Here is a 136,769-nt window from a genome sequence, read left to right on the forward strand (position 1 = left end):
CTCATGGTGTTTAACTTCTATTCACACTCTCGTCATATTGTTACTCAGGCGTGCGTCTATATTTTTGAGCATTTAAATACATATTTGTAGTTATTGCACGAATGATACGGGCTACAAATGTCATTAATGCTAACGCTGGGCCAATCCCCTTCACCTGAGAACATTATGGGCTTTAACTGGAGCTTTACATTTTGCCAAATTGGCCTGATTGCTGTGAGCACAATTAGATCAAATTTCTTGCTTGTAAGTAAATTATCTGACCGCAAATCCCAAATTTTTTCTCTCAAATCAAAAATCTTTGCTCTAAAAGAAATGCTCTCAAAAAAAAATTGCTCTAAAAAAAGAAATCCCCTAAAAAAAAATTTGCTGTAAAAAAAATTGGTTTTAAAAAAAAAAATCAAAAAAAATTTGATGTTAAAAAAAATTGCTCTAAAAAAAAATCTCTCAAAAAAATTTGCTGTAAAAAAAATTGGTTTTAAAAAAAAAAATCAAAAAAAATTTGATGTTAAAAAAAATTGCTCTAAAAAAAAATCTCTCAAAAAAATTTGCTGTAAAAAAAAATTCTACAAAAAAAATTTAAAACAAATTGCTCTAAAAAAAAATGCTCTAAAAAAAATTCCTCTCAAAAATAATTTGCTCTAAAAACAACAACTGTGCTCTTAATCCCAAAAGTTACAAGATGAGCTTTGAGCGTTGTGGGCGGGGCATGCGCTGCTGAATGAGACAAGAGTTTCTATTGGTGGACTCCATTCGGCTTTTTTTTGAGAGCACAGATTTGGGGTCTACCTTCATATTTAGCTGTTCCTGTTGTCCAGAAAACTAAACTTAAACAAAGGTACTCTCCCATCTAAGAGGACATTAGGGGACATTTTCGTCTTTAATAAAATGTCCTCCACGATTTCCTTTGAGCTGGATGAAAAACTTGAGATGTGCTTCAGGAAAGGGACCTTTTTTTTTGGCTGCAGATTTCATTTGCCAGACAGAATATTGTGCTTTTAGACTAGTTAGTTGTATGAAACAACACATCAGCCACACACACACACACACACACACACACACACACACACACACACACACACACACACACACACACACACACACCTCCAGGAAGAAGCGAGGGCTCTCGGGCATAAAAGTGAGCGCCACCACCGCAGAGACACACGGCAGCGCACACACCACCACGAACACCCTCCAGCTGTGGAACTGGTAGGCCGAACCCATGCTGAAACTCCAGCCTGCACAGAGAAGCACAACACACACACACGCACACACACACACACACACACGGTTCACTGGGTGAAAGTCCTGTGTTTGTTTGATCGTTCCACAACATGTTGATTTCTTTCACACAGCCGAGTCGGTTTCAGGGAATCAACAGGAAAGTATGTTAGCATGGATATTGTGTGTGTGTGTGTGTGTGTTTGTGTGTGTGTGTGTGTGTGTGTGTGTGTGTGTGTGTGTGTGTGTGTGTGTGTGTGTGTGTGTGTGTACTCCGGCCTGTACAAGTACAAACCTCATTAGGGGGATTATAGCTTTAATGGACTGGAGGAGATGGCTGACTGATTCAGATACTCAGCAAGATTTATGTTCCTATTCTACAGTAAGTGAGTACGCACACACACACACACACACACACACACACACACACACACACACACACACTGTCCTTGGCCACTGCATGGTTATATTTTTAACCGTCCTTTCACTGTATCACATTCTTAACGCCTTAAAGACAGAATGACACACACACACATGAACACACACAGACAGACACACACACACACACACACATCGATCAATGCACGGAGCACTGCGGCGGAACCTGTCGCCCACACACCGCTGCATGTCGGAGAGAGGAAACGTGTTAAAACACTGGCGTCTAATCAATCGGCCTCAGTGAAGAGACGACAGCGTGAATGAAGTGAGAAACAGACAGAGAGCCTTTGTGCTTGAAACGTAAATATCTTTAGCTACTTCAGAGATGCAAACACTCGTCAAGATGAGCACGTTGTTTGTATTACTTATTAATAAAAATGACTATTTGCAGTCGCAGATAATGCTGTTGTCTCTTGACCTCCTTTCTCCTGTGTTTGAGTTGTGGCAGGAACCTCAAATTTATTCAAATACTTGTGTTTATTGTATGTATTTGTTCAGCAAAGTCTTGGAAAAAAATGTATATCTGCAACAAAAAAAAATCACTTTTAACATCCAGCATGATGTGAGCCAGATTCGCCCAAAATGCCTCCTGGAGCGTCGATAAGACACCTTTTTGGAAAGATTAGGACCTAAATAATCAGAATCTGCAACAAACATCACAATAAAACAAAGTCTTGGTCTGTTAAGAAGGAGTTTCAGTCAAAAAACCGTGTCGTTCGGTTCAAAAATGGAAAAATATTACGTATTTTATGCCAAAAGATTGTCTGACTGGGGCATGCTGGGACTTAAAATGCAGTTTCCAACAGTTTAATCAGCTAACAATGTAGAGTTTTTATTGTGTACAACAAAACACAATGTTTTTGTTTTGCACAACCTTTCAAGAAGAAGAAGAAGAAGAAGAAGAAGAAGGGTCTTGACTCTTGCTTTTCTCTACATTTATATTGATCTCATGACTTTGCTCTCGATAAGAACACAACTTTGTTAATCAACTGGTCTTATAGAGGAGACACACTGTCCTGATGATGAACACAGCCCTGAAAGAAAAAAGGCAAAAAAAGAAAGCCGTCCTCCTCGCTCATCCTCTCCTCCTCCGTCCTCCCTCCCTCTGTGTCCTCTCACCTTTCCATTATCCCGACACCGGCCACATAAATCACCCCGCCTTCCCCTTCCCGCTTGTCCTCCTAATCTCTTCCCCTGCTCCTCTTTCTCCGACACACCGGATTGATTTCATTTCACTCATTTTCTTCTCCTCCTCTGACACGCGTCTCCTCCCTTCTCTGCTTATCCTCCCTCGCTGCGACCTTTTATGTTTTCCCTCCTCGTGAATCTGGTTTTTACCTCCGACTTTTTCACATAAAAATACGGCGAAAGCGAACGCCGATCGTGGAGCTCTTGTGACGCTCGACAGCTTTCCTGCCGCACCCTCTGCATACAAAAGGCCTTCATGTGTGCCGTGCAGGCGACATATGCTTTGCTGCTGCCTCCACCTACACCGCCACCTGCTCCGTGTTGCTGTTCACCCTGCAGGGACTGTTTTTTCTTTCTAAATTAAGCCCCACGATTCTGTAAATGTGTCTGCGATGCAACATGCAGCCATGGCGTCGTGACGGCGTCGGCGGGGAGTCCAACTTTACCGCCGTCTCTTATCGCGCTAATGTTTGCAGCAGCGATGCAGGGGGAGAGGAAGGCTGCGTTTGGACTCTTTTGTGGTGTCTTTTTGTGTGTCACTTGTGGGTCAAATCTCACTCCAAACTCATCGAGTGCCAACGTTTTGGTCACCGTCTCTGTGACGTTCTAGTTTCTCTAGTTTTAAACCTGCAGAATTTTCAAAATAAAAGACGTCTCAGGTTGCTCCATGCGTGCAGTCTGGGCTCCCGCGTGGTTAGCTGCCACGTCGTACATCTTCATTCGCTCGTTTAAACTGAAAATAAAATGCTGGTGTGAATGCGAGGTTGTAACTATGAGATCCAAGGGACCCCCGAGGGCCCACGTGCACAACATTCATTAACATTTAACTGTAGGTTCAAAATGGAGGATGAGGATTCATGTCCGATGTATGTTTGTGTTTTCTGTCCGATTGTTCGTATGTGGTCGTTGTGCCGTCATGTTTTATTTTATTGTTTGTTGTTGTCTCGTTTAATTGAATGAAATAAAACCAGATTGTTTCATGCTCGCAGTCTCGGGGTGAACGGATCCAACTCTATTTTTAATCCCGACATCTTTGAGTATCTACTACCGAGGACCAGCGTGACAAGTATGTATTAAACATCACTTTTACCACTTTACAGACGGATATACATCTTCTGATTTGATATAGTCTGCGTGTGTTTGACCCCATCGTTCCACCTCGGCCTCTTCCTGACGCAGACCTTGTCTTCATCCCACGTCGTCGCTCCGAGCGTCTAGTGATGACATGGGCGTGTTTGTAATGGAGTAAGTTGAAAGCCTTGTTCTTGTCAGCGCCACACAAGTAAATTCTCTCCGAGTCTCCGAACTTTAAGAGCCATTTGTTGTGCCTCGTCACTCACCGTAGTGTGGGATGATGGCCCAGGCCATGGCGGAGGCGTAAATCCCTCCGATCATCCAGAACATGCACAGCCAGCTCAGATGCTCGCCTCTCTTCTCCCGAGCCAACACCTCGGCGAAGTAGGAGAACACGATCGGCACGGCGCCGCCGATCCTGCGGAGGGGAAGACAAACGGTAATGAGCTGCGGACGTTTTTTTGAATCTAAAAACAAAAACGCTCAAAAAAATTGCTTAAAAAAGAAATTTGCTATAAAACAAAGATTTCAAGAAACATTTGCTGTGAATTTTTTTAATCTAAAAACAAAAACGCTCAAAAAAATGCTCAAAAAAGAAATTTCCTCTAAAAAAAAGATTTCAAGAAACATTTGCTGTGATTTTTTTTTAATCTAAAAACAAAAACGCTCCAAAAAATTGCTTAAAAAAGAAATTTGCTATAAAAAAAAGATTTCAAGAGAAATTTGCTGTGAATTTTTTTAAATCTAAAAACAAAAACGCTCAAAAAAATGCTCAAAAAAGAAATTTGCTCTAAAAAAAGATTTCAAGAAAAATTTGCTGTGAATTTTTTTTAAATCTAAAAAAAAACGCGCCAAAAAATTGCTTAAAAAAGAAATTTGCTATAAAAAAAAGATTTCAAGAAAAATTTGCTGTGAATTTTTTTTAATCTAAAAACAAAAACGCTCAAAAAAATGCTTAAAAAAGAAATTTCCTCTAAAAAAAAAATTTCAAGAAAAATTTGCTGTGAATTTTTTTTTAATCTAAAAACAAAAACGCAAAAAATGCTCCAAAAAAAAACAACTCAAAAAAAAGTTCTCAAAAAAATTTGCTCTCAAAAAAATTACTTAAAAAAAAAGCGCATTGAAAAAAAAACGCTCTCTCAAAAAAAAGCTTTAAAAAAAATTGCTCTAAAAACAACAGCTGCGCTCTCAAAGAGAAAACCTTTGCTCTCAATCCAAAAAGTTCCAAGTTGAGTTTTGGACGCAGTGGGCGGGGCATGCGCTGCTGAATGAGGCCGGAGTTTCTATTGGTGGGCTTTGGTCAGCTGACGAATATCAACAGAGGAAATGACATCACCACGTCACAGGACACGCCCCTAAAGGACAAGTCCCTAAAGGACAAGTCCCTAAAGGACAAAGCGCGACAGTGTAGTTTAAAAATACAAAATAAAATGGACTCTTCTGTCCAGCTGCTTCGTTTCGCAGCTTCAGGGTTTCAAGAAAAGTGAGCGAATTCCTCAACAAGCCTTCGATCGACGGCGGCGACGCGGCGAAACTAAAACGGAGGTTGCGTGAGGTGAGCGGCAGACCGAGAGACTCGGTTCATGTTTTAATGAACAGAGTTTTCTTAGATTAAATCTACTTCAAATGCATTCGACCTCAAGAAGACAAAATATAGATTTATACACAATATCGGTATTCTAAGAATGACAATTTGAACGTGTATATGACTTTTTACAACAAATGTTGCTGTAAATGTCTTCAACAGGAACCTATAATGAACATAAACCTCCATCATGTTCAACCTCCAGACACGTGAACAACAATACAAACAGCATGTACGTACAACAAACATTACACAATACTGTTCACGTGCACAACCACAGGATGCAACCCGTATTAACGGAACAGTTATGGTCGTTTGATTAGTTCATAACAGTTAATAACATTAAAATAATGATCGCATTATTGATTCTCCTTGAAAGTAATTGTTTAGCATATACACATTATTTTGTGCCTTTAGAGGAAAAGTCTTTGTGGTTCTGAATTTGACAAAATGACAGTTTGAATCTCTTTTTTTCTTCATTTGTCGCTAATGGAGGCAAAGTTAACGAGGTGAGGACATGTTTTAATGAGACAAACAAGAATCCAGTGAAACGCGCGACGGCGCGCGACGCCGGGTCGGATTCAGTTGAATAAGAAGAGTTTCAAAGTTACGTACTCCCAAAAGCAAACGCACAATCTCTTTAGCCCCAAATATGATTACACACCTGCACGCAGGCTGAGATGCAAGAGATGAAATGAAAAGCTGTTCAGCTCTTAGAGTTAGAAGAACGGGACGAGCAGCAATAATGGATGCAGACGAGCAACACAACACACTCCAGTGAAAACAAACACGCTTTTATCATTTATAGCCCTCACACGCGGACGTGTTATTGGTTTTATACGCTGAAATAAAAAGTCCCCGCTGATGCATTTGTCACGTCACATGTGAACTGCAGCAACAACAATCCTGTCGTTATTTTAACACCAATGCCGAGCAATTCCTGAACCTGTTTTTGTTTTATTTTGAAACGACCACATGCAGGTAACGGCAGGAAATGACAGGACTCTCACAGGAAAGCACATGAAAAATTATATTTCTTAAAATATCAAACCAGAGGATACATTAAAAAAATATAGATAAGAAAAGGAAAATATTCTTGCATGAGGTGGAGTGAAGCTTCATGGTGAAGTGGTACACTTGTTTATGGTCAGATTATATTAATATGGATTTATTACCACAATCTGAAGCTCACCATAAAACCTACAACGCGATGACCTGAGTTCATGTTTATATTTATTTATATATATATTCTGTACGTTGGCCGCTTGACGTGTAACAGGAAGTTGACCTTTATGAGTCACATGTGACCAGCGATGTCATTCATCAAAGCAGCCGAGCGCTCAAACGCACTGAAGTCTGTTTACTGCAGACGTTTAGTTTTTTTTGCTTTGCTCCGTCTCCCCCGTGTCTCCTCCCTCCTCCCCGACTAGAATAACCTCAATATTCAAGAGACCAGAACTCACCCGAAGCCGGACACCATGCGGCAGACGAGGAACATGCTGTATCCCTGCACGAAGGAGGACAGGAAGGCGAAGAAGCCGTTGACGGACAAGGATATGAGCAGGCACTGCTTCCGGCCCATCCGGTCCGACAGGCCGCCCCAGAAGAAGGCGCCGAACATCATCCCCAGATACACGATGCTGCCTGGAAACAGAGAGAGAGAGACGGGATGATGTCAACCATCAGGAGTAAAACACATGCTACACTTTCGAAGAGGGCAGATGGTTTGTAGTCACTTATTCATTCATGCATTATCCAAAAACAGTAGTTGAAAGTCCACCAGCATCTTTCTTTTATCTCTGATTTATCTCTGATATCTTTATTACGTAAGCAAATTTCTTGTTTCTCAGTAAATTATCTGACTGCACTCAAAAAAATTGCTCTAAAAACAACGCTCTTAAAAAAAACACCTCTAAAAAAAGATTTATCTGAAAAAAAACGCTGTCAAAGAAAATTTGCTCTAAAAAAAAAAGCTTTCAAAAAGATTTGCTGTAAAAAAGAATTTGATCTAAAAAAAAACTTTAAAAAAAATTGATCTAAAAAAAAAGCTCTAAAAAAAACGCTCTCAAAGAAAATCTTTTAAAAAAATTGCTGTAAAAAAAGTTTTTATCCAAAAAAAACAACCTCCCAAAGAAAATTTGCTCAAAAAATAAACCTTTAAAAAATAAATTGCTGTAAAAAAATTTGCTCTGAAAAAAAACTCTCAAAAACAATTTCCTGTTTTTGAGAGTTTTATTTTTGAAGCAAAGATTTGGGATCTGCAGTCAGATAATTTACTTACAAACAATACATTTGCTTACGTAATAAAGACACAAATCTACCTTCACACACCAACTCCTGAAGGAAATATCTGGCATATGAGCAGCGAAAAGTTCCACTTTCTTTACCGGCCGGTTGACTTTGTCTGTCTGGTGTTTGCAGCCGAGCCGGCAGTCGAGCACGCTGTGGATTGATCGCTGACGTGATTAAATTATCTTAAGTACATTCTTTATTGCTCTGTATTTTAGTAATTCTGTTCAAAGCGGCGTTGAGGATGAATTCCAAAGTGAAAGTTTCCTCCAAACTTTTACATTTCTACAGGATAAAGCGACCGCAGCTTCGCACAAAGCCCACGTTTCCATTCCATATTAACTAAAGACATTAGTGTGAGATGGATCTGACACCTGGTGGCACTGCAGGTATTCATGCTGTAGGATTGCATTAGTCTCTGACACACACACACACACACACACACACACACACACAGCTGAAGCATTAAGTGGTGCTTTCCAAGTGCATCAGTGGAGTAACAGAGCTCAGGCGGAAATTGTTTCTGTTATTTCCCAGCTATCGACGGACCACTGAGGACAACATAAAATGTGAGTCTGTGGCGGAGCGAGAGGATCGATGCGTTGAGCTCGGAGCGCAGCACAGTAGATCAACGAGATACTCTGGTTTGGCTTTATTTAACTCTGATCATGCGCCCTGGTTAGCGGGGTCGCTGTCTGGAGGCCAGCGGTGCAGCTTAACCCAGAATTTACCCACTGAGGGACGAATAAAGGACGATCTTATCTTATCTTATCTGAACACTATATGTGTGAAAGCATCAAGTTACAGCAGCTGCTAATGTGCACAGCGATAGCTTGTTTTACATTTCATTTATCTTATGTCATCACTTCTTTACGTCAGGGCCGAAGAGCAAAACCTCCCATCTGAAATGTGTGAATACAATTAAAACTTGTTGTTTTAATTGAGCAACACTCCTCAGTGAAAGTCCTGCGTGCGTGTTTGACCCATCCACATCCTGCCCCGCCCTGCTCCGCCCTCCTTAAGTAATATATCCACATCCCAACACATACATATATACATATATCATTATTCTATGTCAGGAGCACGTCCGCGCGGAGGAGTTTTCACTGCAGTAAATGCCGTGAAATGACGCACCAGAAGCCAGAAGGCCGTTGTGTTAGAACGGGTAAATGACTCCAGGAGTTGTCGTGTCTTTTAAAAGCCGTTTGGTCAGACCGGGCTGAAGCATCTCTCGTGGTACATATTCAAGATTTGACTCTCTGAAAGCACTCTGTCTGCTGATGTGAAGCGGCGGCAGCTGGTGCAGCTTCGCCTTTAAAGTCCATCCGTCTCCGGCTGCTGATGCTTCTTTTTTCCGCAGGAAGTCGAGGTCGTTTCTCTTCCTGTCCCCGGCAACATGCAGCATGAAGGAGGGGCTGGAGGGAGAGGGGGAGGGGGAGGGGGGCTGGCAGGCCGGTAAACAATCCACTTTACTCTCTACGTGCTAATAAAAATGCTAATGGATTTTGGGGGGGAGTGAGGGTGAAGGGTGGGGATGTTTGATGAGGAAGCACCGGGAATAAAACGCAGATGGAGGGGAAAAAAAAAGCCGTTTACAGTTTTTTTCCTCTCTCTCTCCCCTCCGTGTTTGAGGTGATGCGACAGATACGCTGAAAGTAGAAGGTCCTTATCAAGCTGCGCAGACATGATGCTGAGAGCAAATGATTCATTACAGGTGACAGCCGCTGGAGCTATCCATGCACAGCTGCCGCAGGGGAGGCTCTCCTCCTGGCAGCAGCATGCAAAGAGCCGGCTCACAGATATCAAAGTGAATATCAAAACAGACGCTTTCTGCACGGAACCGGTGACATCTTTTGATCGGTGTAAACAATGCATGGAGATGCTATCTGGTAAGAGCAGCCTGTTTGTTTTATGGCTCCCAGTTCACTGTGTGTATGTGTGTGTGTGTGTAATAAAGGGGGAGGGTGGTGTGCAAAGGGTGATGGGGCATCTGAGACGCATTGTGAGTCTTTCTAAGATTGGCTGTGTGGTTTCCCACAAGGTTCAGACTCAGGTCAGACCGTCGAAGCCTCCACTAAAACTCATGATTGCAGGGTTTTTTGTAAATGAGAGGGCCAGCAGGAAGCAGTGGAGCTCAGGTAACGCAGCTGTGTTTAACTGTTTGGCCCCGTGCACTGATGGAAGATGGAAAACATATATAGCTCCAATGGAGGGGCGTCGCTCCCGCCGTGTCGCCGCATCACGTGTTGTGACTTCAGGAGCTTTGCAGCCGGATAAATCTCTGCATTGATGTCTGCAGGACGAAAGAAAACGTCGACCTGCGTCTAAAGCCTGAGAGCAAAAAGTAAGTCGAGGAAAAGTCTGTGGACCGACAACGTCATGAGGATACATCCTCTGGGAGCCATGAATGTCTGCAGCCAAAGGTTGAGCCAAGCCATTAAGTATTTCATTGAAAACGTGAAGACTTGGGACCTTTAGTGGACCGACAAACCAACATTTTAATCCATAATTAAATCATATTTTCCCCCGTAGCTCTGGTGGTTTCTAGGTTATGATACATTTCATGATTCACAATGAATTGTGTAAGTTAGTTAGTCGGTTTTCCTTTGATTTTTACTCACTAAAGACTGTACATTTAGATTGTATGGATCCATCTTTTTGACCAGAAACACTGTGGCGGTGCTTCACGACTTCACACCTCTCAGTGAAGTTGTACTGAGCTCACCTGAGTCTTAGCACACTTTCTTTTCATCAGCAGAAGCTCCCAGCAGATGTTCTTTCTGCTCTCTTTACTTTTTACCGGTACACTGTGCAGCTTTTCTGCATCCAGAGGGATCAGCTCACATCTTAAATCGTCCAGCAGTCTCCATGCACGCTGCCCCACTCTGTGGTAATTAACTCGTATGTGGAAGTGTAATTCTCTCTTGACAAAATTTCTGTTCTGTTTTCTCAATCAAGCGCTCCTTTCCTCAACGGGAAACATTCAGGACAGAACGTGAGAGCTGCTGCAGCTCAACAGACGAGGGGTTTTTCCCAGAGGACGCCGTGTGACTGGCAGCTGGGTTACAGCAGGGAATGAGAGCAGAGGAGCGGCTCGGACCCGCGGGAGCGCGGCACATTCCTCGGGTATTAATTAAAGTCATTAATCGACACCTGCTGATTTGTTTTTCTAAACCGTGGCATTTACAGACAGACTTTTACTGTACTGCACACGAGAACACATCATCCCATCAGAAGACATCTGTGATGCTCACAGGAGCTCATGGACCACACGGACCAACCAGGATGTGTGTGAAGGTACATTTGTGTCTTTATTACGCAAGCAAGTTTCTTGTTTGTGAGTAAATTATCTGACTGCAGATCCCAAATCTTTGCTCTAAAGAAAATTGCTCTCAAAAAAAAAGCTAAAAAAAAAACATTCTAAAAAAAAATCACAAAAAAAGCTCTAAAAACATTTTGCTCTCAAAAAATTTGCTCTAAAAAAACTTGCTCTAAAAAAAAAAGCTAAAAAAAAATTTGCTGTAAAAAAAATTGCTGTAAAAAAAGCTCTAAAAACATTTTGTTCTCAAAAAATTTGCTCTAAAAAAAACTTGCTCTAAAAAAAAAAGCTAAAAAAAACACTAAAAAAATTTGCTGTAAAAAAATTGCTGTAAAAAACACTATAAAAATTTTGCTCTCAAAAAATTGCTCTAAAAAAAACTTGCACTAAAAAAAAAGCTAAAAAAAACACTAAAAAAATTGCTGTAAAAAAAATTGCTGTAAAAAAACACTCTATAAAGATTTTGCTCTCAAAAACTTTGCTCTAAAAAAACTCTCTAAAAAAAGAAAGCTCCCAAAAAAATTTGCTCCAAAAAAATTGGCTCTGAAAAAACGCTCTAAAATAGACGCTCTCAAAAAAAAGCTCTAAAAAAAGAAAACCTCTTTTAAAAAAAAAATGCTCTTAAAAAAAAACTCTCAAAAACAAAACCTGCGCTCTCGATCCCAAAAGTTACAAGTTAAGTTTTGAACGTCTCTGCAGGAGAAAGAGAAACAGGGCCGGAGAGATGGACGCGACCGCCGTTGTTCCTCGATTGTGTAGCTCACGCCGAGCTGCTGCAGAGTCTTTTTAGTGCATCAGTCGTCGACGCGACCGCAACACACACAAAGCACACACAAAGCACACACAAAGCACACACAAAGCACACACAAAGCACACACAAAGAAGAAGAGATTGCCACCGATCTACCGAACATTTCTCAGGATGCTAACGGCGGCGCAGAAGAACAGCGGCAGGCAAACAGCGGCAGGAGGGGAGGTGACTGATAGGAGGTGAGTATATAAAAAGCAGCTCTCCCTCTCTGTCTCCAGGAGAGGAGGGGGAGGAGGGAGGAGGGAGGGGGGGGAGGGGGGAGATACGTGAGCCAGTCGACCGTGGCTAAACTGCAGCGAGGCACAATGCTGCAGAGATTAACTCCGTATCTTCAGATCGCCTGCATGGCGGTGAGACACACACAGAGTGTGAGGGAGGGATTACAGCAGGAGGGTAACAGAGAGGACAGGTGAGAGGAGGAGGAAGAGGAGGAGGAGCAGGAGGAGGAGGAGGAGGAACATCCCGTATCCAGATAACATCTCACCTTTACTGTTATATCAAAGGGAAGCATTTTGGGTTTTGGGCCTTTTTGGAGTAGATTATGGAGATTATAGTAGATTATTAAATCCTAGAGATGCATGATAATGAAGAAAACATTCCCTTTCATGTTGAGTCATGGGTTGTACTACAAACGCAGAGGTGAACAGTAACTAAGTACATATACTCAATACACAATACACAATAAATCCCTGAGTGGGACAATAAAGTTTATTGTATTGTATTGTATATACTCAAGGGTACATTTTCTATTATCGGCTAGTGAAACATCTAAATCTCAGAGGGAGATGTTCTTTTTACTTCTCTACATTTATTTAACACCACTAGCTAACGTTTATATAAAGACATAAATATGATATGATGCAGTGTAATGTACCCCCTAGTGTACAAAGTATCTCTAATTGTCCTCACATTGATGAACTACAACATACAAATAGCCGTACATGTATTTTTTTAGTGATATAAATAATGTAATATACTATAATATAAGACTTTTAAAAGGAACAAGTATATTTTGATGATAATACTTCTGTACCTTTACTTAATAAGTTACATCTTGAATGCAGGACTTTTAGTAGTATTACTAGTTCTTCTACTAAATAAATAGTCTTTTTAGACTATGGTGTTTCTACATACTTAAAGGGACAGCACTTAAAGGGACAGTACTTAAAGAGACAGTACTAAAAGGGACAGCACTTAAAGAGACAGTACTTAAAGGGACAGTACTTAAAAGACTGTATTTAAAGGGACAGTACTTAAAGGGACAGCACTTGAAGGGACAGTATTTAAAGGGGCAGCACTTAAAGGGACGGTACTTAAAAGACTGTACTTAAGGGACAGTACTTAAAGAGACAGTATTTAAAAAGACAGTACATAAAGGGACATTACGTAAAGAGTCAGTACTTAAAGGGACAGTACTTAAAAAGGCAGTACATAAAGGGACATTACGTAAAGAGACAGTACTTAAAGGGACAGTACTTAAAAAGGCAGTACATAAAGGGACATTACGTAAAGAGACAGTACTTAAAGGGACAGTACTTGAAGGGACAGTATTTAAAGGGACATAACTTAAAGGGACGGTACTTAAAAGACTGTACTTAAAGAGACAGTACTTAAAAAGACCGTACATAAAGGGACATTACGTAAAGAGACAGTACTTAAAGGGACATTACACATATATAGTCTCGATATCCTGGGACTATACGGCACCAGCCCACAAAAATACATTTGAAAAACTCCAAAGCAAAAGTTTCAGTCTGGTTCTGGGAAGTTTTTCCCCCAGAAATCTTGACCCGGCCACACGGCGGATTATGTTCGTGGTTTATCGAGAGATGGCAGACGTCTCTCCGGCAACTCACACCAAAACCACCGGATAAGGAGCTCCACAGGTGAGAGGAAACATGTGTACGTCTGTCCCTTTAAAGTCACAATCTCAAAGATCTCTTTGGCAGCATGTGACGATAAGTATGAACGTTCTTTTTTTATATATTTGACTTCCCAGAAATCAAACAGTGTCGCTTTTTCCCTCAAATAAACACAAACTGCTTCCATACTTTCCACATACAGTGACTTAACGGACATTTATTTACATGGAAAATATTCCAAAAATAGCCGTTTCTTTCTTTAACGCGTTATGTTAAAGCGTCTCTTAATGACCCGGTGTGAGAATATTAGATCGTGGAAATGATTTAAGGTCACATTTACATCCTTTCTTTGCAAAAGATCTGACAAATGCTTTAAAACGAGTAAATATTCATGGTTGATGCATTAAAAATATGCTCCAATTCCTCCAAATAATTTCAGATTAAAGGGTCAATAAGTGTTTTTTTCAGACTCTCACAAAACCACACACACACACACACACACACACACACTTTCCGTCCCGCCCAATCATGATCTTTTTCTGTGTAAGTTGTTGACGTAACACAGAGAACATGATCCAGCATAAATAAACCTCATGCAGGACCTTAAGAGAGCAGCAGCTGTTCCTGTGAATACAACAATGCACTTCCATTGTTTGTCGTCATTGCGTGAGAATGAATTATCCAAACCCCCTCGATGCTCAAACATGAGCTCACGCCGTGTAATTTGAGCTGAATATCGTGCCGTGATCACGTTTGACTGTTTCTGGACGATCTCTGTATCTCTCTCTTCATGCTATTATAAGATATTCCACTAAAGACGCTCTTATTGATCGCTGATGGAGGCTCTGGCCTTCAGTTATTATTATACAGCGTTTATTCCTATAAATCCCGGCGCGCTCATGTCGAGTGGGTCTAATTTGAGTAAACTTCCATCTTCACAGGAACTTAATGAGGTTTATGCAGCATAAATACTCCGTTAGGTTCAGGTGAAGGTCATCCATGTGTGTGTGTGTGTGTGTGTGTGTTTGTGTGTTATTCAATATATTTAGTGGGATTTTCATGTGTGCAATTGCAACTGTTTGGACAAGACAAAAGCGACGTTTGGATATTTATGACACACACATGCACACATGCACACACACACACACACACACACACACATTCTGTACTCAGTGTGTGAGTGAGTTGGTAAAATTACTCATCCTCGCTGTCCTCTCCCACTGAGAGATGAGTCAGACTTCGGGTGAAATTTGGGTGAATAATAAACTCCCAAAAACTAAAGTGTAGGCATCTCGTGTGGTTATAAAACCACGCAGGCATCGAGTGCAAAGACAGAAAATAAAGGAATATGAATGACTAAAAGCATGTGTTTTTATATTATTGTGATCGTTCCCTCAACCCGTCTTATTTCATACCTTTTTTTATCTTCTTATCGTTCATAAATGAGCTGCAACATCTTCTCTAATAGGTTTTGTTGTGTATATTCTTTGCCGTTATTTTCATTTTAAAGCCCATTAAAGTATGAAGTGTGACCCTGAACACGGACACACACACAGAGGAACATGTCCGGCAGCTATTTTTTATATTAGAGAGACAAATAATGCAACTAAAACCGCACAAACAGACACATTAGTGGCACACAAACACAAACACACACCCTTTCCTGTTTGTGTGGGAGCGATCCATCTCCAGCAACACACACACCTCCTACTCATGTTTCCAAATACCTGGTGCCATGACAACACTGGTGAGCGCCTAAAGCAACGGCAGCACAGTGTGTGTGTGTGTGTGTGTGTGTGTGTGTGTGTCTGTGTGCAGCGCTCTGTGTCCTAAACAACACAATCTGAACATCCCTGAATTCAATCCATCACTTGTTGCAATACTTTTATCCACATTTTTACTTTTTTAAATGTTTTTTTCCATCTGTATATTTAATATTTTTCTTACTGTTTAATTTTTTTAAATTTTGTTTTATTACTGTTCTACTGTTCATTCTCAGAAAAAGAAAATATATGTATATTAAATATTTATTTTTTGTAAGTTTTTTTATATCATAGCTATATTAATGAATGCTGAATATAATAATTACTTCAGTTCAGGATTTTTGAGCGATCGTGTCCAACTCCAACACTGAAAGGCCCCACTCCCTCCCTGGTCCCTGAACGCCCCTCGCTTCACTTTTTTTTTGTTGCAGGACATGAATGCCAATGTTGTGTGTGTCTCTGTGAATGTTGGTTTCTTTTGTAGCTTCATGTTATCAAAAGGACTATTTTCAAAACTCGGGGTGTTCTCACACGTCACTCCAGAGTCCCTTCGAGTCATACTTATGGTTTATGTTCACATTTATTGTGGAATAGTGTCATAAACATGAACAATTTACTCATATTGACTATTAGCTTGACTATTTGGACTGATTGGGCTGGGAGATCGACAAAGGGCAATAACTTTTCCTGTACATTTGAGGTCAGATGCCTCTAAAAACTTGATTTTAAATCTTATTTCTCTATAACATTAAATACATATGCATGCCGAAAAACTATTCTTAACTTTGATTGACACAGCTGTCATCCAGGGATGACGATGTCGGCCATCTTTACTCTGTGTTTTGCGCCAATTAGCCGAGTAGCAAATGCTAGCATGTTAGGAAAGAAAGCAGTGTTTCTGTAGCATCTGTGGGTGAAAGTCAGAAGGGTGCTTTGTGACCCTATGACCCCGTGACCTTGTGACCCCGTGGCCCCTCCCTGCAGTGATGTCAGTGTTTTAGGGTGAAACTTGCGTCCGTGCACGCAAACAACTCGGTAAAGAGTCCGACAACAACACCAAACGCTTACCGAGCCACCCGGCGCCGGAGTTGGGGACGCACATGTCCGTCTCGGCGCTGGGCAGCACGAAGCCCACCACGAACACCTCCACGCCGTCCGACATGAGCGCCAGCCCGAGCACGAAGAACAGCTGCCACTGGAACCGCCCGTGGCCGCACTCCTGCATGATGAGCTCGTACTGCTGGGCGAGCTCCTCCTCGTCCGACTGCCTCTCGTTCTCCAGCTCCTTGCGGCTCTTCGCGCTGTCGGAGACGGGCTGGCCCAGCGCCACGTGACCGTCCCGCGGCTTCCCGTCGCCGTGGGCCGGCACGCCCTGGTACTCGCCCTCGTAGATCTCGTCTTCGTCGTCGTGGCCCTCCGTGGCGTCGCTCGAGGCCCCGTCCTCGTCGTTGGCCGCGTCGGCGTCGGCGTAGCGGCCGTCCTGCCGGCCGTACGCGTCGCCGTTGTTCTCTTCTTCGTCCTCGTTCTGGAAGCGGTTGTAGCTGCGGTGACTCGAGTATTCGTCGGAGGCGCGGTCGACCGCTTTGCCGAAGTTTTTGGCCGCGTGCTTCTTGGCTTCTTTAGCGATGTCCTTGGCACCTTTAGCCAAGGCAGTCCTGTTGTTATGTGTGTCTTCCATCTTGGAACGAGGAAACGTACCTCTAAAAGCCTTTTAGTTCAAATCTATTGAAATGTATTCCACCGGTGGCCACACACTTTCTTTCTTTCTTTAAGAGGATGGATATTTCTTTCTGGTCTTCTAGATTTGAGGCAGTTTATTAGTCCTGAAGAGCCAGTCAGCTGCCAGAAACACTAATGATTAAGATATTACGTCTAATTCCATTGGATGGGAGATGCCGGACAGTTGATCTCAGGTTGGAAAAGATGCTCAGCACAAGAGACCAGCAGCCTGAAGGGACAGAAGGAGAAAAGCAAGTTGAGTTTGATTCACAGCGGTCACACAAACCTGCCTCCAGTGTTGCTTTTACACTGAAAAGAACTTTTAAAAAAAAAGCATTTCTTTGCAGAGTCAGCGAAAGTGAAGCTGAGGCAAAGTGCTACTGAGTGTAAACGCTTTACTGATGAAGGTTGAGACAAAAGAGAAAGATTCATTGATAACAAACCTGGAAAAGATTGTTCTTAGATAGAACATGTTATTTCTATTACAATATGAGGATAAAAACTTCGTACCGAATAACAATCACAACTGTTTGCCTCATTAACTGCCATATTTCTACACAGTTTGGATGCAAACTCACAAAATATTACAGACAATAATTATGACGTGATGCTATTCATAAGCATCACGAGCGACAGCCTCCAATAGGAGATGAATGAGCACATCTTTGACACGATGGAGAAGAAGAAAAAACGCAATAAGATGACATTCACAAAGGTGACGCTTATTGCAAGGATCTTATATTTGGATGTCTGCAGCTGGGTTCATACATGTATACACATATATATGTATTGTTGCTTTTTTAGAAGAAGAGGTGCAGATTCAAAAATGTAAACGGTTGCTTTTAACAATCTCATTAATGATACAATATAGATCATAAATAAGCCCAAACCAATCTGATTTATTGCATAAAAAGCAATGAACTCTAATGGTGATCGAGTTTGCCAACTCGAAAAACTGCATTTAATTACAACTTGTGTCCTTGAAGTGTTTCTGGAGCGTTTCCAGGACTGTGGACCGCAGTCCTCCGGTGATTTGTACTCTTTTCTCACATTATTAGTTTGCTGGTGGCGGGACGGCGGTCGGTCTAATCGCCGGGGTTGGACCACCTGGACGGCATCAGTCAGGTGGACTCATTAACGGGACCAGTCGGGTCCCCGGTGACCTCTGAGCGGCCGTGACACCTCGGCAGCAGGATGGAAAAGTCACGGTGACCCTCTTCCCTCCTGCACGACGCTTCCTGGGAGCCGATGCTATCCGACTGCAGCGGCTCGCAGAAGGTGATAAAATGCATCGGTGCATCTGTGAGAAAAAGCTTTCGCCGTCACCGGACCGAAGGATCTGGATCCAGGTCAGGAAGAGTTTCTCCACTTTCTGCACGACAGACTCCCTTGAACTCTCTTTTCAGACGGTATTTTAGAATTTGAGAGTTTGTGAACGTGTGTTTTGATGAGTTTTTCTCCTCCCGTGTACTTGAATTCATCAAGACTTTTCATTTGTATTCTTCTTAATAATTCAATGTACAAGTCATTAATAGATAAATGCTATTTTTTTGTGGATTCCTTTCAAGGAGTAGTGTGGGACGTACACTTTCTCTCCACGATGTCTCCACGTTAAAGCCACCAGATGTCCCCCGACTCCTCGTTCCCCATCGGCTCTGACGCAGCGTCTCGGCGACACAAAAGGCCTTTTTATTTATTCAGTGCACATTTCAACCAAGTCAAACATTTGCGTTGCGCGTTACCGCAGGATACAGTAGATGTGGACATCGGCAAACTAAAGAGAACGTTATCGCATCACGCTGGAGATGAAGCACGATGACGACTTTGTTTAAGAAGTGGACGTAGTCGTCGTGACGTCACCCCGTTGGTTTGTGGACGTTTTGAAGCCTCTTGGCTGTCGCCATCTTGGCGTTTTTTGCAACCAATAACCAGAAATGACCATATTTGCACTGAGAAGTGATAAAAAAAGATGCTGCACACGGACCTGTCAATCACAAGGTAGCCCCGCCCTAAATCACACCCAACTTCATGGTCTATCGCACCACCCCTCCTTTGTGTCTTGTCTGTAAGCTACTTAGCGCTCGCTGTACTGTGTCACTCGCTCGGCACATTTGTGTCCCGAACTACGTCGACATGACTTCCAGCCGACATGAATTCATTTGCATCAAACGTTCAGAAACGTTCCGTTCCCCCGTTGCGGCCATGTTTTCCTTCAGAGCGTTTTTCTTTCCTCCTTCGTGGCTCTTGTTTCTGTGCCGTGACAGCACGTCAGCCTGTGTGACGGCCTCCCCTCGGGGCTCGCTCTCTACTGTTCTCCGGCTCGGCCTCGCAGAAGACCCGTCGGCACGTCGGGGGCGAGCCGTCCGCCCGCCACGCTGCGGCCTGCAGGGGGAACGGCGGCGAGCTTCAGCTCGCCTCAACACACTCCGAAGCCTTTCGGCGACGCCGTCATCACAGCAGCTCTACGTCGGAGTCAGAGCACGACAAAAGCACACAAATGCAACCTGCTGAAGACATGCGGGGAATAAGTTGTACGGACATTTGGCTGGAAATAAAATCTACTTCTTTAATTAATCTCTGGAAAATGTATTTTAGCTATGATGTAAAACATGTAATTGACGCTAATGAACAATAAATAACGGTTTGACTTCTCTCAGGTCGATCGCTTCGCTTCACTTTCAGAAATTGTTTTTAAAACTTGCCTCTTGTTTGATAAATGATAAAAGTTATATTTTTGAATCAGAGCTTTCCACTTCGGCTCTAGTTTTCCCTCCTGCGTGAGTTTTAGACCTGTCACTTCAAAATAAACTGCGTTCACAGGAAACGTGGAGTTATCGCTCGTCATATGCTAACAGTCTCCTTTTTAAAATAAACTTCCAACCAAGATTTATTTACTTTTAAGATGATTTACACAGCAAAAGTATTTGGTTTAAGCTGCACGATGGTGTGAAGGACGACTTGGTTTCACACTGGACACAAACAGTGACCTCCTGGGTGAAAGTCCTGTGTTTGTTTGACACAAATATAATAAATATATGAACGCAAACGAGGCATTAAACGACTTCCCCGCTTCATGCATAGTGGTTGGCCTCAGGGAGGACGAGCAGGTGATCAAAACCCACAAATACCAGACGACTAGAAGCATAAATGATATCAGTGAAATGGTTGAAATCCAGACGAGTCAGCTCGGTGGTTTCTGCTGTTCAGCTGCTGTATTTGTATCCGCGGTCACTGGAGTGGAACGTTCTCACTGAAGTGTTGAGGCCGAGTCTCCGAACAGAGCGTGGCAGCTTGATGCATGGTGTTTCTGCTCACCTTTGCTCTGCGGGACGAGATAAAACATCAGCTGGGATCCACCACTCGCACGTGAGCGCCGTTAAGCAGCGCGGGAGAGTTTTTGGTGCAATGCAGCAGTGAAATGAAGTAAATGAAAAGTGTTGTGAGTAACTTTGTGCACGGCCAGATGATGAGACGCTGACGCCCTCTGGCTCTGGATGTCTCCGGAAGAAATCTCACAACCCTCGGGAGGATAAATCAAACAGACCTGCCGCCGTCGGGATCCAGGTTACGTCATCTCACCGCAGTCCGGCTGAAGCACGAAGGACAAAGTGAGTTTAACAAGTTGTTTTGTAAAGCGTTTTTTTTTAGAGCAAATTTTAGTTTTGAGAGTTTTTTTAAGAGCATTTCTTTTTTAGAGTTTTTTTTAAAGCAAATTTCATTTTTGAGAGCAAATTAATTTTTTGAGAGCGTTTTTTTAATTTATTTTTTTTGACCAAATCAATTTTTTTTAGAGCAAATTTTAGTTTTGAGTGAATTTTTTTTAGTGTTTTTTTTTTGAGAGCGTGCTTGTTTTTAAGAACAAATTTTAGTTTTGAGAGCAAATTTTTTTTGTTTTTTTTTGAGCAATTTTTGTAATTTTGAGCAAAGATTTGGAGATAATTTAATTACAAACAAGAAATTTGCTCGAGTAAAAAAGACACAAATCTTCCTTCGTAGTGGTAGATTTGAGGTATTTGAGTGAAATGAGTGCTGAGGAGTCAGATTTTTATTTCTTACTTACATTTTTTATTATTACAATAAGTGTACTGGTAAAAAATAAAAAGCTATTTGTTGCAAAGACTTAATATGTTTTCTTGCTGAAAGTCGGACAATAAGCATAGCTTAGCATGAAGACTGAAAACAGGGGCACAACGCTGTGGTCGCGAGCTGTCAATCACAAGCTAACCCCGCCCTAAACCTAGAAGAAGAGTAAAGAAGACGAACAACTACAGATCGAGACCTTGAAACTCATGTTTCCCACGTTTACTGAGGCAATAAATCAACAGAGAAGTAGAGTCATTGTCGAACCGGAGGAGTCGCCATCTGGTGGTGAGTGGAGAGAATGCAAGTTGAAGGCATTTCAACATTGAAAAGAAACCTGTTGCGATGTATGTTCTTAAGACACAACACTGCCGGTAACTTAAAGCCAGAACATTAAAGGAATCTGCATGTTTCTACTGAAGCGTACAGTCCTCTTTTTAAACTTCCCCGAACTCGTTTCCGGCTCCTCCGGCCGAGCGCTCGACGTCTGGAGACTGAAGGTTGAACTCTGTGATAAACCTCATGATGTGCTCTGAGAGTTTCTGCCCCGCATGGCCGAGAAGAAAATAGCCAATCAAGTCGCTGCGCCGCAACACGCAGAGAACTATTTTAATAATAGAGGGGAAACGAACACTGGTGCATAACAGGCAGCAGGCCTGTGTTTAATCCCTGGTCTCAATTCCCCTCCACCATCCTAGTTTCCCCTCTATGACTGTCAATCTCTTCACTTCCTCCTCTCTCTCTCTCTCTCCCTCCATCCTCTCCTCTCTCTCTCATCCGAGAGAGACGACAGGAATTTCAAAGTCAGCGTCTTGATGGCAACGCGGCAACCAAAAAAAAAAAGACTGCCATCCCTCTTCTGTTGACATTTCATTATTCATGATAAGCTAACCATTCTCCTCCTCATGCAAATGGTCATGAATGCTGACATTTAGAAGTCTTTTCCATTCACTTTGAGCTACAGAGGCGAGTCTTCAACATCTAAACGCCCGGTCCGTCTTTGGAGCCACGTGCAGCCGACGCATTCTGCAGATGTGAGCGCTGCGGCGCCGCGAGAAGCTAACGCGCTTCAACCCACAACCTGGGCCTCCCCCCCACCTCCAGGCGAGCTAATATCATTCATGGCCGCTTTTATTTCCTTCTTTTTTTTTTTATGTCGTGGCGACTCCCCTGGCCTTCTGCTGTGACGCTGTGATTGGGGCGTTGTTATAACAGCTTCTCCTCATGATGTGATTTTTCGCAATCAGCGAAAAAAAAGTCCTGCGAGCTCTGAATCAGCAGTCCGCGGAGAGAGAGGAGAAATCATTCCCTCGCCGTCGTGCTGTCATGGCCCGCTGACGCCATCCAGCTACGTTCATTAATCACTCACCCCAACGTACACACACACACACACACACACGCAAAAAAACGTACAGTAGATGCACGCACACAGACGAGCTAGCACCGCTCACGATTAAAATGGAGGTGAGGTGTTCTGCAGGACATTGCAACGAACTTTCCGTGAGCACATTGTGTTTTTAAAGATGGAGAACAGCAATGAGAGCACGCGAGTGGCCCAGAGAGGGATCCTGTGTCTGCATGCGACGCTCCGATGTACACAGGATGTGAATGTAGGGGGTGTGTGCAGAGCCCCACAGGCGCTCTGCAGTGCCCACAGATGGCTGCAGTGGGCAGGCGCTAATGCACATCGTGAGAGTAAAAAAGGGACACGCAGAGCTCAGCAGATGCCGCGCAAGTAGAGGTTTAGGTTTGGACAGAAGTAACGCGAGGCTTCCTGCAAACAGACGACTTCATATGCAATGAGAGTTCTGACTTAGTGCTGAGAACACCGGGGAACAGGAATGGTGTTCACGTTGGAAACAGAAAATCAAGTTTCAACGGCTGCAGCAGATCTTCTTCTTCTTTTCTTACGTAGGTTTGTGCAGACGCAACAAATGCTCATGAACGTGTCATCACGCGTTCATTTCCTCCTCTCACCGGCCCCTGACTGCTCAGTGTGTTTTTATCTTGTTTTTTCAGTCATATCGTCAACTCAACTTTCTCACTGGATAAAAAACCCACAAACACAGACTCACATCTGGCTTTTGTCGACATTCATTCGAGGGACAAATGTCTCAGTCTCTTAAGGATCGTTCCAATTCAGCCGCCAAGAGCTTCAAAGAAAGATGGAAGTAGAAGTAACATGTGACATCTTCACGGGTTAATAACGCTGTTCTCCAGGTTTTCCGTGACGTTGAATGTGACGCAGCAGAAGAAGAAAAGAAATGCATACTCGTCATCTATTTTAGCAGGTTTTCCAGTTTAAAACACCTGCACATACAAGCTCATGTTGGTGGGAGAAGAGGTACAACACAGAAAAGTAAAGCTTAGACGTGTTCATAGTTTTCAATGTTAAGCTTCGCTGTCGGCAAACAGGTTTTCCTCCCAAATTGACTGCAGATTCATGTGAGATCAAGAGCTTTAAAGAACTGAACCCACTGCTGGAAAATAAGGAGAAAAAATAACCTTTTTCCCCAAAATACTGAGACAAGTGACACAAAGGGACTAAAACAGTGAAGAGCAAAGGGCTCAAAACACAGAGAAGTGTTGTCTTCTTGAAACTGACGGCAGGTCTGCAGACTTTGCATCAAACTTTAATTTAATAAATACTACAAAAATATTTAAAAAATGACCTTTTCAGGAAACATCTTGCTCTGCTTTTCCAAACAAAGGCAGTGGAGGCTCAGACAGACTGACGAAGAAGCATTTTAAAAGCACGCAGCCTCAAGAGGCTGTCGAAGCAGCAGCAGTGAGCATTAAAGTGATGAACACACACACACACACACACACACACACACACACACACACGTTGCTCTACAGCAGCGTCGTGCCTCAGAGCTCAGACCTCCTCCGAGCACGAACACACAAATTCACAAATTCACAAATGCAGCGCCGCAAAGGGAACAGTGAAATGACACAGCGCTTCATTTGGGTTCTCCTCCTGGTGTTCACACACACACACACACACACACACACACACACACACACACACACACACACACACACACACACACACACACACAATCTGCCTGATTGCCCCTTATGGTGACTGCAGGGTTTACAGACTGCTGGAGTTTGGCCAGCTGCTTTGGGGGTCCCTGTGTGGATGCCCAAACTGTGATTGGATGGAAAATGGAAAAAATGTGTGTGTGTGTGTGTGTGTGTTTGTTTTTTTGTCAGCCTGACATCTCTGCAGACAGAAAGAGAAGCAGACCTTCGTCTTAAAGGGCCAGTGTGCAGCATTTCAGGGGTGAGCAGAAATAAAACATGATATTCATAACTTTTTTTATTAGTGTTTCATCATCTGAAACCAACAATCGTTGCGTTTTTGCTCAGCTTAGAACGAGCCCTTCGGATTTCTGGCCACCGTCGTTCATCGGCTCCTCTGGTTGTGTTATCGCGGTAAAGATGGCCGCCGCTTTGCGCTCGGCGGCTCACGACAAAGGAGGAAAGAGAGGTCGGTTGCAATCTGCCACCTCACCACTAGATGACGCCACATCCTACACGCTGTCCCTTCAAGTCATTCATCAAAGTACCGACAGGACACTTTTCCAAGAATCAACTACTGTCTTCTGCCGCCATCTTTGTTTTGGGGGGTTAGATTTCACATTTGAAAGGCTGGACAGCGTTCTCCTCTCTCCTCTCTCCGGGTTATCGATTGGCTGACAGCGCTGCTTCTTCTTGTCGTCCTCTTTTGTGTTGAGACCAGGCCGAGATAACCAGCCGTAACAAAAGGTTAAACTGGCCGCATTGTCATCCGCAGAGCTAAAGCAAACATGGAGGTCCAGGAGCGGCTGAAGGCAAACATTCATGAACCCAGAACCCTGCGCGAGCAGCTGCTGACGGATTTCAACACCTTTGATCCAATCAAACTTCCTGTCCTCCTCCGTCACTTTCCTCCTCTGTGTTTCCACGCGCGGGGCGCATGCACGGCTGCAGCCGACGAGGTGGCTCCACCAGAACAACAGACTGCGCATGCGCGTACAGGAAGGAGCATCAATCACCGCGCGGGCTTTTGACGCAAGTCGCGTCCCATAATTAGATTTTTTTGGGCTGTCTGCTGCCGGGAAATCAATCCTCGTGTACAGTTATAGACGACTGCACACACACACACACACACACACACACACACACACACACACACACACACACACACACACACACACGCACACGCACGCACGCATGCATCGAGCTTGTTTTTAACCCTCCTGAGTAATAGATGGATCTGCTGTCTGTCTCTGCAGCGAGCTGCAGACTCATACACACTGTCACTGCCTGCATGCATGCACGCGCGCGCGCGCGCTCCGCGGACGGGGAAAGCTCCGGGGGTTGCCTCGCGCCGCGCGCGCGTGCCGACTCATCTTTCCACGATCACTGAGCACGTCAGGATGGGAGAACCCGCAACAAACACACACACACACACACACACACACACACACACACACACACACACACACACACACACACACACACACACACACACACACACACACATAACCACCGCAGCTCCTCTGACATGAGGAGAGGGAAAGTCCCTCATGTGCTGCTTGAATTTCTAGTGCTTTTATTTTATTGTTTTTTAACGAATTACATGAGAAACACTTTGCTGTATTCAAAACACACATCTGATTCATTTGCTTTTATCATTTTTTGAACGGACAACTCTCAGAAAGTTCCCCAACTTTTTCTGTCAATTACGCGCGCATGGACTGTATTAATAATTGTATTGTCATCGGGGATAACACAACAAGAGCCTTTTAGTCACCAGGTGCAACATCTCCTTTTTGCATATTAAATGCCCCCTCTCCCCTCCTCCCTTCCCCAAAAAGAAAAGGCGGATAAAGATGCGATCTATGTTCCACTCTTTACAGCAGAGCGCGGAGGGAGGTGAAGTTGCAGTTTTGCACATTTAACACAATAAATGAGATACTCACAGCCCGCAGAGGACCTGACGCATCGCATCCAAGTCTACACGGCGACGCAGAGGCAGAGCATCGCGCCGAGGCTCCTCGTTTCTTGTCTCCTGCGATGCAGCGGTTTCTCTGCTGCAGTCCAAGGGAAGACGAGAGAGGCTGAGGGGGGAGGGGGGGAGGAGGGGAGGAAAGGGGGGTGTGGTGAAGGAGAGGAGAGGAGAGACTGAAAGGCTGAAATCAATAGCAGTGCTGTATCCTGAACGGACAACAGTGAGCATTTTCCGCGTCATATGGATATGTGGCGGAGGATCAGTGATGCAGGAGGTTTGGCAGCATCACTGAGCAAAGAGAGGAGTGAGGAGGGAGATGTGGCATGCTGGGAGAGAAGTTTACTGAGGGACTGTTGCATGTGAGCATAACGCTGCCAAAAGCCTCAGTTCAATGAAATATGATAATCCGTTATCTATTTTTATTTTAATAACCTCAGGTGTAATCCAGATTTGAGGAATTCAAATGAGCTCAGACAATGTGCTACAGAGTCTTTCTGTCAGCTGAGTCTGTGATGTGATAACGATTAGTATCATCATCATCAATAAAATAAACTAAAATGGTAAAAATTCAGTGTTTCCGGAAGCCAAACTTCTTGTTTTGTTTGACTGACGCTGCAGAAAGCTTGAGATATAACATTTCCTCCATGACATAACCTTCTCATCTCTTCATAGAAAAGCTCAGGTGTTACAGTCACAGTAAGCCATGTGACAGTGAGCCCCTTTTTCTTTTATTTGAACTCTATAATTTACTCCTGTGACATGTTAAAATGTCTTGCGTTTCATTACAAAAAGGATTATAGGGATTATACATCTCGCCTGCAGCTGTACGGATATTATACGTCTACCTTTTTAGCTTCGGGAGCAAAAGAAATAATACAATTGAAGCATTTCTTTGTTGCTTATAAGTAACTTAGAGCAACGTGACCTGTAACGTGAAGCTTTAAGATGCGGAAGTGTCTTCCAGCTGCGTTCCCTCTAATGTCCACCAGGGGGCGACTCCTCTGATCGCATAGAAGTCTACGAGAAAATGACTGGTCACAGGCTGCGACTGCAGGATAGCAGCTCAAGGCTACATTAGCAGCTACTAGCATAACGCACCTAAATCCACCACCGAACTGCTGGCTGTGGAGTTGCATCGTGGGTAATGTAGGCCTCAGGTTTTGAGGAAGGACGAAAAGAGGGACAAAAAAGACGATTTCTCGGGTTCTGCTGCATTGATTTTTTTTTTCAACTGTCCATCGTGGGTCGGACAACGTTACAGATGTGCAATACTAAATCTGTGGAGCAATCTTTTAAATCAACTGATGGTTTTTGACCAAACTATTGAGTCACAGCTGCTTTTACAGCAGTTAGTAATACAACAATATATATATATATATATATATATATATATATATATATATATATATATATATATATATATATATATATATATATATATAACGTTGTACTATGAGCATTACTGAAGTAAATAAATAAAAATATTGCGTCTCAAACCCCGTTGTCTTTTCAATAACATGTGCCCGAGCTAATGATGACAGCTCGTACACTATGCATGAGTGTGAGTGTATTTGTGTGTGTTGATGTGTGTGTTTCTCTGCGTGTGTGAGTCCAGCGTCTTTGTCTTCACCTCCTGGTTCCAGGCTAACAGAGTTCGATGCGGACGTCTGGGCAGAGAGAGAGCAAGCAATCCCCCCAAAAGCCTTCCTCCTCTGCATGGCTGCAGAAGGGCCATTATGAACCCGCTGAACGAGCGCCGCTCTCAGAAATAACCGTTCCAGGAGGAAACTCAAGGAGCGAGGAAGGAAGCCTGCGAGGACGTCCCTCTCACTCAGTCCAATGAAAATGGAGACGCATTTGCATTTCTATCAGGCAGCTGTTGTTTAATTTGAGGGTTGAAATGAATAAAGCCAAACACACACACACATTATTCATATCAGGACATGCCTGCACACATACAGACAAATGCACACATGCACATAGCACAAAATTGTCACAAATTTGCTCTTGCATTAATATTAATAATACATAACAGTTCTGTTTTTGACGTCAGAAAATATGACGAGGGCCTGCAAACTCTGTACATTTTCAAATGATCATCTCTCTTTGTCATTTATTTTCATGAGACCCTTCATTCATAGCTGTTGATCAATAAAGCATATGCTCCTACGAGTGTTTTAGGATCAATGTCCCAACAGGACGATCGTGCATCGCAGACTCTTCTCATCTCGCCTCGTGCATGAAAATCCGTAGAATCATCAATCTGCAATAATGTGCAGCGTAGAGGACGCGCTACTTCCTGCCACTGAGCGTTGCCACTCGACGTAAATCACGAGGCACCGGGGCCCTTTTCACCAACGCCACGAAGGCGGCGTCATGACTCACAGTCTCGTTTGCAGAGAGTCCTGAAGGGCTCTCACAAGCATATTCATAAATCCCCAGGATTACTTCTTTGTTTTTGAGTGTGTGACAAAATTAACACACCAAGAAGGTTTGTGGCAGTTTACAGATTGCATGATTGCATTTGGTGGAATGAGCCCAGAGGTCGCTGCAGAGTCGCTACCAACACTGTCAAGAAACTGTTGAATCCAACGTCTTTGGCGTCTCGAGGCGGGTTGAAAGTTCTGCGTCCTTAACGAATGTGCAGATTTGTCAAGTTTTACTCATTTGGGGGCTAGCTAGCTCGCTAGCTATCGCTTGCTAACCCACCATGCGTTGACGCTGCGCTGGTGGCTGTAGCGATGTGCTTTGCGACGCCGTGACAAGAGGATGAAAGATGGGGTCGTTCTGTTGCTCATGCAGCAGCTGGATAGCTTTCACGCGGCGCTGCTTCCAGGAAACGAGCCGCGCGGCAAACCGGGATCGCAAAATGAGGCGTGGTGGTGCAGCACTGTGGCCTCACACGAAGAGGGCCGGGGGTTCGGTTCCCAGTCTGGCGGTCCTTCATTCTGGGGTCTGCATGTTGTAACTTTTGGGATTGAGAGCGCAGGTTTTCTTTTTGAGAGCGCAATTGTTGTTTTTAAAGCAATTTTTTTTTTTTACAGCGTTTTTTTTTTTTTTACAGCAAATTTTTTTGAGAGGAATTTTTTTTTTAGAGAAAAAATTTTTTGGAAACCGTTTTTTTTTTTTTTTTTTTAAGAGCAATTTTTTAGATTTTTTTTTTTACAGCACAATTTTTTTGAGAGATTTTTTTTTAGAGATTTTTTTTTCTATAGCAAATTTTTTTGGAGAGCTTTTTTTTTTGAGATTTTTTTTTTCTACAGCAAATTTTTTTTAAGAGTTTTTTTTTTTTAGGGCAAAGATTTTTGATTTGAGACGAAAGATTTGCGATTTGCAGTCAGACAATTTACTTACGAATTTGCTCGCATCGTAAAGACACAAATCTACCTTCATAGTTCTACGGCTTCCTCCGAAAGTCCCAAGACAAGCAGCTCAGGTTGGAGGCTCAACACTGACCCTGTGGATGTTTGTATGTCTCTATATGTGCCCTGAAATAGACTGGAGATCTGGACCGTGACGTTGAACGAGACGTAAATGAGAACACTTAGAATGCCGTGAACACGCCTCGTAATGTAACGTAATGAAATCACGGCAAAAAAAAACCTAAAAGGTGACAACATGTGTGTGTATACTGCATGACAACTGGCTGACTGTCACACAAGCATTCCAACAAACACTATAAAAAGTAGTCCCTCTTACGACCACCACATCCGGTTCGCTGCTTGTGGATGAACTCCACATCGTCACGATCTTCTCGGTGGCGCTCGCCGCTGCGGCCTTTCGGAGAGAACACTTATAGACGGCAAACTGCAAAATTGCTTTTGAGCAAATTAGTCGGATGTGCGATATGGAGTTTAATTGATTTCTAATTACACGCCCCGGTGGGCGCATAATTTCATGCGTTAAAAAAAACCCAAAACAAAAGAGGGGTTGTTAGCGAGGTCTGCTTCTGAATGCATCAGGATGCACTGCTTTGTTTTCCCTGTAATTACACACTCCACTCATCTTCCCACTCACACACTGTCACAGAAATGTATTTTGAGAGGCAGGTAATTACTTGTTTTTGCTATAACTTACAAAACCACTGAGTATGTACTTTGGAAAGAGACGGACTGACTCACACAAACGGATGGACGTCCTGTAATCTGGTCCTGAGACGACCAGATAAATGAAACCTCACAGGTGTTTCCATGAACTTCCTCAGTTCATTACTTACTTACTTAATTCTTCCTTGTTTTGCAAGGTTTTATAAATGTTTTTTATATCTTTCATGTCATTGAATGTTTACTTTAAGACAAAAGAATAGTCAAATAAACAGCTAAATGTGTGTTATTTTTCTTACAGGCTGAAAGATTTCGAAATGGAGGGAAAAAGATGATGTTTTTGTCTGCGCTTCATTTCCTTCACATCACTAAACATCACTCACAAAACACTCGCGAGGTTGTGAGAGTCGAGCAACTATTGAGGAGTAACAGGAGAAAATGGCCTCTGGAAGATCTCGCCTATATAAAGGTTAATTACATTTCTTAACACACGGGGTGAGTGGTTTCTGGAGAGGAGGAGACTGCAAGAGGATGGGGAAGAAGGGAAGGGGGAGGGGCACAATAATGCTTGTTCTTTATGATGTTAAACAGCACTGGGATTTACAAAACGTGCACGAAATGTGCAGCATCTTTCTCAAAATGTTCTTTTTTCACGTGTGGACAAAGTCACGCAGAGATGTCAAATGCAATCGCTGCTATTTTTTCGCCGTCTGCTCGTTGTCTCTCGTTCCCGTGACGACAGCCCGACGTGGCCCCGCCCCCTGATCTTTCATGTGTGACATCAGCGAAACCCCCCACGGGGTGCAGAGACTTTTGTCCCCAAACCTGGAAATGCCAAAGTGTCATTTAGCTGCTCGGAGTAGAAACGAGCCAAACGGTTATCCAGTCCCATGTGAACCGTTTGACTATTTGCATCCAGTTATGACCTAAAGCGTTGGTGCAAAACCTTTCATGTGCAGTATATATATATATATACACACACACACACACACACTCTGGGCCTTTTAACTATTTGATTGCCGATGAAATGAGAACCTGAACAGCACAAAGCAAGAAGACAATCATTGTGTTGATAAGAAGCTGCTTTTATTCTCCTGCTTCTTCTCCCCGAATCATTTTCCTGCAGAGTTCCAGGTATAAAAAAATAAATACAGCATCGCAAAGACACAGGCTGAGCATTTAAAGGAGCGAACTACCCGGTGTGACATGAACCTGATGATGCTGGAAAACGCTTCAGGGCTGTAACCTTCCTCTGTTCTCTCCTTTGCTTTTTCCGTCACAGGAACAAATGGAGGACAGAGGATGAGCAAAGAAGAGGCAGCTAGCATCTTCTAGAGCTTTCTACGCTTAAAAAAAAACACTGAAAATGACACGTAACACGTGTGTGTCTGGCTTTGTGGCGGGGACGGGTCCATATTTACTTTGTGTGTTAGCAACATGCATCTCAGCTGCAAGACGTTCAAACCATCAAACCAGAAACCAACGTTATGAAGGTAGATTTATGTCTTTATTACGCCAGCAAATGTATTTTTGTAAGTAAATTATCTGACTGCAAATCCCAAATCTTTGCTCTCTAATCAAAAATCTTTGCCCTAAAAAAAATTGCTCTAAAAACAACGCTCTTAAAAAAGGCTCTTAAAAAAATTGTCTCTAAAAAAAAAAAAAACTCTAAAAAAACCTCTAAAGAAAATTGCTGTAAAAAAATTTTTTTTTTAAAAAAGCTCTCAAAAAAATTTGTTGTACAAAAATTTGCTCTCAAAAAAGAAATGCTCTTAAAAAAAAGCTCCATCAGCTTTGAGCTTTTGCTCAAAGCCGATCCCGGCTAGCTTTCTTCCACTTATTGCGATTTATTTATTGGATTCGGCCTGATTGGGTGCAGAGATTCCCCCGAAATGTCGTAAAGCGCCGCTGAACCACCATCGTCTTCTCGTCATAGACTGACGCTTCAATGCAAACGCTCGACACTTAAACTTAAAAGGTTTAAGCAACGCAAACAACTGAGATATGTTTCAGTGGAGAAACATCAATAAAAAGAATGAACGAGGAGTTTTCACCTTATTGTCTACAAGTCAATCTCGTTAGAGGAGGCGATATTCAATCAGCCAGATCGACATGTGATCCCTCTCAGCGCACATGAGCTGACCTTTGGACTCGTGAGTCCGTGTGAGAGCTGAACTGAAGAAGAAGGAAGGAGCATCTCGTGGAACAGACGCCCACGCTTCAAAGACGCTGAATGTAACGCGTGAGGAACGAGACGGGGGAGGGGCGGAGCTCCATGGTGCCCGAGAGATGAGAAACAGCCTTCGTGGTCTGCACCGAGAACCACAGTGAGCCTGAGGTGAAGTAGACCTTTGCTGTTAGTGGAGGAAGGAGCACTGACTCAGTTCAGCCCTCAGGAGCAGAAGCATCCGTTTGTATATCAGCCACGAGGCGATAAAGACCCCGCTGGTGGCGGAGGGGTTCAGCACGAGCGTTAACGTCGAGACGCTGGCGATGCTTCATCTTTCTGTCGTCCACGTGTGCAACACTTTCAGGAGAGCCATGGCGCGCTGTTCCTGCCGCTCGGCGTTCATCTCTGCAGCGCTGCCGAGTCTGTCTGCGCTCCTCTGAATAATTCATTCCCTGTTTGTTTTATTTTGCACTCCATCCTGCAACAAAAAAAAACAGCCACCCGCCGCCGCCGCGGGACGAATAAACGCTGACGGTTGAGACTGCGAGTTCGGGGCCTTTTTTGAAGGCAGAGATCGACTCTGGTGCTTTTAATAAATGCTGCTTTACATGAAGGAGGACTACATGCATCGAACACATGAAGCCTGAGTGACAAACAACTCAAGCGACGAAACGTTTGCTTTGCAAAACCGGCGGTCTCCTGGGTGAAAGTCCTGCGTTTGCTTCACCCTTCCTGTGTCTCACTCTTATGACATTTTGCTTCTGGACACGAGGAGTGTCCCCGGATAATCCACGATCCTTTTAGACGAGCCTAACATTTAAACGGTGTGTATTAGTGAGAGTTCTCATTGCTCACGAGCAGCCAGGAACTCAAGCGCTCATGAAGACTTCACAGTCGGCGTCACTCCAGCTGTCTTCCGTGACATTAATTCCCTGTCAAGCTCGTGTCCAAGGTAATTTGTAAGTCGCCGGACGGGATTCTGATGGCTTTTTATGTCACGTGACCGCTGCAGTGAAAGCCCATGTCGTTCTCTGTCCTCTCCGGCGCCTTGAAGGCTGCACATGCCGGGTTTCTGAGTTATAGACTCACTTTCAGGGTGAATGAGGAAACTAGTTTACCCAATTCTCTCAATTTTCTCTCTGTGTCATCTACACACACACATGCAAGGCAGTAGGAGGTGGGCCACGGCTTCCCACGCTGCACTCCGTAATTTGTCATCTTCCATTAGGACGCGGGATAATAGATGGATAGTGACAGTGATGTTAATTGCTTTCCCCCCTCCTTGTCAGCCAGAGGTTGGGAGAAGAGACGGCAGGAGAGGTGGACAGAAAGTGCTTCCATGTAAGTATGGAAACATGTCCACCACAGCAGATAATGCGCCTCGTGTTTCTTATTGTCTTCTTCCAGTGTTTCTGCTTCTGTTTCAGCCTCTCGGCCCATCCAGTGAATTCAATCGTCAGGTGCACGACTTCTCTTCTGCATGCCCGGAGAGCAAATTGTCTGCGCACACACTTTTTATATTATCTGCACAGAGAGCGACGTCATGTCCAGACATTAAGAATTCAGAAAATTCATAAAAAAAGGAGTCTGAAAATAAGATAAATACGCACAACAGCTGCAGTATAACTGCAATTTATATTTTCTTACACAAAACATGAAGATGTGTTTGACTTCTTCCCAAAAGCATCTTTCATATTGTTTTGGTTCTGGCGCCCCCTGTGGACCAAAGAGGTAGTGTCTGTTTCTGGTGAACCTGCCTGCAGTAAATAAATAAAAATAACTATTTAGAAATAGACGATCTTCTCTGTGATGGTCTTGTTTAATTATGTAAATCATGAGAAGGCATAAGTATTAAACTTTAATATTGTTCCCTCCCACTTGTAATGTGCATATTAACACAATAACTACACTGAAATGAGATATATAGATAATGTCTAATAATTATAACTGAATAGCTCGTTCAGCAATTGAACAGAATACATTTTGTGGCCGGCGATGATTGAGGAGCGCTCGGTCCAGAAGGCCGCTCACCTGAGGGTGAAGAATGGAGCGACAGCAGCGCTATGAAGTATTGACCGCGTTAGATTTATGATCCAAGGGCGACAAGAGGTGAAACAAAGGGACCTGAGGTGAGGGTTAAAGAAGAGGAAGACATATTGATCAATGGCAGGATGGTAAACAAAGTGAGGGCAGCAGACAGAGCGATGTGTAACATCAGGGAGGAGGCGTGTCAAACTATTAGATTATAGTGTTTGGTGACAAGCAGGTGTGTGTGTGTGTGTGTGTAATGTAATCAATGCCCTGTAATGCAGTGTACCTGCAGGAATACCTGCAGATGACAACGCTAATCCTGTTACTGGATGTCTTCACGTCCTCGCTGAGCAGCTCCTCTGTGACTCTGCACGATGTGGAAGCAACGAGGACGCTGACCTCTGAGGGAGATTTGTGTCTTTATTACGCCAGCGAATGTCTTGTTTTTAAGTAAATTATCTGACTGCAGATCCCAAATCTTTGCTCTCAAAAAAAATATCTTTGCTCTCAAAAAAATTGCTCTAAAAACAACGCTCTTAAAAAAAACTCTCAAGAAAATAGGTCTAAAAAAAACTCTTAAAAAAAAACGCTCTCCAAAAAAAATATTTCTGTAAAAAAAAAAAAAACCTTTAAAAAAAATTGCTGTGAAAAAACTTTGATTTAAAAACAAAAACGCTCTAAAAAAAAGTTCTGTAAAAAAAAATTCTGTAAGACAAAAATGCTCTCGAAAAAAAACCCTAAAAAAAGAAATTTGCTGTAAAAAAACATTTGCTCTGAAAAAAAAAACGCTCTTTTCCTTCTGTTGAGTTCAAAGATTTTTTTTGAGAGCAAAGATTTGGGATCTGCAGTCAGATAATTTACTTCCAAACAAGAAATTTGCTGGCGTAATAAAGACACAAATCTCCCTCCATCGGCCTGCTCCCTCTCTTCTCGTCTCTTCAGCGTTCCTGCGGGTCGACAGAGCGTCGCGCTGCAGACCACATGGCAGCAACGCTGTTGGCACCGAGCACAGGAAGTGGGCCAGATCTCCGCAGCGATATTTCAGATCCCGCTGACGCCTTCTCCTCCTCCGTCCTGTCCTCAGAGCGTCCTCCGTCCTACCAAAACGAACCGTTGGCAGAGGTCAGCGGGGTCGTTCCCCAAAGCACTGAGCGGGGCGGCGGCGTCCTCATAGCCGCCGCAGGGCGTGTTGGAACGGATACGTGACCCACGTGCACGAGCAGCTGCTATTCAGGCCAGAAGGGCGTCTTCTACATGTCTACATGGTCCGCTAGTCGATGCACATCACGCCCAACACGGCTGAATCTACAATGACCGCCAGCATCACCCCAACGGCACATGAACGATGAGATGCATCAAAGCTCAGAAGGAGGTTTAAGAGGAGGCACTGATGACAGCACTGGCTGGGTTTAAGCTATTATAAGCTAATAGCTATAGCTATTTCTTATTTCATCCACGTAATGATGAACCAGGAACTATGAAGCCTGCAAAAGCTGGATGATGTATGTGTCCAACAAACAGCCAGGAAGCTGCTGTTTGACCTCAAGCTGAAACAAGAAGTTGATTTATTCGTCATAACTAGATGAATAGTTACGGCACAAAGTTGTCTTAACTCACAATTCTTTCCTAAGTCTGTAGTTTCCGAGCGGCACCAAAGTGTGTCTTAAAGCTGTCTGTGTGACACGAGCATCGACAGCAATGAAGGCTTTCGTGTGAAGCTTGCAGACGAGGAGGAGAAGTGTATCGTGGGAACTATTCTATCAGGATCCGTCTCACACTTTAAGCAACGAGTAAAATACTTCACTTCTCCACAAAGCCATTTATGAAGATGACTCTGCACGTTTGTCTGATAGAATACTTGGAAACGTGCACACCGTCAGCGTCCAGAGGTTTCAGCGTGCTGCAGGGAGTCACAGATTGTGTGCCGTGTACCTGCAGACCAGCAGGAAGGAGCTCAGTCTGATCCTGCTGCAGACTCAGAGGAAGATGCACGAAATGAAAATATCGTCCGTCTTTCCATATCCTCGCTGACATTGACCAGAGATGATTTGCATGGCACTGAGGATCCGTCTGTCAGGAGAATGAGGCGGATGCTCGGTGAAGGGAATCAAAGACTCCAGCGCGGCGGCTTTCCCTCCCACGCCCGCCCGCCTCGCACAACAATCCACCACGCGATGACTCACGGCCGGGAATCCCTCGGCGGGTGAATCCGGCCACTATACAGAGCGAATCCTTTGGCTCAGCACTTTCCTCTGGATGGAGCTGACAGGTTAAAGCCATGAATGAAAGAACCCCTCTCTTTTAATTACCTCCACAGCAAGCTGCCGTTGGCTTGTGTGACACGGAGAGGACGCCGCTCCGTCCTTTCGTCCACCAGGCCCAGAGTTACTGCAGAGACCCTGAAGAAGCACGGTTCAGCTCCACAGAGCGCTTTTAATCCTGCTAATTACATCCAGTGGGTGCTGGAAAGGCCCGCCTCAAGCTGTGAAACAACACGTCTACATTAACACGGTTAGATCCCGCAACAAAACCACCGCTTCAGCAGCTTTGTGAGTCTTTATCCGCTCAGCCGCTTCACACCTCAACTCACAGGCAACTGAGTTAATGTATCCATCAGACATCTGCAGACGGCTTTCATCCTGCGTTCGTTCGTGGCAACAAATAACGAGCCCCAGTAATGCCACTTTAACGACAATGTTCACAAATGTGCAGAGCAAAAAGTGTCTTGCAGCCTTTTCAGCCAATGAATTCACCAACTGCTTGAACGAGAAAACTGCTGTCTTTCTCACATCTCACTTCCACGTTTGTGAAACGGCTGTTTCAGTGAAATGAATGGAGGACAGTGGGTCAGAAAGAAAGCAGAAGATTTGTTCCTGAAGAGGTAAATCATCAAAAGGTTGGAGAGTTGGGAGACAGACAGCTGGACGTCGCAGCTGAAGCTTTGCTCACGCTGCCGGATGGAAGCATCCTGATATGTAACTGGATTTATGGCCATACTGGAAACAATCCAGCAGCACGGTCTGCATCTCCGACTATTTGTCTGGCTCCTCTGTGCAGTTTCATTAAGATTAGAAGGGAAAAGGTCCTTCAGCGGACTAAAGAAAAGTCTGTTTGTCTCGTGGCGTCTGCGTCAGGCTCAGCAGGACATTTGGGGGAACCGGCTCCGTGGCTCTTACACACCGATCTTTAACGAGGGGTCCGGACTCAGATCCTGGTTCTGACACAGCGGCTCATGAGTCAGCGCCTCCATCACGTCTCCTGGACATCAGCGAGGCGTCCGCACTTCATTTTGTTGCTTCATTCTCGTTCACAGCCTGGAGGCTCTTTGAGGCTTTTGTGCTTTCTTGCTCAGAGTTATTTAGCAGATTAATACAATCATATTCATCTGTTAAATATGAAGCAATACAGCTTAGCTTAGCATAAATGCTGCAAGCACGTGGACACAGGTCGCCTATAAATCAACTTACAGGCACTTCTAAAGCTCACTAACTTTTATATATCCAGCCAAGAAATCCATCAAACCACACATTGTCTTTGTAACGCTTGTTTCTTTATGCTAAGCTAAGCTAAACACCTTCATATTTAAGAGATGAGAGTTGCATCAATCTTCTCATCTGACTCTTAAATAGCAAATAAACACATTTCGCAAAAATGTCTGACTGTGTTTTTCCTTTTTATGTAATGTGCATATATTTACATATATTATATATATTTTTATATATAGCTGACTGTGCTATGATTAGTCAGTATTTTATTCCCACTGGACAGTTTAGGGTCTGGTGTTGTGCGTCATGCGTGACTTCTCAGCAACTGACCTTATAAATTATACACAATCTATTTAAAATATGACACAGAGGAGAATTAAAACGGTTTAATTTAAGGAATTAGGAAATATTTCTTCCAGCACCATGGACAGAGACACAGAGCGACTGGAGAGACTGTTTCTTCTTTTTTTGTGGTTTGTTTCATCAGTATTGACGGTGACCTAAACATAGTGCACAAGCAGCCTGAATAATAGCAATAATAAGAAAAATCTATTTGAAGTCCAGATGAAACCAAACAAATCATGGAAATGAACAGAAACGGAGGAAGATGAAGCCAGAGGACGGTGCAGCAGTGCAGCCTGCTGGCTGTTCATCCATCGTTCTGTTTGACGGGGTGAAAGGTGCGGAAAAATCCTGCCGCGCCCATTTTAATACCCAGCATGCCCCATTCAGACAATCTTTTGGCATAAAATACGTAATTTTTCAACCGAGTGACACAGTTTTTTGACTGAAACTCCTTCCTCACAGACCAAGACTTTGTTTTATAGTGATTTTTGTTGCAGATTCTGATTCTTTAGGTCCTAATCTTTACAAAAAGGTGTCTTATTGACGCTCCAGGAGGATTTTTTGGGGAATCTGGCTCATATCATGCTGGATGTTCATAGTTATGATCAAATATCTTTTAAATGTGATGTTTTTTTTGCAGATATACATTTTTTTCACAAGACTTTGCTGAAGAAATACATACAATAAACACAAGTATTGGAATTAATTTGGGTTTCGTACGATGACTCAAACACAGGGAAAAGAGGTCTAGAGACAAAATTGGTTCCACAGTTTTTAACGAGTTGAGTTCATCTTGTCCAAAAAATTCCAAAAATGACAATTTGTCCATTCACAGTGTCTCCAAAGGCCGGACAGCTCTCCTCTGCTCCTCCAATGAACACTATTAAGCTATTTTATGTTCTGGAGTCTCAATGGCAGAACAGTCACATAGTCCAACGTCTCTACTTCCTGGAGACAGAAGTGAAGAACACTCTGAGCCTTCATCTCCCAGTGAAATCCAAACAAAGTCTTACTCTTCCCGGCCCTCCCGCTCACGCTGCTCGTTGTGCACGAGCCGTCCTCGCTCAAGCGGGTGACGACGTGTAATTCGGCTACAACGAGAAACTGCTGAGTCGGCAAAGCCGGCGTGTCTTGGGAAGGTCAAAGCGTTTCTGGTGTCACTGACAAATGAGCTGCATTTCAGGCCGCCGCTCGCCGGGAGTTCTGCTCTGTTGTCTTTAAAATGGGGTTTTAGGGAGAGGACACACACACACACACACACACACACACACACACACACCCATAGTGAGTATACTGTCTGCAGGAACCTACAAGAGAGTATCCTTCATCCTTAATGTGCACAGATATGCAGTTATCTGTGCTTATCAGAATAGACCGGACGTTTCTGTTCCATATATCATACATCAATAAAAAAAAGTAGATTTTAATTATATTTTGCAGTTGCTATTCACTAGCAATGTACAGTGCATGCATGTCAAGTTATTGATTATGATTACATCTTCAAAAAGACAAAACTGTACTCAACTGGTTTGTACATTTATAGAAATGCAAAGAGCAATGCAAACGAGCAGTTGCGGTGACGTCGTGGTTTGTGGTGTTTTGTTCTGTGTCAGGTGACACAAACATTGTCTGGATGTGATATGAAGTGTGTTTCATTACCTTTATGGACAGCAACACTGGGGCTCTAATAGAAATGTGAAAAGGCTGAAGGGGCCACTTCCACGCGACACTATAAGAACTCAATTTCAGCGGTTTCGCCTCTAACGGTGCCGCTCGGCCCCGGTTGGCTTCTCGCTCAGTTTTTTATTGCAGGGCTAAAACGCCAACAGTGTTCAACCTGCGTAGGAGTCAGTGTCATCCAAAGGGGGCGTATCCCGCTTATTTTAGTTGTTTACAGGTTGTAATGATACAAAAAACACTTGCATGTATGCGTGTATTTTTTAAATAATTGCAATATTTCCGGGGGGATGTGAACTCAAAGGGTTTCATCTCCATTTCAGTGTGTGTCCTGGTCAGGTGTTGCTGGTTTTCCAGGTTCAGAATGAGATTTTAATATGATTCTAACCCATCTGTCAAATAATAGCATTGGCATTGTGAAAAATAGCATATTATGTTAAACCTTTTATCAGTTTTAAAGTTTTGACTTAAAGAGTCACGTTTAATTAACACTAACTAAGCTGATTCTCTGCTTGTAAGACGGACATGCAAACCATTGATCCACAGTCACAGTTGATGTGAGCACTGATATTATTGTATTGGAAGTTGTTAAAACTGGATTACGTCATGAAAGTGGCGTCACAAACGCGTCACAAAGGAGGGAATCTGCAGAGGAGGAGAGCCAGGCAGATAAACAGAGGGCTGAAGTCTGAATTTTTGGTCTTTATGTTCCTCGTTAATTGTTGAAAGACCTTAAAATAGAGTTTATCATCCAAAAACCTTCACCAATGATTTAAACATAGAGAAATATTGTTGTTATTTATGCGTTATCATGCCGTGATTTTACTGGTCCGGCCCACTTGAGATCACTTTTAACGTGGAAAGAATATATTATGTTTTAAATATTAACAAAACTCTGTACTTTATTGGGAAAACAAGCATTTTGATAGCTAGAACAGTTTCTATGAAATCATTGACTGGCCTTTCAGAAACATTTTGTTTGACAGTTTCAGATATGTAATGCTGGAAGAAAAAGAGTCTGACATGACGTCACGGGAATGTTGAGAAACAGAATATTTGAGCTGTGTGTAAAGTTTCAATAGAGATTGATTGACACATTTGATTCGGTTGTTTGAGTCACAAGCATCAGGCGGTTTGTGTTCGTGGTGAGGGACAGGAGCTAAATAAGACGTGGCGTCGAGCCGTCGTGCTCCTCGTGCTCGCCAGCTCTGAGACGCTCACCAGGATTATCACGGCGGCGCCGCGGACGCGTTCCCTCTTTATGAAGCTGCACACAGTTCAGCAGCTCAGTGTCGTCTTCCAGGAGACAAGTCGGATTCTGTAAATCAATTATGGGAATAGCTTAAGCAAGTGTGGCATGACAAAGTACTTTAGAGGACTTCAAGTGTGTGTGTGTGTTCATGCCAATCCATTTTCACTCCCAATACTTATACACCAGCATGGAGGCCCCCTTTAAAGGACGAGGGGGAAGATAGAAAAGGGATCATGATGTGTTTTTAAACCACAGCACCACACTGACTTCCACTGGTCCAACTGGATTCAGAGGAGTTCTGTAGTTTTCCTCCTTTTTTCGAGAAGTGTGTGAAGTCAAAATATGTCTATTTTGTCAGGGAAAGACGGCAGTGAGAACAGAAACCGGCTGCACGGCCTCCACAATGCCGTCCACACTGATCCGATCTCTTCATTGTCTCCTCACGGGGCTCCATCAGTCAAAGACCGGCGAACTATGAGTGTGTGTGCAGCTTTTATGAAGCTGGAGATGTTTTTACTGCAGCAGGTTTAAACTGCATGTACTGGCCTCGACCAGCAGAGGGCGGTGTTCACTCTTTCTTCTGTCTCCAAGCCTCATTTTGAAAAAGGAATTCAACTATAACCGCATCGAAAAAATAAAAAAAAAGGAAGTACAGAAAATTGGAATTCATGAATAAATATTGTTTAAAAGACAATAATTGTCAAGCATCTGAATTAATTTTTTCTGGCTCGCCATGCTGCTCCAAATCATTGTGAATGTATTTTACCACGTTTGCATATCTGTGTGTTTCTGTTTGCACGCTTTCTTGCCTTAAATTGCCCCAACAAAGTATTTTGAATGGAACTAAAGTAGAAAGTAGAAAGCAGGAGTTTCACAAAATGCTCTCGCTTTTAATCAGAAGAGCATTTGATTTAATGAGACTCGACACGACACATTCAGCCGGTGAACACTTCAAGGCCCCCTCCTGGTTTCCTGGAGACAGTTACCAAGTCGTCCGGTAAAGTCTCTCGTGGTGTCAGGATTAGTGTCACAGCTGCTTTACCTCGATGAGATGAAACCACACACACACAAACAACTTTATCACAGTTTGATGCAGTCTGTCCGGCAGCTCGGGGCCGCCAGCAGAGGGCCCGGCGATCTCGTTGAGGCAGAAGGCCAAACTCTGATCCAACCTTTTCCTGAGGTTCCTTACGCAAGACTTTCCCTTCGACCTCGACTGCTCTGCAGTCACGTCCACATGCAGCCGGTGTAAAACAGCCTGTTGCTCACGAGTCATGATTATCTTTACCTCGGCACCGTATGAGGTGTTGAGGCAAAACCATCAGTGCACAAAGAGTGGCAGCACATGCCTGAAACCAAAAAAGCATATATATTTAAATCTGGATTTACTCTCTTATGATTTCCGTGAGGAAGTGTCTGACATGAGCATGGAGTGTAATGATCCATCCCGGTGAGCCAGCTGCTTCCTTCCCCTCCTGCCCACTTGGAGCTGCTGACCCGTGTGGAATATGCAGCTCGAAAGAGGATGTGACTTAATCACATTACCGCTTGATCAGCCCGGCCTGAGTCATGGTCCTCGACTCCTGGCCTCTAAATGAATCACGGAGCCAGTAAAGCAGGGACAGTTTGTGTGCCGCCGTGATTGAATCAGCTGCTGAAATCCAATTCGGTCAAAGAGCAGGTCGTGTCCACGCCCTTCAGGCTGCACCACCACGGGGCAGAGAAACTGCCAAAATGTTCAGTTACAGGTACAGCGTGAGAAATGATGGGATGGGCCGGGACTGGTTTCACTGGTATCGTCTCACAGATAATGATCTCAACGTATTTTATCACCTGCTTCTATGACACTGTGCTTCCTTCTCTTGCACAGTGTGTCCCTCACGTCTGATTAAATACAAGTTTGGACAGAGGAAACAATCTGTCAAACAGGCGATATTTCCAGAAAGCATTAGTGCAACTCTTGTGTACGCTTTCTATCGCATAGTTTGAATCAGTGAGCTTTCAAATCCCAGCTTCCTGCCACTCACACTTTGTGCTTTCAATGGAAGAGAAGAGTCGGATTGTGGCGCTAATAGAAGTCTTGTGGTTTGTTTGCTTCCTGGTCTCATGATTTCACCGAGCGGCATCCGACTCACAAGACCTCGTGACATGCGGCCGACAGCTCTCCTCTCCGATAACGCACTGAAACACGGGTGTGCTTGGATGTTGGGACACAAGTTGTGTGTGTGTGTGTGTGTGTGCTTGCTTGTGCCAAATCGCGCTAGGATTATCACATGACTCATGGTTCACATGAGTGCAGTCCTGTTTTAAAGGCTTATGTTAAGGGAGGTAAGGAGACAGAGAGCGGTTTAACATTCTTATTGACTAAATGTGTTAAGACACTTGTTATGATGCTAAAACTCTTAAAGGGGACACAGCACGATCATTATCAGGATCATACTTGTAATACTTTGTTCCTAGAACATATTTAGATGCTTTAATGTTAAAAAAAACACATAATTTGTGTCATGCTGTCTGAATATACCTCCATTCTGGCTGAAGCGCTCCCTTTGAGCGCCTGTCCCTTTAAGACGCACCATAAAGCGCACCTCTGCACAGGTAGCTCTCCAGCCCCGGGCCTTTTATTGTAATGAGACGCATGTGACATGGGGGAGGGGGTTAAATCTGAACGGTTTGTTGGTTCACTTGTTTTCTCAACTGGACGGCCCACTAAGACACTGATTTTGTTGTCTAAAGACGTTTTTCATGATATGTCCCTTTTAAAACGTTAAACTAAAGAGTATAACGCCGTCCCCCTCATACATCTAACCACAGGGGGCTGTTTATTGCCAAGCCGTAATGCTTTATTTGCTAAGGGGACAGTGCACATTAATAAAAACATTTCTGTAAATGCTCCAGAGTTAGCCAGGAGGCTATTTTTCATCTCGTCCCGAGAGGCAGATGTTAGAAAACAAACCTAAAAACAGAAATACGATTATTTATACAAAGCTTTACAATGTGTGCACAAACAGGGAATAGAGTGAGAATATTAAAATGCATATCATCATTCACTAGACTCTGAGACTACTACTAGTACTAGCAAGACACAGAGGCTCACAAATGCAACACACACAAAGCAAATAAAATGAAGGATAACTATGAAATAGACAAGATTATGCTGCATTGTTAGACACAAAAAACATCCATGTCAGAGGCTTAGAACATAAAAGAGTGTGTGACATATATAAATCAGTCAGACACAGCTAAACAACAATAAAAGACATGCATGAAAGTTCAACACCTTAAACTGTTACTCACTATTTAAACCATGACAAATGATGTCGTTAATTTGACTCGATTGAAATCATAAAAGTAAGACGACAACAACAACAAAAACTCCACTTAAAACTGTTTCTAAGCATCAAAGCAACGTGCTAATAATGTACTCTGATGTATGAGTACAGGCAGATTGTTGCCATCAACCGACACGTGAACATAATGTATAAATAGATATTTCAGTGGATGATAAATCTACATTTACCCAGCAAATGAAACCCTCTTTGACCTCACATATATTTGCTAATGTTCCTGTGGCTCGGCCTCATAAACGTCTGCACTAAGTGCTGATCCTGACTGCTGTGTTTGTTGGTTGGTAAAGTGACTCCTGAGACGCAGAGGGGTTGTGCCGGGGCTCCAGAGGCCCTCATTATAATTTCGCCATAATTTAATTCATTAAAAATACTTCCTCCCAAGTGGAAAAGGTGACATATTATCTCTAAATCAGTTACAGTGCAGTTACACTATCCCAGATAGATTACTAATGAGAAATGTGTCCCACTGTACATTTCATAGGCCCTGAAAACTTTCTTTCTCAATCAAGAGATTTAAGAATTTGTCTCTTTTTTTGTGTCTTCTCGTGGTTGTGCAGCGAGCTGGATGAAGTGATGTCATACACTTCCACATGTTCAGTTGTGCAACAGGTAAATCAATACGTGATGACACTGTCCGGGTCAAGTCGATAATCTGACTCTTTGAGTGTTAAACTCTGGATAAAAATGTAGAAGCTCGGACGGTTTAAAGCTCAAAGAAATCATTAATGAGGAAAATGTGTATAATTCAATATATAAAGTGTAACTAATTAACAAAAAACAAGTCGGTTGTTTTTGTTATTACATTATTTGATGCAAGCCTTCAGTAAAAGTACAACAATAGCAGGCAATCAAGTACTAAAAGCACACATTACGCATTATATAACTGGATTATATGATTATATAATCCAGTTATATTATATGTTGTGATGATTATGCAACATGTGGATGAAAAATGAAATGCAACTGTAGAAAAACATGAATGGCTGAGGTTACAATTTCAGCCTGAAGATTATTTAAGCCTTATCTTATCTTAACCTGTAAATGTACTGTGCATAATACTGTGTTGGTATCTTTTATGAAACATAGATGTAGTGGAACAAAATGATTTTTTTTACAATGTAGAGTGAAAAAGAAGCATTAAATGGAGTACCTCAAAACTATATTTAATAAAAGTATAATTCATCAACACTCATTTGTTGTGCAACCCTGTGTATAAGGACAATACATTCATGCATCAATAAAAACATGATTATGTATCATTACAGATTAAGATTGAATGGAATGTAATGAAGAGGAGGTGCTTAATTTCTCCATAGTATAATTATTTGAAAAATACTTCCTCCCCTGTGGAAAGATAACAGATCATCTGTAAATCAGTTACAGTGGAGCAAACTAATGTGCTCACTAATGAGAAATGTGTCCAAATCTACAACTTTTATAAGCCCTGAAAAACAGTTTTACCAACCAGTTTTATTCATTTCCCATAAGAGTGTTCTGTATTTGTGTCCTTTGTGTTTTTGTGTCTTCTCGTGGTTTTGCAGCGAGCTGGATGAAGTGATGTCATACACTTCCATGTGTTCAGTTAAGCAACAGGTGAATCAATATGTGATGACGCGGTGCGGGTCAAGTCGATTATCTGAGTCTTTGAGTGTTATCTGGATAGAAATGTAGAGGGTGGGACGGTTTACGACTCAAAGAAATCATTAATGTGAAAATGTGTATAAGACAATATATAATAAGAGTAACTAACTGTTCGGGAGCCCAAACCTCTAAAGCACAATATCAACTAAAATATATCAGTAAAATTATTTTAAAAATATGGAGACAAAACAAAGGGTGAAATTCACAAGCGACCTATCATAGTTGTACACATTAAGGCAGGAATAATTATAACCCATAATAATATTTTGGTTGATCATACTTTGCATTATTAATCTGAATCTGCAAAGTAACTTAAATGAAAAATCTGAACTCCAGAGGAGTAGAAATAGCCTATAAAGTTGCATACAAATGGGAATACTACTGTTTTGGTGTATAAATGGCACTGTAAAGTTAACTACATCGAGAGATTCAGGGACTCCCTTCCAGTATGCTAAAGCTAAATTAGGTTAATAATTGTACCTTCGGTAATCTGGAGCATCACGCTGTCGCCCTCCTGGCCTATTTTCTCCTGTAGTCCTGCTCTATTTCCCTGCGCTTCTCGGTCTATTTTCAGTGCCGTAAACAGTAGAGGGGGAGGGGGAGGAGCTTGCTTCCTGTCGGGGAGGGGATTTGGTGACGTCACCGTAGCCAGCGCCCCTGCGCACCACACTGGCTGGAACACGCGCTCGCGGCTCGCGCTCACCCAGCGCAGGAGGAGGAGAAGAAGAAGAAGAAGCAGGAGGAGGAGAAGAAGAAGAAGAAAAAGAAGAAGAAGAAACTACGGGGACGTCAGTTGAACATGGCGGTGGACGGGGGAGCTGTCATCAGTGAAACTGCAGCGTTTCTCTGAAAAACGGAGAGGGATTTTTTTTTTTTTTAAATAAATAAATATATTTATATAAACAAACAGCGTTGAGAAAATGTCAGACAACCAGAGCTGGAACTCCTCCGGTTCCGAGGAAGACGTCGAGCCCAGAGATGAGTCTGGACATCTTGTGGGCATGGTCGACCTGAGCGGAGTCCTCAGCAAGGTAAGTCACCTTTTTAAAAAATTTTTTATGGTGAACTGAATGTAGTCTTAAACGGTTAATTGTCGCGAGCCAAGTCCCGCGGGCATAACTGTCAGTGAGGCGTTTACGTACCAGGGGTGAAACGAGGACAGGTAAATATTCGGCTCGGTGTTGTTGGACAAATCCTGGCATGTTTATTTTGAGGGTTAGCTAGCTAGGGGGTTGTACTGAATCATTTCCCCTTTGCTGCTCGGGAATATCAGACCGGTAATCCTCACTGAAGCGAAAGGAAAGCCCCCCCTCATTGAAACCGAACAGCAGGCTATGCAATGCAGCTCCCTGCACAAGAGAGATTAGTTTACAGTGTGGTGATGATGAGGGTCGGTTAATGTTCATAGTTCATTCATGTGGCATGTTGATTTATTTTTTTCGACCTGTGCACTGGTATCAGGTGGTCACGGTTAAGCTGTCGTTTTTGCCTGGCGTGCATAGTGCAGACTTCAGTATTTCCCTGTCAAACAGAGCTCATTTAAATAGGTTAAAGAAGGCCTGCTGCATTATTCCTACGATAACAATGTGCATTCAGCAAATGGCGTTAGTGTTATGGGCAAATATCCAGTGATGCTGTAAATATTGATTTGACAACAGTATGCCAGGTGCAGGGAAACATTTAGTGGGATCCCGGTACAAGTAAACAATGCTTGTTAACTGTGTAAATAACACTCCGTGGACTTGTTAATCAGGTTTCTTTTTTTGGTAAACGGACCGTTAAGTCTCCTGCTAGACACACTCTTGGTAACCCAGTTTGCCATATGCGTCTGCTCACTTGTGCAAGATGTTGTTTTGGCCAAATTGACCACAGTTTTAATTAGTTAAGCTGCTGGCAAGCTAACGGGGTATTAATGTCACTGTACACTGGTCGTCGCTAAACAGATTGCATGCTGACCCGCTAACCAAGCATATTGTGAGATTAAGCAGCTCTGCATCCAGAGGAGCTCACCTCTTCAATCATACTAAGCCCTATCCACGTCATAAATCTATGAGGGTTAATGTGTCCATAAAATCCCACATGTGTATGAATTTTGTTTTCTCAGAAATACAAAAATACACATGTGATTTTAGTTGAAATGTACACTAGATTACCAGTAAAATTGATACTGCTCTCCAATGTAATAATCCTTTAATACATGCATTTAACTTTAATGCTGTTGATTCAACTCTGTGGCGATTGACAAGGCTGTAGTTTATAGTTTTGTTTGAGAGGTGTTAAATGTTCCTTTCGTAAATAAGGCAGGCACCGTGAGCTGGACGCCTTTCAATAACACAACCACAACGTGCAGCCTCACAACTATTTAAATCACTATACAAAGATGCAGAGCAGAAGTCTAAAAAAACACCTGACTTTTGAAGCAAGGTGGTATTAATTCAGGTGCTTTTTTTCTTTCTTGTCCCTCTGCATTCAAAGATATTGATGAAAGTGCTTTTTTTTTCAGTGGACAAATTACATCCATGGATGGCAGGACCGATGGGTGGTCCTAAAAAACAACACACTGAGCTACTACAAGTCTCAGGATGAGACCGAGTACGGCTGTCGGGGTTCCCTCTGCCTCAGCAAAGCGGTTATTACTGTGAGTACTATGGAGTTCCTTCACTACAAAGCAGCGCCCTTCCTGTTCTGTTAGCCGCGCGCCAATATTCCACAATCTTTTAACTGAAAGCGTGAGAGTGTTATTGAAGAAAGTGCTGCAGTTTGGAGTGCAGCCTTTTTTCTTTTGTGCAATATCGGCCTTTTCAAAATGTTTTACGAGAATGAGCGCTGCCGTTTGTGTAAGAAAAAAAGGGAACCGTCACACATCCTCTGCTATTCAAGACCTGAGAGGATGCTCTGTGGATGCTTATTTAAATTGCAAATGTAGCCACACACTACCCTTGTTTGTCGCCTCACCTACAGCTTCAGCTGATTTTCTCTCGAATGCATGTTGCTCTGGTTCGACCTTCCTTTCAGCAAGCCAAACAGCCAGGTGATAACCACAGCAGATATATTTGGTATACAGTTTGACCTTCTTTTTATATTTGATGACGAGCTGCAAAACGTAGAGGCGAATCACTGCAGTCTGATTAAATTATGTTGCTAATCAGAGTTGACATGCTTTGTAAACCTCTTCATAATCAGGAAAACATTAGCAATTTGGGGGAAATTACATTAAATTATTACAAATTAACTTAACTAAAGAATAACTGTCACCGTCAGCTGATGAACTCACTGGTTCAGTGCCGACACAAACCGTTTTCTCTCCTTTGATTATGCTTGGAAAGTTTTTGTTGTCGGTATTAAGCTGATCAAAAAGTAAATAAAGGCTGATAGAAGAGCCGTGTAATCAACTCAATGTTGAAAGAAAGATTGGCTCCAAGAGTTTCACCTGTGACCTACTTTTTATGCTTCAGTCAAAGTCTGGAGGAAACCTTGTTTTAATGCTTTGGCAGTTGTTGTAGACCTTTTTGAAATACTGCTTCAATTCCAACCAACCAAAGTTGTGGTAAAGGTTTTTCTCAGATCGCACGCAATTAACTCATAGCCATGATGTTCTGTACGCTGAAATATACCGTCTGAAACATCATAACTGGGATAAGTTGATCACATGAGGAGCGCATTATGAGAAATCTCGAAAGCAAAGACTGACTTTTCTGTTTCTGTTCCCCATCAGCTTTCTCCACACCCGTCTGTCTTTCGTCCTGATCCTCCCACATACTTTTGAGTAGTATATGATCTATTATGTGTGATTCAGATGTCAGGCATCCACCATATGTTTCTGCTTAATGCACAAGGGAAAGACTCTCTTTCCTGGATTCGTGTGCAGGCCTAAGGCTTAACTCACTGTTGACAATTCTAATCAGATGAGGAACTTTACCCCGGGTTCTCAAACGTGTTCCTGATCTGCTGTGATAACCTGTGTTCTTCCTCCAAAGAACTCCTGATTATGTCCCATGTTCTGCTTGTGGGCGTTCAGCCCGTCAGGTGACTGTTTTTTGGTTTCAAAACAACATGCCGTGTGGTTACCGTTGACCCGCAGCGCTTCGTCATGGGACTAGTCATGTTCTGTCACTGCATAGGATAGAGCCAGAAATTAGAGCCGCGGTAGCAGTAGCTTATATCAAAAGCAAAGACTTCCATCATGCCTATCGGGCTTTTCAAAAACGGGCCGCCACACACACTGCTCAGTACAGGAAGTAAAACCAAACATGTCAACAGTTTTTGATGTAGGCTGTTTACATTGTTTCACCTTGCATCACGTTTCAGGTCACTCTTTGACCGATACTCCGTCTGAGTCTCTCTCCAAACAGTAACACGTAAAAAAATAATAAGTTACCGCTCCCATGCTGCATGAAGCAGGCTTTGCTATTAACTGTATTTGTTCAGCTTAATCCATTCACAGCTTATGTAAATATTAACCTCCTGTCGTCATCTCTCATCCCACTGGAAACAGGCCTCAAAAGTCTGAGCCGTAAATAATCCTGAGTTCGAGGTGATGACGGCCATGCACAGGCAGCTATTGAAACGTTTCTTGTTTTTCCATCATTATTTCTGTCTTTTTGATTCCTCCTTATTGTCTTTTACGCCATACTTAATGTTTAGTTTTGAGACTTCTCACTTGGTGGTTAAATGTGTCTACTTTAGTCAAAGTCAGCTTTATTTCTCAATTTCTTCCACATGTGCAAACATAAGATTTGAAAAAAAAATGTTTATCTCCTGTCCAACATAAAGTAAATACAGATAATAACAAAAAGAGAGAAATAGATTTATTAAAAAAAAAAAGAACATTTAGAGTTAGGAACTTCAATTAGAGGCCAGTAACACTAAGGCAATAAAACAGAGTATAATTCTGAATTATAAGATAACTACAGCTATTAATTGTTTTATTTTAATAAACCACGCAATTATTTTCTCTGTTCATCGTGCCTGTTAATATTTTATTAAGCCCAAGGTGCGGCTTTCAAAGGTCTTGCTACCAGCAAATGTTGGGGCGTTTTTCCTTTAAACAATTACCAAAGCAATTCTTTGACTTTCAAAGTGTATTGACCAATAGTTTAATGGACTTGTCTTTGCACCTCTGGTGTGCAAACACAATGCACACATGTCATGACTTCAAGTGGAAGTCTGTGGCTTAAATTGCACTGCGAGTCATTCACGGATTTCAGTTGTCACACGTTGCGTTGTGAAACTCAGGTCGGCCTGCAAGAAAACACAGATTACCAGAGCAAATGCTCGGAAGCATGTCTCAAAGGAGGAAATTGAGTATGAAAGGATGGGCTGAACCAGTTGCTGGTGACCAACTGATCTTTCCACTGTTCGTTCAGTGACCGGTGCCCATCATACGCAGCAGGAGCATTGATACAGGGTGGGACACAGAATTAATGAGCCGCAAAAAAACAGCTTACAATACAACGCAATCAATTAGACGCTGCCTTAAATTTCAACAGACTGGTAACGGCATCTGTTTGACACAGTCTCAACCAGAAGGGAGGATGTTTTGCGGCGCTGCTGGATAGGATTGCGTTATCCTCTGTTCACTTCTTTGTCCTGCCCCTGTTTGCACAATAGTTTAGGTAGGTCGTGTGTGTTCACAGCAACATTCAAAGGGAACATGATAATGGTGTCCAGTTCAGTAAGTCTTACAGCCAACATATTTCACAACTAATGTTACGAACTTGGAAGGTTTGAACAGTGAAGTTTTAAAAAAAAAAGGTTATCCGAGAAGTAAATATTATCCTGGGCTGGATTATATAGAAGCGTTAATTAGTTAAAACTCTGTACTGACAGTTGACTTAGAAATGTAATATTACGACACGTTAATGCCACGTTGTGTGTGTGTGTGAGTGTGTGTGTGCATAAGATAGTAATGGCCTCCAGAACACTTTAGCTTCAAAGGCTGCTTACCGCTATCAGCATCTTTAGCTCTGTGGTCGTTTAAGAAGACCTGGTCTACTTCCATCTCGCTGGAGTGGTTGAGTGAATCGCTAGTAGTTATAAGTATTGGGTGGTTTCTGAGTTCTTCGAGGCCCTTTTCCTCTCCATAACGGTCAAAAATAGGAGAGGAAAGACCTACTTAAGGTCAAGTGGAGGTTGATTAGGCCACTACGAATGACGTCAGGCTTGTGGTGGAAACGGCAGAAGTGTCCTCAGCCAGGAAAGGAGACTCTTCCTCCATAGCATGTGACTTCCTCACCATTGGTGGTCACGAGGAGGACCCAGGGTGTGTATTTAACCTTTCCTTTCCTTGTCTTTTACTCTGACCACTTGGGGCGAGTCACTGTTTCCTGCTCCGGCGCCATCGGGATCCAGAGTCAACAGAAAGACGTTGTCTCGGCAGCAATGCTGAAGGAACTCGATCGTATATTTGTCTGAATTTCTATCTTCATAGAGCGTAAATAATGCTTAAATTTAAATTTGCACAAATTAACTCTCGTTCAGTCTGGTGCAGCTTTTGTAGGGGTTTCCCCATTGTATCCCTTCTTTGTTTCTTTAGGTATTGAGAATCACATTTATTTTTTTTATTTTGAAGCGGCGCTCCCTTTCAGTCGGTTCTGTAGACTGTGACTGCAAACACGTCCACCAGCTCCAGACGGGTCGGAGAGGACAGACGAGTCTTGTTGAAGCAGAGTAGGTTGTGTTTGAAGAAAATAGAGACAGAAAAGCTGTTTTGTGCAGCTTTTGTAAAGACTGGAGGGGATCACACAATCACCCAAATTACCAAAAGATGGGTAGTACGAGGTCCATAGTTTATTTCTGGGAACTACCTAAATCAGTAAGTTTCGTTTTCAAAGTAACCTTGATAAGTTTCACCTTCATTTCCCTTCTGCATAGCAAAGGGCTGCCTGGTCTGGCCACAAGATAAAGCAGTGAAAATATTCTAAATATAGTACACAATTAAACGGATATTGATTTGTTTTTTTATATTCATTTTTTTTATGTGGGCTTTTCTTTCGGGTGCCTAAAAATACATGTTGCCGTCCACAGCGGTGCTTTGCTTTGCCTCAGTGTCGGCTTCTTCTCCAAACTGGGGCTTCCCGCCATCCACTGGAGGCAATACTCTGATTAATAAGTAATACATTTACAATGTAAAAAACAAACAAACATCCAAACTACCCCTTTAACTCGCCAACGTGATCGAAACATTGATCCTGGGTTCCAAAGTGCTTTGCTGCAGTCGCAGCTAAACTTTCCACTCACGCCCTTTTTCTTTTTTCTAGCTGTTGGAGGTCTCGTGCGTCAGACGTTCTCATGCTCTCCACATTGACCTGCTTTTACATTGACTGTCTGTGTGTGAAGTTGTTCATTAATCAACCTATGCACAAGGAGACAAGACAGACAGACACACAAACCAAACAATTTTTCCCCCCCTGTCTGCTTGCCTTTCACACGGGGGTCCAGGCTGAAGATCAATGTCATGGCATCTTGTGATGCGCAAGGCTGCTAAAATGACCTTCCTGTGACGGACTGTTTACTGTAGCCTCTGTCTCCCAGTAACCTTCTCCAAACCCAGTGCAGGCTTTCATTCCCCAACCCTTTCCAGTCAGGATGCCCATGACCCTGTAGTCTGGAGGTGATGAAGCGGAGTCCATTTTCTCACTTTCCTAGCAACCACAAAACACTAAAATCTCCCATCCAAGCGCTCGTTCCTCATGGTCTTACTAGGGTGTGATCATACCAAGGGAGAGATCTCTTTTACAATTATATTGACAGCTTTTTGGGGATTTGTCTGGTGGTTTTAGTCGGGTGAGTGGGTCTGTTGTGGTTATGATTTGAAACTAGTTATCGTTGTTGTGCGTTTAAGAAAGGAGACTGTTGTAAAGATAAGGATGCAACGCTCTTGTTTCCTTCCCCTCTCACGCTTCCTCTTGTGATCTTGTGCTCGTGGCGCTGGTGACTCTCTAAATGAGCCTCTCATATCGTGCATTATTGACAGTGAGCGTCTGTTCTTGGCCTCGGTGACGTCCAGGTGTCGGGGCAACGGAGCCAAGTCGCGCCCCTCCGACGAAAACCTCTCTAATGACACCAAAGCGGGCCATTTATTCCTCTGCCAGCTGGCTGGAGCGACGTAACGCTCGGTAATGGTTTGGTCTCCGGTGGTCTCTGGGCGCCGGCGTACTCTGGGTGGCGTTGGACTAAAAGCTTGCAAATTGTTAGAGCTTGTCTCTGTGAATTTAATTATGAGCATGTTCGTCTTTTTATAGGTTGAATGGAGTTGGTAGACAGGATTCATCAATATGAAAGTATTAATATATTATTTAAAACCATGTTAATGTCACGTCTTTCAATGGAAGTGTTTTTGCGTTGTCTTAACAGGCACACTAATGCTAACTTCATCAAAAAATCAGATTATTGTGCACTGAAGCTCTAAATACTGAGTGTATTTAAGTTCTCAGTATATATAAGAATATACAAAAACGTGGATATTTCATATTGACACACTTTATTATAAAATTATTAGAAATCATGCCAGCTCGTGTATGTCAAGACTCCTATCATAATACAAGATTTGAGCCCTACTTTACTCTTAAAATAATGCATAAAGAATCAATAAATTTATCAAACAAACTTCCATCGCTCATTATTTCTCTCTGAAAGAGCTTCTCCGTGGAAATGAGTCTCGGCCCGCCGTGGGAAACGATTCCACTCATTGTGCGTTACAATTCTCCCTAAGTTATGGATCCCAGATGTGTTTATTGCATTGTGGCTAACAGAGGAATGCAGAGATGCGGTTTCCCTTTCGCCGACAGCGTAACAACTGCAGTCTGGCATTCCTGCTCCATCGCTCTTTTTGTCTTTGTCCTCCTGGAGCTGCTCTCTGAACGAGCTCGGCTCTCGCTCGTATACATCGGCCGGTTCTTCCGCTGCGATGAGTCCTTGAGAGTGATTTAGCGATGCGCCCACCCATGTAGCGGTGGCCTGGCTCATTTGGTAAATACTACACAGGTAAATCAAAACCATTGCTGTCACCACCATTCCCTCCACCTATGCCCTCTACCAACACACACACACACACACAGACATACAGATACACACACACAGTCCCTGGTTGCTGCCCGGCCATGCCAACACAGCAGTTTCACAGCGCTGACAGTGCTCTGGAGGGCCATTAGAGATATGCTCCATCCTGCAGGTTTCCTTAAAAGGCCAGTTATCCTCCACTCCTCTGGGACGTCGTCTGAAACGTGGAGGCTGTTGTGCGTCTGGTGCACTCTCCTCTGTCCTCTATCTCTGTGAGATTTATTGATATAGGCCTATACTTCGAGAGAAATCCTACTCCCGTCACATTGCGGGCGGGATCGCCATGTTTTCCAGTTGTTGAAGCCCTCCCAGGAACAGATGGAGAGATAAAGCAGTTTGCTATTTCAGTGTCATTTTTTTTAATGGCTATTTACATCGATCGCCACCTCTCACACGGGGGCCTGTCTTTGCACTTCCTGGACTGGGGGGAAAGATTTGTGTTTCCTCCTTCTATGAAAAGAAGATGACGACAGCAAGCTGAAGAAATGTCTGACCTCGTTATCTGATCCTGCCTCCTGCGTCCATCTGATGCTCGAAAATGGAGATGTTTAAAACATCAACAGCTTGTACTTCTTCAACACGCACTGACTAAACATTTTGTCCTTTTTCTTTCTAGCCTCATGAGTTTGACGAGTGCCGGCTGGACATCAGCGTAAACGACAGCGTGTGGTACTTGAGAGCACAAGACCCGGAGCACAGACACCAGTGGATCGACTCCGTTGAGTTGCACAGAGTGAGTCACACACACACTCTCACAACACAGCAGACAACACACTGCTGCTGTCAAAAGGAAACCAAATCCTTGTCACCTTTGCAACAAATACATATCACCTGACACAAGGTTGGATTTGTGTATGCGTGTGTGTTTATCGTGTGCATGCATGTGTGTGTGTGTGTGTTTCTATCAGACGATCAGAGAGGGGAGGAGAGAGAAGGGAGGAATCCAGGGGACAATATTCATCCCTCCACCACTGGTGCGTTTGTTGGCAAGTTTTGTTCGGACTAAACAAGCGCTTCACTCGTCTTCTTCTGCACCTACTCTGTAGTAGCAAGTGTGTGTTTGTGTTAACGTTGTCCATAAGTCTGGCTCATTTAAAGGCTTTTACGCTCGGCTGGAAGTCGTCTTAACCTTGGACTAACAATCGTCGCGGCGTTTGTGATTGTTCCCTTTTTCATTGACGGACATTTAACACAAAGGGTTACGGGACTTTAAAGCCGCTTAAAACAAACAACCGAAAGAGAGAGAGAACCGTTTTATTGTTTTTTCTGGGGTGTGACCGGTCCTGGAGGAGAGCGGGTTGGACTGTCGGCAAGGTGTCCTTGCTTTGTTGTTTGCAAAGTGAATTGACACAGGGCGGAAAATACAAGTTCAACCTTTAGTGTGGAAAGCCTCTGTGAAGAGCGAAAGTAGCACCCATTGTCCTCTGGCAATGTGAGGGCACAAAGGAAGCAGGTTGTGACGGCTGAGGAGAAGACAATGGAGGCAGTGAAGACCTATAGAAGAGGTTTATGCTCATAAACACACAGCAAACAACCATCAAATATATTCGCGACGTTCCGCATTGTTGATGAAAGAGAGAATCCCTCGTGACGAGCGAGCGCCTCATGGCGTGATTCATCCGAACCCGAGAGGACGTGATTGCTTGAATTCAACAAAAAGTTGTTGTTTTTAAAATAAAACACGGATCCGAACGTGTGAATCCCAGCCAGACATAATAATCCAGAGTGAAGCAACAGTTGAGTGTGTCTGGCGTGGATGAGTAGAAGGCGGTCGCCACACCTTCAAGCCCGTCTGCCAAAACAACAGACACGCTTACTCGCGGTCAGTCGTTTTGGGAAATCCCCCTCTTCCCTCACGCCCCCCCCTGCTCTCTTTCCACCTCACTCACTTGTCCTAGGACCAGGGGGAGCCGCTGTGACTCATCCACATACCTTACACACACCATCCCACCCACGATGACTCACCACTTCTTCCTTTAAAAAAAAACAAAACGCTCCGCTTCCCCCTTTCGGCTGCCACATTACTCACAGCAGCACTGAGCAGCCCGGCGTTCCCAAGGAGACCCAACACAACACACAGCGACCACGCACGGCCTCGAGAGCGTGAAACATCTCAACCCTGTTGAAGGAAGCTGTGCTTGTTGTGTGTCTTCTTTTAAACGTGCAGCGACAGCCACGTGACGTCAATTCTAGTAGCGTAGCGTCGTCTTTTTATGACAATTTTCTAGCTTTTCTTTGTGACCTGGATAAATCTGTTGATGCTCAGCGAAGCATTTTTTTTGTTTTGTTTGTTTTTTTAATCAGCGCCAGGTTTTTTTATTCCTCCTCTTGTCCAAAAAGCAGTCATGCGAGTGCACTTAGGCTTCATTCAGCCGACACATAATCACACTCTTTCAGTTACTCCGTGGTTATCTTGCATGTGTGTACCTTTTACCGTGCAGTTGAGATGTTTGACATGAGACTTTGAGCCAATCTTTTACTCGCTGCAACAAAAGCTTTGCTTGCTTTCGATATTTATTCATCCCCCCCTCTCGTCAAACAGATTGAGCCCACAATCTGTGCTGATGGAGTCAGTGGGGAAGCAGTATGTTGGTTAAAGGGCAAGCGACACCGACTGAAAGCCATGCAAATGCAAGGCGGAGTTACTTCTGGCTGATGACCGGCAGTAACCCCATAACGGTCACGTGCGTTGATGTTTTATGCCCCCTGGTGGTCGGAAGCGGAAGCAACGCTTCAACCGTTTCACACCAGTAGATCTGAACCGATCGGCCACATCGGCTCTTTTGACGGCCGGGCTGTTGTGTAACCGGAGGAGGGGGAACCGGTCGGCTTTACGGGAAGTCGGCTGATGCTTCTTGTTGTGTTGCCATGGTCGCTGGATGTGTGTCATGGTCTGTGGCTTTTGAGGTTGTGTGAAGGGTGTCACGACAGCGCGACACATATTACCAAGGCTTTCTTGGAAAACTGTTTTTGTGCAGCTGGCTTCAACCTCGTTTGCACAAATGCATTTTAAAAAACACTTCCTGAATGTGGTACTTGACGGGTAGAGAACAAACTGATTAATTAAATATTAATGCGGTGTTTAAAACATCCGAACAGCTGGGACGCACAACTGCTGAATTATTGCAGTGTTTTTGGAGGGAAGGAGAGGGGTCAAGTTGTTTTCCTCATGCATGATATTTAGTTTGGATTAAAAGCATTTTATTAAGTTTGTTTCCTCCTCAACGATCTCGTTAACTCGCCGGTTTCTTCGCAGGCGGATTCTGGATACGGATCCGAGTCCAGTCTGCGGAGACATGGCTCCATGCTGTCGCTCACATCCGCCACCAGCGGCTTCTCCGCCACCTCCACCTCCTCCTTCAAGGTGAGCATTTGTATGCACACACACACACACATATTCTGTTGTTCTGGTCCGAAACACACCTGGAATTCCAGGTTGATTTGTGGTCCGTTTGATTGTAGACAAAGGCCTGACCTTTTCTTTCTTGTCTCTTTTAAGAAGGGTCACAGCCTGAGGGAGAAGCTGGCGGAGATGGAGACCTTCAGAGACATCTTGTGCCGGCAGGTGGACACGCTTCAGAAATACTTTGACGGCTGTTCAGACGCCGTGACGAAGGACGAGCTGCAGAGGGATAAAAGTACGACCCGCAGACATCCACACGCCTCTTTAACAAATAGTCTGCTCCTCTGTCGGGGGGGCAGATGGTTGTGCTTTCAGGCGAGAAGTGAAGCTCATTTTATTCTGGGGAAAAACATCTTCCTGCACTTCCTTTTTAATTGAAGTCAAGCTTTTATTTTGTAGCTGAAACGATCAATTAGTCAATCGATTTAAAAATAATTAGCCACTATTTTGCAGCTTCTCTAGACGAGGATTCAATGCTTTTCTTTTTTCATATGTTTGATAATAAACTGAATGCTTTTTGCTTTTTATAAAACAATTTGAAGATGGCACATCCAATAAATTATAATGAGCTTTTTTCACAGCTTTTAGGCATTTTATTGACGACACAATTAATTGATAAATCGAGTAACCAACCAAGCAGATGAATAGATCATGAAAATAATAAATCATTTTGTCCTATAGTCATATCTTCTATATTCAATGTAGGTTTAGCTGATGTGTGGATGAAATGGTATAGAAAAGTAAATGTTTAAAATTAAATTAAAAATGAGACTTGATTAAAAAAAAAAGTTAACTTGTCTCTAACGTAAAAATATTTAGATTGCATTTTCCACACTGTGTGTGTGTGTGTGTGTGTGTGTGTGTGTGTGTGTGTGTGTGTGTGTGTGTGTGACTCAGACAGCAGTTATTCTACAAGCCCCCTCACTCTCACCCCATCTTGGCTGGCTGAACATTTGCTGCTGGACGACCACAGTGGATGAAGCCCTGCTTTTGTTCTCCTCACCTCCCTCTCTCTCTCTCTCCCTCCCTCTCTCCCTTCCTCCCTCTCTCCATTCTAAAGATGAAACCAGACCATTGTCATGGTGTCCGGCGCAGCAGAGCTCTCGCCGGTCGCCTGAGCTGTGTCTTTAGTTGTGAATAAACTGGTTGACTTTCAGAAGGAAAAGTGTTGGTCTTTCCTCTCTGAAACTTGATTTCTCTTCTCTTTTTTTTCTTCTTTTTTCCCCAGTCGTGGAGGACGATGAAGATGACTTCCCCAACACCCGGACAGATGGAGACTTTCTGCACAACAACCACGGCAGCAAAGAAAAATGTGAGCAATGCAGAAGTATTTTTCTAAAACCCTGAATCTTCATAACCATCAAGCACAAGCCAGAAGAGCACAGACAAAAAAAACAAAATAGGCAAATTACTCAATTTGAAATGATCATAACTGTCAAAAACTAAAAAGAATCATGTAGGAGACGTGTTTCCCATCGCTAATGCAATATAATATTGAGTTTGTATGGAGTCATTTTAACTAGATTGCCCACTGGTGTGAAAATAGAGAATATTTTTGTCTCGAGTTGCATTTTGTTTTAGTCCCCTGCTCCTCTTCTGTGCAGTGTTCCAGTCCGTGAGTCCCAAGGGCATAGACTTTAAGGGTGAGGCCATCACCTTCAAGGCCACCACGGCCGGCATCTTGGCCACGTTGTCCCACTGCATCGACCTCATGGTGAAGAGAGAGGACAGCTGGCAAAAACGAGTGGATAAAGTGAGCTAACGAGCCTCGTTTCATCTGTATTGCATGTACTTGTAGTTAGTAGTTTTAGTAGAGAAGCGGGTATCTGGAGGGAAAGTTAATGGATTTGTTTAATGATTCTGTAGGAGATGGAGAAGCGACGCCGAATAGAGGAGGGCTATAAATCAGCCCTGAATGAGTTGAAGAAAAAGTCTCACTTTGGAGGTCCGGATTACGAGGTGAAGTATAGGATTAATCCACGATGCCACGTGACGTCTGCGTCAGAACCTTTTTGAAGCGACGTTCCCTCTCCACCTTGTTTTTTCAGGAGGGTCCGAACAGCCTCATCAACGAGGACGAGTTTTTCGACGCGGTCGAAGCCGCTCTCGACCGACAGGACAAAATAGAAGAGCAGGTCAGAGACGGCGAGATGCACGTTGATGGCCGTGTGCGTGTGTGTGTGTGCGTGTGTGTATATATATTAAAAAGTAGTGGATTGTTGTCGTTTGTGTCCAGTCTCACACGGAGAAGATACGATTACATCGCTCCAGCCCGGTTCCCCCCGGAGACGTCTACTCCAGCATCGGCGCTCACAGATTCTCCGACAAGGTAATCACGACCTCCGACCTTTTAAAACTACGCACACCTTTACGAGCTGCTTCCACCTCCACCTCTACTGCAATGTTCTCATCCCACACACCTCTCAGTCCTCCCCCGCTCTGATAGTCAGCGCCCCTCACCGTGTCCACCGAGGCAGCGCAGAGGCAATAACTCGCTGCCGACGGCTCACTTGAATCCCCCGGTAACGCCGTGCGCTTCATCATTAATGGACGAGGCGGCGTGAAGCACGAGCTCCCCATTATATCCGTGTGAATGGATGATTGCTCACGTCTAGAAAACTGTAACACGCATGTTAGAAATGCAGGCCGGCTCGGTACATCGATGCGCTGCGTTTTTTAGATTTAGTTCAATTGTTGTCTTTTGTCCAGGAAAACCAGACGTGTAGAATAACTACGCTGGTGTCTGAGGGCCTTTTCAAGTCGTTATGTAATGTTCTCTCTCTCTCTCTCTCGCTCTCTCGCTCTCTCTGCGCCTGGCCGTGTTATAGGTGGAGGAGATGGTGCAGAGTCACATGACCTACTCACTGCAGGATGTCGGTGGAGACGCCAACTGGCAGCTGGTTGTGGAAGAGGGAGAAATGAAGGTATGAGGAAGAGGATTTGTGAAAGAAAATATCACTCAGGTTCCTCTAACTGTAAGTCACTTAGTGGAACATATTTATATTCATGTGTCATACACTAAAGTAGGAAATGATTTATATAAAAAGTCTCAAGTAAACTCATTTGTTTTGTAAATAACATTTCACGGGAACTTTTGGACCTCAGTGTTCTCGTCAAATCAAAAACAAAATCTACAACATTAGACAATGATTTAACTTCATTTCTCGTGTGTGTGTGTGTGTGTGTGTGTGTGTGCACAGGTGTACAGGAGAGAGGTGGAAGAAAACGGGATCGTTCTGGACCCGCTGAAGGCCACTCATTCAGTGAAGGGCGTGACCGGCCACGAGGTCTGCCACTACTTTTGGGACACGACGTACCGCAACGACTGGGAGAGTGAGTCCTTTAACCACCAAGCAACCAGGAAGGAGACGTCTTACAGATATTAGTACAAGAGATGATGTCACAACACAGTAGCCGTTACATTGATCGTGCAAAACTCTTCTTTTGGGTCACTTTGAGAGGACAGAATTTGGTGCGTTTAAGAAAAAATGAAGACAGAGAATATTCTGAAGTCAATGCTAGTTAACAACTATTAAGATTTGTTTGTTTTGTTTGTGTGTTTTATTCAGTCAATTATTAATACAATATTATATATACTATACAAAAACAGAGACTGCAAAGGTAAAGGTAGAAGCAAAAAATGTTTGTATAGTCCTATTCTAAATTATTATCAATTAAATTATTTTTGAAATAAAGAAGAAAAAAAAATATTATTTATTTTTTTCTATATGGAAGTTGTATGTAAAAAATAAAGCCCCTTCAAAAAGAAAAAAATATATATAGAAATGAATATATATATATATATATATATATATATATATATATATATATATTTTTTCTTTTTGAGAGGCTTTATTTTTTACATACATCTTCCATCCTGTTCCATATATATATATATATATATATATATATATATATATATATATATATATATATATATATATATATATATATATATATATATATATATATATATTTCTTCTTCTTTTTGAGGGGGCTTTATTTTTTACATACATCTTCCATATAGAAAAAATAATAATAAATAATATTTTTTATAGTTTTTTTTTTTTTGAGGGGGCTTTTTCTCATACATTTTCTTTAATTTTTTTTACATACATCTTCCATATATAAATATTTCATTCACACCTGTGACTGTCTACCGTTGTCACATCCATGTTGGCGTTGTTCCAAACTTTACCTCCTTCAGTAGAAACCCATTTAAGGAAACTCTCATTTTAAAACGCTCTCTTCCTCTTCCAGCCACGATTGAGAACTTCAACGTCGTGGAGACGCTGTCGGACAACGTGGCGATCGTGTATCAGACGCACAAGGTAAGAGCCGCCGCTCGCTCACGGGGGGGGGGCGGGGCATGTTTAGAGGGGGCGGGGCATGTGTAGGATCTGAAATGACGCGCCGTGTCTCTGCGTGGCAGCGGGTGTGGCCGGCGTCTCAGAGGGACGTGCTGTACCTGTCCGCCATGAGGAAGATCCTGGCCAACAACGAGAACGACCCGGACACCTGGCTGGTCTGCAACTTCTCCGTGGACCACGACGACGCTCAGGTGAGCCGGCACACACGCCGACCAGGAAGTTATAGATTATTGTTTTGAATGACGGCTTCCTCACGCTCCGTCCCGCCTCTCGTCCCCGCAGCCGTCCGGCCGCTGCGTCCGAGCCAAAATCAACATCGGCATGATCTGTCAGACCCTGGTCAGCCCACCGGAGGGCGACAAGGAGATCAGCAGAGACAACATCCTGTGTAAAATCACCTACGTGGCCAACGGTGCGTATCAACCTGTGCTTTTGGGAATTTCTATAGAAGCTCTATGGAAGCCCATTCCCGCGCAAAAAAAAAAAATACAAATTAGGACAAAAAAAATTAAAATTAATCTTTTTTTTTTTTTTCTTGCCTTTTTTTTTAAAAAAAAGGAAAAAAAGGCAATGATTTTTTTTTTTTTTTTTGGTCCTAATTTTATTTTTATTTTATTTTTTTAAATTAGGACCAAAAAATAATTAGCAACTTTTTTTTCTATTTTTTTCAACAACAAAAAAACGTTCCCGTTTCATTGCAGGAGAGAAATGTATACAAGCCCATTTCCGGCAAAAAAAAATAAAAAATCCTTTTTGTTGCCTTTTTTCAAGTAAAAAAAAAAAGGCAATGAACAAAAAAAAGTTTTTGGGTCCTAATTTTTTTTTTTAAATTAGGACTAAAAAATAAATTAGTGATTTTTTTTCTATTTTTTTTTCTTCAATTTTAAATAAAAAAAAACATTTCCTGTTTCATTGCAGGAGAGAAATGAGAACTTGATTACTGACTACAATTTTCAAAATTACAGTTTCAGCCTAAATATAATTGTAGCTAATATATGTATATTAGTACATTGTTGTCCTTCCATTGAACATTTTTAAGAACTGAGTAAAATGCAAAGTCCACACATATATTGAATGAATTATTTACTTTAAAGTAACCATCAACAGGCTGACAGGTGGTGGACATTGCCAAGCTGTCTAACAAGAACACTTGAATACAAAACAGTGCTTGCAATGTTAAATTAAAAGAATATGTGAATTGAAACAAGATTGGACTATTATGTGACTTGTACTTGTTTTGTTGTATGAACAATACATATTTACATTTAAATGAAGGTATTGTAAAACCAAAGTGATGAAATAACGTGTTGCTGAGATGTTTTTTGTTTTTTTTCGTCAAGGAAAAAAAAACTCTTCATTTTTTTTATCAATTTTTTGGTCCTAATTCGTCAAGAAAAAAAGAAGAAAAAAGTCTATTAATTTATTATTTTTTGGGGGGGAGGGGGGGTCCTATTTTTTTTTAATTTTCTTCAATAATTTTTTTTGCTTTGCAGTGAACCCGGGCGGCTGGGCGCCGGCCTCGGTGCTGCGGGCCGTGGCGAAGAGGGAGTACCCCAAGTTCCTCAAGCGCTTCACCTCCTACGTCCAGGAGAAGACCGCCGGCAAACCCATCTTATTCTGAGGGATCCACGCATCGCATCGCCGCCGCACAAAGACACAACTACACACAACCCCTCCCCTACCCTCCCCTCCGGCTCGACCCCGTGACCTCTGAGAAGACGTCCACCAGAAAGAATATTTGAGTTAATTGATCGCCGCCTGTTTTTGTTTCTCCCACATTTTCATTGTGATAAAAATACTCATGAGCTTTCGTTGAATCAGAGATTGTATGCGAGCGTCACGAGAGAACCCTACCGTCACGGGAGAACCCTCCCATCATGAGAGAACCCTCCCATCATGAGAGAACCCTCCCTCTCTTTTCTTACAGATATATTAATATATATAAATGTATGTATGTATGTATGTATGTTCAATAAGAAGTTTGTAAAGAAAAAAGAGACATCCTTTGCCAATAGACTGAAATGTTATATTCTCGTTTCATAGTTTTATTTCACGGCTTTATTTTTGAGCTGCCAACTTTTGCTCGTCGGTCATCACCGATTGATTTAAGTCCAGAGGGCCGTCATCGACTCGTGACCCCTATGATCTAAGACTTGACCTCTGTAGGCCGCCGCCCCTCTCATGAAAGCGCCCCTTCGTTGGCGCCGATGGAGTCGCGATGCCCAGAGGAGTGTGTGTGTGTGTGTGTGTGTGTGTTGATTTTTTTTTCCAATGGACAAAACAGCGGTTTGTTTTGCGTGCATCTTTCGCTCGGCTTTATATTCGTGTCGTTGTAAACTGTCGTCGCGTCGCAGCACATACTTTGAATGTTTTTCCATGTAAATAGCGTCACTAACATTTCTCCGGAGGTCAGACAGTTTCTGCGACTGGAGTTCAGCCCAAATGCCTTAGAGTCGCAGGAGAATCTAGTTTCAGAGCGGATGGAGGCTGCACCTCCCAAATCACTAGTAAGTGCCTCATGGCTGAGTTTCCCTTGTCAGTTAAAACTTGTCTTGATCATCGTTTACTGATTCAACACACGAGGTGACACTTCATTTTGGGTTTTTCACACCGAAAGCTCGTTGTGTTTTTTTAAATTTAACTTCACAACAAGTCCAGAGTGCGGCTCTACTCTGTTCATGTACTTAAAAGTTGTTCTTCATCCGCGTTCTCGCACTTTGAGATGTTTTCTGGACTTTTCCGTTCTGCAGGCTCAAAGTTACACCGTTTGATTTAAAATAAAGCATCAGTACTTGCACGGTACTTTAATTTTTCTTGGCCCATATCTATGATGACAGACAGAACGATGTGGGCGAGAGTGAAGCCAGATGATGGAGAAGAAGTCGGTTTCAAGCAGACATTTCTAATTCTAGTGAAAGTAATACTGTATATAGTTAGAAACACTTTGTGTACATAATGCTGTGGGATCAACTTACAAATGTACTGTGACAGCGTCGCACTTCATCTGCTCCGTTTAACAGTGAAATAAATAAGTTTATCCTCCACTTATACACATTTGGATCCATTTGTTCACGACTTTTTTAAAGGGATGTGTAGTTTTATTCATAGTATATATTATGTTGTATTATAAAGGCATAGTATGGTAAGCAAAAAGTTATAAATTACAGTATCAAACATTTTTTAGAAATGTTTTTTATGACTCATTTCAACTTACTAAAGTGACTTTCTTTCATGTTTTTCGCCTCAGTAGCAGAATGAAGGTGAGCAGGAAGTCAGATGGTATTCAGTCTCGTCTAAATGGAAACCAGGTTGAAGCTTCATCACCTCAAGCAGACATTTCTAATTCCAGACAGTTTACACTTCATCTGCCTCGTTTTAAAGTGAAATTAATACATTCAAACTCCAGTTTTCCACATTTTGGAGCCATTAGTTCATGTTACAGAAAGTCAGACAGAGGTAACAGTTTAATTCTCTTTAAAAAACAAGAAACCATCGTACAATCTCATTTAAATGAATAGCTTAAAATTAAATATTCTAACTAGAACACGCTAAGAACTTCTCCACAAACCGTAAGGCCACATCCAAGCTTCCAGGAACGTAAAACACGAGAGATTAGTTATATGGCTTTGACTTTCCAGTTTTCCTGTTGGATCTGCCTGTAACGACGCGATCAAACGGGTCACTTTGTGACCAAAATCCCTCTTCGGGCCGGAGCTTTTCAGCCACATGGGTTGTGCAGTATACACAGTATACAGTCGCTGAAATCAGGAGAGGGTTGTGCAAGTGATATCCTACAACTCTGATGTAGCGCAGCACACATTCAGGCAGAGAGTTGGCTTTTCAAGAACATGAAAACAAGCTTTTGGCAAATCAATTTGAGAGAAGAAAAAAAAAGGAGCTGTTTGATGAGCTTGCGTCATGTATTTTGGATTAAAAATTAAATAAAAAAATGTCATTAAGAGGCACACATGATGACTGTTTAGGGGTTTGCAACACGATGGGTTTTTACGTTTTTACTCAATGATCAGTTCTCACAACAAAAACACGACTGAGATGTTCGCAGACGAGGAGCCGGAGCGCAAACATCTCAACCCTTAAAATAAAAGTATTTTGGGGAGTCGGCCCGTGTCGGCTGCGGTCTTTAAACGAGTCCTCGACCCGCAGAGCTCCCTTCAGAACCACGACACCGGGGCGAGTCCACTCCTGACGAGGAGCCGCCGTCATTTTCCGATCACGCGGCCGCCTCCGAGTTTGACGAAGGCGCTTTCGACAGGTTTGTTCTGGATCTGGCGGCGAGAAAGAAAGAAAAGGAAAAAAGGTCAGCCGTCGCGACGGGGAGGTTAAAAAACACGCCGTCTTCAACGCCAAAAACGTGAATACTCGACCTGTTGTGGGTCATGTGGCTCTTGACGAGGTGTCCGGCTGCCAGGGCGGCCATCAGGGAGAGCTCCCCTGCCAGCACGGTGCCGCACACCACCCGGGCCAGCTGACGGGCGTTCTCACCCGGCTCGCTGGAGCTGGTTCCCTGGACGCCGAGCATCTGAGACACAGACGCAGAAGGAGTCGGGGATTTGGAGAAAGTTTCAGCAAAAGATACAGAAGCATGCACATATGGAAATCACTGCAATGTTGAAGCTTGTAAAATGTGCAACTTTAAAATCCTGAAGATAATGTCTTTAATGGATTTGGGAAAGACTTTTTTTTCTCTGTATTCCCTTAATTAAGTTACTAAATTAAGGATTTTTTCACAAACTGTTTTCTTGTTTTACTCCGACATCTTTGAACCTACCATGAAAGTGTTTTTTTGCACTTTCAGACAATAACAGCACACATATATAAGGCATTAAAGCGAGAGGGTCTCACAGCACGGTACCTGCAGACAGGCCTGCTGGGGCGCCAGGTTGGTGCCCCCTCCCACGGTGCCCAGCTCGATGGAGGGCATGGTGCAGCTGATGTACAGGTCCTTCCCCTCTGGACCAGCGGCCTCCATCTGGGTGATGCAGTTGGAGCTCCCCACCGTCTGAGCCGGGTCCTGAAAACCCGGCAACACAAAAGCAGCTTCGCTCAGCGAGTCTGGCAACGATGGACGCTCCGCCCGCCGCTGGTGTGAACGAGTCACTGTGTCGCGGTTGCATGCGTCCGCCAAGACAAGACATTTGTGTGAAATGTCAATTAGGATATTAAAAAGGCCACAGGGATTTTGACCTTTGACCTGCCACATGCCTCCAAATCCAGGCTCTCTTCACCCATGAAAGCAAATAAATATCTATTTAATAAGATGCATCAGCTTATTCATTTATCAGGTTAATCCTTCAGACATTTCTTTGGTATTTTTAACTCATAATTTAGTTACAGCAGGAGGTTGTGTTATTTCATTGTTTCTTAACACATACCATCATTATTTTTTATCTTCTGAACCATCTAGATTCCCCTCCAAACACTTTTTAAGTAATATTCAGGAACTACATCCTGTTGAGGGTCCCGTACCTGTCCACAGGCGATGTAAATGGCGGCCACAATGTTGGCGGCGTGAGCGTTAAAGCCCCCGATGCTGCCGGCCATCGCCGAGCCCACCAGGTTCTTGTTGATGTTCAGCTCCACCAGCGAGGCGGCGCTGCTCTTCAGCACCTGCAGACGCGTTAACGGGTTTGTTTTAGTGGGAAAAGGTTTGATTTCACACACAGACGCGTGCGTGAATAAGAGTGAACAAACGAAACAGTGAGTTTGGTTTCAGTCGTCTTTACCTCCCGGACCACGTCGGCGGGGACGGTGGCCTCGCACACAGCGGATTTCCCCCGGCCCACGATCCAGTTAATGGCCGCCGACTTCTTGTCGGTGCAGTAGTTGCCGCTGACCGACAGCACCTCCACGTCCGGGTGCTGCTGCCGGAGTCGATGCAGCGCCTGCTCCGTGCCCTGAGGACAGCCAGCGCACACAGATGAGGTTACCGGGAATAAAGACAGACGGACAACAGAAGTGCGGCGGCGAGGGCGGCCGTACCTTAGAGAGCATGTTCATGCCCATGGCGTCCCCCGTCTGGGACTGGAAGCGGATGTACAGGTTCCTCCCGGCTAAGCTCACCAGCAGCTTCTCCAGACGGGCAAACCTACCGAAAGCAGAAGGTTCACTTAATCCCGTACCGTCCTCAGACGCGCTGAAAAGGCAACAGGAGAACCTTCAAAATCGCTCCGTTAGCGTTTCCACCGACCTGCTGGTCTGGTCGAAAGCCTCTCGGATCGCGGAGAACCCGTCTGAGGTCTCGAGCCAGACTTTGACCTCTGCGGCGCGGCACGCCGAGGGCAGCCTCACCACGGGACCCCGCGTCATGCCGTCAGCCAGGATCCTGCTGCGACAACCACCGCTCAGCTGGAGGAGGAGAAGACAGTAAGAGAACAGGAAGAAGAAGGAGAAGGAGAAAAACAAGAACAAGAAGAGGAGGAGAAGATAGTAAGAGAACAGGAAGAAGAACAAGAAGAGGAGGAAGAGTCAGAAGAAGAAGAGTCAGAAATCTCAACTTGCAATGAGTGCTGGGAACCACTTTCTGCGCACACACTCTCACACACTTACAGAGAGCGCTCTGCATCCTCTGTTGGTGCTGGCGACCAGGCAGCCCTCCGTGGTCGCCATCGGAACGTAAAACTGCTTCTCGTCCAGCAGGAGAGGACCAGCGACTCCCACCGGCACCGGCATGTAGCCGACCACGTTCTCACAGCAAGTCCCCATCACCTGCAGGGCCACAGAGAGCTGAGCGTCACCAGCTAATTTTATGTGCATTCGTTTGTGCATCTTCTCTCGTTTTCCCCGATCATTCGTGAAGCTCTTTGAGTTGCGTTTGAGTTGCGTTTGCAAACACAAGTTGCCGATACCTTGGAGTAGTCGTAGTCCTTATAAGGAAGCGCAGTCAAAGCAGACGTGACGGGCAGTTTGGGTGAAAGCATTTCCCTCCTGATGGCCACGCCCCTCTCCGGAGTCTCCAGGGCAGATTCCAGCTTGTAGTTCAGGATGTTGCGAGAGGAAACCAGGTTCATCACCTCTTTATCGCTGAGAAAGCGGGGCCCCCTCTGGGAAGCAACACGGGCAAACCGGTGATTTATTAACCCTTCAAACGAATGCAGAGCTATAGACGTCTTCTGCAACAACTTCCATCTCCTGCGGCGGCTCACCTGGGGATCCGACAGGACGGCCAGACACTCCTCCAGCGTCCGGGCCTCTGAAGTACTGTGAGGAACACGTGGCGTCGGAGCAAGAGACTCCCCGCAACACGACACACAGGGGTCGCTCTCTGCTGGAGGAATCATGTGAGACGAGTGTCACGCTGAGCAACAAAGCAATTACATCTGGAGGTTTTTCTTTCCCCCCCATCTGCGAGTACAAACATTACAGAGCCAGGAGCACCAATTATAAGTCTCACCCTTCTCTCCGAGAGCTGTGTCGGTCTCAGGGGGAAGTTTAGGGTCTGAGACGGCCGGCGAGGCAGGAGCGGCTGCTCGTGCGCCGCTCGCGGTCGTCTGTGGTTTCGGGGCCGGGGAGTTCCTCCTGCAGCAGTCCCCCGTCACGCCGGGCTTCTGGGTCGGAGGCGCGCCGGTGATGGGACTCATGAGGGACAGGGAAGACTCCGCCTCCGTTTCCTCAAAGAAGACGTACTTCACAGCCAGGAGCAGGGCGAGACTGAGCGTTATCACCTGTTCCAGGTCCATGCTGGTCGGACGAGAAGAGAGACGAGATCATTGAGACGCTGAGGCGTGGGATCACGTGACTGTCACAAATCCTTCACTGATAAAAGCACAATGTTTTTAGGTGCTGAAGCAGCAAGAGGTTTGTTGTCGTTTACCTGGTGAGCCTCAAAGGCCTCATGGTGCCGCCAGAGTCCAGTCTCGTAGCCAGAGGCCCCTCCGCCGAGCGATTCTGACCTGGATGCTCAGCTGCTAGTCGGGTGTGAGCATGAACCAAGGCCAGGCCCAGAGACTGAGGGCGACATCAGATAGATAGATCGTTACATGCTACATAACTCCTATTCTAAACAAATAAGTAAAAGACACCTTTAGGTTGATGTATAAAGTTTGAATCGTGTTTTTGACATCTTGTGGTATCACAGCTGAAGGCGCATTCTCACCATGATGATTTTAACCCTCTGGGTCACTGGGTTGGGCTTGTTGTCCTCTTCTTCAGCCAGCACGCGGGAAAAGTGGCTCAGCTGCCAGATTGGACGGCCCTCACGACTTTCCCTGGACAGCTACAGACACAAAAATGCAGCGTGAGCGCACACACAGACACACTGCGAGATGCAAAGCATTTCAGTCTATAATGTAGATGCACCGATACCGGTCAGATTTTGACTCTAATGGCTGGATCGGGTGTCAGATACCATCATTTCATGAAACAAGATATCAGCACAATTATATCTATGTATGTATGTGTTACCTTTCATTTTACAAAGTTAGGAAAGTGATGTTTAAATCAAGCCTGATGTTGCTGAAAGTCGAAAAGAATGAGCCCAGTCTTCCCACGCAGTGAGTAATACAGTCGAAACCCAAAGTCCAGGAATAAATATTGAGGGATTGATCAAATCAGATGGTTGAATCTCAACTAGGACTCTCCCAAATGTTAAGAATCATCCTTACCTCCAGGACCAGGGAGACACACGCAGGGAAGAAGGTCATGAAGACAAAGTAATTGGCCAGGACGGACATACAGCCAAAACAACACATGATCTCTAACTGAGGCACACCTGGAAAACAATAGAAAATAGTGACGTTTTAACGTTTCACTTCGCCACCATCGTATAGTATTAAAAAATATATATGAAATAAAAAAGACATGGCTGGCTCCGTTTTGGAAATCAATAAAAAGTAGTGCTTCTCACCCGACATGGTGCCCGTCCCGATGACCAGACACTCAACCAGAGCGTCCAGGGTGAAGGTGGGGCCCAGGATGGCCATGCCCTGGGAGATGTTCTCCCTCACCTCCTCCTACGCACACCACACAGAGCCGTAGCATTAGCCAGCGACACCTCAAGTACATCTTTCTTATGACTCGACACAGATCGTATTTCAGTACGATATGTGTGTGTGTGTGTGTGTGTGTGTGTGTGTGTGTGTGTGTGTGTGTGTGTGTGTGTGTGTGTGTGTGTGTCATTACCTGAGAGTTTGAGCTGAGGGCAAACTTGGCCAAGGCGCAGGCTTTGGACAGGTCAATGAGCAGGAGAAAGAACGGCAGAGCTTCACTGCAAGGAAGAGACATAAATGTCAATCAGGGAATGTCCTTGTGTTCACATTGTTGAAAAGCCAAAGAGGTCAACAAGTGAAACTGATATTCACGTTGGTCATAGTGTCCTCTGTGACAAGGTTAAGCTTTAAGATCCTTCTAGAGATATCTTATATATCAGAGCTCTAGTCTCTTTTGGTATTAAACGCCATTTCTTTAAGTGTAAACGATTGCAATGGCTAGAGGGCACACCATACACTGACTTCAACAGCTAGTATAAACTGGTAGGCTGTTTGTATTCATCTGTCTGCTGGACAATAAGTGCATTTGGACTACTTACTTAAGACCCGTCAGCTCTTTCCCGAAGAAGTGGATGACCACTGTGCTGAAAACAAAGCTGGAAAACACTGTGAACAGCCCGGCAATACCTGTAGGAAGAGCGAACGTCAACAGGGGGGAAAATATAAACCGTGTGTGGCATTTTCACCAAAAAAGCTGTGGCCATGACATGCTGAACATCATCCACACTGACCCAGTATGTATTTGGAGCCCAGTTGTCGCAGATTCTTGAACTGGAAATAGATATAAACGATGGCCATGCAGCGCGTGATTGTAAGGATGATCACGTCGCCGCTGTAGACTTTCTAGAAGAACACAAGCACAGACATATTTTCTCGTTAACACCAAGACAATTCCTTCTCCTTGTTTGAGATCAGCTGCCACCTCCTCCTCTTCCTCACCTCCTCCACTTTGGGGCACTCGTTCCAGCTGCACATCTGGCTGCTGGCTGCCAGGTTGTTGTTCATAGAGACCAGGCAGACAGTGAGAGCCAGGGTGCCCACTATCACCTCCCATGGGTGGGAGGCCACCAGCAGGCCGTGGAGCCTGAATAGACGCGCCAACATGGTCACACCTGAGGGTTGCAGCCTCACCTGTGTTAAAAAAAAAACAATGACAACATGACACTATAATTCCCTATAAATGACACTAGATGCTAATCTAAACCTACCACACACCATCATTCAGCTTCATCTGTATGTCTAGCTGCCGTGGAAGATAAGCATACAGTTACAAATACTCTCTAAATGTGTATAAAGACAGAAAATATCTGCCTTCAAGGTGACAGCTATCGTTAGCTCGGTAAATTTATAGCAGCTAACTCTCTGTCTGACAAGGTCACTCCGTCTGCAGGTAACGAACACGCGCACAGATACTAACGGATAAAACATGGCGGACTCACTCACGTTCAAATAAAAGCCTCGTTGAGGTCAGAAAGTACTTTTCATGGTGTCAGCGGTGCCCGTTTCCCCAAATCGCTCCGTTAGCTTACTCCATCTTCGCCTAACGATACAAATAGCATGGCGGCCCGGAAACTGCAACGTCACGGAACGTCACTGCGTCATACGTCACGGGGCGTGGCGAAAAGGGAAGCGGATGTGACGAATATGGGGACCGGAATACACAAAATAAGATGACTTTATATAAATAATATTTACATTTATATAAAACATTTTATATATATTTATATATATATATATATATATATATATATATATATATATATATATATATATAACATTTTGAAATATATATATATATATATATATATATATATATATATATATATATATATATATATATATATATATATATATATATATATATATATATATATATATATATATATATATGACCATCCACTTTCTATTGCAGGTCCCATTACATAGGTTCAGAATAAATGCAGAAAACAAAACAGCAAAAAAGCAGATAGGCCATGTCCTTATTTTCAAAGTCAGAAAGGAATTTGCCAAAACAGGACTCACAGATGTTTGTCCAAATGTGCCCAAGGAAACTTACCTGAAAACTACTTTTATTTTCACATAATTGGAGGATAAGCCTTTGTTTTAGTTGACTCATTTGAGACCCAAGAGAACCAGTTTGAGTACTCCTGTTTGTACTTGTACATCGTGTACTAACAACTTGACTGAAGTAAGGCTATCCTTTTGTCTCTCTGATTTGAGCAGTGCCTCCTGTCTCTCCCTGGAGATAATCTATGCTCACATGCGAGACCAGCACAACCTCATTACCTTTTTAACGTCGTTAGAGCTGCAGCTCGTGCTTGTGCCTCGTGTTGTTTTTACATTTTAACTAAAGTTAAAGATATTAGTTGTGCCATGGATGATTGAAATGCCTTTTGGGGGATTTCCACCACACGTTTTGATTATTTTAAGCACAAACAGTGCAGGGGTTGAATTAATTTCCTCTTGAGGAAACAGGTTTTGCTTACTTCATTCTTCTAAGCCCTCTTCATCCTTTGAGTCTCACCTTACTGATTCACTGAATGACAGAAGAGTGTATTAAGCTCTCTAATCCGCTGCATGAATGCTTTGTTTATGGATATATCAGTCATTTACGCACAGTTCCATTCGCGCTCTTTCATTTGACTGTAACAACATCCTAGTATTTCTTCATCATCACTGGAGAAATATAAAACGACAAACTAGTTTTTTGGCCCGTACCCATTTATAATTGGTGCAGTTAACAGCTTCTCTCTCTTTCTTTCCGGGTTTGTGGAAGCGCAGCGCTCTCCTCCTCTCCACTAACACACACACGAGACTTAACGCGCGCTGGCATTCAGAGTGCGTTATACTTCTTGATCCTCTTTATGCTTTGGATTACATCTGCCAAATTAAATCTCGGTCTGCTCTTAATGGAGAACTGGTTCAGGTTCATTTTGCCAACAAGTGTCGTGCGTAAAAAGAGGAAACGGCACTAAAGATGAATGCCCACTCTTCTTATTTCTTCTGTAATCGGTACGTTTCTTCCAAATTATTGTTTTGCATATCAAATTATTTATTATTAAATAGCTTTATTGCACAGAAACTAATGTCTGGATACTGAATGCATGTTCGGTTTGATAACTTTTAGGATGTGAATTGAAGAAACAGTGTCCCGGCGGTATGCAGAGACCAGTTCCTGCTCATGCGTATCAAAGTGAGCGTGTATTCAATCATTAATGTTTCAGTCAAACACAAACATCTCACTTTCATTTTTCACGTCAATTTCCACATTTAATGTCATTTGAATGAAACCCCAAAGTTATTTTTGGTTTCCTCTCCTCACACAGAATGACTAGAAGATGTGCCATGTGTTCCTTCTTCCTCCTGTCACTTTGGACTCTGTGTGTCCTGCTATTGGTCAGGGTGAAGCACAGCGACGTCACGAAGCTCCCCCCTCCACCAGCATCTTTAGAAAGAATTCACACATTTCACAAGTACAATATTAACTGTTTGGCTGTGTACAACATGGACCCAGTGGAGGTGGGTAAGTCAATAGTCATCAGACAGAATCAAGTTGTGGAAGACAAGGAGGAAACTCTGCTTAACCTCACCTCAAACTGCCCATTATTCATCAAGTCCAGAGGTTATGATGACGTGTGGGCCTCAGAGGAGGAGAAAGCCTTTCCTCTTGCGTACTCACTGGTTGTGCATAAATCTGCCGTGATGGTAGAGAGACTCCTCAAGGCGCTGTACTCGCCCTCAAACATTTACTGTATCCACTACGACCGAAAGTCTCCGGCTCTGTTCATCTCAGCCATGGAGGCTTTGGCCCGCTGTTTGCCCAACGTCTTCATCGCCTCCAAGCGAGAGTCCGTCTTTTACGGGAGCGTCAGTCGCCTGAACGCCGACCTCAACTGTCTGTCCGACCTTTTGGCGTCCGCCGTCGAGTGGAAGTACGTCATCAACGTCTGTGGCCAAGACTTCCCCCTCAGGTCCAACATCGAGCTGGTGTCGGAGCTGCGGGAGTTGAAGGGAGCCAACATGCTGGAGACGTGCCGGCCCAGCAAGTACAAGAAGCAGCGGTTCACCTTCCACCACGAGCTGAGGGCCGCCAACTTCGAATACGAAAAGCTGCCGGTGAAGACGTGGCAGACGAAGACCCCGCCGCCGCACGGCATCGAGGTCTTCTCCGGCAGCGCCTACTTCGTCTTGTCCCGGGACTTCGTTGCGCACGTGGACTCCTCGGCGGCGGTGAAAGATTTCTTGGCCTGGTCGAAGGACACCTACAGCCCGGACGAACACTTCTGGGCCACGCTGACGCGACTGCCCGGCGTCCCCGGAGAGGTGCCCAGATCGCGGCCGGATATCACCGACCTGATGAGTAAGACCCGGCTGGTGAAGTGGCAGTACCTGGAGGAGAGCCTGTACCCGCCCTGCACCGGGGAACACGTCCGCAGCGTTTGTGTTTACGGCGCAGCAGAATTGCGTTGGCTGCTCAACTACGGTCACTGGTTCGCCAATAAGTTCGACCTCAAAGTGGACCCCGTTGTCATCCAGTGCCTCGAGGAGAAGCTGGAGGAAAAACGAAAGTCGCTCCAGTCAGCGGCCTCTCATACCTGGCCATGAGGGTTAACTAGAAGCTGCAGTTTACTGGAGAGATCAGTTGATTCATCAATTGGTGGATCAAGAGAAAGTTACATTTTTCAATACAAATTTGATGGTTTTAACTTTTGAAATAGCTTTTTCTATCTTAAATTAATAATAATAATAATGCCTTTTATTTGTAAGGCACTCTTCATCCGAGAATCTCAGAGTGCCACATAAAAAATAAGGTCATAAAAGTCATAAAAGTCAACTAAAAGTAAAAACGCCTTCTTGAATAAAAAGGTTTTTAGGCCAAATTGTCCTTTCCTTTTGGATCTTGAACTGTTGGAGACGTATGTCATCATCTAGACTGGAGATTTTAAGGGTTGGAGAAACAAGCAAGAGTAGACTAGATGTATGAAATGAGCCAACATAAAGACAAAGCCAAGTGTTGGCAACTCCTTTCCAATGGAAATAGCAGCGCCAGTTTCAGAAATTGCTAAATGTAGCAAAAAAGTTGTCAAGTCATCCACCCTGAAGCCGCTCTTTCAAAGCCAAAACAATTATTATCATGAATGTCAACAGCGAACATGATTATTGTTTCTAGATGGAAACTTCTGGTCATGAAAGTGAAGCGGAAGTGCCTTCGTGGTTGCAGACATTTATGAGAAAATGACTCTCTTCATTTCTTTAGTCATTGATATCGAAAATCTTTCAAGAAATACTTGTAAGATGAAGTTGCTTTTATGCATATTTTAGAGGATCAGTTGAAAAGCAAAATGCAAATGTGACGCTCAAAGTGATACGAACACATATCACGTTGCAAAAATAATTAAAGTACAAGGCAACATCGCGACACAGACACAGATACGTATAGCGGGAGAGGGAAGCTCCGAAAAAGGCGCAAACTCAGCTGAAACACTTGTGTTATTTTTGAAAATGCGTGAATGAAAGTGCAGTTTACGATGCAACAATCTCACCGAATCTAATCGTGTTGCACATCTAAAAAATCAGCCTAAACGTGTTCAACCCATCCTTTTGATTTTCATTGTTTGAACATGCAGGATGTGGTTACATCGCTAGAAACTGCTTCTTCAACACAGACCAGGTGTCAAAAAACAGGAAACATTCATTTGTGGGTTGTCGACGTAGCAGCTGCTGACTGACAGCAAGAAAACTTCAGATTCAACCACGCTGCTGAGCGCCAGGTCAAAACTAATAGTCCTATAGCTCATAATCATCAGGTGTGACATTGATTTTATTTCTCTGTGTGTTTACTGTGTTGACCTCTTCACGTCCGATAGAGGTCGTTAGTTTGTTTCTCGATATCTCCAAGATGTTACACATTGCATTTCCTTTTAGTTCAATTCATCTATTCCATTAAATGAAGTAACAAATCACTGATTTTCTTCTGGGTTGCCATTAACGACTAAATGTAAGAAATGTCTTATTGTCTTCAACCCGGCGGACGTTTTTCTCAAAGCAAAAGGTCGAGCAGTTTGCACCCTGATGTACAAGGTTCCTTAACATCTGAACTGTCTAACGGCAGGATGGTTTGTGTGTCTGTGTGTTTAAATGTGCACTTCCTCTTCACTCTCTTCTGCTCTTCAATCGAACATGAGCTGTTTTATTATGAAGCAGATGAATGTACGTTCATCTCTGCACACACTGTGTTGTTCTTCCTCTTCTCATTTCTCTCCGCTGATGGCGAGTGATGAGAGTTCAGAGTGAAAACAATACCTGAGCTCTACTTTATGAGGAGTTATCAGGACTGTGCAGTGGTGGTTTTAACACTTTAGATCGATTAAAAACAACCGTCATCACGTTTAGATTCCCATGTTTCTGAATTTTAAAGTGAGAGAGACAGACAGGAAACAGGGGGAGGGGGAGGATGACATGCAGCGGAGGATCCAGAGCCCCGTGCACAGCCTCCATGTTCATGCATCTAACAAACCTGCATGTTAACTCAGCGTCATTGATCACCGTTTTCTTTTTAAAGAAAACTAATCTTTAACACAAATAAATGAAAGAAAAGCCCAGTCTGAAAAATCCGCCTCCCTCAGAGGTAAATCTCTCCCTCTTTTTCTTCTTTTACTCGGGTGAAGGCTAAAAAGTAACACGTTGAAAAGACAAAGACACAATCGCAGACTCGTATTTGAAATCTCTTTTAAATGAGCCATTCATAATGTTGCAGCGGCTTTCTTTGAGTCCGTAAAAATAATTTCTAAAAGCTTTTTATTTGATTTCTTTCTCCGCTGGCCTTGACAGTAAAATACAGTTCTTTGTAAATTATTCGTCGACGCTGAATTAACAAAAAAAAACACATAATATACTTGAATTCCAGCTTGGATGTCTTCCTTGCTGCTAAATAAAGATCTGGCCTCTCCTGCTGGTCGTCCGGTGGGGTCAGCGTGTCGGCGGCTGCGCAGTGACGCTCTGCGTCCACTTGGTGGCGCTGTGACACTACAAGTTCCCTCTGAATCGCTGCTTTCTCTCTTTTGTCTTGTTCCAGACAACAACACACACAACAAAAAATGTCACATTTGCTGGCTTCACGTCCTGAAGAAGCTCGACTCTGAACATGAGGGAAAAGTGATGCGAGTGGAAAAGAAAGTCATTTTAATATTCAAAAGAAAGAAAAACAGAAAAAGTGATGCATGTTTTTAACACCAAAGTGATCTATTATTACGTGTTTGTACATATTTTCCTCCACGTTCCTGTAATATTGTTTCATTGTGCATCTCCTGGATTTCCTAGGAATCCGATTTAAATTATTTAAAGAAGTCATATAATAAAAAAAAAACTATGTATAACAAATACAAGACATTAGCGTGTGCACATGTGAAGTCGCCTGTGCACTAGGGGTGAGGATCAATACAATATGGTCACGATACATCGCGATTGTATCGCGATTGTATCTTTTTAAAACCACAAATTGTCCCCAAAGCAAAACTTTGTCAACAAAAAATAACTTGATTCTATTATTCTCACATCAAAACGTTTAGAATTGATTCAATAACAGATCGATACAGCGATAGTATCACGATATTTTGGGCGGCGATATTGTATCATACACGGAAGCCGAGTAGCGATACAATATCACCCAAAATATCGCGATACTATGGCTGTATCGACCCCTCCCCTTCCCCTCAACCCACCCTTACTGTGCACGTGCATGCATATGCTCAACTGCTTTGAAGGCGCGTGTCGGTCTGTCTGTTTCGCAGCTGTTCATCAATTGTTTTGTCACATAAAGACAGAAAATGAAGACGCGCTCAAACGTCCACGTGCCATAAACGGCGCGTCTCGTGGTTCAGGGTCGTTAAAAAAGCGGCGGACGTCCGCGTCCCCTCAGCGAGGTGAAGCCGGTTCTTCTATTTTTGCTCGGACAGCCGTGACTTAATGTGTCCTTAAGGTGCCCACCTGGGTGCATATAAACACTCACCCTGACAGCCCGGCTATGCATGGCTTACTCCCCCTCTCTGCTCATTTTATAGTGTGCATGTATCACTTTATGACACCCATCTATCTAGTAAACCTTGAAAAGGCTGTTGAGGCGCAGGATAAATCTGAGGGTGACACTCTGACAGGCTCTGATCTGCGCGACCATGTTGCCTGAAATCTCTCTCGGCGATCGTAACTTTGCTCTCTCGCATCCTGACACATTCCTCGCTGAGGCTCTGTGTTTGTTTGTGTGTGTGTGCGCGCGCGTGTGTGTATGAATGTATATTTATATGTGTGTGTGTGTGCTGTCAGATAAAGCGGCTCAGCTCTAATGTCACCTGTCGTGGGTGCAGCTGAAATGTTGCAGCATGATGCAGCTCGAAATGAGAGTTGTGTGTGAGAATGAGTCGCTGTGTGAGTGAGTGTGTGTTGCAAATTGAGGCTGGCTGGCATATAGATATGTTTGTGTGTGTGTGCGCGTGTGTGTAAAGAAGTATGTGAGTGTAATTAATGATGTGTTCCTCCTCTTCATAGGGTAATAGGATTTCCCCACCCCAGGCGGTAAAGAGAGTGGGAGGGGGAGAAAACGGCTGTGCACGTGTGCGTGTGTGTGCGTGTGTGCGCGTGTGCGCGTGTGTTAGAGAGACTGTGTGTGTGTTTGTAGTGTTAGTGAATGGGAGCCCCATGTAGTGATGCCAATAGAGGGCCTGTATGTGTGTGTTTGTGTGTGTGTGCGTGTTAGTGTGTGTGTGTGTGTGTGTGCGTGTTAGTGTGTGTGTGTGTGTGTGTGTGTGTGTGCGTGTGTGTTAGGGGGGAGGGGGAACAAGAGAGTGATTTATAACAGCTACTCCAGGTCTCCTCTCTCCCACAGCAGCACCGCAAACACATCCATTACAAAAGTACTGATGTTAATGGGATTGTTGTGTGTGTGTGTGTGTGTGTGTGTGTGTGTGTGTGTGTGTGTGTGTGTGTGTGTGTGTGTGTGTGTGTGTGTGTGCACGCGGCTGTGGATGCGCTCATGTGTTCTTGCATGATACAGATGCTGCACAAGTGTGCACCTTTAAGCGCACGCGCGTGTGTGTGTGTCTGTGTGTGTGTGTGTGTGTGTGTGTGTGTGTGTGTGTGTGTGTGTGTGCGAGAGAGAGAGTGTGTGAGTGATAACCAGATGCTTGCTGGGTTAAAGGAAGGTGAAGGTTACTGAGGGTGTTTTCGTGGAGGTTTACTGGTGCTCAAGTCCCAGCACAAGTTTTGGTGTGCAATGTGTGTGTGTGTGTGTGTGTGTGGGTGTGTGTGCGTGCGCGTGTGTGTCACGCTTTGCCGGAGAAACGCAGCAGAGGAAGATGGAGAAATAAAAACCTGGAATGGAGGAAAATACTCCAGAGGGTAAACAGAGGGAGCGAAGAAGAAATAAATAAAGGGGATGTAGAGCTTCTTGGTAATGGACTGGTGGATGCTGAGGACCACACCCGCCTCAGTGTGTGTGTGTGTGTGTGTGTGCGTGTGTGCGTGTGACTACACCCACACACACACACACACATAGTGTCTGCCGGTCTCCTCTCACATTACCCTTTACATTAAAACCAGTCAGGGGGAAAATTACTGCAGACCTGGACCACCGTCGGCCCACCTGGCCCCACAGCGAGAGGAGGGGATGTGGAGCAAGAGGAGGGGATAAAGAGGAGGATAAGGGGATGAAGGTGTGTGTGTAGAGAGGGGGGGGGGGGGGGGCAGAGAGGGAGAGGGCTGCCCAAAGGCTCTGAAACTCAGCTTCATGCGAGGAGGGGAGTTTGTGGTGTTGGTCTCTGCCTGCAGGTCTCAGAAAACAGCTCTGATGTCACAAGGTTGTTGTTTTTTTGCTGATGCCGGATGGAAACAATAACTTAAAGCTGCTGTCATCAATATACGTGTAAATATAACCCGTTGGCTGTGCATTAGAACCACGGATGCATCGGGGGCCGGCCTGTCGGAGGCCTTCACCTGCAAGATGTCAGTGAAAGAGAAACTCACCGACCGAGAGACTCAAAAGGACCAAGAAACATTTAGAGAGAGATGCAAAACGGCTTCAAAAAGCCGAGAAAAAAAGACTCTGAGAAAGGGCCAACGAGCACAAAGAGACGTACAATGAGAGAGCAAATACAAAAAAAAAGACACAAAATGACTATGAAGAGACACAAACCAAATATCCAGACATAATAAAAACTACAAAGACACACAGAGCCGTATGAAGAGAGAATGAATCTGCAGCGGAAAAACCTGGAACCGAAAGCGAGTCGTAACGGTTCAGTGGAAACGTGACATTACCTCGTTGCTTTGAGTCTTTCTGGTCTCATCCACCTCCTTACGTTGAGTGTAAAAAGCAACAAGGCTTCCTGCAAACAACAGACACACAACTTCAGGTCTCGGTGCTGAATGTCGTGGATAATTTAGCATCTAAAGAGCCAGATGTTTAGCTGGTGGAGAACAAACAAGAGCTAAAAGCTGAGTGAATCTGTGTCAACATGCAGCTGCTAGCAACAATAGCAACTTTATAAAGCGACAATATGTTAATGTTGTGTTTTCAGATTGTTATGCTGCCCCCATGTGGCCCAAAACATGTAAACAAATGCAGATTATTATGAAGTATTATCTGTAAAATAAGAGCGTATTACTGAGTGTGGAGTGAATTATTACAAAGGAGGATCTGCTAGATGAGATCTAGCTAAAAAGGTAGATGCAAAATATAAATAGCGGGTCTATATTTAATCTATAAAGCCATAATAAGTGAAGAAATATTATTAAAGCCGTAACTGTAGTTATAGCTCATCAACTTTTAGTGAAATATATTTGATTAGAGAATTGAGACAATGATTATTCTAATCGGTCAAACTCATGAACTGTGTGTTTCGTCTCTTTTTTTGCAAATTAAAACAGTGTCAGGAGCACAAAGCGTTCAGAAAGAACAATCACGCCGGCGAGTAGAAGCGTGAACTGAAAAAAACTGAAATTATTGAAGTGCCGTGAGATTATTTACACGATGTCACGTGTGTTATCAACACAATATCCACATCATCATCAATACCCGACTATCAGGACCGCCTTCGTCCCAACATTTAAACGTTGAGATGACGTTAACTCGGATTCATTAACGTAGTTTATTTTATATTTCATGAGCTCATTGCATGTTTTGCTCTAATAAAACCTGAAAGCAAAGCGAGCTGTACAGCGAGTACGAGTAAGTGCAATATTTTCCTCTCCTTTGTGAAGTTATGAAGTAAAATTGTACCTTGCACACAGTACTTGTACCAGTAGAAGTACTTCCCACCACGACTACACACTAAAGGAAACAGAAGAAAGCCACTTCTTCAAGTTGTAAGAGAAGGTTTTATTACCAGTGCTATTTACATAGAAATAATACAGCCTTACCCCTTTACCCCCCTTTACACACACACACACACACACACACACGCTCACTTACACACACACACACACACACACACACGCTCACTCACTCACTTTTGTATCCAAGAATATCTCAATACATCAGAAATAAGACACATTCTCTCTGGATCGTACACAATGTCCAAAAGAAAAAACGCAAAAAAAAATGATCTCAAAAGCAATATTTCAAGTAACTCATCGTGGACGGACGGCGGCACAAAGTGTGTGATGCGTTTGGTTGAGGACGATGTTTGTGTGCGGTGAAACAAAGCCGAGAGACTGGGTGTGTGTGTGTGTGTGTGTGTGTGAGGGGGGGTTTGTATTGAAATACTATCAGCTAGTTTGGTTTTTGTGTGTCTCCTTTCAGAAGCAGTCGCACACGGAGAGAAATGTGCGTTTTTCTTATCTTTTCAATTTTGAAGCCCGGGTGACAGTTGGCCCTGAAAAACTGGAAGAATCCTCCTGTAGTGTCAATATTTAGAGGAAAAACAACAAGAGTTTGTCCTCTGAAAGCACAAAGATGTTCACATCTCACACACACACACACACACACACACACACACACACACACACACAGCCGGACGCTGCTGCTTCGAGCGCATGCTCTCCTCCTCCTCCTTGTGTTTTGGGTTCAGTGTGTCTTAAGGCCACTAGATGGCAGCGAGTGCTTCAGAGCAGGCTGAGGTAACGCCACAGATGTTGTCTGCCCCCTCTTTTGTTTCCTCTCTTTAGAGGAAGGAGACCTCAGCTGTTGAAGTAGATTCTCCATTATGGGTTCAATGTTCTTTTGAAAATCATTTCCATTAAAACATGTTTTTTTAAAAGGGACAGCAACAAAAGGAAGGTCAGGTGAAGCAGTCTGCAGAGCAGAACTATCAGGGCCGGCTGGAGGGGTGTGAGATTTGTGTGCGTGTGTGTGTGTGTGTGTGTGTGTGTGTGCGTGCACGCTTGAGCGAGTACAAGTGTCTCTATAATTGTGTCCGTGTTTTGAATAATGGTATAGACATCCTTCTTTTGAGCTATGATCAAGAACGCTTTTTGTGCATTAAGGGACTTAAAGCTGAGATGTGTGCAAGAGAAAGTCAATGCCAGAGATGTGTGTGTGCGTGTGCATGTGTGTGTGTGTGCTTGTGTGTGTCCGTGTAGTTTCTTTCAAGAAAGCAGCCTTTGAGTCGACACATGGTCTTCCAGAAGAGAATGTTTAAAGCGACGTATCGCGTCTCGGTGGACCGCGTCTACGTGTTTGTGTGAGAACATTAAAGCGTATTAAAGTATTAAAACCTGGTCCATTGCCACATTTTCATCATCGAGGGTAACGTAGCAACTTAGCAATGAACAGAACAACAACAGAAAAACTCATATTGCTTTAAAAACAACATTTTAACGAATAAAATACCCCCCAAAAAACAAACAAAGTGGTGAGAACAGAAGAGAACTGAAGATGTCCCCTTTGGCGTTTTCCCTCCTTCGTTTTACATCGAGTGTTTTTTTTGCTGGGTGGAAATTTCTTTTCGTTTCTGAATAATTCAAGTCCAGTAATCCAGGAAGGGATTTGCTTTGGAGAGTCCACCGGGCAAAGAGAGTATCACCTCCCCCCCGAGCGGGCCGTCCCGTTCCCGACTCCGTTCTCCATCCGTTCGTCGTGAAAATCAGTCCGTGATTTGAATTTTCGTTTTTAAAAAGTCCTCCGTACATGTTTTTAAATCTGGATATGTGTTCACTCCACAATGCATGTGTGTGTGTGTGTGTGTGTTTATGTTTTCACTCGTCTCCTGAATTAACTGGGCGTTCACCCCCGTGGTCCCTGTAAGGGGGGGTTTTGAACCCTTCACCAGGCGGCGCTCTCCCCCATCTCCTGGCCCTGGTGGGACATGGGAGCGCTGTAGCTGGAGTTACTCGCCAAGGAGAACGGGGGACTGGGTCCGCCCCCGTAAGCCTCCCCCGGGACCGGCTGCAGGGAGCCCGGCAGGCCCGGCTCCGGGCTCGGGGTCTCCGCGTGGGAGATCATGTCCGTGAACCTTTGGTCGTCCGACGGGTGGTGGCCCGAGCCCTCCATGGGCCCCGGCCCGGAGGCCAGGATGTAGGGGGACTCGGCCGGGGACTGAGCCTGCGAGGACGGGGGGCCGTGGGGGAAGAAGTCGTAGTTGCTTCCCGGTCCGTAATAGTCACCTTGGTATTCTGCAGAAGGGAAAAACACAGGGGGTTAGACTTTGAATACATACACGTATACGTTTTAAATCACCTTTTCTTGCAGCCGAGTGCAGCTGCACCCAGTAAGTGGTGAAATTGATCGTGTCCAATTTCCAACCAACCGCTCTCCAGCAGCCTCATTTGAGTGTATAAACAACTCCACACTGCTCCACCTCGGTTCTCTCGGCTCTTCCACACACTGCATTCGTCTCCCTCACTCGTAACCCCCCCACCCTGAAACTTCCAGCTCCGGATGAGGAACCCCAAAATGAGATTTTTTATTTTTTACCGTCGGCTCCGTCACGTCTGACGCAGCTTCCAGCAACATCTCCCTCCTCCTCCTCCTCCTCCTCCTCCTCCTTCGGGCCGTGGGACCATTCCCCGACTGTTCACTGGTCCGGCTGCAGCTACCTGCTCGATTTCTTCATCTATAAATCATCCCAACAACAGTGCACAGGAACTGCACAACAATACAAACTCTACACGCTCACATGTGAGAGGCTGGACACACCGCAGCGTTTTCCCCTTGAGAGAAAACTTCAAGCACGAGTCAAACACTAAATAAATCCCAATTAATTGCCGGCCGGTGTCGCCATCAATTACGATCTTTTCGGCTCTAAATACAGAACCTTTGCTCCTGTGGACACTTGTTCTGTGTTGGATCATCGGCAGCTTCAAGAGCACGTGACGGGTTCATCGTGTCCACTGCGTCACACGTTCACACGGCAGCAAATCACGAGGAAGACCTCTGTTCAGGCCTTCGTCTTCAAGCGGATATCCACGCGCACATTCGCACCAAAGACGCCACGAATGATTCCACGACAGGCGTCAAACTTCAGGGCGGATCCTCTGGGGAACATGAACGCCTGCACGTTAATCTAATCTCCTGACTGACGGTTTTTCTCGTCTAAATTATTCCGACTCTCTCAACGCGGAAGCAGAACTGGCACTTTAATGACAGAAAACAGCTCAAATTCCTTGCTCGCAAAGAAAATCTCTTGCACACACTCGGATTCTTACAAAGTCGGCGACCTCACCTCTAACACTGACTGACATGTTTACGCCTCCGAGAGGTTTCTGCACAAACCCACTAATGTTTGATGTCTCCAGGTGTTTTCATGCCTCGTTTCTGTTGGTGATTTTGTTTATTTATTACATGAGTCTCGGGAATGCACCGAGAATGCTGTCCATTAACAAAAAGGTTAAAGGGTTGCAATCCTTTCTCTGAACTGATGTTGTTGTTGTTGTTGTTGTTGCTGTTGTTGTTGTTGTTGTTGTGACTTACTGATAGTAACATGCAGATACTTTAGCATTCATGTTTCCTGGTTTTAGGATATATATGTCTATGGTTTCTGCCTCACCTACAGTACAACATGATGTGGTTTTTGTGTCACATCATTGGAAAAGTAATTCTCTGGATAATCAATAAACTTCACTGTGAGCAGTTTTCATTAGAAATATTTCACAGGATGTTTGATGTCATTGGATTTAAAGAACTTTCAAACACTGAAGCAACAAAAATAAGATTCCAAATATCTATAAACGACAAATAGTAAAAAAAAAATGTAAAAATCTTTTTGTTTTTTCCCTTGGTGGAAACTGTCAGTTTGTGAGGTGTAATAAAGTTTAGACTACGAGGCATCTGTGTTGTTATACAAATATAATCACAACTCAACTGCTCGATGCCTTAATTCGCGACGCAAAGGCTAAAAATAAATGAAGAAATAAACCTTTTTACGAAACGTGATACCTCATTCACGGCGTACTCTTTGCGTACTTATACAGAAATACTGAAATGCTACTCAATCGCTTTGTAAGGGCATTAATAAGGATATTTTAAATATATACACCATTTATATTTTAAAAAGCGATACGTTAATGACGTCCCGAAACGGTGCATCGCTTTAAATGTTGCCGCCGCAAGGAATTATGGGACGGCATTACCTCCATCTCTTTAGTAAATGGGTGGTCGAGTGAGTCCTATCCTAAAGGAGACAGGAAAGGAAGCACTGAAGCTCCTTCCCTTAGTATTTAGAGAATTCAACCGGCTCTCATCAAGGCTGCCACTTCAGATTTTTCCAGGTCATTTCACTGCGAGTTGAAAAAAACAAAACAAATAAAAGACAGTTTGACCGCGGACCAAAACTCCATGTAGATAACTCAACGGGTAGTTCTTTCCCTTTTGTGATAATTTGGGTGAACGGAGCCTTTCTTGTTCCCAAGCAGTTCACACACGAATCCAAATCCTGAGAGCCAAAGCACTTTGAGATCCGTCCAGTAGAAGTTGGGACAAAACCAAGCGACCAGCTGCTGCACGGCTCCTCTCAGAGTCTCTCAGAGACGCTCGCCATGCACAGGAAGTGCTGTGGAGCTGCTCACAGCAGCTCAACCGTCCACTTTAACGTCTGGAAACACACTTCTGCACTTTCCTACTGAGGTTAGGAGGAGATGGACACCACTCTGATGTTCGTGTGTTTAATATGAAGCTTCAGCCAGTAAGTGTTTAGCTTAGCTTAGCACAAAAACTTGCGGTTTTTAACGTGTACAAAAAACAAAGTATAAAGAAAATGACACTGCACACGACCAAAATTAAGCGAGTTTATTAAACTGCGTATAAGACGTGTACGTAATCTCCGCCATGACACCAACTGGTTCCTCCACAGCCACTGTGAAGCCTCTTTGTCGCCGCCATCTTGGTTTTTTTTGCAACCAGAAGTGACACAAGACGGCGGTACAACTAATCGTAGGTCGCCTAAAAAATTTAGGCGACCTACGATTAATGAAGTGGAAACACAGCGTTGAAGAACAACTCTCAGACCGGACAACGCCGCCGTGGTCGCAACCTGTCAATCACCTCGTAGCCCCGCCCTAAAGCATACGCCGCTTTAAAAAAGACTTGAAACTACAGATTGAGACATAAACTCATGTTTACAATGTTCACTGAGAGAATACATCAAGAGAGTGTTTCTATACAACACAACTTCTTGTTGCAACCAGAGACAAGCAAGCTACCCTCCCCCGCCCCCGTTTCCAGTATTGATGCTAAGCTAAGCTAACCCGGCTTCCGGTTGTATTCGACGGACAGACATGCGAGTGGTGTCGATCTTCTCGTCTAACTCTGGGCAAAAAAATCAAATCAGAATATTGAACAAAAATGTCAAAAATATTCCTTTAATCCTAAACCGGTAACATTCAATCTGACTGTATTTTGAAACATAACCATCAGGACGGCTTACAAAAAGATTCATCCACTCCACGTGTTGCAGCCATTTACTATCACAAACCTGAGCCTTCTGTTTCTCACCTCTTCCACATTCTCCTTTCAACCTTTCAAACTGAGATCGATGGCAGACTTCATCCCGCTGCTGCAGACGTTGCACTAGAACATATTCCTCCTCTCAGCCAGGCCCGGATTAAAGCAAGCTAACCGGTTAGATAAACAAACATTAAGGGTGGGAATCACCAGATGTCCGATTGTATCACGATACTCGAGGCCCGATTCGATACTATCGCGATACTGCGATATATTAAATATTGCGATTTATTCCCTTTTTTCCACCGCAAAATGTCTCCAAAGGAAAACTGAGTCAACATATTGCAGCAAAATGAAAAAGCTGAAAAAGCAATTAATTTTAATATTCAAGGACCAAAAGGTTCATAATTGATGAAATAAAAGATCGATACAATATCGCCAAGCAAAATATCGCGATACTATCGCTGTATCCATTTTTTCCCCCAACCTCTAACAAACATGTTGCCTTCATCTGCTATTGCGCGCCGCTTTTATTAATGAATGAATTTTAATTTTTTTATGGAGAAGCTCCCGAGAGAAAACAATAAGAGTCGACACGACGTTCACAAACAAGCTAATTATTTGATCTCGTGAAACAGGCCCCTGCTAGTTTGGGCCGACCTTGAGAATAAACAAGGAGTGTGTGTTGTGGCCTGCGTGGTGAATGTGTGTGATGGGGGTGGGGATTGAAGGGAAGAGGAGGGGGGGGGGGGGCGTTGGCTCTGTAAGCTATAATTACAATCCACGCTCCACACACACACACACACACACATGAGCATCCGTCCCTCTCAGCAGCAGCAGAGGAACATAAGGAAGCAGCGAGCTCGGATAAAGGCGAGCAGACCGGGCCGGTGCTGCCGCGGCACAAAAGGGTGTGAAAAGCAAGAGAGACGAGAGCGAGGGATGGAGGTTTTTGTCCTCCTGGGTTTTTTTTCTTCTTCTTTTTCTCCCCCCCCCTCCACACACACACACACACACACACACACACTTCGTGCGCTTGCAGCCTTGACGGCTCCAGTTCATTGTATCCTCCAACGCCCGGGCCCTTCAGGTATAGATGTGCAGGAGCTGCAAAGAAAAGCCCACGGCTCTCAGACTGTCCATGAAAAAAAACAAAAAAATGAAGAAGAAGAAGAAAAAGAAGAAGAAGAAGAAGAAAAAAACTGCTGATACACATGACGGCCGGGCGTCTGATTTATCCCTGCAGCTCAACGCGGAGCTGCTGTTGTGTTGTTACTCGCTGCCCACCTGCTATTGTCTCCAAACGGTTTGTTTGTTGTTGTTTTTCTTGATCCAGACGATCAGATTTAATCACCGAAAAATCCAGTTTTCTATTTTTTTTTTGTCTTCAAATGGTCTTGACAGACTCCTTTTTTTATATTAAAGGAATATTGATTTAAAGAAGTCTTTACACCAACAGGAGATCACAAGGTGTGACAATAGAGCATACAGTGTGTGTGTTACAGTGTGTGTGGTTTATCTTATTTTAATCTGCGATTCATTTTCACGCCTGCAGAATCTGCCATCATCTCCAGCAGGAAAGAAACTTTAACAATTTCATAGCTATGAATATTCTTTCTGCCACAGACATTTGCAGCAGAGCTTTTCTGTCTCAGTCGGTGGTGCAGATCGTGAGCCAGCGAGCGCTGCAGCACCTTCACCTGCAGCACGTTTCACAACATCTCACCCAGCCAAAAGAAATCCCTCAGCTGGAGTTGACCGTGCAGGTTAAAGAAGATAAATATTTGAATATGTTCGTTTTTCCCGCTGAATACTTGACATATTTTTCTATTCATAATCAAGAATTCAAACAAATAATCGACCGTGCCTCGATGCCTCTCCTCTAATGTGCTACTTCTCTTAATTTGCTGAAGAAATAGCAGATTTTTTTTTTCCTTCTACATTCAAATTGAAGCGTTTTCATAGCAGAACGGCGCGGGAATCAAATCCCATAAAAACTGGTGTTGTGCTTCATTTCATAGCCTATTGTTTCAAAGTTGAAATGTCCCCCATGATGCAACACTTTCCCTACAAGTGTCTGGTGGCAGCATGTACCCTCCTAGCCGTCCGGCTAAGTGGCAGCATGTGGCAGGTTGAAAGCTTTCACTCAACTCGATCCTGCAGCTAGAAGTTGAACGCACAAACACACACACACACACACACACGCACACACACGCGACGGCGGCGGCTGAATAGTCGCCAAGGTTGGAGTCAAATCAAGGACTGATCGCATGTAGAATCCTTCAACGAGAGATGAATAGATGTTCAAGAAGAAGAAAGAAAAAAAACGTGCAAATCAGCATCGGTGAGGTGACACGCGCAGCGTTCAGAGGAGGAAGAACAATCTTTGTGCGGCCGCGTCGGCGCCGCTGAAGGTTGCAATTAAAGTTACTGAACGTTTAAGTTGTAGAGAATAGAGCGTTTCACTGAAGCCGGTATGCGTCGACTTCATTTCTTACCTCCGTAGTAGCCGTAGGCCCCGGGTCCCAAGATGTCCGGATCCTCCAGCCGGCCCCCCAGGGGCCTCATCCTCCTCGGGCCCCTGAAGAAGGCGTGCCGCCGGGCCCCCAGAGCGCTCAGCTGCTTCATCCGTCGCTCTTTGGATCTCCTGTTCTGGAACCAGACCTGCGTCCGAAGCAGAGGTCACAATTAAATCAGCTGACGTCATCGTTTTTTAAAGAAAACGTTTCACTTTAAGTCTCGCGATAACAAGAGCACGAGTCGACTTTATTCTATGTTCACTGCTTTGTGTTGGGAGCATCTTTTTGTCATAGATTCGAGCCTTTAAGGCCGATTTTCATTTGAATACACGTCTGTGAAGTCACCAGATTTCACCAACAGGAGGAAACACACTGTCGAAGGAGCTTTTTGGAGTTATTCCTGGAGGTGATGCTGTATTACAGTTGTTCTCCATCTCATAGACACACACACACAAATGGATTTATGCACATGATTCTGATGAAATAGCATGTCAGTGTAGAGTTTCAGACGCAGCCAGAGACTCAAGGCGGACAAAGTCTTGGTTTTCACTACACAGATAGAAATACTAAAAGCAACCAGGACTGAAATCTCAAGGACGCACTTCAAGGAGCTCTTAGTCAACAACAGCAAACAATTTCTGACAATATATTTTGCTGCTGGCTCGTAATCATCCCGATTATCCGACAGCTCTGTTATTCAAACTGTACTTTCATTCATTCAGAGCGAAATAAAACAAAATGCATTGCGTGTGCGTTAAACTGAAAGTGCTGAACCACAAAAACAAAAAAAACGCAGCTGCGCTTTGCAGGAAAACCCCGGAAATATATGAATATATGAAAATGTGTCAGAATTACATAAGTTTTGATCAATCAAGAGTGTTCCTGTAATTGCCATATGATAAAACATCTTATAATACATTTCTGAAAAGCAAAACGTATCCAAAAAACAACTCAGAAGACATGAGCAGAAGCTGCAACCAGAAACAACAACAACAACAAAACACGTTCTCCAGTTGCAAAACAGAAGCAACATTAGTGTGTACACACACACACACACATACACACACACACACACAGACCTCACTGCAAGTTAAAATAAACAGTGGAAGCTACAAATCAGAGCATAAACAGCCTCGCCGCCTCCCGTAAGATAAAGTGTCTTTGAAGAGGAACAAAGGAGGATTTCACTACACACCATATGGAAGAATGTCTGCATTAGAGGCTCATAACACATCTTGTTTCGCCTTTGCATCACTGCTGCATAATGATGTGTGCTCACCCCAGCCGGGCTGCACCAGAGGCAAAAATCCCACTGTGCAGCAGATTAACGAAAAACACACACACACACACACACACAGACAGAGAGAGAGAGAGAGAGAAAAAAAAACACCTAAACCCACTTAGGCTCTGTTCTGCAGGGGAAAAAAAAGAGGCGACACCTGCTTATTGAGAACAATCGTCTAACTGTAGGGTACATTTTTATGGAAATGCTCCCGCTCCCCTCGAGAGAGCGTTGCTTAGGGATTACACACACATGCTGGAGGAGCAGCGAGGCTCTCGGGGCGCCCCGTGTTGAGAGCAACGGTATTTAACACGCAGCCAACGAACGGGGAGGATGACGGAACACAGAGAGCCTCCATTTTGGCTCCGAGCAACACACACACACACACACACACACACACACACACACGGACAGACAGAGAGACGGACCGCCTGACTGATTGATTGATTAATTGATGTATTTATTGGCTGTTTGTTTGAGCTCTGTTAATGCAGCTCTCTCTCTCTCTCTCTCTCTCTCTCTCCCACACACACACACGAACACACACAGCAGTTTATGTTATAGATGAGGCAGAGCGAACGGGCTGGAAGTGAGTAAGAGCAGAGAGGTGGGAAAAAGGGGAGGGTGGTATGTAAATCTGTGAAATCAGCGATAATTACAGTGAGTGCACAAAAAGCCACATCACAGTTGGCAGAGATGGTGCTAATCATCCTGACACAGTCTGCACCCAGACAGTGTGTGTGTGGGTGTGTGTACGTGTGTGTTGTGTTGTGTGTGAGGGTGAAAAGACAGACAGCGGCCCCAAAACAAGCTTGTGTTATTCTGCAAAAACATGTTTGCGGTCCCTCTCGCCTCTTGGCAAACACCAGACTAACCTTTTCTTACCGATTTCATGGCTGTGCAACACGTTTGATTACAGGAATAAACCTCTGGCTGCAGACAGTGAACGATGTTCCATTGTGTTTATTATATCCACGCGTCAGTAAATTGGATTACTAGATCTTATAGTTTCAGGGCATGAACACACGCCTGCAGGTTTGGATGCTGCAGCGTGCAAATTGGATGCAAACAGGAATGCAATCTACACAGAAATATTTGATCTGAGAGCGTTAAATTAAATGTAAAAATGAAATCAAATATTAGAATGGTGTGTATTTTAAATATTAAAAAAGACAGGATTGGTAAAATAAGGGTTTGCATTGTTATGTTGTGTCACCTTTATCAAGCAAGTAACCATATATGGTCATTTTCCTCACACGTCAATGAGTGCCCTATAAAGGGTTAATGCATTTAAATACATATGCAAACTGACAAATGCCTCATTTTTGTTGCATGTAAAGACAATTAAATGTATTTTACCATGTTAAAGAAAATTCCATCATCTACACACGTCACACACACACAAATAATAACACAAATGTCCGCGCGCAGAGCGCGTGCTGGATGTAATGGAGCGCTTCGTGTTGTGACATTTCTCTACAGACGATGAGGGAAAGAACGAAAAACCTCCTCAGGTGCCAGTAAAAATAGATGCATCTGTCTCTCCGCCGCAGACGGCGCGTCTCACCTGGATCACCCGCATGTTTAGTCCCGTTTCCTGGGCCAGTTGTTCCCGGATGTGCCGGGTGGGTTTCGGCGTGGCGACAAACGCGGCCTTTAACGTTTCCAGCTGCTTGGCCTTGATGGTGGTCCGGGGCCCGCGCCTCTTGGTCCCCGAGTTCTGCTCCTCGTTCTCAATATTGTTCGTTTCCTTATCTGAGGACGTGGAATTGTCCGTCTCTTTTATGTCGTCCTGTATTGGGTCCTGCAGATCCGGCGATAAACTCCTATCTGTACACGACGACACTGACGGGGGAGAGAGAGAGGGGGGCAAACAAGAGGAAGGTCACGATCCGAAATGTCAGGGAGGAGGAGGAGGGAGGGGGGTCTAATTAGGCCTGCAGATGCACACAGCAAACACTGGAAAATATGCAGCATTAGTTTTTTGTACCTATTTGGAAGCATTTTCTGCACGTCGTTTAACATTTTAATGTTTTTTTTTGTTTTTGTTTTGCAGAGTAGATGCATGAAAAAGCTAAAGAAAATATATTTTTTTAAATATATAGAATAACAAAATATCATTACAAGCAGAAAATACATTGCAAACTATAAATTAACATATTAATATAAAAAAAGAAGAAGAAAAGAACGTGTATATAAATACATATATATTTTTAAGTCAATAATTGCAAAAGAAAATGTATTTAATATGAAATACCCTTGATACAATATAAGGCATTAATATATATATATATGTATATATATATACATATATATATAATGTATATATATATATATATATATATATATATATATATATATATATATATATATATACCATATATATATATATATATATATATATATATATATATATATATATATATATATATATATATATATATATATATATGGTATGAAGGATGTGAGGAAATCGGGCGCGCGGTCAGAATAAAACACTCATCCCCGCGTATCTCTAGTACAACAATAGGAAGTCATTGTCTCGTGGAGGTAAATATGAAACCATTCATCTGCAAGGTTGTTGTGAAAAGATCTGCACGGACTGCTGGAAATGTTCCGACGGAAACAGAATCAAGAGGCACAATTGAAGCCTCTCCTCTCGACTTTCTTTTGTCCCTCATATGCATTGATATAATATTTACACACACACACACACACACACACACACACACACACACACACACACACACACACACACATACGTGTTGTCATCGCGCTGGTTACCTGAGTTCAAGTTGACTTCCTTGATGGCCCCGGAGCTCGAGAAATCTTCTTTGCACACGAACTTGTTTTCGTCTATGACGTAGAGCTCCTCTCCCGTGGACAGCTGCTTGTTGCACACCATGCAGGTGAAGCAGTTCAGGTGGAACACCTTGCTGCGGGCTTTGCGCACCAGGTCGTTCGGCGAGATGCCCTGCTGGCAGCCCGCGCACTTTGTGCCAAACCGCCTGCAGGACGCGGAAAACACCACGTTACATTCATGTTCGGTTGCTTTTTTAAATTTAATTATTTTATTTTTACCCAAAACTGAATTATATCCTATTTTGACCCCAAATACAACAGCACATATAATACTATTTTTTTTAATTGTCACTTTATGTCCGCAAATGTGCAGCTCAGAGATAAACAATAATACAACAGCTTGAGAGGAATACATCATTAAAAATATAATAATGCTAAAATATTATTTCGACTCTGATAATATCTAAAAGAGTACCAGCACAAAATATGAATTATAGTAATAAAATAAAATAAATGTCTCACCATTCCGGTAAAAGCCCATACATACGTATATATAAGTATATATTTGGTAAGTATGACGTAATTAATAAACAAATATTCACAATAAGCTAAATAAAATACCTGTCTGTATGTCTGACGGGGGATTTAAAAGAGAGGATCATTCAAACGGAAATAATACAAAATAAAAGAATAATGTCAGATTTTCTTTCCTTTTCTTTCTTTTTTATTTTGAAGGATCTCTAAAATCCGCGCGCGCTCGTTATTTTGATGGAGGTGCTGCGACAATAACCCCACGCAGAACGCATTAGTGACAATCAACACATTGTAGCTGCGGATATATTACAGGATTAAGCGGAGTGGGAGCATCTTAGCGTGAAAATCTTCTCTTAATCCATATTCACCCGCTTAAATACCGAGTGGGAAGAAGTCTCATCAATTTGATACACAAATACTCCCCCTCCCCTAAATAAAAAAAAAAAACTAAAAAAAAATAATCCTTCTGATTTGGAAGACGAAGGTGGTGCCTCTTTTTGTGTGCGTGTGTGTGTGTGTGTGTGTGTGTGTGTGTGTGTGTGTGTCGTATTTCGCGTTGGAGGGCGGTGGAATAAAACACACCTGAGTGTTATTTGGGGAGTCACGTGCATCGGAGCTTTTATTAGTATGAGGAGTTTGAGCAGAGGTCTGGGGGGAGGGGGGGGGGTCACAGTGGGCCTGCTCTACCTGGTTTACAGTAGACTAAGAGGGGTGCATGTGTGTGTGTGGGGGGGGGGGGGGGGGGCTTAAGCCTCTGGGTGAAAGCAAGCACTCCTTTTGTGGAGCATTGTTTTAACACTAATGTAGCCTTGTCTCCCCATTTGCAAAGGTATCGCTCCGCTGTCCCTCTTTTCACATGCATGCCCCCCTCCCCCTTTCCTCCTCCTCCTCCTCTTCCTCACCCACCCCCCCAGCCAAAAAGGGCACAACTCTACTTACACAACAAATGGACATATTAAGGTGATTACTGTTTCGCCTTGGCTAATGGCCGGCCATTGAAAACCCGCCGCTTGATGGGGAGCTGCGGTAATATGACGGCCGAGGCCGCGCGAGGCCAACACCAGCCCGCGCGGACAAAGGCTTAATGTGCCTCACATGTCATTAGACAATTTGGGAGAAAATAACTGACACGCATATGAAAATGATGCGAAGAGAGTGCGACGGGACAAGCAAGGGCTTCACTTATCACTCAATTACCTGAGACGCTTTTTCTAGGGGGGGGGGGGGGGGTTATGAATTGTGAACCGGATAATAGTCTAATGGGTGTTTAAAGATAGAAAAAAAATGTTGTGGATTTGGAAAATAGATATTATAAATTTTAAAAAGGCACGGCTGGACAGAGAAATGACATGTTTGTTGTTTTATTGTCGAGGTTCTGTATTAAAAGAACACAACATCTCAGTTTGGAGACGAATTAAAACCCTGCATATTAAAATAAATGTTGTATTTTTGACATTAATTCTACACATTCATTTTATTTTAGGATTTTTAAAAATAGTAAACCCGTGACTTGATATTTTGACCCCTGTGCACACATCTATTTTGAATTGAGGGCCACATTATTATCGCTGCTTTTTGTCCTCAGACATCAACATGTTTTATCAATACTGCGTCCATAAAAATAAATAATCTTTACGCTTGGCAACTGAAATCAGAGCAACCTGAATCCAGACTCCCTCTCTTTCCCCCTTCTCTCTCTCTCTCTCTCTCTCTCTCGTTACCTGAAAAAGTCCGTTTTGCAATAGAGCTTCCCGTCCCTGGAGAAGCACTTCTCGGTGAGCTGGCAGTTGCACTCGCAGCACTGGACGCACTTGGCGTGCCACGCGCGGTCCAGCACGTTGAGGAGGAAGCGGTCCAGGATGGGCCGTTCGCACCCGGCGCAGTGGACCATCATGTCTCCGGCCTGCAGGGCGCAGAGAGCCGACCTTCCCACACGGACTGCGCTGCTCGGACTGGGGCAACCCGGGTCCACGCGGAACAACGTCTTGGCTCCGGGGGAGGTGTGCTGTCAGGCGAAAAGTTTAAGGAAGCTCCCGTCCTCCTCCTTCTCCTCCTCCTCCTCCTCCTCTCTCCACACACACACAAAAAAGGCAGCGAGGAGAGAGAAATCGTAAGACGGTCCCCGGGAACTGTTGTAGTCCTGCTCCGATCGGGTCCTGGCACTTGTCACAAATCCACAATCCAGAGGTTGAGGAGGAGAGCGTTCAGCCGCGCCAGCTGACGGTCTGCGTAACGGACGAAGCGCACATGTTCTCTCGCGCGCGCAGCTATAAAAACATCATTAAAAAATATATATATTATGATTAATATGTCTGATATTTCATCCCGTGTTCAGCTCGTGCTTTGTTTTGGTGTCCAGTCATTTCCTCTCGGGCTCACCTCGCGCCGCCACTTTCGCATCACAGTGCCTGGGTTGTCAGGTTTTTTTTTTTTTTTTTTGGCCATCCAGCGCGACTCGGCGTCACATTGGATGACGCCCTTGTTAATTCACCCTCCCTCCCTCCCTCCCTCATTCCCTCCTCCTCTCCTCACCCCTCCCTTCAGTGCCAGGACGAGCCAATCCGCGCGCAGTTGTTATGGTTACGCGTTCATAGCTGTATAGCCTCCGAGCGAACCCTGAAATCACATCCAGGGCCCTGCGGATGCACGTGGAAGCTTTTTACGCGCGGCACCACTGACTTTATACGGGGTTAAAGAACCCAAGAACCCCCCTCACACACACACACACACACACACCCCTCCTGCAACATTTGTGGTCGGACCTTAAACTTGAAAGTCCACCAGACGTGATGCATGTTTAGGAAATACCTGTAAAACGTGCAGAGGAGGGCAGCGCATGCATGTGAATAGACGCAGCGGCGGTGGGAGGAACCGAACATGCGCTAATGCTACACAAGCCTCATAATGGCCCCTGTGACAAAACGCTCCCTGCATCACACTGACTGCGGCCGGCCTGAGCCGGGGAGGGGGGGCCGCAGAGGCCGCGGGGGCCGCAGGGGCCCCTTTCTCATGCAGAAAGCTATTTACAGGGAAATGCGATGGATTAGCCGCCGCTCATCAATAGAGAGAAGCCCGCAGATCGAAAAGGGGAATTTCAATATTTACCAACAGGCTCGGTTGTGTGTGTGTGTGTGTGTGTGTGTGTGTGTGTGTGTGTGTGTGTGTGTGTGTGTGTGTGTGTGTGTGTGTGTGTGTGTGTGTGTGTTAGTTTGCAGTTAAGCAAACATGCGATACGTTAATTCCTGTTGGTGGATGGCAGAGGTTTTGTTTTGTCTTCTCGGGTTAATGATGATTCATTTCAATGACTTCAGGTGTGAATTTTGACTCATTTTACACGATTATAAGTCGACAACACAAACAAGGCTGTCTTTAAAGGGTTAATGTTGTATTACATCTATATCTTTATTGTTTAAAGTATGAATATTATATCATCTATATTTTTATTGTTTGTTAAAGTACATCAATGTCATATCTAATTGTATCTTTAAATTAGCAATAATATAACAATAATAATAATAATATATTTGTATTTATCTTGCTCTCTCTCTCTCTCTCTCTCTCTCTCTCTCTCTCTCTCTCTCTCTCTCTATATATATATATATATATATATATATATATATATATATATATATATATATATGTGATTATATCTATCTGAATCTCTATACAGAGGGTCTATACATCTAAATATATCTTTATATATAATATATATATTAAAAAACAATATATATAATGTATCTAAAAGCCAGAATAAAGGGATTAAAACTCAACGCAAAATACTATTTTTTACATTATATAAATTTAGCAGCTTTTTTCATTCGACTTACTATCAAACACACACACACACACACAAACTCACGCACATGCGCACACACACACACCTCACAAAGTGTCCTTGTGTTGCTCAAGGGCTCAAGTCTGGCATCAAACCACCAACTTTATAAATTAAGGCCATCACCACCAGAGCTTCATGCATTTTTGTCTCTTTTATTCTTTTTGGCACCAAACACACACCCATCAGCCTCCGCCATGTACACCATCAGAGTTCCTCCACGTGTGACTCCATCCTCCAGGTGCAGCGACGGCTTCACCTGGCGGCTGCTCCGGGGCTTTTGTGGAGGGAGAGGGGGGGGGGGGCTGAATGACTTTCCCCAATTATCCGAGCTCCTAACACAGATCCCTTTGGCCTGTCGCACGAGGGAGGGATGGAGGCTGACGGAGGAGGAAACGGTGGGAAAAAGAGCATGTGAGGCAATCACCTCCTTGTTTGAACGCAGACACGTCGCATTGTGCAAAAGCATAAAGAAAGAAGAAGAGGTGTTTGCTTTCGCTCGGCTGTGCACACCGAACCCCGACCAGCGAGACGCTCACCTGTGGAGACCAGGGAGCTGTCCAAGGTACCGACGAGGACAGCGGCGGGCTTTTCTCCACCTTTCAACGGGGAACTCCTGCATTACACCCTCCAGACCATCTATACTGTCCACTCTGACATGTAGTGGTGCTGCTAGATGGTTAAACTATGACCTTGACCCGCGGACACGTCCTCCTGTAGGGCCCGAATCTATTCGTCTATAGGTTTTTTATTCCCCTTTCAAGGACTTCACATTGTATTTCCCTTTGCTGCCGCTTCCCTGAGAGGTGTTCTCCTGGTTTCATGGATTCATGTATGGAGATAACACGTTTGAACACTTTACGAGTAAAAAGCTGACGTGTGATGGAGCAAGCTGATGGTGTGTTATAACACACGAACGCACGGATTAGACAATAATAGGTGTCGCTGGCACATTATCAAATAATGTTTTTCTCATTAAATGAAAGGCTGTATTCAACACAGCCACGAAACACGACAGTAAAACATTCCTCAATCAAAAATAAATAAAAACATCTTCACCCTGGAACTCATTTTACGCTGTTTTGCATCCTCACAAAACATGTTTAGAGAAGCTGAAGGATGCAGCATTTTAAACAAAGATCATAGAGACTTTAAGCCGCACAGAAGAGGACTCATAAAGGATTCAAAATCATACAAGAACAAGTCTTCACGAACCATTTAATGAATAGCAAGCATAACCTCATATCTGTTTATCTCTCCTGGATATGTGCTCTGTTGGTACATCCGTTTGCTGCATTCACAGAACACACAACACACATTTTTCAAGGACCAACATGTTAGCATCGGTCCCCTTTTCTTTTCTTTGAGGCCTTCATGAAATGCCGCTGCAGCCGCACATCTCGGCCTCTGTGAGACGAGCAGCGTCCACAAACCCTGAACCCCGGCGTCCCTGCAGCACGAGCTGCTGCTCCATCTGGAGGACGGCAGGAAGAAAAAGGTCAATGTTTGCAGCGGCGGAATATCAGACATTGTGTTTTAAAACAAGCAAAGAGAAGCTTCTTCCTGGGGAACTTTCTTATTTGTGTTGTTGTTGAGCCCTGTGAGCAGAAATACACATATATACACATACACATATAGTGTACACACACACAGACACACACACACACAGACACACGCACACACACATATATATATATATATATATATATATATATATATATATATATATATATATATATATATATATATATATATATAGACACACATCAAATAAAACACACACATAGAAGTATATATACATGTATACATACACACCTATGCACACACACATGTATGTATGTATATACACAGATACACATTATACATATACATACATATGTATGCATATATATACATACACATACATAAATACACATACACATATATATTGAGACATACATACTTACATATATACATACGTACATACATACACAAACATATATACACATATATCTATATTTACATAGATATAGATATATACTATACACATGCACACATATACACACACATACATATATATATATATATATATATATATATATATATATATATATATATATGTAATATACACATGTATATATAGATATATATATGTGTATATATGTACATATATATACAGTATATATATATATATGTAATATATATATAGTATATATATATATATGTATATATACATATATATATACACAGTATATATATACTACATACACACATATATACATATCTGTGTGTATTTTCTTCTTACTTTCCTTTTCTTTTCAGCTCAAAATGCAACAAGAAATATGAAAGCCACTATCTATCTAGTATCTACACACACACACACACACACACACACACACACACACACACACACACACACACACATATATATATAAAGGGAGTGAAAAGAAATCTCCTCCCACCTCCCTGCTCCCCTCTGCACCTTGACAGCCGGACACCTGAGCAGCCTCCTCCTCTCCTGCAGCCTCCATCCCGTCCCGGTGTCACGCCGCAGCCCCGGAGACGTGCACACGCTCGCTCGCTCGCGCGCACACGCGTGTGCGCCCGAGACCACCTCCGGGGCCCCTCTCTGGCAGGGCCGGTCCCAGGGGAGAGGTTAGTATGATGGATGTCTGACTGGTAGCCCTCCCTCAGGGCCTCCCTCTCCGTCACCTCTCCGCGCTCTGAATTAAAAGGCCGTTTGTCTCCTCCGAGTCCTCAGCTGTAGAGCGCCGGCCTGCAATTTCACAGCACTCAGAGAGAGAGAGAGAGAGAGAGGGAGAGGGAGACCATTACAGAGGAGGTTGTCAGGGGAGCCATCAGAGCCCGGACACGCCTGAGGGACTCTCTCTTTCTCCTCCATCTTTCCCCGACTGCCGCCTCCCTCCGTTCAGCCCACCAACACCTCTGTCCCACTGGAGGCAGCCAACCCTGCACGCACAAATATATAAATATTCAAGGCCTCTGTTTCATTCCAGCGTGTGTGTGTGTGTGTGTGTGTGTGTGTGAGAGTGTGTGTGCGCCTCTGTGCATTTCACACGCACACGTCATTTTAAATCCATCTCTCTCTGGTGGTACCTAAATAAATTAACACATCTAATTATATAAAAGGCAGACTATGGGGCTTTTGAAAGAAGGAATAACACATTTCTTGCTCTTGGAGATGAACAATTCAAGGGATTTAAAATAGACTCAGGAGGAGTTGCTGCCAACGACCTTTTGTATAAACAGCTGCTTGTGACACCGGCGAACTTCAGGTTCGATTGGCCGCCGTTCTAAAAAAAAAAAAGAAGGTTACGTAAGCTCGCTTTAACGCAGAACACTGGCGTTACTCCTTCATGTTCATCACTGGAACTCATTCCAGGGAAAGACCAAAACCAACAAGGCATTAGCGGCTGAGTACGCTCCAGAGAATTAGTTTGTGCAACGCGTCGTCCAAGTGTTTACATTTCATCCAATTGGCCACACGCGAAAAGCCTGCCGTCGAGGCCACCTCCTCCTCCTCCTCCTCCTCCTCTTCCTCCTCCTCCTCGCTGTATCCCACCGTCTCCCCGTCTTTGTATTCTCGAGGCGATGAATCGTATAAATGATACAACCGCACATGCTTTTGGACTTTCTCTCACTGGGCTGCGCGATATTATGCTCAAAATGACAATCACGATTATTATTTTTACCAGTATTGAGATCACGAATATTTATTGATCTGATAATAAACAGTGCAATCCTTTCACGTCCATGTAGCGTTACTACATTCCTGCTAACGTGCAGATCTTTGCACCCAAATAAGACTTAAAATCAGGTCAAATTAGTGCATTCATGGAAGCAAAATGACACATTTCACTTTCTCTTGCACGTAGCGCTACATTGCTGCCAATCAACACAACTTTGCATCAAAATAAGACTTAAAATCAGGTAAATCCAGTGCATTCCTCATAAAGTATGTGAATATTCTACTCTGGACTGCAGCCGTAACATTAGAGGAAAGTTTTTCACAAGTCAGCTCGCCAAAAGTCTCTGGTTGGCTCGCCGTTAGCTCAGGAAAGCTAATTTAAGTGTTCAATGGAGCTCTGTGGCGCAGAGGAAGAGAACAAGTTTCGGTCTTTTTAAAGGATTGTAGTGACGTGAGGAAGAAATCTGCCACCTGTGTCCTTTAGAACAAACAAAAATAGAAAAGACACATGAAGCCAATCTGCATAAATAATGTGTTAACACCTGAGTGATGCCACGCCCCAAAGTCTGCATGTGTGAAGATTATTTTACATGATTTTTCTCTATATTTATTGGTGTTTTTTCTTCCTTTGCACATCCATGTTTTTTTCTTCTTCCTCTTTTAGATTTGTTTTGAACTGAAGTACACATTGAACTTACTTACTTTTCTTTCATGTGAAGTGCTTTCGCTCCCCAGGAATCTGTCGAGAAATTAATGACTGTGTTGTGAATAGAAGGATGAGCGGCGCCAGAAACAAACACGGCGGGAATCTCAAACACGCGCCCAGGAAAGAAAAAAACAAAAAAGTGATTCAAACAACCGGCTTCACCTTCCAGCTTTTGAGCACTGAATCTCACATTGTTCGTCGCACACACACACACACACACACACACAGACACACACTCTGGACGCTGCATCCTGCTGTGACGTCGACCTGTGAATAGATAATTGGAGCGTTGCTCCAGGTGAGCGGGACTCGGCGTGCACGACTGTTCATCGGGTTGAATTTCCCTCCAAGCGGCCGAGCGCCGGGCCGAGTGGTGTGACTTGTGGCGCGGCGTGAAGATAGACAAGGTGTACCCGGCACGCCGTGGCGAGCGAAAAGCAGCGACTGCACGGCCCACGCTGCGTGGAGTTCAGCCCCTGTCGTTGAGATATAATGAGGGAGATCACCTTTCACTGTGGGCAATCCTAATGAGGTAATGAAGGGAGGGTGGGGGGGGTGTGTGCGTTGCACCTTTGCCCTCGCCTACTCTATTAATCAGAGGAGGGTCACACACAGCCGCCAGGACCCAGCCTCCCCCATCTGGCAGCACTAATGGACCGAGCGATGGATGGAAGGTGCTTTTAGTTAAAGAGCTCTGGTTAGTCGCCAGGAGAGGAGCGAAGGATTGGCACCATTTCCTGGGAAGAGAAAACCAGAGGAAATAGAAGGGGTGGAGGCGGCTGACCGGGAGAAATGTTAACACCTTTGAGGTAGTGGGAGGGAGGAGAGTGTGTGTGCATACGTGTGTGTGTGTGTGTGTGTGGGTCGTTGACCTTTGGCCTCGTCTCAGCCACCTTGAGGAGGGATCAGGAGGGTCCGGCGGCGGCTGCATCGGTGACTGACAGCACACTGCATGAACCACAGTGAAGGACTGTTACATCAAGGCTTTGTGTGTGTGTGTGTGTGTGTGTGTGTGTGTGTGTGTGTGTCTTCATCATCACCGGCTTCTGCTGTGCTAAGAGCTCCTGAAAAGGCCGAACTTCTGCACAGCTGAGATTATTTAGCTGAATGCTGATGTCAACGTTTTGTCCGTCTCTGCTAGCAACCTGTCAATCACACGTTAGCCCCGCCCTGAAATGTTATGGTCTGTTTGACTCTCACAGACCATAATGTACGAAATGAACGTTATGCCGTATTGGACTAGAGATTGAGACATAAACTCATGTTTACAAGCATAGACTTCTATACAACCAGAGGAGTCGCCCCCTGGTGGTCAGGAGAGAGAATGCAGCTTTAACACATGAAGCGTAGACTTCTATACAACCAGAGGAGTCGCCCCCTGGTGGTCAGGAGAGAGAATGCAGCTTTAACACATGAAGCGTAGACTTCTATACAACCAGAGGAGTCGCCCCCTGGTGGTCAGGAGAGAGAATGCAGCTTTAACACATGAAGCATAGACTTCTATACAACCAAAGGAGTCGCCCCCTGGTGGTCAGGAGAGAGAATGCAGCTTTAACACATGAAGCATAGACTTCTATACAACCAGAGGAGTCGCCCCCTGGTGGTCAGGAGAGAGAATGCATCTTTAACACATAAAGCATAGACTTCTATACAACCAGAGGAGTCGCCCCCTGGTGGTCAGGAGAGAGAATGCAGCTTTAACACATGAAGCATAGACTTCTATACAACCAGAGGAGTCGCCCCCTGGTGGTCAGGAGAGAGAATGCAGCTTTAACACATGAAGCATAGACTTCTATACAACCAGAGGAGTCGCCCCCTGGTGGTCAGGAGAGAGAATGCAGCTTTAACACATGAAGCATAGACTTCTATACAACCAGAGGAGTCGCCCCCTGGTGGTCAGGAGAGAGAATGCAGGTTTGAGACGCTTTTTCCCAGATCGGTATCGCACACTTCTTCAAGGACTCGTCTTGGAATCGACCTCATTTTTATTCCCGACAAAGAGGACTTTATATATATTATATATATTATATGTATATATTATACATCCTGTTCATGTATAAGTGCCATTTAGTAGCACTTAGATGTCACTTACATAAAGCACTTTGTAGTTTGGCTTTCTTTAGTAAATGTACTTCCTTGATTCTTGTTGTTCTGAGTTTGTTGAACGCACTCTTATTGTCAGTCACTTTGGATGAAAGTGTCAGTAGATGAAACATAGTGTCATATATATATATATATATATATATATATATATATATATATATATATATATATATATAGACCGCATGTCTCTAACCTGCGTTGCTTTTACTGACATCATTACTCATACAAACGATCATAATGTCTTTATGCATCGGGGTTACGAGGGTGAGAATATTTTCCTTTACACACAAACGCACACACACACACACAGACACACACACAGTGTATATGGCAATACAAGAGATGACTGAAGAGGAGTCTTCATTTGTTTTCTGCGGGTGTTTTTTGTATTAACATCGAGCTTTCCGATCAATCCAAAGAGAGACGACGGTTTGCTTGTTCCACCTTTCATCCTGTCACACAGTGGGGGTCCGGACTCAGTCGTGGTCTCAGGTGGTCTGGACGACAACACTGCAGCATGCTAATATGCTAACAGGGAAAGATGCGAGTGTGCTGATGTTGAGCAGGTACAACGTTCACGCAACGTTCATGAATGCAGAGCACAGCTGAGGCGGACGGAGCGCCATTATCTTCAGGTATGAACCAAACGATTGGTGGTCCGAGATTAAAAATCACAAGTCAGCTGGAGGCGTCCCTCAGGGAGCTGCGAAGGGCCGGACAGAGCGGCACGCGGCGCAAAAAAGAGAAAAATCCGAATATAATATTGGAGAAAATGAGAGAAAATAAAAATAGAATATTGAGGAAAGCATAAGCAAGAATGGAGAAAATAAATCTGTGGATTAAAAAGTGTGAGAGCGTCTTTAAGAGCAGCAGGAGTGAGAAAGGGTTAAACGCCTGATGATGTATTACTAAGCCTCAACATCAGGTTAAATGAGCACGTTTGAACTCATTAATATGATCTTTTGTTTTAAATCAAACAATAATTAAGCTTTTAATTCGTTGCATTTTTACTACTTTTCATTCCTTCGGTCCTGTTCAGTTGACTGATTCAATATGAATGAACTGAAATGGAAAAGTGGATGAAATTTGGATTAAATAGGAGCAAAAATTCTTTGTTTTCACGTGTATGATATGTTTTAAGGGCGTCAGGAGGAGTTTCTTTTAACAAAATAACTTGTTTTTAAAAATAATTTCTCAAATTTGTTTTTCGATATTGGCAAAAAAAACATCTTTAACGACTTTAATATTGCATTCAATCAAAGTTTAATCATAGTAGTTTCACATCTATTAAACTAAACAAAAAGAAATCTGACACAAAAAAAGATATTTACTGAATATTATATTCCCTTTAACTGAATGTTAAAAACAGTTGTGGCTTTACAAAATAAATATAAAATATTCAATAAAATATGGAATTGAGAGAGAAGTTACTTTTCCATTACTGCAGATATTTAATTTATTTAAACATTTGTTTCTGTGCGTCTTTAAGGCTCTCGCCGGGCCGGAAGCCAGCTGGACCGCTGCAGTCTGCACGGACACGACGCTGATTACACAACGCTGATTACACAACGCTGATTACACAACGCTGATTACACAACTCCTCATACAAGATGTAAACAAACAGCATCGCGAGCGCTTTGTGATCCTGATCAAACGCGTCGCTTTGTCCCTTCGGTCAGCCGCAGACCGAGATGCTGAACTGGGTCGGGAGTCAGGATGAGGAGGAGGAGGAAGAGGAGGAGGAAGAGGAGGAGGAGGGGTAATCTCGGCTCTGTATGTGCTCTCAGCATCCCGTCCTCCCCTGGCTAACCGCACCGGCGGCCACTTGAATTAGCAGCAGAGGATTATGGGCAGAGAGCCTCATTAATCTGGGCAACAAACAGTGGCCAGTGTGAATATTTGCACCCAGAAATTGAAAAGATTAAGTCCTATTTGACAATGACTGGCAGGCTGTGCTCTGCAAGAGGCTACTGTTAAATATTCATATCCTGGACTCCTTCTGTCTGTCTGTCTGTGTGTGTCTGTGTGTGTCTGTGTGTGTCTGTGTGTGTCTGGGGGCTCACGTCGTCGTGAAATAGTCCCAAAATGCAATCTATTGGTTTTGTGTACCGGGAGATGAATTGTCTGTTGTTGTTTTTTCTGTCGCTCAGCACAAAAATAATGCCAATGGAAAGTTCATTAGGAGCCTTATTTGTGTTGGACACACAATGAAATGCATCCACGTGACCAACGGGCGGAGCAAGAGACGCACTTTATGATATACGACAAGACGACTACTGGTGGGCGAGAGAGAGAGAGAGAGAGACAGAGAGAGAGAGAGAGAGAGAGAGAGAGAGACCAACAAACAGGACGACAACGTGTTCCACAACAACTGTTTGTGATCGTTTTCCTGAAAGTAACTACGTTGTGTTGCCTCACATGTTGGTGGTTTTGTTGCTAAACCTAAATGTTGGTGGTTTTGTTGCTAAACCTAAATGTTGGTGGTTTTGTTGCCTAAACCTAAATGTTGGTGGTTTTGTTGCTAAACCTAAATGTTGGTGGTTTTGTTGCTAAACCTAAATGTTGGTGGTTTTGTTGCCTAAACCTAAATGTTGGTGGTTTTGTTGCCTAAACCTAAATGTTGGTGGTTTTGTTGCTAAACCTAAATGTTGGTGGTTTTGTTGCTAAACCTAAATGTTGGGGGTTTTGTTGCTGAACCTAAATGTTGGTGGTTTTGTTGCCTAAACCTAAATGTTGGTGGTTTTGTTGCCTCACATGTTGGTGTTTTTTTCATTAAACCTAAATGTTGGTGGATTTTTGTCGTTGATTTTTTTTTCTGTGCAAATGTTGTGATTGTTTTGACGAGCAGACATAATTCTACGTCATTTAAAGCAATACATGTTGTAATTCAACCGGCAACAGAAGCCCATATTGGGGCTGTGGTAGCCGGGGTTTACAGACAACCTTCTTAAAACCCATTAATACCTAGAAGAGGGGGTCTGCTGCTCCATCCCATTATTTCTGGCAGGAGACTCCCTCCTGCAGACGCTCAGCAAACACACCTGCTATTCGTTTCCTCCACGGCGGAGGAGACAGAGCTATTTACCCACCTCCAGCCCCGGCCCGAGCAGACGCTATCGCTAATGTTTTCCCCTTCTGCGGGAGATCAATATGTTTGGAAGCAGACAAACAACCGCGCTCCGCCGGGCCGGCTCTGCCTCCGTTTAGCGGGCCGCCGCCGGGGGCCCCTGACAGCAGATGTACACAACCGAATCAACAAGCGGCGCTCCTCCAGAGTCAACACCGGACACCATCAACAGCGCAGGATGTATACAGTGCGGAAGAATTAACGCCGCGGGCGCCATATGTGCCGCGCAGAGGGTCAACACTCGGCCTCGCCGCCGGCGCCGCCGGCGTGTGCCAAGTCGCGGCCGCTTTCAGAAACGCAAACGAACCCGGCAGAAGGAATATTGATTCAGGCGCCAGAAGAAGAAGAAGAAGAAGAAGAAGAAGAAGAAAAAACAATAGTTGACGCTGCCGGTAAATTAAACACTCCATCGTGACGGTGATGGCCGCACAGAGCGGCGCCGCGGAGAGGCGATGCGGACAGATTTCGGCGCCGCGGACGCGTTTGCAGCGGGGTGAAAACAGATATAAGCCGGAGTAAACAACAACAACCGCAGCAGACAAAACAAACAGCGAGAGCCAGACTGAACCAACATGGCGGCCCTCTGAGCGGCTCTGGATGAGCCCGGGGCTCCTCGACCCTCCATTCCTCTCCTCTTGTTCCTTTACCTCCTTTCCTCTCCTCTTGTTCCTTTACCTCCTCTCCTCTCCTCTTGGTCCTTTACCTCCTCTCCTCTCCTCTTGTTCCTTTACCTCCTCTCCTCTCCTCTTGGTCCTTTACCTCCTCTTGGTCCTTTACCTCCTTTCCTCTCCTCTTGTTCCTTTACCTCCTTTCCTCTCCTCTTGTTCCTTTACCTCCCCTCCTCTTATTTCTTTACCTCCTTTCCTCTCCTCTTGTTCCTTTACCTCCTCTCCTCTCCTCTTGGTCCTTTACCTCCTTTCCTCTCCTCTTGTTCCTTTACCTCCTTTCCTCTCCTCTTGGTCCTTTACCTCCTCTCCTCTTGTTCCTTTACCTCCTTTCCTCTCCTCTTGTTTCTTTACCTCCTTTCCTCTCCTATTTTTCCTTTACCTCCTTTCCTCCCCTCTTGTTTCTTTACCTCCTTTCCTCGCTTCCTCGCCTCTCATTTGTTCTCCTCTTGGCTCCTCTCCTTGTTTCATTTTCTCTCGTCTCATTTCTTCTTTCCTCTTTTCTGTTCTTCTCTCCTCTACTTTCGTCTCCTTTTGACTACTTTTCTCATTTCCTCTCTTGTTTCTTTACCTTCTCTCCTCACCTCTTGTTTCCTCTCCTCTTGGCTACTTTCCTTTCCTCTCCCCTCGACTTCTCACCTTGTCTTTTCTCTTCTTGTTTCTTCGCCCCTCTCCTCATTTTCTCACCTCTCGATTCCTCTCCTTGTTTCCTTTCCTCTTCTCGTCTTTAATATCTTCTTGCCTCTTCTGATTTTCTCTCCACATGACTACTTTCCTTGTTTCCTCTCCTCTCGGTTCTCGGCCTTCCTCCTCACCTGCCTATTTCCTTTCATCTTGACTCCTCTGTTTCCTTTTTTCTCTTTTCATTTCCTTTTCTCGCCATTATTCTCCTCTTGTCTCTGTCCTTTTTACTCCTTCTTACAGATATTTCTCTCCTCTTTTCCTTGCCTCGCTTCCTATTTCCTCTCAACTACTGTACATCTCCTCCTCCTGTTTCTTCTTACCTTATCTACGCTCTTATCTTCTATTGTTTCCTTTTCCTCTCCTCTTATTTCGGCTCCTCTCATTAACTTTCCTCTCCTCTTCTGCCATCCCTCCTTTCCTCTCCTCCTCACCTTTCCTCTAACCTTAACCCCAGGAAGATCTTGATTCTGACATCTGTGGTATTTTACATGCAGGTGAATCTGAGGTCACACGTGTGTGTGTGTGTGTGTGTGTGTGTGTGTGTGTGCGTGTGCGTGTGTGTGTGTGTGTCAATGTGCCTTTAAAATGTTCCTTTTGACGCGAAGCAGCTGTGTGCAAATGTGTGTGGGCACATGCAGAAGGTGGTCATGGGGTTTTGCGTGTGTGTGTGTATGCCTGTGTGTGTGTCTGTCTGTGTGCGTCTATGTGTGTTAAATTGTTCTGCGTGGTGGAGATAACACCCACAACCCTATCAGCTGCATCGGGGGGCTTAAGACCCCGATGGGCGTGAGGGGAGAATGAATTTTCCTCACTACTCTGCATATTACGGGATTACACTGCACCTTTAGATCTGCTGGGGCTGAGCCCGTCTCTGCCTCGTGGCTGTACGCATGCAGATTATTGAAATAGACTGTCACACACTGAATGAAAGGAAGCGGGGACCGCACCGGGTCCTGAAGAGAGGAAGAAAATAACGCCGACGCGAGATAACCGTGATAGGATTTCAGTTTTTTCGGACATTGTTCGGACAGAATAGTTCCTCTAATCCCACGAACAGATCTTTCTGTATTCATGAAGAGGAAGGAAACATTTCTCCTGTAAAACATGTTTACCAAGGTCGCTGCAAAGATATTGAGGGGCTCTTCCTTTTCTTTTTGAGGGGTGTGGGGCCCCGACTCAATCCAACAGCAAGGAGCTCATGGAGGGGAGTCCTTCATCCTTTATGAAGACGACGTGCAGGTAGAACAGACCGGCCTCCGAGGGCTTTCCATGGCGGACAAGAGGGGGAACCGAGAGAGCAAGGAGGGGCCATCTTCTTCTCTCTTTCCCTTCAACGTCTCCCGTCGCTCAGCCCCTCCTCCTCCTCCTCCTCCTCCTCCTCCTCTACCTCCTTCACCTCCTCCTTCGCAGCCTCCGGCTAATTACTCCTTTTTTCAAATGCAAAGCAGCGGCAGAAAGTGAGATGATTTCCTCGGCGGCCGCTTTAGGGAAGAGGAGAGAGGAGGGAAAGAAAAGCCACGGCGAGGAAAAAAAAGAAGAAGAAGAAGAAGAAGAGAGGAGCGAGAAGAGGCGAGAGAGGCTGAATGGAAGAAAGAAGTGACTTTCTTCCCTCGGCTGGCGGGGACCTTTGAAGTCGGGCGAGATGGAGAAGGGGAGAAAGGGAGGGGGGGGGTCTTTCTTCGAGGGGGACGGAGGTAAGGGAGGGGGGGGGAAGCGAGGGGGAGATCGTGTTAACGAGATGGCCTCTAAAGACGAATTAAATGGTGGGAGAAAAGAAACACGATCAGGCCTGGCCCTACTTATAGACTCCTCACAGACTCACTCTTTTCAGTGCCGCGGAGGTGTCCCAAATTCCTGAGCTCAGCTCTTTTAAAAAGAGCTTGGAGTGTGGGGTGTGCGGGTGAGGGTGTGTGTGTGTGTGTGTGTGTGTGTGTGGGTGGGAGGGAGGCAATGGGGTGCGTGTATGAGTGCAAATGTGTGTGTGTGCGAGGGTCACCCGTCCTTTAGTCACACACCCCGGCCCCTCAATGGGGGAGGTCAGGGACTTACACACCGATGGAGGGTCAGAAGTGGCGGGGATTACAACGTCGGCTCTAAGCCCCGCAGATCCCAGTGTTTTCACTCCCTCTCGCTGTTTGTTGTTTTGTCGCCGAGCAGACGACGGAAAGAAAAGGAGACGGTCGGGGGAATTAGTGTAAAGCTCGGGAGATGAATGGGCATCTTATTCGCACCTCTTGTTGGCTGTTTTTCAGCTCCGCCGCCGCCGCCGCCGCCGCCACCGCCCTCCAAACAAGCCCTCCCATTCCTCGTCGCAGTGAAAGCGCGTTACAGGGTCGCCTTTTGTGCGGACAAAAGGAGACTCCCCTCCTGGCTTTCATGCTCCTGGTGGAGCAACAAGAGGATTTGGCCCGCCGTGCAGCGCCCAGAAGCCGCTGCAGCTTTGATTGGACCTCGGCAGGAGAGAGCGCCGCGTCTCTTTCTTGATTAATCAAGTGATTCCAGTGCTCTCAATAACACCTTCTTTTTTTAAAAAACACTCTTTCTGTGTCTCAATAATCCCATCCTCCACTAAACCCTTCACCCCGACAACCCACGTCTTCCTCTTCCTCCCCCCCACCGACTGGAAAACACTTTCCCCATGTGATTTTTTTTTTTTCCCATGTGACTTTGTGCTGATCTGATGTGTGGGTGTTTTTATTCCTCTGTGCACAATGAAAACACCAGCGGGGACTAATTTAGATGATTTTTTTTTTAATGTATTTTTTTACTCGACCTAGAGATGACCTTAACGTGTCATTCAAAACACAAGAGCCTTCCACGGCTTGATTTTTAGATGATATTATCAATGTTTTTGTGTGTTTTTGCTTCAATCAGAGATCCAGATTTGTCGTTGGAGTGTTTCAAATCAGCTCGCGTGCGTTATTCTGCTCTCGCGTGTAGTTTCCGCACTCCAAAGATTTCACTTTCACCGTTTCCGCCGCTGCATCGGGACTATCGAGCGAGTTCAATTCAATTAAATCCATTTTAGTTCAGTTCAATTCAATTTGAAGGCGAACCCGCGCTGTCAGTTATCATGCGCCGGCCTGCAAAGTGTAAAGAATGACTCGGGGGAGGCCCGCGCACTTGAAGTTGCAAATTATTTTTATCATTATTAAGAGGGTGAACGGTCACTGTGCTTGATCCACTCGAGCCACGGCTCCGGCGGAGCAGAGAACATATGCAAATGCAGATAAAGAATGCGTTGAATGTACTTTATTCGGCTCGACGTAGCGGGACTTTGACTATTCACCTCCCAGTCTTTGAAGGAGGAACGCTGCATTTCAGGCTTTTTCTTCTCCACACAAGATAAACTGATTGTTTCAGTGTTTCAAACGTTTTTAAATGTGTCCCAGATTTATTTCCTAAAAGAAAAGAAAATCAACTGATGAAGGGAATATACTCGGGCACGGGCTGTTTCTTAGCAACACATTTTCAACAAAATTGTGTGTTAGCGCTCTCTCAAGAGTGCCTTGCTTAAGGGAGATACAACTGTATTAAAGGCGTTACGTTATTACGTTGGATTGAATAAATGTAAAGTCGTGAAAAAACACATTTTTACAGAAAAAAGAGGGATTCTGATACAAAAACACTTCAAAAAATGATTAACATTAACTTTTAATGACGAGTTGGGATTGATCTTTTTTTTTTAAATGCAGTCCGTGAACGTAATCCAGGGTTTCCAGTGTTAATCTCTGGTGAGAGTTTTAGATTTACGATCTCGAGACGCTGCCAAATATATGTTTTAAGACCTTCATTATTTCAGTTCTGTGCTTGTTGTACATTTGTAACGTGTTGCCAGGTAGAAAACAAACAAGCTGAACACAATGCATAAACGGGGGGGGGGGGGGGGCCTAAAAGCAAATCTGTGCCCTCCGGCCCCGTCGCATGTTAATCCGGTCCTGCCAATTTGCCTGAAACGAGCTTTTCTGTGTTGAATCAAAGAAATCTGTTTCTTTTTCTTTTTTTCCCCTCCATGAAACAACAAACCCAGCAGGCAGATATTACCGAGATCCAGCTTTGTTTATTCGTTCAAATAAAGTCATCAATTTAATATTTTTATTGCGCAAAACATAACCGAGCTCGTGATTGTTTGACTTCCTATTCGAGATGCGAAAAAAAAAAAAAACCTCAGATAAGATGAGCTCAGATAATAAAACACATTGTTCCTCCCTCTTTTTTTTAAAAAAGATAAATACTCGCGATAGAGATCTGCAAATTCAACACAACATAACCTGTCAACTCACGCGCAGTTATTCAGCTGCCTTGTAAACAACAACAGCTCCTCGTCTTACCTGTAACTCACAGGGTACGAACCGAACACCTGCTCTGCAAGATATCACTCTGTTCTCGACTCAACATCCAAAATTTGTTTGCCTTATCGGCTAAGCAGCTTTGTATCCGTGGAAGGGGGGGGGGGTTCAGTGAGTAGATGGGTGTCTGTTATAGATGCTACAAAGACAAGAGAAAGCAGAGTGAGGAGGGGGTGAGTGGGTGAGGGAGGTGTGGGGGGTGAGAGGTGGTGATAAACAGAGTTGGGTGGAGGGGGGAGGGGGGGCTCGCCACGATAAATCAAGTTCCAGACTAATCTATTTAGCATGCTCTCACCATTATCCTGTCAGTGAAACAGCTAATTAATTAACTGATTCCACAATGAAGAGGTTTTGAATGAGCCCATTTAGATAATTACTACACGGAGCCGATCGGGCCCGTCGTTTACAACTGTCAGGCGCCGGTTCCAGCTTCTGGCAGCTGCCCCTCACTCGGGCCCGCCGACCGGCCGGCGCCGCCCGCAAGACACTCCCGCGTGCCGCACGGCGACCTCGACCACGGCCCGAAGAACCAGCCAACAACTGGATTAAAAGCGCAACATCCTGTTTGTGCTCCTGGTGAGTCTCTTCCAATAATGCTTTTAATCCACGAATGTGTTCACTCAAACATCACTTTAGGGTCTTTCGTGACCGAGCACTTGTTAAGTATATTTAAAACATCATACTGCTGTAAATGTTTTGACAATTTACATATTTTACAACATAAAACACATACATTTTGTTATCATTGCTATCTAAGGTTTGTTTGATAGGCAGAGATAAACAAACACGAGCTGAAAACAGCTATACGATGCGATAGCATATCTTGTTTTATTAGCTAGTGGATTTTAAACTGTGGGGCGCGACCCTCTAGTGGGGCGCGGAGGTATTACAGGTGGGGCGCGGGGAAGCCTATTTCTATTTTTTTTTTTTAAAGCGTATTTAAAAACAAAATTAGGACTAAAAAAAAAAAAGTTAATTATGACCAATAAATAAATAAATAAAAGAATTAGAACCAAAAAAAAAATTAGGACCAAAAAATAAATAAATAAATTGGGACAATAAAAAAAAAATTAATCTACTTTTTTTTGTTTTCGTTGATGAAAATAAAAAAATACATCCAAGCAGTGCGTTATTTCATCACTTTGGTTTTACAATACTTTCATTTAAATGTAATTAATGTGTAATGTAATGTCATTATGTACAGTTCATAAAAAAAGACGATCAAATTTTTTTTTGTGCCTAATGTTTTGTTTTTTTTGTCCTATTTTTTTTCGATCATAATAATTATTTATTTTTTTGGTCCTATTATTATTATTATTTTTTTGTCCTAATTTTTCTTTTCTTTTTTGGTCATATTTTTTTTTTGGTGCTAATTATTATTTTATTTTTTTTGTAGCGTAAATGGGCTTCCATAGGGGAGATGCAGATTCTTAAAAAAAAAGTTTTTTTATTTTTTATTTTAAGGGTTAAAAAAAAGACAACACAACACAAGCCAGAGCGCTGACATGTTGCCGTTAAAGAACAAAATCCAGATTCTGTCATCACATTTACATTTCGCCAGCAGATAACGGGGGAAGTCACTTTGCACACACCAGCACGCTCCAGATTAGTGATGAGCAAAGATAATGAACGAAAACAACAACAAAAAACGCTTAATGGCGTCTCCTCCTGCAGACTGAGGTGATTATCGGCGCCGTCGGCTGCAGAGTTAATAAACGCTGTTTAAAATCTGGTTTCAGGTCAATTCGATTTCTCAACGTGGTTTTGCTTTGATTTGAAAATGGAAAAACTTAAGATAACTCCATGTACAACCTAGAAGTGATGCTGATTTCAAAATAAAAGCTGCTGCCAGCCACGACTTTTTTTTTTTTTTTTTTACCTTTCAAGCCCCATTCAGACAATGTTTGGCCATAAAATGTTGTTTTTTTCAATTTTTGAACCGAATGACATCATTTCTTTGACTGAAACTCCTTCATAACCCCCCCCATGATTTGCTTTATTGTGATTTTTGTCCTAATCTTTTCAAAAAGGTGTGTTATTATGATGTGGGCTGTTGTTAAGGCCTTGAACCAGACAGTAAGAAAATCTCAGGGAGCCGCTCCAGGAGGCTTTTTTGGGGAATCTGGCTCATATCATGCTGGATGTTCATAGTTACCATCAAAATATCTTTAAAAAGTGATTTTTTTGCAGATATACATTCTTTACTCAAGACTCTGCTGAACAAATATATACAATAAAAACAAGTATTAGACTTAATTTGGCGTTCCTACGACGACTCAAACACAGAGGAAAAAAAGATGACGTTGCTCTGTGCGAGACAAAAGTCAACCAGGTAAAAAAGAGATTTGCGGGGCCGTAATGCGCGTCGTTCTGTTTCGCGAGGCTGCATTCACTCATTCACACATTTAATTGGCGAGCTAATTTCAAGCGAACACTTTAAATGTTTGAATAACTGCAGCAAAGGACAGCGTGGTTTGGCCAGACGTTGGCGCTGTTGGCTACGCACGGTTGTAATCTGCATGTAAACGGAGTAGAATTAGAAGATGGCCGTTCTCTCATGTTAGCTGTTTGTCACATTTCATGTTGTCCTGAATTTAATATAAATAAACACCCGGGAAGATATTATCATTTATTAATGTTCGATACTTCTGAAAGCGGTTTCATAATCCATTTCTTTTATTTTTTCAACAAAAGCACAAAAAGACACCTTAAGTGAGCATAAACGCTTTAATGCAATTGAGAAAGTTTGCATCAAAAGTGCAATGCGTTACTTCAAAACGTGTTAATGTTCACACAGGTAATGTGTCTGAACTGCACCGGGATCGCTACGCTAACGGAGCGGCACAACAAGGCAACTTCTGCTGTTTTCTTTTCACTATAAATACATTTACAAGTGAAACGCTTCATGCACTTGCACCCCGGTGTCACGCAGGAGACGTTTCGACCTGAGACTTAACACACGCTGACACCAACAGTCCACACCTTTCTTGTGAAAAATTAATAATAATAACACAGAGCAAGAGAACAGTGATCGATGTAAAAGGCTCAGTGATGAAAAAACAAGACGCCATGACTCTTCTAATCCAAAAGGGTCGAATCTAAAGTACTTATGTGGAATTAAATAATACAAAAAACAAACAGCCGTCGTAGGAGGAGGTTAATGAGGGATGCCAACGCTCAAACCTTCCAAATAAACACTCGCTCATCGTTCTGCTTCGTGGTGCAGAGCTCTGCTGTGCAGAACACTGAGCAGCTCTGCAGCTTCACACAGAGCCGGCGAGGTTAGAAGTGTCTCTGTTTTAAACCGGTTGCTTCCTGCTCGTCATAACAGGACATGTGTGTGTGTTTTCTAAGCAGAATCAGATCATTTTATCCACTGAAAACTACTTCAAACAACTCTTTAGACTATTGAAAGAAGAATTGAACATGCATTCAAGGTGGCAAAACTATTACTAACTTTAAAATAAGTAAACTAGAAGAAGGCTTGATCAACACTTAACAATATAATAATATTAAATGAGCAGAAGATACAGATAAAGTGCATTTTCTATTGCACATTTCTGATCGAGTGGCAGCTTTTCTTGCAGCGTCACTGGTAGAAAACTACACATTCACAGTAGTTCGGCCCGTGCTTCGTTATATTTTCTGTATTCGGCCCGCAAACAAAAGCAGTTTGTCCGCTTCTGCTTTAAACGACACATCAAGCGACGCGTCGGCTTCGCGAGCGGCTGAATGGGCCCTCGGCCCGCCGCGATCATGTGAGCTGATGAGGGGGCAACACGGCTCTCTAACACCCAAAGGGTCACCGCGGTGTCATCACCCCATCAAACACACACGGCCCGGTCCTGTTCATAGTGTGGGAAAAGCCCTCCGTTAAATCCAGACCACCACTCGGACGCACAATGCCCCCAAAAGGTGGTTATCTCACTGCCTGAGTCACTGATCGGGGTTTTGTCTCGTCACCTTTTTTCCCTTGCAACAGCCAGCGGACAGCTCAGCCCACTCCATCAGATCAGAGCTCCTCTCTCCACATCTCCCTCTTTTCGCTCCTTTTTTCTTTTTCTTTCTCTCAATAAAAAGGTCAATCCCACATCAATACGCAAGGCTCCTTTCAGCGTGTCTATTCCCAGAGGTGGCCTCATTACCCCGGGGTGTTTTGTTTGTTTGTTCCCCGGTTAAAGGAGCTGAATTGAGCAGCCGGCAGGGGTGGACTGCGGAGGGAGGGATGGAGGGAGGGATGGAGAGAGGGAGGGAGGGAGGGAGGGAGAAGAGGACACAGGGGGTCCTAGTGTCCCTGAAGGGGACAGATCCTCCATCACAGGGAGGTCCTGGGAGGTCGGCGGCTGCTGATGACTGCATCAGTGCTGATGATGGAAACTGTGATAATCTACATGATGATGATGATGATGATGATGTATGCTGTGTGTTACGACGCATCATGGCTCCAGAGTTGTGCGCATTAACAATCAAGCAGTTTTGCCCCAAATGACTCGGCCGAGCAGGTGTGTGTCGGTGCATCAAATCAAGCGCTCCCGTTTCCACAGGTGAGCTGTCTGACCAATCACAGGCGTCCGCCCGGTGGTTACGCTTCCCTGGATGAGGAGACGATTCCTCTCCACAGGCAGACTGCAAATATAATCTAAACTGCATGTTCTGTGTCGGGATAATGTCATTTCTGTTTGCACGGCACGCTGCGATATTACTGTTAATATTTATTCAGGTTCAACCCGTTGAAAACTAATGTTGTCTCCAGACCTCTTTTTTCCTGTTTGAGTCGTCGCAGGAACCCCAAATTAATTCCAATACTTGTGTTTATTGTTTGTATTTGTTCAGCAAAGTCTTGGGAAAAAAATGTATATCTGCAAAAATTCCTTTTAAAAGATATTTGGATGGTAAGTATGAACATCCAGCATGATATGAGCCAGATTCCCCCAAAAAGCCTCTTGGAGCGCCCCCCCCAAGTTTTCCTACTGTCTGGTTCAGAGCATTAACAACAGCCCACATCATAATAAGACACCTTTTTGGAAAGATTAGGACAAAAATCACAGTAAAACAAATCATGGGGGTGTTATGAAGGAGTTATAAAAGATATTTTGATCATAACTGTAAACATCCATCACGATATGAGCCAGATTCCCCAAAAATACCTCCTGGAGCGTCAATACGACACCTTTTTGGAAAGATTAGGACCTAAAGAATCAGAATCTGCAACTAAAATCACAATAAAACAAAGTCTTGGTCTGTTAGGAAGGAGTTTCAGTCCAAACGCTGTGTTGTTCGGTTCAAAAATGGAAAAATGATGTATTTTAAAAAGTGACGGTCATTTTCTGTAAATTTCAACGGTGTGTTTGCAGTAAAACTTCATTTTCCCCTTCTAGATGTATGAATAATCATGGTCATAACCTCAACTATGACGATGCCACCAGTTCATGCACCTCGCTCGCTGCATCGGCACAATGAGGTCTGCAGTAAACTGCTGGCAGTTCGTCCTGGAGAGCGGCCAAGGTTTCCCTCTCAGCCCGTTTCTTTTTCTTGCAGCAGGTTTCTTACCTGCCACGGTCGATGGGCTTCCACATAATGGAGGCTAAAAATCTCCGGCTACAGAATTTGCGGCGTAGAAAAGGAGCGTGGAGACGAACGGGAGAGTTCAAATGATGCAAAATAACAACTGATGGACAAAATATACTTCAAAGTATTCGGCGCAAACGCGGTCTCTTTTCAGGGCTATTGATAGTTCATCTATTTCTGTTGTTATTTTTTAAAGCTGCAGAAAAAAAACATCTATCTAAACTGACCACAGTCTGAAGTCAACTGCTTGTATTTTACTTACATGATGAAAACCAGCAGGAAACGCTCATTAATTATAAGATGGGGACAATACATATGTGGAATTTTGCCTTAAAAATAACCTGAAAAAAAAGTTCCATTTATTTTCTTTCGACTGAGAAATCTCATTTATGGATTTTGTTCTTCTGATGATCAGGAAGCTCTGCCCCTGTTGGATGAACCAACACAATTAAATTCAGATTGCAGAGACACATTGGGGATAAGTCAACCAAAAAAACATGTCAGCCAGTCCCAATATCGTTTTCACGTGCTTCATGCTCGAGAAAACATCTTTTCAGTGAGGATTATGAAAGAGTCTTTTACTGTGGTAAAAGGACGTAAAAGGCTTCTCCCACTACTGCAGAAAATAACAGATTAACCTTTTTACGTTATGTTTTTAAACTCTGCGCTTTGTGTTCCTCACATTCCCGGCGCTGATTCCTTCATATTGTTGTGATTCTGCATAACAACAGACGCATTCACACACACCGCTTTGCACTTTGTGAAGGACGCGCCGGCCGATTCATTACCGGGAGCGCGTGGTTTTAAGATCTGGAGGAAGGACGGCCCGTTGTTCCTGCAGAGCGGGCTGTAATTAAAGGAAGCCGAGCTGCAGAAAGGCCACGCATCAGACCCGCGTGGGCCTGGAACGCCGCTGATGGGAATTTATGGCCCTCCTTCTTCTTGGTGTACGTGCTCGCCGTTACAGCGTCGAGGCCAGACATTCAACCTGCAGCCTCTTGCACACACACACACACACACACACAGACACACAATGGAGCAATGGAGTCAGATGTTAACGGCGTGGATGCAAAGGAATTCAAAAGGGGGTTTCAGTGAGCACTGCTCTCGCTCTCGTGTATAGAAAAGCGTCACGCCGGCATCGTGCGTACTCGCGGGGAGGAGAGGCCGCTGAGGAGATGCAGTCAATGGGGTGCAGTCGGCGGAGAATGGAGAGTGCGCGAATCAAAGCTGGCGCACAACAGGAAGCGCAATTTAGCGCAGACAAATTTGAGCATGCTCTCTTCCCAAACAAAATGCGAATTGATTTCATATGACTCCTCTTCAGCGGAGGGATTTATTTGAACAAGCTAAAAGTATCTACTTCACTAGGCAATGAAAATTGGATACCACCCCCCCTACACACACACTCCACACACACACACCACACACACACACCACACACACGCCTCCCCCTCCCCATTTCCTCTCGCTCTCTTTATATATTTCCATTCCGCCTTTCTCATTTTCCACTTTTCTTTCATGTTCTTCGTCGCCACGTTCACGTCTCAAATACACCATCCTCTCTTTTCACTCCTCCTCCTCCTCCCTTTCCTCCCATATCTCACGGCCTGTGTATACGTCTGCCTGCTTTTACCCCTCTGTGCATTTTTACACCTCTATCCCTCTCTTTTTGCCGTTCGCCTCGCTCCCAATCGCTCCATAAAACACTCCTTCTCCCCGCTGCTTTCTGACGTCTCTCCTTCCACCTCCATCCATCTCCTCCTCACGCTCTCTCCCTCCCTTTTCTCTCTCAATCCCCTACCGACAGCCCCCCCTCCTCCTCCTCCTCTTCCTCCTACCACCACCACCTCACTCGCTCTCACAGCCGTTCTCTCCATTTTTCTGCACATGAGATTTGCCTAACAATAAGTGGCTCTGCCCAAGGTCAGATAAGAGAAGCACAGCCCAGGAAGCCACAGCCACTGTTTCTTTCATCCCTTTTTTTCCTCTCCTCTCTCTCTCTCTCTCTCTCTCTCTCTCTCTCTCTCTCTCTCTCTCTCTCTCTCTCTCTCTCTCTCTCTCTCGCTCTCTCTCTCTCTCCTCACAGCTTTCGAATTATCTCTGCAGCACATAATAATAATTACTGAGGACGGCAACATAGAGATAAGAATGCAGGAGCTGAAATGGCGAGAGAGAGAGAGAGAGAGAGAGAGAGAGAGAGAGAGAGAGAGAGAGAGAGGAGGGGGGACAGGTTAGAAAAGCTATAGAAGCAAGAAGGTTGTAAAGGTATATTAGAGAGAAACTGTGAGGCAAAAGAGAATAAGGACAGGAGGGAGAATAGTAGAGAGGAAGAAAGAGAATAAATAATGGAGAAAACAAGGAGAGAGCGGTGGAGATAGTGGACGTAATGAGAAGGATAAGGACGGACTTGTTCTGGATTTTTCTCATTTTCAACAAATCCAATAGAGTCCGTCTCTATATGTGTGACGTTTATTTAGAAAAATAAAAAATAAGCTCACAGATACACACAGAGTCGTTTCCTAAAACGCTTGGTCACTGTGTAGTTTTCCTTTTTTTTGAGTCAAACAGAAGGAAACAGTGCATTTGTTTGGGACTATTTTAAGCAGCGGATGAACACACATTGAGTACTTTAGTGAGTATTTACAGTCAGGTGTCCCGAGTGTTTACATTACAGTCATGTGTTCACAGACCTTCATGACACTGACGTTAACCAGGAAGTAGACTCCCCCCAACCCGACCTCAACGAGAGTACAACTAACACTCCTCAAGCTTTAACCACAACGTAAAGTACAAAGACGATGACAAAACTCAGAACATCTTCTGCAGCAGGATCAGGAGAGGAAGCCGACAACGTCCTGTCCAACACTTGTGTCAGAGACAGCGTGTGTGTGTGTGTGTGTGTGTGGGGAGGGGCTTGCAATTACAAAATGTGTTTTGTTATTTAAAAATGAGAAACAGCAACAAATCAAGCATTCGGAAGTAATCTTTGTCTCCGAGCGTCTTATTCCCAGAAGGAAGAAGCACGAAAATTCTCATTAATTTTTTGCCAAACTTCAGCCCGGTGGTCATCAAACCCCAGCGAGAGAGAGGAGGGTGTGGAGGGGGGAGGGGGAGGGGGGTGAGTGGACAGCACACAAAGGAAATTGCTTTCTTTCTTTTTTTTTTAAATGCCGGCGTGTGGCTCAGTAGCTCTGCTGCACCTGTGACAATACGCCGCTCGCCGTCACATCAGACCCGCTCTCCGCGGGGGTCAAATTGCCATTTTGCGACAAGATGAAGTTTCCCCCTGAATTGATTATATTTCCACAATCACTCCGGGAAAAAGAAGAAGAAGAAGAATCAGGAAAAGAGGAAGAGGAGGAGGAGGAGGAGGAGGAGGACAATTTCTCTTTAAGAGTTGTTACACCTGCGCGCCCGCCGCCGCCGCCGAGCTGAAGCGGTAAGGCCCGCGGGGGGGAGGAGGGGAGGAGGTGTCACTCAAACGATGCATATGGAGATTTTTCAGAAGTTGTGATTATCTTTTGGGAAACAAAACACACGCGGCGGTCGCGCTGCTCTGCGGCGTGCTGCTGCTGCCCGCCGCCGCCGCCGCCGCCGCCGCCGCCGCCGCCGCCGCCGCCGCCGCCGCCGCCGCCGCCGCCGCCGCCGCCGCTCCGCCTCACCCCTGACCTCCATATCTGAGGGAGCAGGGTAAGCCTCCTAGTCTCTTGAGCCCCCGTGCACCTCCACCCAACCCATGTCTCGCCCCTCAGCACTCCACCCTCCCTCCCCCCAACCCCCAGAGGACCTGCTATCAGCTGGGCTGAGCCCTTCTGCACCGGCCTGATATCCACACTGCGCTGGTGGGAGGCGGCGGCGGCGGCACAGAGCTGTGATTTACAGTGAGAACCGCCGTCGTTCTGTATTTCTGTTTGTTGTCCTCCTCTCCGTCTTTGTGTGCAGCACTCGCATGTGTGTGTGTGTGTGTGTGTGTGTGTCCCTCTCTCTCTGCATGTAGTGATGATTATCACCAATGTATTATTGCTTCAAACGATGGCAGATTAACCCCCCCGCCTCCCCCTCCCCGTTCAATCCCCCACCTCCCACCCTCCCACCCTGCATCCCATCTCTCCATCCAGCTGTCGCCCCGGCGTCACCCCTCAGAGTGTCGGGGTGTCGTAATGCCATTCTGGACTCTTCTTATCTCCCAACTCAGGCCCTGTCACCCGGGTGACCCATGAACTAACCATCGAGAGAGGGGGAGAGGAGGGAGACGAAGAGGAGGAGGAGGAGGAGGGAGGGGGCTCCAGGGTTTTGCAGGATTGAAAGGCAGAGTGGGTGGTTTGGAGGGAAAGCTATCCGGTCTGGGATCAGATGAAATCCACCTGCACGTGGTCCAAGACGTCTCACCGGGCGCCACGTCGTGTTTCAACAAACTGCAGCTATTGTGCACGCTGAAACTATTTTAAAACCAAAATAAACTCGGTGTCAAGACGAGGAAACAGCTTCACACGCGTCTCTCTCATGAGAGTGGAGAGAGCACTGGGAATAAGTCCAAAAACCCAGAAATGAGTCAGCATTTTTTAACACTCGCGGTTCCCTCGTCTAGATGTGTGCTTTTGTTTAAATGTCTGAAATAAAGTCTGCGTTGAACACAAGATGAAGAGATTTTAACATTTGGTTCTACAGTATGAATAACGTCGGTAAATACAGAGTTTATTTCCTGCAATAATCTCAAATTCAAATGGAAAAAATCCCACCGGCTGACTTCTGGTGGTCGCAGTACCTCGAGCGTCCACTGGGGGAGCACGGGAAGAACTGAACAGCGAGTGCAGTCGTTCCCAAAAGACTGGGTCGAGACCCTCGGGTGGGTCGCAGGAGAATTCATTGGGGTCTCCAACTACTTTTGCATCATTTCTTTCCATCGTGTTAAATTTGATCGTTTATATCTGCAGTACACCTTCCAGCCACACGGGGGAGTCTGAGTTTTCGCATTGTTCTGATAATCGTAGCCGACATCTAACATTTAATTGAATAAACCCGTCTATTCTGCCTGAATGCACTTATTTGTTCTAATATATAAAGTATTTCAAATGCGTGTATGATCTCAATAACGCGAGCGTGAAACTCGGTTGTGCGTTATCAAACACACAACTCTTCTAAACGACAGCAAGAGTCACATGAAGCCTGCAGTGAAACGGGTCGCCAGGTTTTTGAAAAGTTCGGGAAAAAACTCGTATTTCAATTTGTCTGAAAATGTGACGGGGAAAAAAAAAATGTCAGTTTGACTTTAAATGTGTCCTCAGTGTAATCTGCTCATGATTGTGTGATTTGATAAGGCAGCTGTGGAGCTTTCCACTGATCCAGTCAAACACTGTGAAGGTGCTTAAAATGCCCGATTCTACCAAATACCCTTTTTTTTTTTTTGGGAATAGCATATTTCTAACACGGCTCTAAAGTAATGCAGACACATTTATGAGGAGAGTGATGATTAAAGGAAATAATAACGAAGCCGCGGCTGAGCGTCTTCGTTATTATTTCCGTCGCTTCTGAGCTTCTGGAGCGAGCGCGTCGTCTTGAAACGAACGGAGATCAAACCGCGAACGCGTCTTTCACGTCTTCTGACAACAATATCAGCGGCGGCTCGTCCGCCAGAGGTTTGAGGCGAAGCAGCGAAGAGGAGAAAAAAAAAACACCAGCGGGCGCGTTGGTGGGAACGCCGAGACGACGCTCGCCGAGAATGTGACAGCGACTGTTCGCACGCTTCTGATTTGCATCGCCGTCCCAGTAAAAATCAAACTGATTGGGGAAGCAGACCTTATCTGTGTTTGTTTGTTGTTTTTTTTAGCTGAGGAAACCGGCGATGACTGACTGTTAACCCTTCAGAAATTCATCATTTGGCCGCATTGATTAAAAGATGAGTGAACTTATTATGCATTAAAGCGTCATGTCAAAGCCCTGGCACGGCGAGATAGCGGCCTTATCTCGCCTCCGCCCGATAAGAGACAACATGGGAGAGAGAGAGAGAGAGACGGGGCGGCGGAGGAGGGAGGGAGGGGGTGATGGAGAGGTATAGGGAGAAGAAGCAGAGCGGGAGGAGAGATACAAGACGGGAGGAAGGGGCGTAGAGGGAGGTGGAGAGGTGGAGAGGGCGGCTGTGGAGCTGTAATAAGAAGGGAGGGAGCGTACAGTACATCCAGAGAGGAGGGGAGGGGAGGAAGAAATTGAGAGGGATGGCGGGAGAGATGGGAGACAGTTCTGGGGCATCTAATGTTCCCTCTGTCACCGCGCCGGCCCTCTCTCTCTCTCTCCTTCTCTCTCTCTCTCTCTCTCTCCATCCATTCACTCTGCTCGCTGCCTTTTTCTTGCCTCCATTTGCATTTTTCGTTGTTTTTTTTGTCCATGCTCTGTCTCAGTTTTTTTATGTTATATTCTCTCCCTCTCCCTCCCTCTCTCCCTCTCTCCCTCTCTCTCTCTCTCTCTCTCTCTCTCTCTCTCTCTCTCCCCCCTCCGCCCCCCTCTCTCCTCAGGAAGGTCTTTGAAGGGAGGTCATGAGGGAGACAATGCAAACACAGGCCCTCTGAATAGAGAATGGGAAGAGGACAGCTGTTGGAGATGACAGCGATGGCTGTTAAAACGCAATCTGTCTCTCTTCCCACCGGCCTGTTGCAGCACACACACACACACACACACACACACACACACACACACACACACACGCACATGCGCGCGCACACACACAGGACCCACACAACACACACACAGCACATGTGCGCCTACATTGCGGCTCACATCTTTTTTTTCACAGAGGCCACAATGTCAGGGCGACACTCCCAACTGTCAAACACGAGTGCGAGAGCACACACTAACGGGGCATGTGTCATCACACACACACACACACACACACACACACGTATATGTAAATGCACACACTCTGCATAACGCACGGCGGCTGGTATGAACAATGCTCACATGGTGAGACGCTTGAGCCCAGAATAACGACAGCGGTGGAGTCGGACATCCGCGTTGTGGAAAATACTGCGTTGCAAGTAAAAGTACGACACAGTTAGACATAAGTGTTGTATATTTACAAAGTTTAAATAGTGCAGGGTGTAGTTTTTATGTAGTGGAGAGGAAATATGAAGCTTTTAATGAGAGTACAGGAACTAAAACATGCATGTTGAGTCGTGAAGAGCGGCGTGTTTTCATTTCCAGCATTATTTGTTGAGTCCTGTTTGTGCCGCTACAAATATATATAGATATAGATATAGATATCTATATATCTATATCTATATATACATATGAAGTAAACATGATGGACGATGAAATATGAGAAATATAAGAGAACGGTGCTCCATGAGGCCCAATATATAAAAATAGATGTATTATCTGTCCACTGACTAATACTCAGTGTAACAAGTCATCTACATTATGACAGATTATTCTGTAATATAAATATATACATACATACATACATACATACATACATATATTTCTATTATTATTAGATCAAATAATATGCGTGTGCAGGTTTTCAACAGAAGCGTTTTGCCTCCTCTCATCCTGACGAGTCAGCGAACTCAAAACACTGAATTAAAACCGTCACCGTCCTCAAAATGTCCGCTTGTCTCCGCTTGATTCCACTTGATAACTGGTGAATTCATACATTCACTCATGTTCATATCTTTCCAACAGCTTCAGCCATTTTAAAAACTCAGTCAAACCTCGAGTCGACGTCACGATGTCGACGACGTCGTGTCGTAAACGTGCCGTGACTTTCTCGCTGGCTCTTTAACTCTTTTACCTTTACGCATTCGACAAAGCTGTCGCACAACACCGCGCTACTCACGTCCAACATCGCTGTTTACCAACCGTGTGAAAGGGTCAACACGGATGACAGTGTGTGTGTGTGTGTGTGTGTGTGTGTGTGTGTACCTTTGTTCCAAGCAAAGCAACAGATGACCCTGAACTCCTGCGACAGCCAGAAGATATTCTCACGATTTCCTCCAATTTCAGATCACGAGCTCTAGTAAAAAATAAAGAGAAAAAGAAGCAAAGTGTTGTTCTTCTATGAGTTCATAGTTGCATTAAAAATGCAGGAAACACACGGAGCAAGATACATGTGATCATTTTGCTTATTTGTGGAATGATATCTGACTGTAGGAAGAGGAGGAGAGAGAGAGAAAGGGGGAGAAAAGTCTATGAGTCCAGCAGTAATCAGCTCCAACAGCTGATGGGATTCGGGGGGTCGGCCGAGGGAAGAGGAGCCTCGCTCTGCCTCTGACCTCCACATCCGCATCCTGGTGGAGGAGGAGGATGACGAGGACGGAGGGGAAGACGAGGAGCAAAGAATCCTCAGGTACCGCCGGCCCGGCGGCGTCCTCGTTGATGTGTGTGTCGTATCTCACGGCCCACACGGCGCTGACAGCGGGAGATAAACAGGCCTGTGCTGCTGACCACATGATTTATCAACATGAATCCCCCCCCCACACACACACACACACACACACTATCTCTTTCTCTCCCTCCGTCTCACTCCTTCACTTTCTCACTCTCGCACTGCAGCCTCGACGTGGAAAAACACACACACACACACACACACACACATACACACGTCCCACTCATTAACTGTCAAAATGCACTAATGAGAAATAAAGAGATTGTCTCGAGTATATTGGATGGAGGTGAAAGAGCAGCGTGCCAGAAGACACAAAAGAGGGAAATGAAATGAAGACAAAGAAAGACTTGTGTGGGGGGGGGTAAGAAAAGAAAAGGGGGGGGGGAGGGGATGTAAGAAGAAACTTATTTTAAGGAACAAGAGGAGATGAAGCCAAGGATATAAAATGTCAACCAGCCAGGTGCAATATCGGAAAAATATATCTTATACCATAATTAAAAGCTTGCATTAAATTTTTGCCTTGCAGCGCTCAACACACACACACACACACACACACACACACACACACTCACACACACACACACACACACGCTCACACACCTTACAATTAAGACAGCTCCCTCTGCTTGGTTTGTGCGAAGGGGCTCTGGTGTTGGAAAGGGTGTTAACACCTTGTCTTCCTGCCTGCTCGCTCCTTCCTTCCGTCCTTTATTCCTCTTGCGCTACAAACCCCCTCGGCACGGTGCGCCCACCACCACCACCCCCACCCGCACGCCCACCCGCACCCCCACCCGCACCACCACCATCCCAACTTCAGGAGCCAGATTTGGGGGCAAAAAAAAAGGTGCCAGACACTCCGAGGGGCTTACTCTGCTGGAGATGGAGAGGAAGAAAGAAATAATGATGTAAGGAGGGCTAGAGGTGTGTGTAGTGTGTATGTGTGTGTGTGTGTGTGTGTGCTTCGGTCTTCCGTGTGTCTTGCTCGCACAAGTGTTGGCTTGTTTGCTTGCTGTTTGGACCGTGTGGATTGTCCCCCAACAACCTCGCTTTGCTTGATGAGTTTGACTCCGTCGAGGTGCTAACTAGGACGCAGATGCTTCGGTGTATATATAGCGCGTTCCCCTCGCCGCTCCTCTTCACGCGTCTTGTCTGAGAGGAACCAATCGGGGGCAAGGAGGAGGGAGGAGGAGGGGGGGCAATATTGCCAAAACATTTGATGGCGATAAAAATAAGATTGTTTTGCACCAGAGCAACAAGCTCCGCTGCTGCTGTCCCTTTGCTGCCGCTCCTCTCACGTTTGAATTTCTTTATTCGCTCAGAATAATTTCAGCCGTCAAGATTTTAAATCGGCTTCTCCCGACTTTCATTTCCCCTGCAGCCTCGTGTCAGCGTCACAAAGCATCCACATTCAGAGAAACAAGCTCCCTATAATAAACCTAACAAAAGTCACTTTACTTTGAGTATTTCCACTTTTTACTTCTACATCTCAGAAGCAAATATTGTACTTTTTATCACCACTAACAATAATCTGAGCGCTTTAGCTGCGTTGCTGGCTACTTTTCATTTTATTTCCTCATCCCACTCCTGTCCAGTGCTTTTGTACAAGTTCAGCAAAAAAAAGGCCAATTCAAAGTGCTTTACAGAAAGTTTTATAAAAGCAAAGAAGAGCAAAAGAAACGCACCGGAAAAAGGTAATTCAAATACAAATAACACAATTAAAAACAGGCATTAAAGAGCCGAGAGGATCGAAAATTTAAACAAGTCGAAATAGAAAAAGACTCAATTAAGAATGAATTAAATAATTATTTCATTCGATGAAAGGCAGAGACGAAAAGAAAAGTATTCAGCCTTGATTTTTCAAAAAGAACTGAGAGAGTTGCGGCGGTTTGTTTTAGATATTTGGAGAACAAATATAGAGTTAATTTCCCCAAAAACCCACTTTTACTTAAAAGGAGGATTTAGTGGCACCTAGTGGCGAGTTTGCAGATTGCATCCAACGTCACGCCCCTCGGCTAGCTGCTTCCTTTCCACGCAGGCTAGAAACTACGGTGGCCTTCAGGGAACGCAAAAAAAAGAGGCCATTTCTAAAAAACCAGTGTTGCATTGGACCTTTTTGTACATTTGCAAAGAAATAAAGAGCTCGTTCATAATTACCAGAATCAAGTTTCAGGTGATTAGACATGAATCTAAACACAGTTTTAATGATATTACATTTCTTCAAGACCCAAATTGCTCCACGCTTTTTTGAATGTTTACTAATGTTCGTGCTTTTACTTCAGTCCATGATCTGAATACTTTCTCCACCACTGCATAGTAAATGATTTAAATAAATATATATATATATAGAGAGAGAGAGATAGATATATAGATATATATCTGTACTTGTTAGCGTTTCTCAAGCGTCTTCATGCAGAAGAAAAGACCTGATTAGACGGTGGATGTTTCCAGACTTTACCTCCTGTAATTATTTCTACCCAGCAGTCTCTAAAACTTAAAACTCATCACTGTTTAAAAGAATAAAAGAAACTCCAAGTCGTTCTATTTTTGGACCTTATCCACTTTCTGCACACGGTGTATTGATCAGGCTTGTTTTTAACAGACTGCTGTGAGGTCCATTAACCTGTGGTGATGACAAAGCATTTAGAGACTAATGTGTCCCCGGGGTGGGGGGGGGGGTGAGGACGACAGCTCAGCAGACAACGCTGCTGCTTTTACCTCCAGCACAGTCAGTGCGGTCACATGCATTCGAATTACTGGCTTAGTCGGACTAAAATCAAATTATCCCGTTCATGTAAACACCTTTGTTCGAATAATTGCGGTCCGACTACGATCAGATTGACACCCCTGGATAACTCGATCCCACTCGATTGATAATTTGGACATCCCGGCACGTAAACGGTGAATTAGATTAGGAACTGGACGATGCGCCTTTGCGCATGCTCAAGATCCTGCCGCTCCCTCCTTCCTTCCCTCCTTCTCCCCTTTTCCTCCCTCCCTCCTTCTCTCCCTCCCTCCCTCCCAGGTCATGACCCGGAAGTCGAAAGAGACGATAAGTTGTCACGGCAGAAACAAACAAACGTAAAAGTCGGGTTACAAGCCGATACTACCTTCGGTGGGTGTCACCGCTAGCTCCCTGCTGTAGCCAACTAGCGCTGCTGCTAGCTCCCTGTTTGCTCTCCGCTAGCTCCCTGCTGTAGCCAGCTAGCGCTGCTGCTAGTTCCCTGTTTGCTCCCCGCTAGCTCCCTGCTGTAGCCAGCTAGCGCTGCTGCTAGTTCCCTGTTTGCGCCCCGCTAGCTCCCTGCTGTAGCCAGCTAGCGCTGCTGCTAGTTCCCTGTTTGCTCCCCGCTAGCTCCCTGCTGTAGCCAGCTAGCGCTGCTGCTAGTTCCCAGTTTGCTCCCCGCTAGATCCCTGCTGTAGCCAGCTAGCGCTGCTGCTAGTTCCCTGTTTGCCCCTCTACGCTAGCTCCCTGCTGTAGCCAGCTAGCGGTGCTGCTAGTTCCCTATTTGCTCCCCGCTAGCTTCCCTGCCATGTATATTAGGATAACAGCAGTTGCCCCGAAAGAGAGCATAGCCGACTAAAGCAAGATTCAAATTAATACCATCATGTAAACACACTGAGTGACGGCTGACGACTTCAAACCGTATAGTTTGTGTGTATTCTACGATCTTCTGTACAAACACACACCCTGATGCAGGCCGGTAGCGATGCGTTGGTCACTTTAAATACATGTTGCCGTATTTAATGGAACGCAAACCCTTCAGTGTGCCTTGGATTATCGTTTCTTTTGTTTAAGATTCCAATACTAGAACTCGGGACGATACAGAGTGCCGATCCGACTCCAGGTCATAATTTACGCTACGATATCTATTTCATATCGCTTCAAAATGATCAAGATTCTCACCTAAAACAACATTTTACAAGCTTACACTTGACCACGTTTTGAATAGAGCTTGAACGCATCATAACGCGACCTCCGTCTACGTCGGTTGTTAGCTCGGTTAGCTCGCCGCCGGCTGCTAACGGCTAACGTTAACTAGCTCTCCTTCCTTCTTGTTGTTGTTGACAAAGTGGCATTAGCAGGAACAATAGGGTGCATGTTCGTGTTTAACTACAGGTGTGTCGTATCAGTTTGCAGGTTTCACCTTATTAAAAATGGCCACCTCTTCAGTAAAATGTATTTTGTTTCGTTTTTTTGTTACAGCAGTTTAACATTAGCTATAGTTCCTTCAGCACCCATTTTAAGTCCCAGCATGCCCCATTCAGACAAGTCTTTTGGTGTAAAATATGTATTTTTTCTCATTTTTTAACCGAACGACACAATTTTCGGACTGAAACTCCTTCCTAACAGACCAAGACTTTGTTTTTTTTTATTTTTGTTGCAGATTCTGATTCTTTAGGTCCTAATCTTTCCAAAAAGGTGTCGTATTGACGCTCCAGGAGGCATTTTTGGGGAATCTGGCTCATATCATGCTGGATGTTCATACTTACAATCGAAATATCTTTTCTTTTTGCAGTTTTTTCCCAAGACTTTGCTGAACAAATACATACAATAAACACAAGTATTGAAATAATTTGGGGTTCCTACGACGACTCAAACACAAGGAAAAACCCTCAAACACAGAACTTATTCTAACACACATCGTTTACCGCTGGTTCAGAACCACGGACAGCGCTGTTTGTTTGTGCGTAGAAGATAGCGGAAAAGACGCGACGCTGTCTGTGGTGCTGGAACAGAGAGAGAGAGAGAAAGAGAGAGAGAGAGAGAGAGAGAGAGAGAGAGAGAGAGAGAGAGAGAGAGAGAGAGAGAGAGCTGCAGGCCAGAAAACAGATGCTGATAATTTGACAGAGAATTGTTCATGAATGTGTTCAGACCTCCGGGGATGAAAGGTCTCTGCAAAGTGTTCAACGAGCTGAAGAATAAAGATTCATTCTTTCCTAAATTGTTTGTTGTCCTTTCCGATATTAATCCGTCGTCACGCAAACACAAAACGACATCTGAAGGGATGTCGACTATTGTGCGTTTTTTAAAGCGACGCAGCGCGACTCCTCAGAGAAACGTCCTTTTCCTTTCCCCTCGCCCTTTTCTTTTTCCCTCTTTCCTTTTTTCGTCCTCTTATTTCCTCATCAGGTTACCTCCCTCCATAATTACCACTTATTAATCTTAAATGAGAGGCCCTAACACGTTGCATGGTTTTAATACGGCCTGTTAATGTGAGAGTTAATTTATGGGCTGTGGTTTGGGATAGAGGGATGATGGAATGAGCCTCGTCCATCACACGAATCATTAAGAGACCCGCAGGAAGAAAGAGACTCCAGGTGAAACTTTCTGCAGGAGCGCAAAGAGGAGAACCTGGAGAAAATATATTCCTCCTTCTCCTTCTCCCTCTCTCTCCTTCTCTCCCCCAGTTTTCCTTTCTTCTCCTCTCCAATCCCGTCTTTGTGTTGTGCCCATTTCAGAGGCTTTTTCAGGGGCTGAAGTGGCGCTCGGCTACGCTGAAGTGTCTGCACTGCTGTGCTTGAGCCTGCAATTCAACCACTGTATGTGTGTGTGTGTGTGTGTGTGTTTATGTATGTGTGTGTGTTTGTGTGTGTGTGTGCCCGAGCCTGCAATTCACCAATTTCACCGCTAATTAGCCCACAAAGGCTACCGGCAGGGAGGAGTTGAGGAGGAGGAGGGTGGAGAGGGGAGGGTGGCATATGCGGGAGGTCCGGGCCTGAGGGGGCGGCGACGCTGGCACAGCTGAGACACACACACACACACACACACACACACACACACACACAGACACAGACAGACGCTTGTGTGTGTGTGTGTGTGTGTGTGTGTGTGTGATGGTAGAGAGTAGCGTATGTGTTTCTGTGTATCTGTAGCAGAGTGTTGGGACCATGTGTCCCATGGCCTCTCTCTCTCTTTATTCCCCCTTCTCTCACCCAATCTCTTTTTCTCTGCCCTCCTCTCTCTCTCTATCCCTCGCTCCCCTATCTCTCTTTTTCTCTCCCCTCCTCTCTCTCTTTCTATCCCTCGCTCCCCTAGCACGCTTTTTTCCCTTTCTATCCCTCCCTCTCTTTCCCTTTCTCCTCTCTCTCTCTCTCTCTCTCTCTCCATCCCTCCTTCCCTGGCTGTGGCTGTGTTGGTTGCAGCTGTAGTTCAGCGAGTCTTAACTCCTGAGGCTGGTCCCAGCATGCCCAGTAGTCCCACTACGCCTACTGGCAGAGGCTGCTGGTCCTCTGCCATCACTCTGTGTGTGTGTGTGTGTGTGTGTGTGTGTGTGTGTGTGGGAAGAGGCAGACTGAGACTCACATCCCTCTTGCCAGTTCTCTCCCTGCGCATCAGACAGGAGTCTTCCAGGGCGGCCGGCTGGCAGTCGGCCAGCGGGTCTGTGGAGTTCATCCAATGTTTAGTTGTTTTTTTGTTTTGGTTTCAGTGTGGTGTGTTTGTTCTGGTTATTCACACACATTTATGTATATTTGCATGTACACATAACACATATATATATCCCTCGAGGCATCGTTGTTGTGGTGCGTTCAAACGTAATCTTGTGAAATGTAGTTAAATAGGAACTAAATCAAGATGTTTTCTCAGCTTTAGAAGGAACTGTGACCTGTTTACCTTCCTAAAGTGAACTATAAGCAGCTTCTACATAATACATAATAATATAATACATATAATACAGCAATAAAAAATACAGTCTTTTAAATCCTGATCATTTTGGATTGTCTGTTTTTTTTGCAAATATACAAACTAAATACAAGGATATAGTTGAAGATGAGGCAAATATTTTGATTTTCAAATAAATGGCAATGTTTGATTTCACAAAACCGAGCATATGGCAATATCTACAAATCTCAATGATGTCGTTACTTAAATATTGTGATAACATCATATCATCTGGTGATTCTCACCCCGCGCAGATGTATCACATACATTAAAAAAAACATATGATGGAGGATATTTAAAACATTAAGACAAATTCAGCTGACTCAGCAAAACTGAAGAAGAAGAAAAAGGGACGATCAGCGCTCACGCTGTGGTATTTTATCCATCGTGTGATGCAGGTGCGTCCTGCCAAGTGAGTCTCGGGCGTGCCAAACGCACTTTTGGTAATTTCGTGGCCGGGCTCCCCCTCGCTGCACCTGTGGCTCGCTCGGGCGCCCGGTGGGATCCGGCAGAAGGCATTACCATATATTATAGGCGGAGCATTAGCGGCTGTGACAATAAAACCAATCACCGCCCTCCCCCTTCTCCTTCCTCCCCTTTAATCACGGGGCTCTCCCCGGTATGACGGCATGGACAGTTTGGGAATCCTGGAGAGCGTCGTTGTTGTTCCTCGGAGGAAAGCGCATCGTTATCCTGGATTTAATTCATCCTGTCATCCAGCTGATGATACGCAAAGAGATTAGGATTCTGAAAAAATAGCAGCTTTTTTTGTCACATATTATAATACAAATGTGGAGCTTCAGGCAACTACACAAAAGTTAAATTA

General features: G+C 44.2%; 5 protein-coding genes and 1 long non-coding RNA gene across 9 annotated transcripts in view; 2 read left to right on the forward strand and 4 right to left on the reverse strand.

The window, feature by feature from the left end:
* LOC137784076 (synaptic vesicle glycoprotein 2C-like) overlaps window positions 1–28,054 on the reverse strand; it is a 36,503-nt gene extending 8,449 nt beyond the window's left edge. Inside the window, exons 1-6 of the mRNA XM_068574508.1 lie at window positions 27,978–28,054; window positions 26,319–26,456; window positions 16,615–17,494; window positions 6,967–7,147; window positions 4,185–4,336; window positions 1,102–1,235 (exon numbers count right to left, since the gene is read on the reverse strand). Coding sequence (XP_068430609.1) covers window positions 1,102–1,235; window positions 4,185–4,336; window positions 6,967–7,147; window positions 16,615–17,224 — 1,077 coding nt within the window. The 5' untranslated portion in view covers window positions 17,225–17,494; window positions 26,319–26,456; window positions 27,978–28,054. The remainder of the gene's footprint in view (window positions 1–1,101; window positions 1,236–4,184; window positions 4,337–6,966; window positions 7,148–16,614; window positions 17,495–26,318; window positions 26,457–27,977) is intronic.
* An 18,961-nt stretch (window positions 28,055–47,015) lies between these two features.
* LOC137783860 (ceramide transfer protein-like) lies at window positions 47,016–66,191 on the forward strand. 3 transcript variants are annotated; one of them, XM_068574198.1, is made up of 17 exons: window positions 47,016–47,372; window positions 48,845–48,979; window positions 56,018–56,134; window positions 56,310–56,375; window positions 58,658–58,765; window positions 58,901–59,039; window positions 60,033–60,116; window positions 60,409–60,557; window positions 60,671–60,763; window positions 60,853–60,939; window positions 61,041–61,133; window positions 61,633–61,728; window positions 62,005–62,137; window positions 63,065–63,135; window positions 63,237–63,365; window positions 63,457–63,586; window positions 64,668–66,191. In XM_068574198.1, exons 1-17 carry the CDS (start codon window positions 47,262–47,264, stop codon window positions 64,793–64,795), a joined length of 1,869 nt encoding a protein of 622 aa, XP_068430299.1. In that variant the 5' UTR covers window positions 47,016–47,261; the 3' UTR covers window positions 64,796–66,191. The 3 variants fall into 3 exon arrangements, with proteins under 3 accessions (XP_068430299.1, XP_068430300.1, XP_068430301.1); XM_068574199.1 differs by having other exon boundaries at window positions 58,904–59,039; XM_068574200.1 differs by lacking the exon at window positions 56,310–56,375.
* A 595-nt stretch (window positions 66,192–66,786) lies between these two features.
* Window positions 66,787–73,737, reverse strand: LOC137783938 (3-hydroxy-3-methylglutaryl-coenzyme A reductase-like). Of its 2 annotated transcripts, none has more exons than XM_068574297.1 (20): window positions 73,623–73,737; window positions 73,119–73,310; window positions 72,911–73,022; window positions 72,719–72,806; window positions 72,313–72,397; window positions 72,038–72,143; window positions 71,796–71,902; window positions 71,288–71,407; window positions 71,006–71,139; window positions 70,586–70,872; window positions 70,338–70,456; window positions 70,041–70,235; window positions 69,742–69,900; window positions 69,383–69,540; window positions 69,175–69,280; window positions 68,919–69,089; window positions 68,662–68,802; window positions 68,048–68,206; window positions 67,560–67,714; window positions 66,787–67,460 (listed from the first exon to the last, which is right to left on the reverse strand). In XM_068574297.1, the coding sequence occupies exons 2-20, from the start codon at window positions 73,281–73,283 to the stop codon at window positions 67,406–67,408; spliced, it is 2,622 nt and encodes an 873-aa protein (XP_068430398.1). In that variant the 5' UTR covers window positions 73,284–73,310; window positions 73,623–73,737; the 3' UTR covers window positions 66,787–67,405. The 2 variants fall into 2 exon arrangements, with proteins under 2 accessions (XP_068430398.1, XP_068430397.1); XM_068574296.1 differs by having other exon boundaries at window positions 70,338–70,459.
* A 1,769-nt stretch (window positions 73,738–75,506) lies between these two features.
* On the forward strand, window positions 75,507–76,784 carry LOC137783892 (beta-1,3-galactosyl-O-glycosyl-glycoprotein beta-1,6-N-acetylglucosaminyltransferase 4-like). The gene has a single exon (XM_068574235.1). The coding sequence runs from the start codon at window positions 75,507–75,509 to the stop codon at window positions 76,782–76,784; it is 1,278 nt and encodes a 425-aa protein (XP_068430336.1).
* Window positions 76,785–83,895: 7,111 nt separating this feature from the next.
* Window positions 83,896–98,562, reverse strand: lhx5 (LIM homeobox 5). Its single transcript, XM_068574085.1, has 5 exons — window positions 97,905–98,562; window positions 95,632–95,855; window positions 94,415–94,692; window positions 91,545–91,710; window positions 83,896–85,781 (listed from the first exon to the last, which is right to left on the reverse strand). Exons 1-5 carry the CDS (start codon window positions 98,075–98,077, stop codon window positions 85,432–85,434), a joined length of 1,191 nt encoding a protein of 396 aa, XP_068430186.1. The 5' UTR covers window positions 98,078–98,562; the 3' UTR covers window positions 83,896–85,431.
* Window positions 98,563–100,422: 1,860 nt separating this feature from the next.
* On the reverse strand, window positions 100,423–104,789 carry LOC137784055 (uncharacterized). Its single transcript, XR_011077375.1, has 3 exons — window positions 104,406–104,789; window positions 102,457–102,964; window positions 100,423–101,489 (listed from the first exon to the last, which is right to left on the reverse strand). It is a non-coding gene; the product is annotated as an uncharacterized lncRNA (long non-coding RNA).
* Between the last annotated feature and the right edge of the window lie 31,980 nt (window positions 104,790–136,769).

This window comes from Clinocottus analis, unplaced genomic scaffold (genome assembly GCF_023055335.1).
Source record: "Clinocottus analis isolate CAN_PGR_092001 unplaced genomic scaffold, fCliAna1.0.p SCAF_13, whole genome shotgun sequence".
In the NCBI taxonomy this organism is placed as follows: Eukaryota; Metazoa; Chordata; class Actinopteri; order Perciformes; family Cottidae; genus Clinocottus; species Clinocottus analis.

Excerpts from the sequence above, each read along its gene's own strand:
- LOC137783892 (XM_068574235.1), top strand. The coding sequence starts at position 75,507 with ATGACTAGAAGATGTGCCATGTGTTCCTTCTTCCTCCTGTCACTTTGG.
- lhx5 (XM_068574085.1), bottom strand. The coding sequence starts at position 98,077 with ATGATGGTCCACTGCGCCGGGTGCGAACGGCCCATCCTGGACCGCTTC. Across the intron at positions 95,856-97,904 it reads TGCAAAACGGACTTTTTCAG|GCGGTTTGGCACAAAGTGCG; the intron begins GTAACGAGAGAG and ends CGCGTCCTGCAG. Across the intron at positions 85,782-91,544 it reads GGCCTACGGCTACTACGGAG|AATACCAAGGTGACTATTAC; the intron begins GTAAGAAATGAA and ends TCCCTTCTGCAG.
- LOC137783860 (XM_068574198.1), top strand. The coding sequence starts at position 47,262 with ATGTCAGACAACCAGAGCTGGAACTCCTCCGGTTCCGAGGAAGACGTC. Across the intron at positions 48,980-56,017 it reads TCAGCAAAGCGGTTATTACT|CCTCATGAGTTTGACGAGTG; the intron begins GTGAGTACTATG and ends TTTTCTTTCTAG. Across the intron at positions 56,376-58,657 it reads TATTCATCCCTCCACCACTG|GCGGATTCTGGATACGGATC; the intron begins GTGCGTTTGTTG and ends GTTTCTTCGCAG.
- LOC137783938 (XM_068574296.1), bottom strand. The coding sequence starts at position 73,283 with ATGTTGGCGCGTCTATTCAGGCTCCACGGCCTGCTGGTGGCCTCCCAC. Across the intron at positions 72,398-72,718 it reads AAAGAGCTGACGGGTCTTAA|TGAAGCTCTGCCGTTCTTTC; the intron begins GTAAGTAGTCCA and ends TCTTCCTTGCAG. Across the intron at positions 69,541-69,741 it reads GAGGATGCAGAGCGCTCTCT|CTGAGCGGTGGTTGTCGCAG; the intron begins GTAAGTGTGTGA and ends CTCCTCCTCCAG.